Here is a 140,467-nt window from a genome sequence, read left to right on the forward strand (position 1 = left end):
GAAGAAATGGTGTGGTCTCTGCTGGCTCCATGGTAGAAGAGGTGAGTGGGAGCTATGCTGTGGAGGAAGACACCCAGAACCTCCGCATGCTCTGCCTACTCCTGGTTTGGCTCTGCAGTAGGGTCAGGCCTTCCCCTCTCATCTGCTACCAGCTAGTAATGCAGGTGGTGAGGTCTGGAATCCTGGTCTTCTGCTAACCCCTCCTTCCTGGCTCTCATTAAGGAGAGTAAAGGAACAACTTGGAGGGCAAAATGTATTAGATTATCTTTTTCTTGAAATTTGTTTTGTTTTGCAGTAATTCAAGTTTCCCACATTAACAAAACAATCGTTAAATCAGAAAATATCTAGCAAAGAATGGAAAAAAATAAAAATTGCATCTAATGAAGCAGATATAAACTAGATACATCAGATAGCCCTCTGGCAGTCTTCGTTAAAGCTTTGGAAAAAGAATTTTTAAAGGCATTTAATAACCTAAATGCTGAGACACGTTTTCATGGTTTATCTTCCAGGGTGGTCCCCTAAAAGATTTCAGTATGATAAGAGGTAGCTCAAGACTAGAAATAGTATTGTTGATTCAGCTGTCCTTTAAGGTGGTAAGTGTATGTGTAGGAGAAATCTAGGAGGGTATAAAACAGGTAAAAGTTTTGAAACAAAAGATACTAAGTGCAGTCAGTATTTCAGTAGTTAAAAGGAGAGTGAACTGTGCATAAGGTATTTGCAGCCTGGAGGCGAGCTAATGAATGACTGTATGTTTACAGAATCACAGAATCATCTAGGTTGGAAGAGACCTCCAAGATCACCAAGTCCAACCTTTGACCTAACACTAACAAGTCCTCCACTAAACCATATCACTAAGCTTTACATCTAAATGTCTTTTAAAGACCTCCAGGGATAGTGACTCAACCACTTCCCTGGGCAGCCCATTCCAATGCCTAACAACTCTTTCAGTAAAGAAGTTGTTCCTAATACCCAACCTAAACCTCCCCTGGCACAACCTTAACCCATTCCCCCTCGTCCCGTAACCAGGCAGATGGGAGAACAGACCAACCCTCACCTTGCTACAGCCTCCTTTAAGGTATCTATAGAGTGCATTAGATGGGGTGGAATTAATTTAGAAGGAAGACAGTACAGGTAAGTACTAGAGGCTATTTATACTTGTCTGGTAACCAAAGCTTAAGCACTATGCCTATATATGTGTACTGTTTCCAAAGGTTAACCCTATGTATGATTACAACTGATAAGTGTTAGAAATCAACACCTGCTTTACAGTAAAACAAAAACAATGATAACATTACACATGACCATAGTAACAATATTGAATGTTTCAACCATAAAAGAGAAATAATTATCTTTGTAAGCTGTAATATTCCAAAGATAATAGCACGTTTTCACAATAACACCATGTAAATATAGCACTTTCAATAGCTGCTGTACAGAGGGTGCTCTTGCTTCACTCTGCTCTGCCTTGCCCCAGGGTCTGTGGGTATTCAAGCCCTTCCCTGTTCCCCAGCAGTTTTTTCTGCTTTCTGCTTTGTAGTGATGGCAGAGCCAAGACCCACCCCAAAACTTACCTGTCAGCAGTTTTCTCCTCCCTATCTCCCACGTACTCATTTGGTGTGGAAAGGATGGTCCAGACAGATTTAGCTTGATATGCTGTTATTGGTGCTTTTGCAGTTGAGATTGTGCTATCTCTACAGACCCTCGGCCCAATTCCAGCTCCCCCTGGACCTAGCAAACCAAAAACTGCTGCACACTCAGGTGGATTCCTGACAGCAACTTGCCCTCTCCCTCCCCTGGCAATCATTTGGCATTTATTCTTCCACTACTCTTCAGTTTCTTTGCACCATGATTTATGGAGGTGAAGAGCTAGGAGCAAAAGAGAGGGAGCAGAGGATAATAGAACAGTGACAGGGGACCAGAGCAGAACACTAAGTGATATCAATAGTCTAGAAATGGGCTGTAGAAACGACAATTGGGATGAACTTCAGATAATATCAGACTGGCAAAATCCAGGGCAGTTATATTGTCAGAGACATACAGCTATCCTGGCCAGAGTGAAGGCATGCTGCTGCCCTTGGCCATCCTAATATTTCACAAGTAACTCAGGTTCTGGCTCGGTGCTTCCCCTCTTTACTCAGAAGGAAGGAAGGGTGCCAGGCTGGCCAGCAGCAGGTGAGAAGAGCCCAGCAGAAAACTGCAGGGAGTTTGTCTGCAGAGCCTGGGATCCCACCTGGTTTGGTGACAGGGCTCCAGGATGAACACTCCTGCTATCCCAGTAGTTGACAGCAGCCTTCTTAGAAGAGGGACATCACAGCAGCAAGATTGGACACAGCCACTGTCCTTCTCACTGTCACCTATGCATTCCAAGGAAATAGGACAGCTGCCACATGGCAGTGAGACACTGTCAGGGCTGGGAGCTCCACGTAGGATGGCGCTTCCAAGACACTGCAGAGGAAGTCAATTGGCTCTTTCAATTTACCTGCTCTGGAACACGCACGTCAGGCCTGCACAACGAGACACCTCGTCTGCATGGTTTGGCTAACTCTTCAAAAGAAATGCTCAGCTCTGTGACTGCAGCCAATGTGTGGGCAGGCCAGGCAATCATTGCTTTGATTTTCAGCCTATTGCTGAGTCAGCAGTTAGAAAAGACCTACAAGTTGAGCTCGTGCTTTTGGTTTTATGGGTTATAACCTTGACTAAAAGCTGGGAAAGGGGAAACAACTTCTTGAATGTGGTTTTGTTTTAAAGTTGAGATCTGGGGCCAGAGCCTCATCTGCCAGAACAAGGAGACTCTGTGCTGCCTTCAGTAACCCCAGGCACTCTTACCTGCTGGAACTTGAAGCTTGGAAGCAGGTGTTAGTTCTCTACAGAGTTAAACAGGGACCAACAAATCAACGTAACCTCAGGTGACCTGCTGCTGCACAGCTGGGCTATACCTGGAGTGTGAGGGCTGTGATCTCTGGAGAGACTCCCTGGACAGCCTGGTCCCCACCACCACCTAGCCCTTTCTCCTCCAGGCTTCCTGACCACAGCACAGACAAAGGAGCTGGATACAGAAATCTGTAGGCAAAACAATACCAGGAGCTTGCTCACCTTCCAGAAGGCATAGAGGGACATTTTTTGCAGCCGGTGTTTCCCATTCTATTCTCCCTCCTACATCCAGCAATTCATTTGATTATTAGAGGACATGTGATGGAGAACTTTCCTCATCTTCCTCTCTTTTTCTCACCCTCTGGCTTCTACACTTGGTATGGGCCAACATAGTTCACGACCCTGTATTTGTATGATGATTAGGTTACAACAGTGACTAAGCAGGATTTAACTGATCAGATTCAAAGCTTCTTTATTCACATGAACAAAGATCCCTGCACCTTTTGATGTGCATGTGTGACACTGGGCATTGCTGTTCTCCTGGGCATCAGCTAGTAGCTAACACAACTACCTCAAATCCCCATTAGCCGAATATAGACCTGAGGAAAGCAATCATAATCTGAACTGGTGGGAGGGAGAGGAAGGAGATTGTGTTTTCCAGAGCTATGATGATTAATGTGAACTGTGGACGTGAACCATGCATATGGACACTTGTAATTGTGAATACATCTCTGTGGGGCTGTAGGCAGCAAGTATACATCTTGACTATAGCGAAAGTGGAATGGGACAGAAGGATAAAGAGGTACCACACACTGTAAACGAAGACTGCATAGACTTCTAGGGTCTTCTAGTGCCACAAATAAAAAGCCCAGAGAACTAGGTAGTACAAACTGCTGAGTGCCAGAAGGACAGGATGCAGTAACTGAAGTCACCCCATCCAGACCTTGACCCTGAAAAGACGTGTAGCCGAAGGCAGAGCCCTCCTGCCTATGAAGTTAAAAAAAACAACACAAGTTCGCCTCCAAGTCTGCCTTGAGCCATTGGACTAGGGAGGAAAACACCTCCACAATGCTCTGGAGCTGAAGAGAGGAGGTGGAAGACTGGAGAAAGGACATTTTCCCTGTGCCAGTGTAGTTCTACTGAGGGAAAGCACGTGCTAAGTTCTGCAGATGAGAACAACAGGGACAAAGTGGGAAGTAGCAGAAAGAGCTGCTCATGGCATCCCTGCTCCAGCTGCAGTCTGTGGCCAAGAGGAGAGGAGCTGGGCATCCCAGCCCAGACCACCAAAGTGTGGAGAAGGGTCTTACTCTGCAGGATGCAGCAAGCAAGAGTCCCCACAAAGGGGATGTGCAGGAATCTGGCTGACTTGATCACAGCCCATAGGGAACACAGAACCAGGAAGCAGACTGGCTCCCCGCTGATCCATGTAGGCCTGTGCTTCGTGCTGTGCTCCCATTACTGTGTAATGCATAGGTCCAGCCAACGGGGTACAAAAATAGCACACGGCCATCCTGCAGTGCAGGCTCAACCCTTCAGTGGAAGAAAGGCTGGGCAGAACTGTAGGGAATGACAGGGATAGAGCAGAGATTCGGCGATCTGCTGGTATTGGAGCTGCACCAACAGCATGGGTATACCTTAACACTGAGCAGCTACACATCTGTGTCTGGGTGCTAATGAGGGGGTGGCGAGACCCATCAGACACCACACGGGCCCATGGGCACCAGGATGAATGGAAAGGAGCTCCCACATGTCCAGGCTCCCCAGCAGAGAAGAACTTGTGCCTAAAGGTAAATGCTACCTCCTCTCCTCCCTCCTGAGTCACCTGTGACAACTGCAAACACAACCATTTGTATCCCAAATTTCCATACGGATTTCTAGTCAGACTAGTTCTATTGCCCCAGAGCTGGTAGCTCAGGTAAGGCAGAAATGGCCCAGCAAGGAAGGTGTACACGTGCGAGTCCTCATGGAGTGAGTTTAACAGCATCTGTGCCACCAAGAAACTCGTGTTAGAGGAGAGTCACCCAGGCATATGCTCAGAAACCCTTCCTAGTGGGCCAAAATGTGCTATTTCTCTACATCCCATCAGCTTCTCTTGTGCAAGGAACACATCCAGCCTCCAGGAAAGTGGGAGAAAGCCCCAGCACTGCACAGCCCACCCATCATAAGAGAGACTAAGGACTTAAAGGATTAAGTGGCTGCAACCACAGTGATAGTCACAAGAAAGTCCTCTGCCACTTTGGAGAAGGTATCATTTGGCACGCTTATTCTTTAAATTATTCCTTGCTCTGTGGTAAATACAAAGTAGTCAGAGGGAGCTTTATCCCAACACCCCAACCATAAACGACATGGAGTTTTAAATAATCATTGCGCTGGAGGGAGGGTTATCTTTGTTTTACAATCATACAGCCAGTTAATCTTGCATTCCCGAATCATGATAGGGAACAGAGAAATGATGGGTTTCTCACTCTTCACAGGCGGTGGCATGCTTGAGGAAGTTGCCTAGAAGGATACGGGATTTTAGATCTCAGAGCTATGTCATGCACCTAGGTGATGAGGCAAACCCACTTCTCGCGGTCCCTATGCCCTGATTACTGAGGCCAGGGGATATTTTGGAGTTGCAGCCATGACCTTCCAGGCTGTTTGCTTGTGGCCCTTTCCAGAAAGGCAGGCCTACTGAAGAACAGTGCTCTCCTCACCCTGAGGAAGAACAGGGTCCTAGAATAACGTGATTCCTCAGAGCAAGTACACCCAAAGCTCACCTCCTCTACTGCAGTCAAGTCACAAACAATCGAAAGCTGACATTTGTCACAGCTTCATTCATTTAAAAGAACAAAAAATAAAAATAAAATGGAGATCTTACTTAGTAGCCATTTAGTTATTCAACAGAACAAGAACGTAACAAATAACTCCATTTGCCTTTTAGAAATATAACATGGGTCCAAGGCTATTCACAATCTTTTTATTGTAAATTGCCATTTTGAACAAGAACTTTGACAGAATCAAACTTTAAAATAATCTTAATTTTGCACATGCTTGTCAACATGCCTTATTTTACATTGGTAGTCATACAAATTGTAAGAATCCATTGTTTTGAGGAGCACTTTTCAAAATGCCAATGACATTAATTTCTTCCTAGAGAAATACCCTATGCTGCTTCTTAATTGTGTCTGTGTATTTAGACCTCATTTTGTACTTTCAGTCATTTTTAAGATGCAAATCTGCTTAATCCAAACATTTACACAGCCCTAGATGTATATGATAGTGATCTAAACTCTTTCCCAGACTCAGGAAAAAAACATTACATCAGTGCTCTCCAACAGGTTTTAAGTGTTAGTAAACTTTTCTTTAAACGGGAACTACAAAACCCGAATGGGAACTAGAAAAGTAACTAAGCTTACTGTTTAAATTTAACCCGTGTACATGCATATAGTATAGATTACATATTGTAAGGAATTCACAGAGGATTCCCCATTATTAGATGAATCAAACGAACTGAAGCACCATGCACCAACACGACAAAGCGAAGGCTTAAGGCTTGAAGCTGTAAAGGCATGATCACGATGCTTTCTAGAAAGAAGACAGAAGTACCTATAAATTACAATGTACTAGCAAACCAAAGCTATCTACTTTACATATCTGAAGTGGACAAACTCAGATGCTGAAAAGATAAACAGCAAAAAGTACATGCATAGGAAAATACTACGTTTGGCTGGTCAAGATGATCTTTATTAATCCTTATGCAGGGATGCAGTAGGAAGTCTCAGCCTCCCTAAAGGCTGGAGAAACTCCCACAATGTATTTTATGCTCTGCAGGCTGTAATAGGCCCTTAAATATGACTTCACTAACTACAGATGACTACAGGCTGACTACTAACTACCTAACCACAGGTTGCTATAGAGTAAGTTTTCTGTACTTCTACAGCACACAACCAAGAATTTTCCCAGGTATCCAGTAAACTTCCACAGAGATCATTTCAGACACCTTATAATCCAGCTGTTTTGCAGGTACATGGCATATGCTTATGATACGTGGTAGAAATTCCTGGAAATTACGCTGTGGTTCCTGACTTCTACTGAAATGGGACTACAAACATTTCTGTTACATCAAGGCCTGAATTCACACAAAGCTGTAGTTTATGGAGGGCATTTCTACATCCCCCAGGATAACTTCATCCCTTCATTTATAGCTAGCACCAAACATTATTGTTGTAAGTACACAACTCTGAGCGGGCCTCTTTTGCAAACGCACATGCCTGTTTTAAAGCAACAATCTAAGGTACAAGATTTCAGTGGTACTTGCAATCCCCCCCTGCTGTTGTTTCCTATTATTTCTCCTCCTGTCCTCTCCTTGAACTTCTGACGTCTATGAAGTGTACAGAAGTTGTTTCATGTGCCAAGGACATTATATTTGCCACAATTTCTCAGAAGACTGGTCTGCTAATCAGTGTATACCTCAAAGAGGTTGAGAAGCACAGCTTGGAGCTCTGAAAAGGAACTCAGTCTATTAGATTCCTTAGGAAGCTGCTTTCCAGGAGGACCATGTTATACAGTTCCTCTCCTGTCCATTCAGTCGTTGCCGTAAGGCACTGCTCCAGCTAGAAGTTTCAGTAACTGTCACTATCTACAGAAGTTTTGGCATCAAAACCACATGTACACTACTTACAGCCTTTCCATGATACAGCATACGGGAAGGACTCAGGCGCACGTACACTTGAAGGTAGGTAATTCTTTTGTCCAAAGGTGGTACTGGAACTGAAAGACTACAGTCACTTCTCATGACAAAAGCACTTGATTAAGTTTATGCACTTTACTATATCATGAAGCAGAGTGTGGACACAAGGAGATGGTACTTTGCTGCCTGGCAATGGTGACATTTACAATAAGTACATGTGCTCTAAACACTATAAAGTGTTTCAGAAAGCATAACAAATGAAGCCAGATAGCACTGTTGACACCCCTTACAGAAGGAAGACTATCTTTTGAGCCCATACAAAACTGTAGAGCAGTCAGCTGCAAGACTACTTCTACATATGGGCTTAAACAAACCTTAAAACATGCTTTAGCAACCCTGGTGCTGCCACCACACCTCATGTATAGCCTGCAATAACAGTCTACTGTTGAATCACTGAAGCCAGGCAATTCAGCTCCATCAAATTCACAGCTCCTACTATACTCCTCCTTCCCCACTTGTCCCTTGTAAAATGTAATCACAGTTTGGGGATTTTTGCTAACACAGGGCCCTACTGCCAGTGAATCTCTCAAGAAAAAAGTGACAGGAGGTCACAATGGACTACTAGCTAATTATTAGTTTCACAGGAGGTAGCTCTCTCAAAAGGCTCCAGAGGGAAGTATCTGGCCACATTTCCTAAGCCAGCATAATGGCTGAGCACCTCTCACATAGCGGCTCAGCACCTCCCTTCCCTGCACACTGGCCAGAATTGCAGCAGAAACTGAACACTGCACAGCAGCAGGGAGAGCACTCTGCCACAGACATAAGAGAGCACAGAATAACTGAATTCTTGCAGCCCAAGGGTCTCCTTCTCTTTTAAGGGCGAGTCATGAGAAAGCAAGTAACAATGAATCAGCACCATAAAAACATTCACTGTTAGTGTACAGTTCCTGGGAGGAGGGAAACATCAGCAAAGCCAACCATCAAGGCTGGGCTGGGAGAAGGCTAGAATATTCCTTTATACCTGTGGTAAGGTATCAAACTTGCACTCTCTACCTGTTTATGCCAGAATTGGTCATGCCCCAAAGAAAAGGGGAATTTGGCTGCTCCAACAACTCTGCAAAAGGAAACAAATGACATGGCTCAAAACTAAGAAACACCAGCAAAGATAAACAAAGATCAGGAGTGTCTTTGTCATTATTTCTACGTGTTCAAGAGCAAATAGAAATTGATCCTGATGAATGTGTCTGCTTCACTGTCATTTACCTAAGGAATGTAGAAGTTACCATGCTTCTGATTTCATCATTGCATAGGAAGTATAACAGCTTTTATGTAAAGGAGCAGATGTTTTGAAATATATTTCCATACCAATTACAGCAGGCATGTTGAATAATTCTTCATGTCCAGAAAAGCCTGCTAAGCCGGGCTATGCGTACTTTCAGGAAAGAACATAAGCAGGGTGTCCTACATATGAGACCTAAATGAATGGCATCTCTGGACTCACACTACCCTAAGTGGAATTGTAAGACAGGACCAGAGAGAAGTCAGCAGTGTTGCAGAAGGGGGAAGTTCCTTACCAGTTTCCCAGTCTTCATCACATGGAGGCGCCTGCCAAGTGCTCACAGCATTCACCTGCTCTCTCTGGAAGCCAGAAGACTGGTTCACTTCAGGATGACAGAAAAATCAGTGATTGTAGTTTGTCCTGCTTCAGAAGCGTTAAGTACTTTGGATCAAGTTGTAAAACAGTTTTTTGCTTTAGAGGAATGCCCCCCCCCACAATGTAAACTGGTTAGGTACACACAGGAGCCAAGCATAGATCAGAAATCAAGCAACCATAAATAACTTTTTCAGTGAACAGCAAATGACTCTGTCCCCTGGGACCTGGCAAAGGAACGCTCAAGTGGAGAGGAAGCCTGCTAACACAAATGGAAGCATGACCGCTAGCATCAGTGCAACTCAACAGAAGATGGAAAGCCACCAGCTCTGTAGTGTGGCAATAGCTTTAGAGACAATGAGGAGAACTAAAGAGACACTACATAGCACAGGATGCTTTTCTAAATAATTTGGGGGTTTTGTCTCACTGGGCAGGAGACAGGAATCTTAGTTTTGCAGACTATTGCAGACAAAGCGAGTTCAGCAGCAGAGAAGTCTGCAAAAGGAGCTGACCAATCTCTCATCAGGAGTGAGCTATTCAGGTTTCCCCAGCAGCAGGGATTTTCATAGCTTAGACACCTATTTGACTTTTCACACGGCACCAGTGGTCAAGCCTCAATGAAGGGAGATCATCTCTGTGAAAAGAAGATCTTGTCTTTCTGGTCATTAAAGCATCAGATCTCCTGCTGGAGGCATTTCAATATGCACTGGCTTGGGTACAACCTTTTTATTCAAAAATCCTGGGAATAAAATATGTGCAAAGGCTATCAGGAGCATCTAATGAGCCTACTCAATAAACCAAAGCAATCAGGACTCAAGTTTTTGAAGGCTGTTGTGTCACACAAAACTATAGACAATAATTTGACTCCCACTTTTTCGGTTATAATGGGAGCTATCCTGACAAACAGGGGACCTCAGTCCCTAGGGTGCAGTTGCATCTTAGAGCACAGGTGGTTCTCTTACCTATATCTTGCTCAATGAACCCTTTGTCATTGCATTTCGATATGTGATCACTGAGGTCAGCTTGAGGAACAAGATGGCGAGCATTGAAGGGGCACGTGGCCAATTCCTTCGCAACATGAGGGTAGCTCTAGAGAAGAGAAAACCAAAATCACGTGCCATGCTTCTCAAGTTCATTTTTCCTTATGTTTTTTTACAGGATTAACAAGAGATATTTGTGATATTGCTTTAAAAGACAAAGCAAGGAATGGCAAAATACTGCTCAGACACTACAATTGCAAAGCGAAACTATGAAACTGACTGTTCTTTGAAACCAAGTTCACTAAAAAATTACTCAGCTCAGGGGTGGCTCAAATGAAACATACCCTCAGCTAACCTCCCTGCTGCAACACTGGCAATATAGCTACATGGTGTAAAGCACATATGAAGCTATTTTAAAAACAATAGAGGACAGATGGTAGGCAAATCTAAACTATGCAGGTATTTTTACACAGGCAGGCACAAAGACAGAGAAATTCTTTAACCCTTTCAGAACAGCTAGGGAGCTGGAAGCATTCCACCCGCAAACTTTGGTGCTTCTTCACATAGACACTGGTTCTACTCACAGTGCTCAGCAATTACTATGATAAATTAGTTCACCCCCTGCTTTATTGGGAAAAAAAATCACAACTTTGCCACTGTCCCAGTACCTGCCTGGCTTTGACTGGCACAACTCCGCTTGTCAGGGATTACATTTGCACCCAAGACAGATATAGAAGCAAGAGTGCCTGGTACAGATGCTGCTTGAGGCAGTGAGCCCTCTACTACCAGTGATGCACAGCTGCAGTGCAGGCTCCAAGGCACCTGTCATTACCTACACCTATGAAGCTGTAGACACAGTTCTGGCCTTAACAGGTCTGTACAGCTAGGTTGCTGTGTCCTCACATGTCCATTAATTGCTTCAACCAGCTTCAGCAAGCTGCTCTGGCAGGATCAATGTAAATTCTGCAAATTACTTACAGACACCAACTGTATCTGTGTATTGGGTTTGTGTGTTCAGGTTCGGGGGGGGGTGGGGGGGGAGGAGGGCAGGAGTGGCCTCTGATAGAGGTCAGGAGCTGCCCCGTGCTGGTTCTGGGAAAAAGCTCAAAGAGGAAGGAGCGGCAGAGAAAAAAACATTTTGAACTGACTGCAGCCCCAGTCCCCTGCGCCTGCTGGGGAGAGAAGGGAAGAGGCAGAAGAACTGAGACTGGAGTTGAGGTTGGGAAGAAGGGTGCTAGAAAGAAGGTGTTTTTAATTTTGTTTTCAGTCCTCACTGTCCTACTCTGTTATTAATTGGCAATAAATTAATCTTCCCCAAGCAAAGTCTGTTTTGCCTATGATGGTAAATGGTGAGTGATTTCCCTGTCCTTATCTCAACCCACATTTTTTTCTCCCTCTGTTCTGCTGAAGAGGTGGAATGAGAGAGTGGCTTGGTGGGCACCTGGTGACCAGGCAACTTTAACCCATCAATGTGACAGGTGATCATTATTATAACTCAACCCTCCAATTAGGAAATCTTGCAAAAACTGACTGGTTAACAGTTATGCAATGCAAGGACAAAAACAATAAGGTTAACATTTACTTGCTGATATTGTTCACCTGGCTCACACGCACATTCTTGCCAAAATTTGCAGGGAGTGAACAAGGAAAATTCTCTTGAGTACTACAAAAATAGATGTACTTGCTGCTCTGCCCACCACCTTCACTTGTTACTTAATATTTTTTAAACCACTAGTTTCACCAAAATTAATTGTTTGTAAGTACTGTTATCAGTGCATACACCCTCCAGCTGCATCTTTACTGAAAGGCACAGCACTGCTACACTATTTTGAAAAACATACTGGTAAGCTGACAGAGGAACAATTGGTTTTTAGGAAGTCTCAGCAAAAACCCAAAGCTTGGTCAGTCACCTGCATGCGACAGTTTAAAAAACAGACCTTAAGGATACAGAGGAGAACTGAGGTTGGAATGCTTCCAATTAGATGATTTGTATTCAAATTCTGGATGAAAGATTGAGGTAAAAAAATCCACCTCTCCCATGTGTGCTGAATACAGGATGTGCAGTTTCTGCCACTAAATACTTATTAGCAACATTAAAAAAAAAAAAAAAAAAAGCAGCTATGCATTTCTGTCACTTAAAGAACAAATTACAACATCAAACCATTTCTACTCTGACTAGCCAGAGGTGGTACATATCACTCAGGCTGAGTTCTCTTCAGCTTAAAGTAGAAAAGTTTATCTCATCTCCACGTGAGGTGCTTGAAGAGACTGAGATTTCATCCTTGACCTAACCATGAAGAGCCACACGAGTCTTAGGTGAGCTAACGTGTCCTTGAACCTGTTACTACACAGGTCATAAAAACATATGAAATAAAGGATAAATGGGGCTATTTGTCAGGAACTTACTCAAGCCAGTCAGAAAACAGTATGAGAATATGCACATTGTATTTACAGACGCGCACAACCCCCATTCAGTGCCTTGTTTGGCTGTTCAGCTTACCTTCTTGCACTTCACAAGGTGATACGGAAACCTACAGGCTCTGATTTGATGGTGCTTATTATACGGACATTGTATCAATCTCTCTGGATCCAAAACATCTAGAATGGAAGAATTGGGGCAGGGGAGGGGAACTAGTTAGAAAGACAAGATCAAACATCACTAACACAGTGAAGTGGAACAAACGCACCACCACAAAAGGGCTGTGATTTTAGGAAGTTAAACCAGTTGTTTTTACTTTGAAACCCATCATTGAGGCAGGAGCCTGCTTTACATAACCAAACAAATTCACTTTGAAGTTTGAGCTGACACAGACATTAGTCAAAATAGACAGAGAATAGTAAGTAGCACTGCATAATAACACTTTAAGGTAGCATATTAACTAGATCACCACAGTTACTCAAAATGAATGAGGAGAGTAGTACTTTTCGAACTATTTTGGATGAGAATCACTGGGGTGATGATACATCCACCAGGGCCCTCGAGAGCTTTATCACTGTGAACCAAGTCTTTTCTGATCATCAGCTAGTTTTGCTGGAGGAAAGATGCCAGCCAATTTAACTTAATTTCTGAGGAAACAGCATGCCTAACATGGTTTATGTAATTTAAGTGAAGTTTCTCCCAAGTCATGCAATTATTTAGGAGCTAAGGAGTTATTAAAACACCTAAGAAGCCAGGCAATTAACAGGGAAGCAGTATGAATGTGTACATCTGTGATATATAATCACTTTCATATTCTCAGTGAGGAAAAAGAATGGCAGCCAGAAAGAGGTATAGGGGACCACTGCTACCTGCAGATCTCTCTGTTGTGTACTCACCAGGGAGCGAGACCAGGCTTCTTTCATCATTTCTTCCCTGCTGGTCTTTTTCCCAGGCTTTTAATGCATTTTTTTTTTTTTTTAAGCTGCTTTGTAATCAAATCTTAAACACAGGCTGCAGTTTGTTTAGCCTCTCCCCTGCTATCACAACCACTTCTTCGCTTCTTCGTGTCCAAAGAAGGGCAACGAAGCTGGTGAAGGGTCTGAAGAACAAGCCTTATGAGGAACACCTGAGGAAATTGTGGTTGTTTAGCTTGTAGAAAAGAAGGCTTAGGGAAGACCTTATTGTACTTTACCGTTACCTTAAAGGAGGTTGTAATGAGGTGGGGATCAGGCTCTTCTCCTAAGCACTAAGTGATAAGACAAGGGGAAATTGCCTCAAGTTGCACCAGGGGAGGCTCAGGTTTTTTTATTTATTTTTGTTGTTGTTGTTGTTGTTTTTTCTTGGAGAAATTCCTTCACTGAAAGGGATGTGCAGCTTTGAAACACACTGGCCAGGGAAGTGGTTGAGATCCCTGGAAGTCTTCAAGCAATGTGTTGACGTGGGACTTCGTAGCATGGTTTAGGGGTGAACGTGTCAGTACCAGGTTAAAGGTTGGACTAGATGATCTTAGAGGCCTTTTCTAACCTGAATGATTCCATGATTATACATAAATTGGTGCTCAGTTGTCTCAACAGCCAGTGCAGGGAGCTATCTTGGCCCACAGGCTGGCAGCTAGTTAAGGTGCAGTTCCTCAAGTCACACTGAGCTGAGTTCATGTTCTAAGCCACTAGGAATGCTGTACATAATCCTTCTTTCCATCCCAGCTGCACTACACTGCCACTGCCAGCTTTGCTACTTGTGAGCACCTCTCACCTCCATTAGCCAGTCTAGGCCATTACAACAGCTGAAAACCAAAGACTTCTTCATTATTACGATGGATTAACTAGCTTTCTACTGTTTCAGCTGTCCCTGTAATAGCAATTTGAAGTGGCTTCTCTCTCTAAACTGTCTCAACAGATGGAAAAAACTACGTGGCCAGTACAAGGAAGAAGGCAAGAATGAGTACCTGATGGAGAGGAAAGGGAGCCCTTAGTGCTACACAAAGCAGCAAAAGCAGAAGCGCCAGGAGCTGGCTTGATCAGGTCAACAGATGCAGTAATCAGGCAAAATGCTGCAGCGAGCAAGGCCTCTGGAGCACCAAAGCAACATCAACACGCAGGTGAGATCCCCAGCCCTTAGCAGTACAGCTCGCAAAATCAACCCCCAAACAATTCCACCGCCACCAGAAATCACCTGAAAAACCTCCAGGCAGGCACAACTCCTGCACCAGAGGCAGCGGCTCCATTTGAACGCTGCCCAAGGGCCAGACCCCACCCATGCCCCATCCAGTAACCACAAGCAGCACAGACCTAGGTGAGACGCCCAGCTCACCGCTTCCTTCACGGCTCAGTCACAGAGACAGCACCAGACCCACCGCCTGCAACACCCCCCCCAGCCACCTCCCCCCCACGCTGTATCTGCTTCGTGACGGCAAAGACGATCCGGGAGGGAAACACACAGAGAGGGGAGCGAAGCCACCTCCGCCTTCCAGCCGCCCGAGGCTCACCGAAGTCATCCTCCACCTCCATGTCGGGCAGAGGCTTCAGGGCCGGGAGGGTCCTCGGCGCCGTGCCACGGGCGGGGGCCGCGTGCAGCGCCTGCCCCTGGCGCCTGCGCGGCTGCCTCCTAGCAACCACCCCTGCCCCGCGCGGGGCCCCACCCGCCGTGGGGCAGTTGCCGGGGCAACGCCTTGTCCTTGTTCTCCGGCGGGCGCCATTTTCTCCAAGCCTGGCCGTGCTGGAGAGCCCGGCGCCCCCCCCCCACCCCGAGCTCCCACCGCCCTCCCTGCTCCCAGTGCTTCACGTAATGTCCCCGGGGTGTCCTTCTCGCCATCGGTGCCCGAAACGGGTCCAAAAACTCGGAAGGAGAGCGTGGCCCCGCTCTGAGAACCTTGTAGGAGGCTTGTGCTGAGATGGAGCTGGAAGATGGGTGAGGGCACAGCAAAGCTGTGTGGTGTGCAGCCCTGGTGGGTAGCTGATCCACTGGGCCATTTCCTGCTGTTTTGAAGCAAGCTGAGTTGGTCATCCCACTTGATTTCAGCCCTCCGCTGGTTTCCTGTCTCAAAGGCTCTGAGGAAAAAGGCAGCTTTGAACAAAAGCTGTGTTTCACCTGCTCTTGGACACGTGCAGTGTGGGAGGAAAGAAACCTCGTGTTTTACTCTGCGTCCCCTCCCCACATTGCTGGGTTCAAAACCAATCACTTTTGCTAAATGATTACCTCATTTTGCAACTAAAATATAAGTGTTGAGTAGACATGAGATGAATGGAGAGATACTTTTTCTAAGCAGATGGCTGGTATTGCAGGGGCCTGGGTTCTGCAAACACATTTTTAACCGTAAAACAGCTCAGCATAGGCTAATCCTGAGTTTCCATAGGAAACTGATAGGATCACCAGGATTACAAACACTTCCGATTTTATGTTGCCCAAGGGTTTATACACAGGTATAACCCTTTTTATCCCAATTTACAGAACATTCTTGAGTCAGGGAATAATTGAAAAGTGACTTGGATGCCTGTCCTGTGCTGTGTGTTAGGCTGCAGAACCTGAAGCAACCATTGCTGATACAATAATGAGCTGTGCTTCCGTCTCAAAGCAACTGAGCAAATAGGCAGGAAAATGTCTCTTCGTGGTCACAGGTCACTCAGTTACAGAACATGTGAGACTTCTGCAAAACTTACCCTAAGCAGCAACATGCCTTGCCTCGTCCCCTTCATGTTTTCACATTTAAAGTAGACCTTTGGCCTGAGCACTGCAGTTCCAGTCTGGGAGCTAGCAGTTGGTTCCTACCTTCATCCTCAGGCATGTGGCTCTTCTTTGACACTCAGGTCTGGTATTTAAAATAGAATTCAGTTGGAAGGTACCTTCAGATCATCTAGTTCAACTGCCTGACCATATCATGGCTTAACAAAAGATAAAGCGTATTTTTGAATGGCATTATCCAGATGCCTCTGGAACATTGACAGGCATGGGAGCATCAACCACCTCCCTAGGAAGCCTCTTCCAGTGTTTGACCACCTTCATGGTAAAGAATTTTTTCGTGATACCTTGTCTTAACCTTCCCTTTTGCAGCTTTGTGCCATTTCCCTACATACTATCATTGGTTACCAAGGAGAAGAGATTGGCTTCTCCTTCTTCACTTCCCCTGAGGAAGTAGTAGAGAGCATTAAGGTCACCTCTTAGCCTTCTTCTCTCCAGACTAAACCGACCAAGTGTCTGCAGCCTCTCCTCATAGGATGTCTTCCAGCCCGTTTATCAGCATTGTTGCCCTCCTCTGGACACAGTCAAGTAACTATCTTAATATACTTTCTATCTTGTGGAGCCCAGAACCACACACAATATTGAAGGTAAGGCCATGCCAACACTGTGTCGAGTGGGAGAATCACCTCTTTGGACTGGCTGGCTATGCTGTGTTTAATGCAGCCCAAAATGCAGTTTGCCCTCTTGGCTTCCAGGGCACACTGTTGACACATTACTCTGTCCCAAGTATAGAGCCCAGACTTCAACTTTGTTGAACTTCCATGCCATTGCTGATTGTCCAGTGCTCCAACTTTTCTATCAATTTTCTACCTCTTCTCAGCGAGGTGGGGGAGAAAATTGGGAAACAAACAAACAAACAAACAAAAAACGTGGGTTGAAATAAAGACAGTTTAATTGGATGGAAAAGGAAGGGAAAATAATGATAAAAGAATGTACACAGCAAGTGATGAATAATGCAGTTGCTCACCACTTGCTAATCAATGCCAATCCAGACTGCAAGCAGCAGCACCTCTCCCACCCAACACCCCCCATTTTTATTTTTCAGCATGACATCATATAGTATGAAATACCCCTTTGGCCAGTTTGGGTCAGCTGTCCTAGTTGTGTCCTGTCACAGCTTCTTGTGCACCCCCCAGCCTCCTTCCTGGCAGGGCACCACCAGAAACTGAAATGTCCTTGACTCTGTAAGCAGTGCTTTGCAACAGTGTTGTGGTTTAACTGGCCAGCAGCTAAACACCACACAGCCTTTCGCTCACCATCCCCCCTCCCTCTCTGGGATGAAGGAGAGAAATGGGAAAGTGAAGCCCGTGAATTGAGATAAAGACAGTTTATTAAGACAGGAAAATAATAATAACAATAATATTAATAACAATAATGATGATAATAGAACTAATAATAATAACATGTACAAAACAAGTGATGCGCAATGCAATTGCTCACCACCCACTGACCAATGCCCAGCCTAACCCCGAGCAGTCCGGCACCCCCACCCTGGCTAGCCACCCCTACATATTGTTTAGCATGACCCCAGATGGTATGGAATAACCCCTTTGGCCAGTTTGGGTCAGCTGTCCTGGGTCTGTCCCCTCCCAGCTCCTGCTGCACTCCCAGCCTGCCTGTTGGCAGGACAGAGTGAGAAGCTGTAGCGTCCTTGGCTTGGTGTAAGCACTGCTCTGCAACAATTAAAACATCGGCGTGTTATCAGCACTCTTCTCATCCGAAGCCAAAACATAGCACCCTACCAGATTCTAGGAAGAAAATTAACTCTGTCCTAACTGAAACCAGGACAAACAACTAAAACATCAATGTGTTACCAATATTATTCTCATCCTAAATCCAAAACACAGCAGCATACCAGCTTCTTGGAAAAAAATGAACTCTATCTCTGCTGAAACTACGACACATAGAAGGAGATCAAAGTACCAACACAGGACTTTCCCTTCATGAACCCATGTTGTTTATGCCTGATAACAGCTTTGTTCTTTAAATGCCTTTTGGTAGCACCCAAGATAATCTCCATAACTTTTCCAGGGACTGAGGTTAGACCATCTGGTCAGTAGCTTCCTACATGCTCTCTTGTGCCCGTCTTGAAGATTGGTATAACATTTGCTAGCTTTCAGTCAGCAGGGACCTTCCCAGACTCCCAAGACCTTAGGCAAATTGAGAGGGGTTTTCCTTTGACCTTCTCTTGCTGTTGGCATACTTTAAATACACGTTTTTTGTTGTCTGTCTATGCTAGCCAGTGTCAATGTGAGTTGCTTGATTTGCACCTCTTCTTTTTTTCTTGAATAGATGAACAGAAGGAAAAGCACCTACTTGCTTGCTGACAGTGTATACCAACAAGCCTTGAAGTGTTGAGTAGCATGTGCTGCCCTCCAGACACAGGGATAGTGATGAGACTCTCCCAGACTCAGGGGTATGTGTAGCTGTGAGTTCAGACGAGTCATGAACACTGCCAGCTGCTTTGGCAAGGAAACTGAACCACGTGTCAGTTCTTTCTTAGACTGATTAGCACCCACACCACATCAGGCCTCACTCTAGTAGAGTACATATCTATATAGATGGAGTTGTCCAGCAAAACATCTTTTCCAAACCTGCTTTTGCTTCCAAGGGAATTGAAGATGTTTAGGGAGAAAGTTTGTTGTCCCTCAGCTACATAGCCAGCTGCTGATTAGGGCTCTGGGTGGTCCTACATCATCATACTCAGGAATGCCCTGAAGCAACTCTGCAGTTCCCCTTCCTCAGCTGCAATCCTCTATCTCATTTATCCTGCTAAATGAAAACACTGCTTTGGAGAGCTCCCAGACTCCACTTAGTCCACAAGTCTAACAGCACCAACTGGCTGTACTCCCCTGCCACTATTCTTGTAATTAGTGTCTTTCCAGAACCTTTCCTCAGGAAACCCTTGGCACTTGACGTAGATCTTAGTAGGTGGGCAACATGCACTATGAGCCCATTCATTCCCATTTCTACTGTTCTCTGGGGACATTTTCTGCATAAGAATACCTCCTGGCAAACACAGCAGCATCCAGAGGATAATAAACATACTTTCTTCCCCTTTACAAGTGTTTGCGGAGCTGTTGCCTTCAAGGGCCTCTGGCAGCTCTGGCTCCTCACAGGAGGCCAGCAGTCTAAACATCACTTCTGCAGGATGTGCATTGAGGACAAAATAGCATGACAGTACAAAGGAAGCAAAGCTTGGCCTTTGTGGCCAGAGGCTGATGGCAGGACTTCTGTACATCTCTTATGTGTGAATGAGAGTGCTTTTAAGGAGACACACTGCAAATTTTTGCACCCTGCCTGCCCTTTTGGAAAAAGGCAAAGGCTGCTATCTGCAAAAGTATTTACAGAAGACATAAGGGGAAAAGACTTCCTCCAGTCACCAGGTGTCTGGAATGACCATAAGGGAAAGGAAAACGCAGAGGCACAGAATAGGATGCAGCAGAATTTTAATAATCCAGAAGGAAACAAGGTCCCTCCAAGAGGAATCAGCAGTGCAAGAAGCATTGGGGAAGATGAGCGTCTGTCTTGGGCTTTAGCAGGGGAAGCACCTCCTGCCGCAGTAGCCGCTGCCCAAGCCGGAGAGGCCAAAGCCCCCGGAGGAGATGGGCACTCCCTGAGAGCTGAGGATGCTGCCAACGGCAGCGGAGGTGGAGGATCCCACGGCGGTGTTCTGCGGGAAGGAGCTGAGGATGGGGCCGGGCAGGGTCACCACCACGGGAGAGGGCTGGATGAAGACGTTGGAGTCCTGGCACTGCCTGACACAGGGCTCATTGCAGCTGTTGGCCAGTGGAGTTGGGCCACAGGGTCCGCATGGCAGGCACGGCAGGCACTGGTTGTAGCAGGACATGTTTCGGGGCAGGAGGTGTACCTGGTAAGAGAGAGGGCCCAGAGGAGAATGGTGGTGAGAGAGGAACAGTCTGCCAGCCCGCCACAGGAAAGCCATAGCAAATGGTGTTTTGTGACCTGTCAGCTGTGTAAGGAGCCCCATGGGCTTAACTTTGGACACAAGAGCTCGGCCAGGACTGTCCATTCTGATGAAGCTCCCCACCTAGCCCATAGCCGCGGAGAAATTCAGCCAAGCTGCAGGTTCTCTCCATGACACGTGTGCTGCTCTTTTCCCTCTCCCATGACTAGCACTCCCAAGATCCAGGAGAATATGAAGAGGCAGGCATGTTTAAGAAATCCCCAGGGAAGAAGAGGAGAAGAAAAGGACTCACCTTGTTCTCAGACAGATGGAGGTAAGAGGAGTGGATGAGGAGAGTGAGGAGATGGGGTCTCTTTTATACCTCTCCTACACCGCCCCGGGCCCACAGTCATTCTATACGGGCTGTAATTTTCCAGCAGAGTCACCTCAAATGCAAAATAACCTTCCCAATGGCACAGAATGTATTTTGTTTACCTGCCATTTCATTTCCTCATTTCTGACCTGCCAACTTGGCCATAGAGGCTCCTTTCAAGTAGAAGGAAAATAGGTGCAAGGATTTTCCCTGGCACAAACATGTAATTAGGGGCAGAAGATAAGACTCAAGAATTGGAGGTGTCCTGTGCAGATGTGGGACATGGGTCTCTGGAAAGGTGTTGAATCACTTTGGAACCCTCTTTGCAAAAAGGTGCACATGTCATTCTGCCTATGCACTTCCCTTCTGGATGATCAAAGGCTCCTTTTCCCAAGGGCAAGGAGCATCCCTCTGCCCAGCCTGGCTCCCAGCCTGCTCCACCAGTCACAGCTCATTACCTGCATAGGCAGATGGGCTGTGCTGCAGTTTTGAAATGAACTGGCACAAGGCAGCTCCTTCTAGGGTAACATGTTGTCTGCTTGTTTGGCCTTGTTTCCTCTTGTGGCTGTCTCCTGTGCTCTTCAGGCAAGCCATGTTGTCAGCTGCTGTGAGGAAGGCAAAGGTTGCTTTCCTGAGTGCAATGATGCCCAGCAAATCCTGGGGAATCAGGCCCCTTCACTACTAGAGGTTTGAGTTGTTCACCAGGACAGTGTCTTGCTCCACCACTCTCTTTTCCGTACCATGCACTTTGGCCGGACACATTCTGTGACCAGCAGTAAAACCAAAGACCTGCCTTCTTGTGCAAAAGATGCTGACCATCCTGTGAGCTGCCTGAGGTATGAGAGTTCTGGTCAGAAGGTCATGCTGCAGGGTAATGGCTGTTGGGGCTGCCTGGAGGGTGGCACAGCTCGAGCTCAGGCTCAGACAGAGCTGCCTGACCAGAGGGGGATTTGGCATGCATGGTGCTCAGGCCTGCAGACAGCAGGCACTATGGCTTGGCCTCACGCCAAAAGTGTGGCACGTGGCCAATCCCAAATTGGAGCATGACTTGTCCTGGGCAGGGAGAGTCTCTCTCAGGAAGTTTGCCTGCTGAAGGCATTCCCTTGCCCTCCTGGGGTGTGTCCCAGCTGCCTCCCATGTCTGCAGGGCAGGGAAGTGCTTTGATCATGCAGCAGGGATGCATTGCCTCCTTGATGGAGTCTGGGAGGTGTTTCTGCAGCCAGGGCCCTTGTGAGCAAGTCCCCTCGCTGAGCATGCCCAGCCGCGTGACAGTGCCCGTTCCTACCAGCCCTCACTTCTTGAGTGGGAGCTTTCTTGTCCCCCCAGTGGTGCTGGCTTGTTCTGTTGCCTGAGGAGGGCTTTGGGACATGGCAGAGGATGTGTGCTGAAGCTCTCATGCTAGGAGAAGACGTATTGCCTGGGACCCAGAGACGAGTCCCAGCAATGGGGAAGATGTTTTCTGCAAGCCTTTCTTTCCCTCCAGAAAGCACTCAGGAGAGCTCCTACACACAGCCCCATCTCTTTGGCCAGGAGGGTGAGGCCTGTGTGTCCCTTGCCTTCCACCCTTCATGTCTGACCCTACTCTGGGGGCAGACCTACTCAGAGGAGGTCCAGGGGACGCCGGATCAGAGGGTAGTTCAGTCCCCAGTCTGCAGTGCTGCAAGAGTTTGTTCCCCATCCTGTGCAGGACCTGCCTTTTGTCCTTCTAGATTGCCTTGAGGTTCCTGAGGGCCCATTCCCGCAGGCTGTCTAGGTCTCCCCTTGTGGCAGCCCTGCACCAGAGTGCACCAGCGGGCCCCCAGTTGCTGTCTCCTCCCAAGTTAGTGGAAGTGGTAATGGCATCAAGGCAGACAGCTGAAAGCATTGGCACAGCCTGGATGCCTGGGGAGACAAACACCAGTGACCACTGGATGTAATAGAAAGCACAGGACCTGAGAGTGATGTAAATGGTATGAAATAAGGGGTGGATATTGTCATGGTTTTGGCTGGGATAGAGTTAATTTTCTTCATAGCGGCTGTTACATGCCACGTATTGGCTTTGGGAAAAAAATAATACCAATAACACAATTATATTTTCAATGTAAGCACATGGTCTCGTCTCTTTAGCCATGCACTGGTACACCGTTGAGCCTGGTTCTGTCTTCTTCAGGACCTCAGGGTAGCTACTCCAAAGGTGCTCTTTGGTCTCCAACCAAAACCTGATCTTCCACACACTAAGGAAAGCCTGTACCCCCAGATTCTCCTCATTACCCAATTGCTGTGGCTACCTGACAATCCTGGACAACATCAGCAAAACTCATTCTACTTGAACAATGTATTTCTTGAAACAGAGCCCAAAACTGGACGCAGTGCTTCAGCTGCATTTGGACATTTGGAGGAGTGCTGAGCAGAGTGGGATTGTCACCTCCCTTCACCTCCTGGCTAAGCTTCTGCTCATGCAGCCCAGGATGTCCTTGGTGTCCTCGATGTCTCAGAACACTGCTGGGAGTCACTTCTCTTTGTATGGGATTACCACCCAAGTAACTTTTTCTGGGCCAGCTTTTAACCTGCTGCCATCGAAAGGCTGCAAGATAGGCGATGTGGCATGAGGGCGGGCTGGCAGGAAGGCATTTGCCAAACTGGGCTTTGGGTGCTGTGTTTAGGAGCTCATGGATGGACCTTGGAGACACCCTTCTCTTCCCCTCAGTCTCTTCCTACCTCCCTCTTCCCCACAAACTGTTCCAGGAAGCTCTGGGAACAGATGGAAAGAGTAGGAGATGGAGGACATGCACTCCTTGTGAGCCTGTGTGGTGGGCAGACCCCAGCAAACATTTAAGAACCCACCAACTACTCGCTCACACTACAGCCACAGCAGGGTAGGGGAGACAGCTGGAAGACCAAGAGTGAGAAAAACTCCTGGGTCAACATAAAGATAGCTGCTGCCCTCCCGGGGCCTCCTGCAGCTCTGGCTCCTCACTGGAGGCCAGCAGTGGCCACATGCCACCTTCAGCAGGCTGTGCACTGAGGCCAATATGGCACGCCAGGACAGAGAGGCAGCAAAGCTGGGCCTGATGGCCAGGGCCCTGCAGGGCTCATGGGCACCTCCCTCACGTGTGAGTGACAGTGCTTTCCCAAGAGGCTCTACTGCACACAGCCTCACCCTTGGGAAATGTGAATGGTCCCCATGTGTCCCACATGCCCCCCTGACATCCCCAGAGAAACAGCATTGGTCCTGACAGCTGGTGTCTGGAGTGTCTGCAGGAGAAGGACAACTCAGAGGCGCAGGCTGAGATGCAGCAGAACTTTAATATTAGGGTCAAAAGAGGGAAAAGAGGTTGCTCCAAGAGGAAGCCCTAGTTCAGGAAGCACCAGGAGCAGATGAGAGCGTGCACCATGGCTGACCCCATCCTTCCTGTAAGGGGTGTTGGGGTTGTTTGGTCCCTCTGAACAAAAGAAGCCTATGCTCTGTGCCCACTCTGCTCTGAATTTCTGTGGTCCTTTAGCAGGGGAAGCACCTCCTGCCGCAGTAGCCGCTGCCCAAGCCAGAGAGGCCAAAGCCCCCGGAGGAGATGGGCACTCCCTGAGAGCTGAGGATGCTGCCAACGGCAGCGGAGGTGGAGGATCCCACGGCGGTGTTCTGCGGGAAGGAGCTGAGGATGGGGCCGGGCAGGGTCACCACCACGGGAGAGGGCTGGATGAAGACGTTGGAGTCCTGGCACTGCTGGACACAGGGCTCATTGCAGCTGTTGGCCAGTGGGGTTGGGCCACAGGGTCCGCATGGCAGGCACGGCAGGCACTGGTTGTAGCAGGACATGTCTCGGGGCAGGACGTGCACCTGATGGGAGGGAGGGCGCAAAGGGGCACAAGGGTGAGAGAGGAGCAGTCTGCCAGCCCACCACTGGACAGCAGCAGCACATGCTGTTTGGGGAGCTGGCAGCTGTGAAAGGAGGCCCACAGCCTTCTCCTTCCCCTGGGCACCAATGTCCTTGAACAGAATATCCCAGCCCAGGAAGCTCCCCACTTAGCCCATAGCTTCAGATACACCTCAGCCAGGACCCAGCTTCACTCCACACACCACTTCACTCCACACTTCACATCTACTGTTCCCTTCCCTCTCCCATTTCTAGCTTTCCCAAGACCCAAGAGAAGATGAAGAGGCAGGCATGTGCTAAGAAATTTCCCAGGATGAAGTTGAGGAGAAAGGGCTTCAGACTCACCTTGATCCCAAGGAGATGGAGGTAACAGGAGTGGATGAGGGAGTGAGGAAATGGGGCTGCTTTTATACCTCTCCTGCACTGCCCCAGGCCCACAGTCACTCTATGCGGGCCGTAATTTTCTAGCAGACTCACCTCAAATGCAAAATATCTTAGCTAATGGCACAGGTTGTGCTTTGGTTTCTGTCAACTCTGCCATTTCATTTCCTCGTTTCTGACCTGACCATTTGGCCACAAAGGCTCCTTTCAAGTACAAGGATAACAGGTCAAGCATTTCCCCTGGCAGGAACACATCAGTAGGGACAGTATATTAGTCCTAAGTTCTGGAGAGCATGGTACCTGTCTCTGTGGAAGTGCATTCACCTCTTAAATAGAAAGCGCACATATCCTCTCACATCTTTGGTGTGCCCTTCTAAATGCCCAAAGGCTCCTTCACCAAGGGACAAGGAGCATCCTTCTCCTGCGGGCCTGGCTCCCAGCCTACTCCACCAGTCACAGCTCATTGCCTGCATAGGCAGATGGCCTGTACTGCAGCTTTGAAATGCCCAAGTTGTGAGAGTACTCGCCAAAAGGTCATGCTGCAGGGTAATGGCTGTTGGGGCTGCCTGGAGGGTGGCACAGCTTGAGCTTGGGCCTCAGACAGAGCTGCTTGGATGGATGGCGATTTGGTATGCATGGTGCTCAGGCCTGCAGACAGCAGGCACTATGGCTTGGCCTCACGCCAAAAGTGTGGCACGTGGCCAATCCCAAATTGGAGCATGACTTGTCCTGGGCAGGGAGAGTCTCTCTCAGGAAGTTTGCCTGCTGAAGGCATTCCCTTGCCCTCCTGGGGTGTGTCCCAGCTGCCTCCCATGTCTGCAGGGCAGGGAAGTGCTTTGATCATGCAGCAGGGATGCATTGCCTCCTTGATGGAGTCTGGGAGGTGTTTCTGCAGCCAGGGCCCTTGTGAGCAAGTCCCCTCCCTGAGCATGCCCAGCCGCGTGGCAGTGCCAGCTCCTGCCAGCCCTTGCTGGCAGGAGTAGAGCAGACCTACTCAGAGGAGGTCCAGGGGATGCAGGATCAGAGGGTAGTTCAGTCCCCAGTCTGCAGTGCTGCAAGAGTTTGTTCCCCGTCCTGTGCAGGACCTGCCTTTTGTCCTTCTAGATTGCCTTGAGGTTCCTGAGGGCCCATTCCCGCAGGCTGTCTAGGTCTCCCCTTGTGGCAGCCCTGCACCAGAGTGCACCAGCGGGCCCCCAGTTGCTGTCTCCTCCCAAGTTAGTGGAAGTGGTAATGGCATCAAGGCAGACAGCTGAAAGCATTGGCACAGCCTGGATGCCTGGGGAGGCAAAGACCAGTGGCCATTGGATGGAGCCGTGAGGGAGGGAGGAGAGAGAAGCTTGTGGCGCATCCTTAAGGAATAGGAGCCTCTGCTGAGGACTGCAGCTCCAGGAGGAGCGGGGCCTCTTCCTGCAAAACACATCACCGGCCATTCCCTGAAGTGCACAACGGCATGTCCTGTCCTCTGCCTGAATGCAACCACTCTCTTGCACTTTTCTGCCCATACTGATATGATCCTGCTGGGGTATTCCTTTGAACTCTGATACCAGAAAGTAGCCTGTATGGTACAATAGGCATGTCAGAAATGAGGAAATGAAATGGTAGAGCTGATGGAAACCAAAATACAACCTGTGCTATTAGCTAAAATATTTTGCATTTAAGGAGTGTCTACTGGAAAATTATGGCTTCCGTAGAGTGACTGTGGGCCTGGGGCAGTGCAGAGAGGTATAAAAGTGGCCCAGTCTCCTCACACTCTTCATCCACTGCTCTTGCCTCCATCTCCCTGGGAACGAGGTGAGTCTGAAGGCCTTTCATCTCCTCTTCTTCCCTGGGGATTTCTTAAACATGCCTGCCTCTTCATATTCTCCTGGATCTTGGGAGTGCTAGTCATGGGAGAGGGAAAAGAGCAGCACACGTGTCATGGAGAGAACCTGCAGCTTGGCTGAATTTCTCCGCGGCTATGGGCTAGGTGGGGAGCTTCGTCAGACTGGACAGTCCTGGCCGAGCTCTTGTGTCCAAAGTTAAGCCCATGGGGCTCGTTACACAGCTGACAGGTCACAAAACAGAACGTACCATGGCTTTCCTGCGGTGGTCTGGCACATTTCTCCTCTCTCATAGAAGTTCTCCTCTGGGCCCTCTCTCTTACCAGGTATACCTCCTGCCCCGAGACATGTCCTGCTACAACCAGTGCCTGCCGTGCCTGCCATGCGGACCCTGTGGCCCAACTCCGCTGGCCAACAGCTGCAATGAGCCCTGTGTCAGGCAGTGCCAGGACTCCAACGTCTTCATCCAGCCCTCTCCTGTGGTGGTGACCCTGCCCGGCCCCATCCTCAGCTCCTTCCCGCAGAACACCGCCGTGGGATCCTCCACCTCCGCTGCCGTTGGCAGCATCCTCAGCTCTCAGGGAGTGCCCATCTCCTCCGGGGGCTTTGGCCTCTCTGGCTTGGGCAGCGGCTACTGCGGCAGGAGGTGCTTCCCCTGCTAAAGCTGCTGGTGATGGCCCTAGAGAAAGACCCCCAGGGACCCAGAAGTTGGTAGCGGACAGAGCACTGGCTTCTTGCACTGAGGTGCCAAACACTCCCAGCACCATTGCAAATGGATGGGGCCAGCCTGGCCTCTTGGAAAGCACAGCCCATGTCTGCCTTTCCTCACCTTCACTCTCTCCTTTCCCACCTGTGCCCTTGTTGCTCACTGCAGCTCCACTGGGCTCAAAGTCCGACAGTGACTTCCTAGTGTGGACCTTCTGTCCCTTCTCCCTCAGTGGAGTGGGCAGATGGACAGGTGGTGGGATGCCCTCCATGGCCACACAGTGCACGCTCTCGTCTGCCCCTGGAGCTTTCTGCACTGGGGCATCCTCTTGGTGTGACCTCGGTTTCCTCTTTTGACTCTAATATTAAAGTTCTTCTGCATCCCAGCCTGTGCCTCTGAGTTGTCTTTCCCCTGCAGCAGCTTTTCCAGGATGCCTGGGGAGAGAGGTGTTGCTCACGGGTAGTTCTGGGAGCGGGTGGCTGCTGATGATCATGCTTTGCGATCATTAACACAGGCTTGCATTCAGAATGCTTCTTCATGTATCAGGTCACCCTCTGGATTCTAAATATGTGGTTACTTAGAGCTGGATGGAATTATTCTACGTAGTTGATTGGCTTCTATGCATTTTGGTGTGCACACAGTTTCTTCTCTTCCTTGACAAGGTGGAGGGCATAGCTGCCCAAGAGAAGACAGGAAATCCCTTTCTAACAACAACACTGCAGAACTTGCTGTGCTTGGTCAGTCTTTCTTGCTACACAGCCCCAAACTGGGCACAGTGTTCCAGATGCGTTTGGAGGAGTGCCGAGCAGAGTGGGATTGTCACTGCCCTCAATGACACCAAGCTGAGTGGTGCAGCTGATAGAAAAGAAGGAAGAGATGCCATTCAAAGGGACCTCCTCAGGCTGGGGAAGTGGGTCTATGTGAACTGCATGAGGTTCAACAAGTCCAACTGCAAGGTGCTGCACCTGGCTCAGGGCAATCCCAGACAGGAGTACAGACAGGGAGAAGAACTCATCGAGAGCAGCCCTGCCAGAGAAGGACTTGGGGGTTGTGGTGGACAAAATTCTTGACACGAGCCAGCCATGTGCGCTTTCAGCCCATAAGGCCAACTGCATGCTGGTCTGCATCAAAAGAGGTGTGACCGGCAGGTCGAGGGAGGTGATTGTCCCCCTCTACTCTGCTCTCATGAGTACTCAGAGTACTGCATCCCCATCCGGGGCCCCCGGCACAAGAAAGATGTGGGCCTGTTAGAGCAAGTCCAGAGTAGGGTGATGTCATGGTTTAACCCGGCCGGCAGTTAAACACCACGCAGCCGTTCGCTCACCCTCCCCCCTCCCTCTCTGGGACGGGGGAGAGAAATGGAAAGTGAAGCCCGTGAGTTGAGATAAAGACAGTTTAATAAGACAGGAAAATAATAATAACAATAATAATAATAATACAATGATGATAATAGTACTACTACTAATAATATGTACAAACAAGTGATGCACAATGCAATTGGTCACCACCCGCTAACCGATGCCCAGCCTAACCCCGAGCAGTCCGGCCCCCCTCCCCCCGGCTAGCCACCCCTATATATTGTTTAGCATGACGTCAGATGGTATGGAATACCCCTTTGGCTAGTTTGGGTCACCTGTCCTGGGTCTGTCCCCTCCCAGCTCTTACTGCACCCCCAGCCTGCCTGTTGGCAGGACAGAGCAAAAGTCTGAGGTGTCCTTGGCTTGGTATAAGCACTGCTCTGCAACAATTAAAACATCGGGGTGTTATCAGCACTCTTCTCATCCTAAGCCAAAACACAGCATTCCACCAGCTACTAGGAAGAAAATTAATTCTGTTCTAACTGAAACCAGGACAGGTGAAAAAAGATTGGACGGCTGGAGCACCTCTCCTCTGAAGAAAGGCTGAGAGAGCTCAAGAAGTTCAGCCTGGAGAAGGGAAGGCTCTGCGGAAACCTCATTGTAACCTTTTAGTACTTAAAGAGGTCTCAGGAAAAAAAAAAAAAAAAAAAAAAAAAAAAAAAGATTGAGAAGGACTCTTAACTTGGGTAGAGAATGATAGGGCAAGGGGTAATGGTCTTAAACTAAAAGAGGACAGATTTAGACTAGACCTTAAGAGGAAATCTTCACTGTAAGGGTAGTGAGGCACTGGACCAGGTTGCCAAGAGAAGCTGTGGATGCCCCATCCCTGGAGGTGTTCAAGGCCGTTCTGGATGGGGCCTTGGCCAATCTGATACAGCAAGTGGCATCCCTGTCTGTGGCAGGGGGCTTAGAGTTAGATGATCATTAAGGTCTCTTCCAACCTGAGTCCATGATTCTATAATTCTATCCTTCCATGATTCTGTAATTCTATGATTCTTGAGCTCCTGACTATGCTTCTGCTCGTACAGCCCAGGATGTCATTGGTGTCCTTGGTGTCTCGGAGCACTGCTGGGAGTCACTTCTCTTTGGGTGGGTTTACCACCCAAGTAACTTTTCCTGGACCAGCTTTGGGTCTGCAACCATAGAGGGGCTTTAAGATAGATGATGTGGCATGAGGGCAGGCTGGCAGGAAGTCATCTGCCAGACTGGGCTCTGGGTGACTGCGGTGATGCTTTGGAGAGCTCATGGATGGCCCTTAGAGACACTCAGAAAGCACCCGCTGTCTCTCCTCCTGCCCTCAGTCTTTCCCTGCCTCCCTCTTCCCCACAAAGTTTTGCAGACAGCCCAGGGAACAGATGGAAGGAGTAGGGGGAGGACTCTGTGGTGGGTTGACCCCGGCAAGCATCTAAGCACCCACCACACACTCGCTCATACCGCAGCCGCAGCAGGACAGGGGAGACAGTTGGAAGTCAAAGAGACAGAAAAACTCCCCGGTTTATATAAAGACATTTTAAAGAGGGAATGGGAAACAAGAGAAAAAGCAAGTGATGCAAAGGCTGTGCCTCATCACCTCCCACCAGAAGACCGATGTCCAGCAAGTGTCTGCAGGATGGCTACTTAGGCAGAACTGTCCCGCTGTTTTGTTGCCGGGTGTGATGCTCTATCGTATGCAATATCCCTTTGGTCGATTTGGGTCAGCTGTCCTAACTGTGTCCCCTCCTGAAAACTTCCCCGCCCCTAGCCTGCTCTGTGAGGGTGCAGAGGGGGAAACATAGAAGGCCTTGACGCTGAGCTCAATCGTTGGAGTGTCACCTCCGCTGTTTTAGCCACACAATCAGAACACAGCACCATATTGCCTATGGTGAAGACAATTGCCTCCATCACAGCCAGAGCCAGTACAGCCTGCTTCCCCCACTCCCTCTCCTGGCCTGCTCCGGGGCCATTTTCTGCATGAGCCTCCCCGCCCAGAACAGCTGCCCCTGGAGCAGAAGGAATTGCCACCCCTCCTCTTGCCTCTCTCCCTCTCCCCTGCTGCCCCCTTCCCAGGAACCTGTGTGGCTGCTGCCCTCCCGGGGCCTCCTGCAGCTCTGGCTCCTCACTGGAGGCCAGCAGTGGCCACATGCCACCTTCAGCAGGCTGTGCACTGAGGCCAATATGGCACGCCAGGACAGAGAGGCAGCAAAGCTGGGCCTGATGGCCAGAGGCCCTGCAGAACTCATGGGCACCTCCCTCACGTGTGAGTGACAGTGCTTTCCAAGGGGCCCTACTGCACACGGCCTCATCCTTGGAAACGTGAATGGTCCCCATGTGTCCCACATGCCCCCTGACGTCCCCAGATGGTGTCTCGCAGCTGGTGTCTGGAGTGTCTGCAGGGGAAGGACGACTCAGAGGTGCGGGCTGGGATGCAGAAGAACTTTAATATTAGAGTCAAAAGAGGGAAACGAGGTCACACCAAGAGGGTGCCCCAGTGTAGGAAGCACCGGGGGCAGACGAGAGCATGCGCTGTGTGGCCACGGAGAGCATCCCGCCACCTGTCCATCTGCCCACTCCACTGAGGGAAAAGGGACAGAAGGTCCACACTAGGCTGATGTGGTGGGACTCAGAACTCAGTGGAGCTGCAGTGAGTAACAAGGACACAGGTGGGAAAGGAGAGAATGGAGGAGGAGTAAGGCAGACATGGGCCGTGCTCTCCGAGAGTCCCATGCTCTTCCAAGGGGTGTTGGGGAGGTTTGGCCACCCTGAACACAAGAAGCCTATGCTCTGTGCCCAGTCCGCTACCAACATCTGGGTCCGTGGGCGTCTTTCTCCCGGGCCATCACCAGCAGCTTTAGCAGGGGAAGCACCTCCTGCCGCAGTAGCCGCTGCCCAAGCCGGAGAGCCCAAAGCCCCCGGAGGAGATGGGCACTCCCTGAGAGCTGAGGATGCTGCCAACGGCAGCGGAGGTGGAGGATCCCACGGCGGTGTTCTGCGGGAAGGAGCTGAGGATGGGGCCGGGCAGGGTCACCACCACAGGAGAGGGCTGGATGAAGACGTTGGAGTCCTGGCACTGCCTGACACAGGGCTCATTGCAGCTGTTGGCCAGCGGAGTTGGGCCACAGGGTCCGCATGGCAGGCACTGGTTGTAGCAGGACATGTTTCGGGGCAGGAGGTGTACCTGGTAAGAGAGAGGACTCAGAGGAGAACTGTGGTGACAGAGGACCAGTCTGCTAGTCCAACCTAGAACAGCCATGGGACATGCTTTCTGGGGAGCTAGCAACAGTGTAAGAAGGCCCACAGCCTTCTCCTTCCCTTTTTTCCCAGCAGCCTTGCAAGAACGTCCAGGCCAAAGCAGATCCCAACCAAGCCCTTATCTCGGGATTTATGTCAGCCAAGCCACTGCTTCACTTCATGACACACCTCCTGTCCCCTTCCCTCGCCCATGACTAGCAACCCCAAGACCCAACAGAGGAGGAAGGTGCAGACATGTAATGAGAAATCCCCAGGGAAGAAGAGGAGAAGAAAGGCCTTCAGACTCACCTCGTTCCCAGGGAGATGGAGGCGAGAGCAGTGGATGAAGAGAGTGAGGAGATTGGGCCTCTTTTATACCTCTCCTGCACTGCCCCAGGCCCACAGTCACTCTACGCAGGCCGTAATTTTCTGGCAGACTCACCTGAAATGCAAAATAGCCTTCCTAATGGCACAGGTTGTGCTTTGGTTTCTGTCAATTCTGCCATTTCATTTCCTCATTTCTGATTTGCCCATTTGGCATCGGAATCTCCTTTTAAGTAACAAGATGAGAGGTCAAGCATTTCCCTGAGCGGGAACACGTCAGTAGGGGCAGCAGATGTGTACTAACTGCTAGAGAGTTTATTGGATTTACGTGGCAAAGTTTTGGTAATAGGGTTTTGCAGGGGTGGCCTCTGTGAGAGATATCCAGAAGCTGACTCATGTTACATAAGAGCCAGTTTCAGGTGGCTCCAAACTGGCCTGCTGCTGTCCAGAGCCAAGCCAATATGCAATGTTTTTTTGGCTGTGTGAGAGCAGAATTAAGAAAAGGAAAACTACTCCGGCACAACAGCAGCTGGGACAGCAAGGAGTGAGAAACAGCCCTGCAGACACCAAGCTCAGTGAAGAAGGAGAGGGAGGAGGTGCTCCAGGTCCTAAAGCGGACTCATAGAATCATGGAATCATTAAGGTTGGAAAAGACCTCCAAGATCATCTGGTCCAAGCACCTCCTATCACCAATATCATCCACTAAAGCATGTCCCCAAGTACCACAGCCAACCTTTCTTTAAACACCCCCTGGGATGGTCGCTCCACCACCGCCCCAGGACAGCCCCTTCCAATGTCTGACTATTCTTTCTGAGAATAAATTTCTCCTCATTTCCAACCTGAACTTCCCCTGGTGCAACCTGAGGCCATTCCCTCTAGTCCTGCCACGAGTTATCTGTGAGAAGAGGCCAACCCCCAGCTCCTTTCAGGTAGTTGTAGAGGGCAGTAACATCTCCCCTGAGCCTCCTCTTCTCCAGACTAAACAACCCCAGTTTCCACAGCTGCTCCTCACAGGACTTGCACTCCAGACCCTTCACAGCTTTGTAGCCCTTCTCTGGACACACTCCAGGGCTATGATGTCTTTAAACAAAGACATTAAAGACGATGGCCCCAACACCAAAAACCCTGGGGAGCACCACTCGTCAACAGCTGGATTTGACTCCATTCAGTCAGAAGTTCCCCTGTGGCCCGTGGAGAGGCCTCTGGTGGAGCAGGCTGTCCCCCTGCAGCCCATGGGTACCATGGCGCAGCACATCTCCACACTAGCCCGTGGAGGATCCCCCAGTGGAGCAGGTGGTCCTTGCCCGAAGGAGGCTGTGGCCCATGGAGAGGACCACAGTGGAGCAGGCCCTGGGCCAGAGCTGCAGCCCATGGACAGGACCCCACGCAGGAGCAGGGGCTCTGGGGGGAGCTGCCGCCCGTGGGGGAACCCATGCTGGAGCTGTTTCTTCCTGATGGATGGACCCTGTGGTAAGGACCCATATTTGCAGCAGTTCTTGAAGAGCTGCTGCCTATGAGAAGCCCACGCAGGATCAATTCAAGAGGGACTAAATTCTGTGGGAGGGACCCCACATTGGAATAAGGGCAGAGAGTTACTGTGAAGGAGGGGCGGAGTCGAAATGTTACGGACTGACCACAGCTCCCACTGCATGTTGCCAGTGTACCTTCTGAGGGGAAGAACGTAGAAGTGGGTGTATGGGGGAAAGGTATTTTTAGTTTTTTAGTATGTTATATATATAGTTTATATATACATGTATATATATATATATATAGTTTTATAGTAGGTTATATAGTATGTTTAGTTCTATAGCTTTATATTTTATTTAGTAATAGGTAATAAGTTACATTAATCTCCCTATTCTGAGTCTGTCTTGTCCGTGACTATAACAGGTGATAGATCTCTCTGTCCTTATCTTCATCTGTTTTCATCATATTTCCTCCCCCTTCCCTTTAAGGCAGGGGAATTAGAGAGTGGTTGTGATGCAGCTCAGCTGCCCTGCTGAGTAAAACCGCCATAGAGTAGGTCAGAAGGGGTAGAAGATGAGTCCCAGGTGCTGGAGGGGTCCTGTATATCCTTCTGTCTATGCAGAGCCCTCCTTGATGACCAAAGCCTCCCTCACCTGAAGACACAGCACATCCTTCTACAACTTGGTCTGGCTCCCAGCCTGCTCCACCAGCTCATTACCTGCATAGGCAGATGGGCTGTGCTGCAGTTTTGAAATGCCCTGGCACAAGACTGCTCCTTTTTAATGACATGTTTTCTGTATCCTTGGCCTTGTTCCCTCTTGTGGCTGTCTCCTGGGCTCTTCAGGCAAGCCATGTTGTCAGCTGCTGTGAGGAAGGCAAAGGTTGCTTTCCTGAGCACAATGATGCCCAGCAAGTCCCTTCACTACCAGAGGTTTGAGTTATTCACCGGGACAGTGTCTTGCTCCACCACTCCCCTTGCCATACCATGCACTTTGGCCAGACATATTCTATGACCAGCAGTAAAACCAAAGACCTGCCTTCTTGTGCAAAAGATGCTGACCATCCTGTGAGCTGCCTGAGGTATGAGAGTTCTGGTCAGAAGGTCATGCTGCAGGGTAAAGGCTGTTGGGGCTGCCTGGAGGGTGGCACAGCTCGAGCTCAGGCTCAGATGGAGCTGCCTGGCCAGAGGGGGATTTGGCATGCATGGTGCTCAGGCCTGCAGACAGCAGGCACTATGGCTTGGCCTCATGCCAAAAGTGTGGCACGTGGCCAATCCCAAATTGGAGCATGACTTGTCCTGGGCAGGGAGAGTCTCTCTCAGGAAGTTTGCCTGCTGAAGGCATTCCCTTGCCCTCCTGGGGTGTGTCCCAGCTGCCTCCCATGTCTGCAGGGCAGGGAAGTGCTTTGTTCATGCAGCAGGGATGCATTGCCTCCTTGATGGAGTCTGGGAGGTGTTTCTGCAGCCAGGGCCCTTGTGAGCAAGTCTCCTCGCTGAGCATGCCCAGCCGCATGACAGTGCCCGTTCCTACCAGCCCTCTCTTGTTGAGTGGGAGCTTCCTTGTCCCCCCAGTGGTGCTGGCTTGTTCTGTTGCCTGAGGAGGGCTTTGACATGGCAGAGGAGGTGTGCTGAAGCTCTCATGCTAGGACATATTGCCTGGGACCAAGAGACGAGTCCCAGCAAGGGGGAAGATGTTTTCCTGTAACCCTTGTTCCCCTCGAAAAAGTGATTAGGATAGATCCTTCACATGGTCCCATATCTTTGATTAACATGGTGAAACTTGTGTATCCCTTGCCTCCCACAGTCCATGTCTGCCTGTATTCTGAGGTCAGACCTCCTCAGAGGGGATCAGGGGGCAGCTCATGGGAGGTCATGGACAGCTTCCAGACACCTCTCACAGAGGCCACCCCTGCAGAACCTTGCCATGTAAACCCAATAAACCCTCTAGCACTTAGGACTCATCTGCTGCCCTACTGACGTGTTCCCGCTCAGGGAAATGCTTGACCTCTCATCTTGTTACTTAAAAGGAGATTCTGATGCCAAATGGGCAAATCAGAAATGAGGAAATGAAATGGCAGAATTGACAGAAACCAAAGCACAACCTGTGCCATTAGGAAGGCTATTTTGCATTTCAGGTGAGTCTGCCAGAAAATTACGGCCTGCGTAGAGTGACTGTGGGCCTGGGGCAGTGCAGGAGAGGTATAAAAGAGGCCCAATCTCCTCACTCTCTTCATCCACTGCTCTCGCCTCCATCTCCCTGGGAACGAGGTGAGTCTGAAGGCCTTTCTTCTCCTCTTCTTCCCTGGGGATTTCTCATTACATGTCTGCACCTTCCTCCTCTGTTGGGTCTTGGGGTTGCTAGTCATGGGCGAGGGAAGGGGACAGGAGGTGTGTCATGAAGTGAAGCAGTGGCTTGGCTGACATAAATCCCGAGATAAGGGCTTGGTTGGGATCTGCTTTGGCCTGGACGTTCTTGCAAGGCTGCTGGGAAAAAAGGGAAGGAGAAGGCTGTGGGCCTTCTTACACTGTTGCTAGCTCCCCAGAAAGCATGTCCCATGGCTGTTCTAGGTTGGACTAGCAGACTGGTCCTCTGTCACCACAGTTCTCCTCTGAGTCCTCTCTCTTACCAGGTACACCTCCTGCCCCGAAACATGTCCTGCTACAACCAGTGCCTGCCATGCGGACCCTGTGGCCCAACTCCGCTGGCCAACAGCTGCAATGAGCCCTGTGTCAGGCAGTGCCAGGACTCCAACGTCTTCATCCAGCCCTCTCCTGTGGTGGTGACCCTGCCCGGCCCCATCCTCAGCTCCTTCCCGCAGAACACCGCCGTGGGATCCTCCACCTCCGCTGCCGTTGGCAGCATCCTCAGCTCTCAGGGAGTGCCCATCTCCTCCGGGGGCTTTGGGCTCTCCGGCTTGGGCAGCGGCTACTGCGGCAGGAGGTGCTTCCCCTGCTAAAGCTGCTGGTGATGGCCCGGGAGAAAGACGCCCACGGACCCAGATGTTGGTAGCGGACTGGGCACAGAGCATAGGCTTCTTGTGTTCAGGGTGGCCAAACCTCCCCAACACCCCTTGGAAGAGCATGGGACTCTCGGAGAGCACGGCCCATGTCTGCCTTACTCCTCCTCCATTCTCTCCTTTCCCACCTGTGTCCTTGTTACTCACTGCAGCTCCACTGAGTTCTGAGTCCCACCACATCAGCCTAGTGTGGACCTTCTGTCCCTTTTCCCTCAGTGGAGTGGGCAGATGGACAGGTGGCGGGATGCTCTCCGTGGCCACACAGCGCATGCTCTCGTCTGCCCCCGGTGCTTCCTACACTGGGGCACCCTCTTGGTGTGACCTCGTTTCCCTCTTTTGACTCTAATATTAAAGTTCTTCTGCATCCCAGCCCGCACCTCTGAGTTGTCCTTCCCCTGTAGACACTCCAGACACCAGCTGCGAGACACCATCTGGGGACGTCAGGGGGCATGTGGGACACATGGGGACCATTCACGTTTCCAAGGATGAGGCCGTGTGCAGTAGGGCCCCTTGGAAAGCACTGTCACTCACACGTGAGGGAGGTGCCCATGAGTTCTGCAGGGCCTCTGGCCATCAGGCCCAGCTTTGCTGCCTCTCTGTCCTGGCGTGCCATATTGGCCTCAGTGCACAGCCTGCTGAAGGTGGCATGTGGCCACTGCTGGCCTCCAGTGAGGAGCCAGAGCTGCAGGAGGCCCCGGGAGGGCAGCAGCCACACAGGTTCCTGGGAAGGGGGCAGCAGGGGAGAGGGAGAGAGGCAAGAGGAGGGGTGGCAATTCCTTCTGCTCCAGGGGCAGCTGTTCTGGGCGGGGAGGCTCATGCAGAAAATGGCCCCGGAGCAGGCCAGGAGAGGGAGTGGGGGAAGCAGGCTGTACTGGCTCTGGCTGTGATGGAGGCAATTGTCTTCACCATAGGCAATATGGTGCTGTGTTCTGATTGTGTGGCTAAAACAGCGGAGGTGACACTCCAACGATTGAGCTCAGCGTCAAGGCCTTCTATGTTTCCCCCTCTGCACCCTCACAGAGCAGGCTAGGGGCGGGGAAGTTTTCAGGAGGGGACACAGTTAGGACAGCTGACCCAAATCGACCAAAGGGATATTGCATACGATAGAGCATCACACCCGGCAACAAAACAGCGGGACAGTTCTGCCTAAGTAGCCATCCTGCAGACACTTGCTGGACATCGGTCTTCTGGTGGGAGGTGATGAGGCACAGCCTTTGCATCACTTGCTTTTTCTCTTGTTTCCCATTCCCTCTTTAAAATGTCTTTATATAAACCGGGGAGTTTTTCTGTCTCTTTGACTTCCAACTGTCTCCCCTGTCCTGCTGCGGCTGCGGTATGAGCGAGTGTGTGGTGGGTGCTTAGATGCTTGCCGGGGTCAACCCACCACAGAGTCCCCCCCCTACTCCTTCCATCTGTTCCCTGGGCTGTCTGCAAAACTTTGTGGGGAAGAGGGAGGCAGGGAAAGACTGAGGGCAGGAGGAGAGACAGCGGGTGCTTTCTGAGTGTCTCTAAGGGCCATCCATGAGCTCTCCAAAGCATCACCGCAGTCACCCAGAGCCCAGTCTGGCAGATGACTTCCTGCCAGCCTGCCCTCATGCCACATCATCTATCTTAAAGCCCCTCTATGGTTGCAGACCCAAAGCTGGTCCAGGAAAAGTTACTTGGGTGGTAAACCCACCCAAAGAGAAGTGACTCCCAGCAGTGCTCCGAGACACCAAGGACACCAATGACATCCTGGGCTGTACGAGCAGAAGCATAGTCAGGAGCTCAAGAATCATAGAATTACAGAATCATGGAAGGATAGAATTATAGAATCATGGACTCAGGTTGGAAGAGACCTTAATGATCATCTAACTCTAAGCCCCCTGCCACAGACAGGGATGCCACTTGCTGTATCAGATTGGCCAAGGCCCCATCCAGAACGGCCTTGAACACCTCCAGGGATGGGGCATCCACAGCTTCTCTTGGCAACCTGGTCCAGTGCCTCACTACCCTTACAGTGAAGATTTCCTCTTAAGGTCTAGTCTAAATCTGTCCTCTTTTAGTTTAAGACCATTACCCCTTGCCCTATCATTCTCTACCCAAGTTAAGAGTCCTTCTCAATCTTTTTTTTTTTTTTTTTTTTTTTTTTTTTTTCCTGAGACCTCTTTAAGTACTAAAAGGTTACAATGAGGTTTCCGCAGAGCCTTCCCTTCTCCAGGCTGAACTTCTTGAGCTCTCTCAGCCTTTCTTCAGAGGAGAGGTGCTCCAGCCGTCCAATCTTTTTTCACCTGTCCTGGTTTCAGTTAGAACAGAATTAATTTTCTTCCTAGTAGCTGGTGGAATGCTGTGTTTTGGCTTAGGATGAGAAGAGTGCTGATAACACCCCGATGTTTTAATTGTTGCAGAGCAGTGCTTATACCAAGCCAAGGACATCTCAGCCTTTTGCTCTGTCCTGCCAACAGGCAGGCTGGGGGTGCAGTAAGAGCTGGGAGGGGACAGACCCAGGACAGGTGACCCAAACTAGCCAAAGGGGTATTCCATACAATCTGACATCATGCTAAACAATATATAGGGGTGGCTAGCCGGGGGGAGGGGGGCCGGACTGCTCGGGGTTAGGCTGGGCATCGGTCAGCGGGTGGTGACCAATTGCATTGTGCATCACTTGTTTGTACATATTATTAGTAGTAGTACTATTATCATCATTGTATTATTATTATTATTGTTATTATTATTTTCCTGTCTTATTAAACTGTCTTTATCTCAACTCACGGGCTTCACTTTCCATTTCTCTCCCCCGTCCCAGAGAGGGAGGGGGGAGGGTGAGCGAACGGCTGCGTGGTGTTTAGCTGCCGGCCGGGTTAAACCATGACATCACCCTACTCTGGACTTGCTCTAACAGGCCCACATCTTTCTTGTGCCGGGGGCCCCGGATGGGGATGCAGTACTCTGAGTACTCATGAGAGCAGAGTAGAGGGGGACAATCACCTCCCTCGACCTGCCGGTCACACCTCTTTTGATGCAGACCAGCATGCAGTTGGCCTTATGGGCTGAAAGCGCACATGGCTGGCTCGTGTCAAGAATTTTGTCCACCACAACCCCCAAGTCCTTCTCTGGCAGGGCTGCTCTCGATGAGTTCTTCTCCCTGTCTGTACTCCTGTCTGGGATTGCCCTGAGCCAGGTGCAGCACCTTGCAGTTGGACTTGTTGAACCTCATGCAGTTCACATAGACCCACTTCCCCAGCCTGAGGAGGTCCCTTTGAATGGCATCTCTTCCTTCTTTTCTATCAGCTGCACCACTCAGCTTGGTGTCATTGAGGGCAGTGACAATCCCACTCTGCTCGGCACTCCTCCAAACGCATCTGGAACACTGTGCCCAGTTTGGGGCTGTGTAGCAAGAAAGACTGACCAAGCACAGCAAGTTCTGCAGTGTTGTTGTTAGAAAGGGATTTCCTGTCTTCTCTTGGGCAGCTATGCCCTCCACCTTGTCAAGGAAGAGAAGAAACTGTGTGCACACCAAAATGCATAGAAGCCAATCAACTACGTAGAATAATTCCATCCAGCTCTAAGTAACCACATATTTAGAATCCAGAGGGTGACCTGATACATGAAGAAGCATTCTGAATGCAAGCCTGTGTTAATGATCGCAAAGCATGATCATCAGCAGCCACCCGCTCCCAGAACTACCCGTGAGCAACACCTCTCTCCCCAGGCATCCTGGAAAAGCTGCTGCAGGGGAAAGACAACTCAGAGGCACAGGCTGGGATGCAGAAGAACTTTAATATTAGAGTCAAAAGAGGAAACCGAGGTCACACCAAGAGGATGCCCCAGTGCAGAAAGCTCCAGGGGCAGACGAGAGCGTGCACTGTGTGGCCATGGAGGGCATCCCACCACCTGTCCATCTGCCCACTCCACTGAGGGAGAAGGGACAGAAGGTCCACACTAGGAAGTCACTGTCGGACTTTGAGCCCAGTGGAGCTGCAGTGAGCAACAAGGGCACAGGTGGGAAAGGAGAGAGTGAAGGTGAGGAAAGGCAGACATGGGCTGTGCTTTCCAAGAGGCCAGGCTGGCCCCATCCATTTGCAATGGTGCTGGGAGTGTTTGGCACCTCAGTGCAAGAAGCCAGTGCTCTGTCCGCTACCAACTTCTGGGTCCCTGGGGGTCTTTCTCTAGGGCCATCACCAGCAGCTTTAGCAGGGGAAGCACCTCCTGCCGCAGTAGCCGCTGCCCAAGCCAGAGAGGCCAAAGCCCCCGGAGGAGATGGGCACTCCCTGAGAGCTGAGGATGCTGCCAACGGCAGCGGAGGTGGAGGATCCCACGGCGGTGTTCTGCGGGAAGGAGCTGAGGATGGGGCCGGGCAGGGTCACCACCACAGGAGAGGGCTGGATGAAGACGTTGGAGTCCTGGCACTGCCTGACACAGGGCTCATTGCAGCTGTTGGCCAGCGGAGTTGGGCCACAGGGTCCGCATGGCAGGCACGGCAGGCACTGGTTGTAGCAGGACATGTCTCGGGGCAGGAGGTATACCTGGTAAGAGAGAGGGCCCAGAGGAGAACTTCTATGAGAGAGGAGAAATGTGCCAGACCACCGCAGGAAAGCCATGGTACGTTCTGTTTTGTGACCTGTCAGCTGTGTAACGAGCCCCATGGGCTTAACTTTGGACACAAGAGCTCGGCCAGGACTGTCCAGTCTGACGAAGCTCCCCACCTAGCCCATAGCCGCGGAGAAATTCAGCCAAGCTGCAGGTTCTCTCCATGACACGTGTGCTGCTCTTTTCCCTCTCCCATGACTAGCACTCCCAAGATCCAGGAGAATATGAAGAGGCAGGCATGTTTAAGAAATCCCCAGGGAAGAAGAGGAGATGAAAGGCCTTCAGACTCACCTCGTTCCCAGGGAGATGGAGGCAAGAGCAGTGGATGAAGAGTGTGAGGAGACTGGGCCACTTTTATACCTCTCTGCACTGCCCCAGGCCCACAGTCACTCTACGGAAGCCATAATTTTCCAGTAGACACTCCTTAAATGCAAAATATTTTAGCTAATAGCACAGGTTGTATTTTGGTTTCCATCAGCTCTACCATTTCATTTCCTCATTTCTGACATGCCTATTGTACCATACAGGCTACTTTCTGGTATCAGAGTTCAAAGGAATACCCCAGCAGGATCATATCAGTATGGGCAGAAAAGTGCAAGAGAGTGGTTGCATTCAGGCAGAGGACAGGACATGCCGTTGTGCACTTCAGGGAATGGCCGGTGATGTGTTTTGCAGGAAGAGGCCCCGCTCCTCCTGGAGCTGCAGTCCTCAGCAGAGGCTCCTATTCCTTAAGGATGCGCCACAAGCTTCTCTCTCCTCCCTCCCTCACGGCTCCATCCAATGGCCACTGGTCTTTGCCTCCCCAGGCATCCAGGCTGTGCCAATGCTTTCAGCTGTCTGCCTTGATGCCATTACCACTTCCACTAACTTGGGAGGAGACAGCAACTGGGGGCCCGCTGGTGCACTCTGGTGCAGGGCTGCCACAAGGGGAGACCTAGACAGCCTGCGGGAATGGGCCCTCAGGAACCTCAAGGCAATCTAGAAGGACAAAAGGCAGGTCCTGCACAGGACGGGGAACAAACTCTTGCAGCACTGCAGACTGGGGACTGAACTACCCTCTGATCCTGCATCCCCTGGACCTCCTCTGAGTAGGTCTGCTCTACTCCTGCCAGCAAGGGCTGGCAGGAGCTGGCACTGCCACGCGGCTGGGCATGCTCAGGGAGGGGACTTGCTCACAAGGGCCCTGGCTGCAGAAACACCTCCCAGACTCCATCAAGGAGGCAATGCATCCCTGCTGCATGATCAAAGCACTTCCCTGCCCTGCAGACATGGGAGGCAGCTGGGACACACCCCAGGAGGGCAAGGGAATGCCTTCAGCAGGCAAACTTCCTGAGAGAGACTCTCCCTGCCCAGGACAAGTCATGCTCCAATTTGGGATTGGCCACGTGCCACACTTTTGGCGTGAGGCCAAGCCATAGTGCCTGCTGTCTGCAGGCCTGAGCACCATGCATACCAAATCGCCATCCATCCAAGCAGCTCTGTCTGAGGCCCAAGCTCAAGCTGTGCCACCCTCCAGGCAGCCCCAACAGCCATTACCCTGCAGCATGACCTTTTGGCGAGTACTCTCACAACTTGGGCATTTCAAAGCTGCAGTACAGGCCATCTGCCTATGCAGGCAATGAGCTGTGACTGGTGGAGTAGGCTGGGAGCCAGGCCCGCAGGAGAAGGATGCTCCTTGTCCCTTGGTGAAGGAGCCTTTGGGCATTTAGAAGGGCACACCAAAGATGTGAGAGGATATGTGCGCTTTCTATTTAAGAGGTGAATGCACTTCCACAGAGACAGGTACCATGCTCTCCAGAACTTAGGACTAATATACTGTCCCTACTGATGTGTTCCTGCCAGGGGAAATGCTTGACCTGTTATCCTTGTACTTGAAAGGAGCCTTTGTGGCCAAATGGTCAGGTCAGAAACGAGGAAATGAAATGGCAGAGTTGACAGAAACCAAAGCACAACCTGTGCCATTAGCTAAGATATTTTGCATTTGAGGTGAGTCTGCTAGAAAATTACGGCCCGCATAGAGTGACTGTGGGCCTGGGGCAGTGCAGGAGAGGTATAAAAGCAGCCCCATTTCCTCACTCCCTCATCCACTCCTGTTACCTCCATCTCCTTGGGATCAAGGTGAGTCTGAAGCCCTTTCTCCTCAACTTCATCCTGGGAAATTTCTTAGCACATGCCTGCCTCTTCATCTTCTCTTGGGTCTTGGGAAAGCTAGAAATGGGAGAGGGAAGGGAACAGTAGATGTGAAGTGTGGAGTGAAGTGGTGTGTGGAGTGAAGCTGGGTCCTGGCTGAGGTGTATCTGAAGCTATGGGCTAAGTGGGGAGCTTCCTGGGCTGGGATATTCTGTTCAAGGACATTGGTGCCCAGGGGAAGGAGAAGGCTGTGGGCCTCCTTTCACAGCTGCCAGCTCCCCAAACAGCATGTGCTGCTGCTGTCCAGTGGTGGGCTGGCAGACTGCTCCTCTCTCACCCTTGTGCCCCTTTGCGCCCTCCCTCCCATCAGGTGCACGTCCTGCCCCGAGACATGTCCTGCTACAACCAGTGCCTGCCGTGCCTGCCATGCGGACCCTGTGGCCCAACCCCACTGGCCAACAGCTGCAATGAGCCCTGTGTCCAGCAGTGCCAGGACTCCAACGTCTTCATCCAGCCCTCTCCCGTGGTGGTGACCCTGCCCGGCCCCATCCTCAGCTCCTTCCCGCAGAACACCGCCGTGGGATCCTCCACCTCCGCTGCCGTTGGCAGCATCCTCAGCTCTCAGGGAGTGCCCATCTCCTCCGGGGGCTTTGGCCTCTCTGGCTTGGGCAGCGGCTACTGCGGCAGGAGGTGCTTCCCCTGCTAAAGGACCACAGAAATTCAGAGCAGAGTGGGCACAGAGCATAGGCTTCTTTTGTTCAGAGGGACCAAACAACCCCAACACCCCTTACAGGAAGGATGGGGTCAGCCATGGTGCACGCTCTCATCTGCTCCTGGTGCTTCCTGAACTAGGGCTTCCTCTTGGAGCAACCTCTTTTCCCTCTTTTGACCCTAATATTAAAGTTCTGCTGCATCTCAGCCTGCGCCTCTGAGTTGTCCTTCTCCTGCAGACACTCCAGACACCAGCTGTCAGGACCAATGCTGTTTCTCTGGGGATGTCAGGGGGGCATGTGGGACACATGGGGACCATTCACATTTCCCAAGGGTGAGGCTGTGTGCAGTAGAGCCTCTTGGGAAAGCACTGTCACTCACACGTGAGGGAGGTGCCCATGAGCCCTGCAGGGCCCTGGCCATCAGGCCCAGCTTTGCTGCCTCTGTCCTGGCGTGCCATATTGGCCTCAGTGCACAGCCTGCTGAAGGTGGCATGTGGCCACTGCTGGCCTCCAGTGAGGAGCCAGAGCTGCAGGAGGCCCCGGGAGGGCAGCAGCTATCTTTATGTTGACCCAGGAGTTTTTCTCACTCTTGGTCTTCCAGCTGTCTCCCCTACCCTGCTGTGGCTGTAGTGTGAGCGAGTAGTTGGTGGGTTCTTAAATGTTTGCTGGGGTCTGCCCACCACACAGGCTCACAAGGAGTGCATGTCCTCCATCTCCTACTCTTTCCATCTGTTCCCAGAGCTTCCTGGAACAGTTTGTGGGGAAGAGGGAGGTAGGAAGAGACTGAGGGGAAGAGAAGGGTGTCTCCAAGGTCCATCCATGAGCTCCTAAACACAGCACCCAAAGCCCAGTTTGGCAAATGCCTTCCTGCCAGCCCGCCCTCATGCCACATCGCCTATCTTGCAGCCTTTCGATGGCAGCAGGTTAAAAGCTGGCCCAGAAAAAGTTACTTGGGTGGTAATCCCATACAAAGAGAAGTGACTCCCAGCAGTGTTCTGAGACATCGAGGACACCAAGGACATCCTGGGCTGCATGAGCAGAAGCTTAGCCAGGAGGTGAAGGGAGGTGACAATCCCACTCTGCTCAGCACTCCTCCAAATGTCCAAATGCAGCTGAAGCACTGCGTCCAGTTTTGGGCTCTGTTTCAAGAAATACATTGTTCAAGTAGAATGAGTTTTGCTGATGTTGTCCAGGATTGTCAGGTAGCCACAGCAATTGGGTAATGAGGAGAATCTGGGGGTACAGGCTTTCCTTAGTGTGTGGAAGATCAGGTTTTGGTTGGAGACCAAAGAGCACCTTTGGAGTAGCTACCCTGAGGTCCTGAAGAAGACAGAACCAGGCTCAACGGTGTACCAGTGCATGGCTAAAGAGACGAGACCATGTGCTTACATTGAAAATATAATTGTGTTATTGGTATTATTTTTTTTCCCAAAGCCAATACGTGGCATGTAACAGCCGCTATGAAGAAAATTAACTCTATCCCAGCCAAAACCATGACAATATCCACCCCTTATTTCATACCATTTACATCACTCTCAGGTCCTGTGCTTTCTATTACATCCTATTTAATTACCACCTCTATTGTCTTTTGATATTTACACACTGATATTACTCCCATAGCCTGTGGACCATCCTTCTAAAGTGTCTGTTTTTATGTAGTTCATGACTTTGGGCTCTATCTTTCATATCTTTCATGAGTGTCTTTTGGGGCAGAAGAGATCGTGTATGGGGATGAATTGATGCATGCAGAGGCCAGCTCTGATTTCATCACTGCTGCGCTTGTCTGGTTCTATCACTGATGTACTTCATTTGGTTCCATCAACATTCATTCTTCTGGATGACTCTTCCTGTAATACCATTGATGTGACTTATAGTGAGTATAGTAGCAATGTCATAAAGCATATAATACTATATAATACTATAAAAATTAAAATAATACAATTCAAATAATTGGCTATTCTCACCCCAAATTAAATCCATTTGAGGGTATGCGTTGGACTTCCACATCCTTCCACTTTACTCACCAAATGCACCCAGAGCCTTGAGCAAAAGCAATCCCATGGTTGGATTTCCATTTGCCTGTGGCAGGAATAACTCAGACTGTCTTCTCCAGCATGTTATTTATGGGGACTTTATCTCCTTCAGTATGTAACAGTTTTGATTGGGCAGGGCCAGCTTGGTTGGCAGATTGCCTAGTGTTGACTAACCAGGAGGCCTTTGTTAAGTGTGGGACATCCCGATGTTGGAATGTCCCAGCACCTATTGCTCTTAGTGAAGTCTTTAACAGTCCATTGTATCATTTGATTTTCCTAGAGGTTGGTGCATGAGAGGGGATGTGATATACCCAATCAATGCCATGCTCTTTGGCTCAGGTGTCTGTGAGGTTGTTTCAGAAATGAATCCTGTTGTCCAACTTACTTCTTTCTGGGGTGCCATGTCACCATTAGACTTGCTTTTCAAGGCCCTTCAGCAGTTTCTGCAACTTACTGTATAGGACTCCATAAAGCAGACTTCCACCTCCAATGCTTTTCAACAATTCAACAGGACCCATCAGTGAACAGAGCATATTGCTTCTCATTTTCTGGTAGTTTATTATACAGATGGGCCTGTTCAGCGTGCATCACTTCCTCTTCTGGTGATATTCTGAAGTCCCTGTGGAGCACATCTCCACACTGGAGCCCACAGTGGAGCAGGTGGATATGGCCTGAAGGAGGCTGTGGCCCATAGAGAACCCCTGTAGGAGCAGGCCCCACTCTGGAGCTGAAACCCCTGGACAGAAGCCCATACAGGAGCAGGGAATCTGGGGGGAGCTGCTGCCTGCGGGGGACCCAGGTTGAAGCAGTTTGCTTGTGATAGATGGACCCCTTGGTACAGAGCCATATATGGAGCAGTTCTTGTAGAGCTGCTGCCTGTAGGCAGCCCATGCAGGATCAGTCTGGCAAGGATGGCATCGTATGGGGGGGGACCCTATGCTGGAGCAGGGGCAGAGTCACCTTGAAAGAGAGGCAGAGACGAAGTGTTATGGACTGACCAGAGCCTCCATTCCCCATTCCTATGCACTGCTTGAGGGAAGGATGTAGAAGAGGGTGGGTGGGTGGGTGGGTGGGGAAGGTGTTTTTAATTTGTTTTTGGTTTCTCACTGTTCTACTCTGCTAGTGATAGGTAGTAAATTACTTTAATCTGCCTACTCTGATGAGTCTGTTTTGCCCATGACGAGACTTGGTGAGTGATCTCTCTGTCCTCATTTTAACCCTTGAGCCCTTTCCATCATATTTTCTCCTTCTTTTCCTTTGAGGAGGGGGAATGAGAAAGCAGTTGTGGTGTTTAGCTGTCCAGCAGGCTAAAATCACCACAGTGACATACAGCATCTTCCTGGAAGGAATCTCTTTCCCTCATGCCTGACAGGAGTAGCCTTCAGAGACTGAAGGATCATGCCCCCTTTCTAATCACTTTGTAAATTCCCCTTTCCCTAGAGAGGGATCTCAGCTGCTTGGCTTTCCTGTCCTCCAATTCCAGGCTACTGGCCCCAGTATCCCAGCATTGGAGCAGCCAGCTGGCAATGTGCTCACCTGGATGATGACTGAAGTCTTTTTGCATATTTTACAGATCACCTAGGGATAGAGATCTGGTGGTTACTGGTGCTTTTACGACATTTTCCTCTTCCTGTTCCTGTGATGGTCTTGCTTTGGAGAAGCCTGCCTCATCTTCTTCTTCCTCCTTCCCTTTTGAGTAGGAGTTTCTTTCCTTACTAAATGAGCTGACTTTTGCATACATTGCTTTGTCTTACATATAGAGGCGACTGATGCCAGCACAGTTTGATTCTCTTGTTCAGCTGCAGGGCCTGTCACGAGGGTTGGAGTGGCAGTTGGAGTAGCTGCAGAGACTGCTGCAGGGACTGGATCAGATCCAGAGAGATTTTCTTCCCTTTGAAGGTTCTGAATAGTATTGGATATTGTTTGATAGGCACAGGCCAGACCCCAGCACAGTGCAGCAAGCTGTAAATCTCTGTCATTTCCAGGATCGGGGCATACCATTTTAAAACATTTTATCATCTTTTTAGGATGCCGAATTTGTTCAGGGGTGAATTCCAAAACCACTGGAGGTGACAATTGTGATAAATACCTTCCCATATCCTCCCACATACCTTGCCACCCATAACCATCCTGCCTCAGGGCAGATCTCTGGGTGGGAATTTTTAAATAGTTGTCTAGCTACAGACATGTGGAAACACGTGTAGGAGACATAGCAATAGGATCCTGCTAGTTTAAACATGCCCAGAATATTCAGAATTTTCAAAAAACATTTTAACTGGAGTAAAGGGTATGCTTGTTAATAGTTTCTACAGTCAGGCTTCTGAAGTGCTAAACTGATGGCCATACTGAGTACAAATCCTGGATTAAGTTCACAGTCAGTGTACTATGAGCACATGCTATATACAAACTGGCAGAACCATAAACAAACTTAGGCCAGGACCAGAGATAATAAACAAAAAGAAAGGAATTAATAACCTTGGAAGCACATAAATCAACATTGTGAAAAACAAACAATAAATCAACATTGTAACCACCAACTATTAAACTAATATCATGTTTATAACAAATACTGTTTTAACACAGTTTGGTCAGATCTGTCATTATCTGCGCTTAACCTGTCATTATCTTTGCACTCCTGTTGCAGTTTAAACTGGCAGAATGCTAAACACCAATGAGTCATTCACTCACTTCCTACCCTGCCAAGTAGGATGGGGGAGAGAATCAGAAGGAAAACAAATAAAAACTCATGGGTTGAGATAAATAGAGTTTAATAGGATAGAAATGGAAGGGAAAATAAAGATAATAATAATGATAACTATATATATAAGTGTATAAAAGAAGTGATTTATAATTTTTCACCACCTACCATCCAATGCCCAGCCAGTCCCTGAGCAACTGTGTCCCCCCAGACAGCCAACCTACACAGTTTTTATTGTCCATCATGACGTCATATAGTATGAAACATCTCTTTGGCCAGTTTGGGTCAACTGTTCTGGCTGTGGCTCCTCTCAGCTTCTTCTACATCCCCACCCTTTTCAAGAAGGGCAAGAAAGAAGATCCTGGCAATTAAAGGCCTGTCAGTCTCACTTCAGTGCCTGGTAAAAGTATGGAGATGATTAGTCTGGGAGTTACTGAAAAATGTCTAAAGGACAACACAGTTATTGGTTAGAGCTGACACAGGTTCACTAGGGGAAGGTCATGTCTAACAAACTTAATTTCCTTCTATGACAAAATCACTCAGCTAGTTGACCAAGGGAAGCCAGTCTATGTAATGACCAGAATACAGTAAGATAAACGGTTAATAACATGGGTGAACAGTTGTCTGATGGGTCAGGCCAAGAGGGCTCTTGTAAAGGGAGTTACATCAGGCTGGCGACCTGCCACCAGTGGGGTTCCCCAGGGCTCCATTTTAGGACCAGCCCTCTTCAATGTTTTCATAAGCAATATGGATGAAGGAGTTGAAGGTTTTTTGAGCAAGTTTGTGGATAATACCAAATTGGCTGGAGATGTTGACTCTGTCAAGGGTGGTGAGGCCTTGCAGAGAAATCTGGACAAATTAGAGAACTGGACAATCACCAACAGCATGAACCACCAAAAAGAGCAAGTGCTGGATCCTGCACCTGGGAAGAGGCAACCCTGGTTATAAGTTCAGAGTGTGGGATGAGATGCTGGAGAGCAGCATTACAGGAAACAATTTGGGGGTTTTGATTGACAACAAGCTGAATGTTAGCCAGCAGTGTGCCTTGGCAGCCAGGAGGGCCAACCGTATCAGAGGGTGGTCAAGGAAAGTGATTGTCTTGCTCTACCCTATGCTGGTGTGGTGTCACCTGGAGTACTGTGTGCAGTTTTGGGCACCACAATACAAGAAAGGCATAAAGGTACTAGAGAGTGTCCAAAGGAGGACAACAAATTAGGTAAAAGGTCTAGAAGGGAAGACATAATGAGTGGAAGAGCAGGCTGAGGGGAGACCTCATTGCAGTCTACAGCTTCATTGTGAGGTGGAGTGGAGAGGCAGGTACTGATCTCTTCTTTCTGGTGACCAGCTATAGGGCCCAAGGGAATGGCTTGAAGTTGCAACAAGGGAAGTTCAGGATGGATATCAAGAAAAAGTTCTTCACCAAAAAATTGGTCTGACAATGGAACAGGCTCCCCAGGGAAGTGGTCATGGCACCGAGTCAGGCAGAGTTCAGGAAGCATTTGGACAACGCTCTTAGACACATGATCTGATTTTATTTTGTTTATTTATTTATTTTGGTGGTCCCCTGGGGACCTAGAATTGGACTGGATGATCCTTGCAGATCCCTTCCAACTCAGATATTCTATGATTCTGTGACTTCCCGTTGGAAGGGCAGTATGAGAGGATGAAAAGTCTTTGACTCAGTATAATAACTGTCCTGCAAAAACTAAATCATCAGGGTGTTATCAACATTATTTGTCTCCTAAATCCAAAACATGGCACACAGCAGCTACTACAAAGAAAATTAGCTCTTTATCAGCTAAAACCAGGATACCATCCCTAAACGGATACATTTAGAAACTAGAAGGTAAAATAGTGCATCATTAAGCCTACACATAACAGGCCTCTATTAAGTATTGCTCAGCACAACTGCCAACAACCCCCCCCAGAGACCCACCACTGAGCAACATCTCTTTCGCAGGGAACTCTGGGAGATGGTCTTCAGGGAAAAGGATGATAAAGAGGCACAAGCTGGGATGCAGTAGAACTTTAATGAGTCAAAAGTGGGAAACAAAGTTGATGGGGGGGAGGCCCCAATGCAGGAAGCACAAGGGGCAGACGAGAACATTATCTGTGTGGCCATGGTGGGCATCCCACCATCTGCCCACTCCACTGAGGGAGAAGGGACAGAAGGTCCCCCCCTAGGATGATGTTGTCGGACTCAGAGCAGCACTGAGCAACAAGGACACAGGTGGGAAAGGAAAGAGTGGGAGAGTGGAGGAGGGGAAAGGCAGACATGGGCTGTGCTTTCTGAGAGCCCAGGCTGGACCCATCCTTTATAAAAGGGATGGTGGGGTGGTTTGGCCCTTTGAACACAGGAAGCCAATGGTCTGTGCCCAGTCCACTACCAATGTTTGGGTCCTTGGGGGTCTTTCTCTGCCATCACCAGCAGCTTTAGCACGGGAAGCACCTCCTGCCGCAGTAGCCGCTGCCAAGGCCGGAGAGACCAAAGCCCCCGGAGGAGATGGGCACTCCCTGAGAGCTGAGGATGCTGCCAACGGCAGCGGAGGTGGAGGATCCCACGGCGGTGTTCTGCGGGAAGGAGCTGAGGATGGGGCCGGGCAGGGTCACCACCACGGGAGAGGGCTGGATGACGACAGTGGAGTCCTGGCACTGCTGGACACAGGGCTCATTGCAGCTGTTGGCCAGTGGGGTTGGGCCACAGGGTCTGCATGGCAGGCACGGCAGGCACTGGTCGTAGCAGGACATGTTTCCAGGCTAGAGATGCACCTGGTGAGAGAGAGGGCCTGGAGAAGCACGGGTGTGAGAGAGGATAATCCTGCCAGTCCACCCCAGGAAAGCCATGGCACATGCTGTTCTGGGGCCTGGCGGATGTGAAAGGAGGCCCTCAGCCTTCTCCTTCCCTTTGGCCCCAATGTCCTTGGCAAGAATATCCAGTTTGACAAAGCTCTCCATCTAGCCCATAGCTTCAGATACACCTCAACTGAGATCGAGCTTCTCTTCATTCCACACCTGCTGAGCCTTTCCCTCTCCCAGAACTAGAGACCCAAATACCCAACAGACTATAAAGGTGCAGGCATGTTCAGTGAAATCCCCAGGGATGAAGAGGAAAAGAAAGATCTTGAGACTCACCTTAATCCCAGAGAGATGGAGGGAAGAGGAGTGGATGAGAGAGTGAGGAGATGGGCCATCTTTTATACCTCTCCTCACCATCCCAGGCCCATCAATCACTCAGGCCGTATTTTTCCAGCATACTCACCTCAAATGCAAAGAATCTTAGCTAATGGCACAGGTTGTGCTTTGGTTTCCTGTCATTTAATTTCCTCATTTCTGGACTCACCATTTGGACACAGAAGCTCATTTCCAGTACAAAAATAAGAGGTGCAAGTATTTTTCATGGCAGGAACGCGTCAGTAGGGGCATGATGAGTCTGAAGGGGACAGAAAGGGTCCTGTACATGCCAGGGACATCAGTCCATTGGATATGCATAGACCCCATTTGGATCCTCTTCGCAAGAAGACGCATATATTCTCTTACCTATGCAGTGCCCTTCTGGATGCTTGAAGGTGCTGTTGCCCAAGGACACAGCACGTCCTTCTCCCACCCAGTCTGTCTCTGATCCTGCTCCACCAGTTACAGCTCATTACCAACAAAGGCAGATGGGCTGCGGTGCACCTTAGAAATGCCCAAACTGTGAGAGTACTGGCCAGAAGGTCATGATGCAGTGTAATGGCTGTTGGTGCTGCCTGGAGCACAGCAGAGTCATGACCAGAGGATTGAGTTGTTCACCGGGACAGTGTCTTGCTCCACCACTCTCCTTGCCGTAACATGCACTTTGGCCGGATGCATTCCCTGAACAGCAGCACACCCAAAGACATGCCCTATTGTGCAAAACACACTGGAAATCCTGTGAGCTGCCTGAGGTATGAGAGTACTCGCCAGAAGGTCATGCTGCAGGGTGATGGCTGTTGGGGCTGCCTGGAGGGTGGCACAGCCTGAGATGCTTGGATGGAGGAGGATTTGGCATGCATGGTGCTCAGGCCTGCAGAGAGCAGGCACTCTGGCTTGGCTTCATGCCAAAAGTGTGGCACGTGGCCAATCCCAAATTAGAGCGTGACTCGTCCTGGGCAGGGAGAGTCTGTCCCAGAAAGTTTGCCTGCTGAAGGCATTCCCTTGCCTTCCTGGGGTGTGTCCCAGCTGCCTCCCATGTCTGCAGGGCAGGGAAGTGCTTTGTTCATGCAGCAGGGATGCATTGCCTCCTTGATGGAGTCTGGGAGGTGTTTCTGTAGCCAGGGCCCTTGTGAGCAAGTCCCCTCGCTGAGCATGCCCATCTGCGTGGCAGTGCCCATTCCTGCCAGCCCTCGCTTCTTGAGTGGGAGCTTCCTTGTCCCCCCAGTGGTGCTGGCTTGTTCTGTTGCCTGAGGAGGGCTTTGGGACATGGCAGAGGATGTGTGCTGAAGCTCTCATGCTAGGAGAAGACGTATTGCCTGGGACCAAGAGACGAGTCCCAGCTGGGGGGGGGAACTTTTCTGCAATCCCAGAGGACATGTCCTGTCCTCTACCTGAATACAACCACTCCTGCACTCGGGTTCCTTTTCTGCCAAATACTGATAAGAACCTGCTGGGGTCTTCATTGAGACTCTCATAGCTCCATTAGAAAGTAACCTGTATGGTAAAATAGGCATGTCAGAAATGAGGAAATGAAATGGCAGAGATGATGGAAACCAAAACAAAATCTGTGCCATTAGGAAGTCTATTTTGCATTTGAGGTGACTCTGCTGGAAAATTACAGTGTCCATAGAGTGACTTTGGGCCTGGGGGGATGCAGGAGAGGTATAAAAGTGGTCCCATCTCCTCAGTCTCTCATCCACTCCTGCCACCTCCATCTCGTTGAGATTAAGGTGAGTCTGAAGCCCTTTCCCCTCTTCTTCTTCCCTGGGGATTTGTTAGCAGATGCCTGCCCCTTCATCCTCTGTTGGTTCCCGGGGATGCTTCTCATGGGAGAGGAAAGAGAACAGCACGTGTATCAGGGAGAAAAGTTGGGCTCTACTGACATGTATCCCAAGAAATGGGCCAGGTGAGGACCTGGCACAGTCTGGACACTCTTGAGAGAACTTCTGAGTTGAGTCTTAAGGAGGATTTCTTGAGTTTCATTATACAGCTGCCAGCTCCCCAAAGAGCATGTGCCATGGCTCCTCTGGGGTGGACTGGCAGACTGATCCTCTCTCACCTATGTGCTCCTCCTGTCCCTCTCTCCCTCCAGGTGCACGTCCTGCCCTGAAACATGTCCTGCTACAACCAGTGCCTGCCGTGCCTGCCATGCGGACCCTGTGGCCCGACCCCGCTGGCCAACAGCTGCAATGAGCCCTGTGTCCAGCAGTGCCAGGACTCTACCGTCGTCATCCAGCCCTCTCCCGTGGTGGTGACCCTGCCCGGCCCCATTCTCAGCTCCTTCCCACAGAATACTGCCGTGGGATCCTCCACGTCTGCTGCCGTTGGCAGCATCCTCAGCTCTCAGGGAGTGCCCATCTCCTCTGGAGGCTTTGGCCTCTCTGGCTTGGGCAGCCGCTACTGCAGCACAAGGTGCCTCCCATGCTAACGCTGCTGGTGATGGTCCTGGAGAAAGACCCCCAGGAATCTAGAAGTTGGTAGCGGACTGGGCATGGAGCATTGGTTTCTTGTATTCAGTGAGGTCGAACAATCCCCAGCAACCCTTGCAAGAGGATGAAGCCAGTCCAGGCTCTTGGAAAAATGTCTGCCTTTCCTCTCCTTCACTCTCTCCTTTTCCACCAATGTCCTTCTTTGCTCAGCACTGCTCCACTGGGCTCTGAGTCCCACAGCATCAACCTAGAGAGGACCATCTGACACTTCTCCCACAGTAAGTGGGATGGACAGATGGTGGGATGCCTGTCATGGCCACACACCTTACAATCTCATCTGCCTCTGGTGCTTCCTGCACTGGGGCCTCCTCTCAGAGTTCTGCTGTTTCCATCTTTTGACTCTAATATTAAAGTTCTGCTGCATCCCAGACTGTGCCTCTGAGTTGTCTTTCCCCTGCAGCCGCTCTTCCAGGATGCCTGGGGAGAGAGGTGTTGCTCATGCGTAGTTCTGGGAGTGGGTGGTTGCTGATGCTTAGCAATCGTTAACACAGGCTTGCATTCAGAATGCTTCTTCATGTATCAGGTCACACTTTGGATTCTAAATATGTGGTTACTGAGAGATGGATGGAATTATCCAACACAGTTGATTGGCTTCTATGCATTTTGGTGTGCACACTGTTTCTTTTCCTCTGATTAGCACAATGGCATGAAGCAAGTAAGGAAGGAGGGATGACTAAGTCCTTGACAAGGTGGAGGGCATAGCTGCCCAAGAGGAGACAGGAAATCCTTTCCTAACAACAATACTACAGAATTTTCTGTGATTGATTAAAGTCTTTCTTGCTACACAGCCCCAAACTGGGTACAACGTTCTAGATGCATTTGGAGGAGTGCTGAGCAGAGTGGGATTTTCACTGCCCTTCAGCTCATGACTATGCTTCTGCTCATAAAGCCCAGGGTCCAATTGGTGTCCATGGTGTCTGGGAACACTGCTGGGAGTCACTTCTCTTTGGGTGGCTATACTACCCAAGCAACTTTTCCTGGGCCAGCTTTTGGTCTGCTGCCATAGAAGGGCTGCAAGATAGATGATGTGGCATGAGGACTGGCTGGCAGGAAAGCATGTGCGAGACTGCGCTCTGGGTGATCTAAGCGCTGCTTTGGGAGCTTGTGTATGGCACTTGGAAACAGTCAGCCAGCACCTGTTGCCCCAGAAAGTTTTGCAGGAAGCCTTTGGAACAGATGGAAGGAGTAGAGGAAGGAAGACAAGTACTGCCTATGAACCCATGTGGTGGATTGACCCTGGCAAACATCTGAGCACTCACCACCCACTTGGTCACACCTCAGCCTCAGTAGGATAGAGGAGAGAGCTGGAAGACGAAGCGTGAGGAAAAACTTCCCAGTCAATATAAATCATAGACCCATAGAATATCCCGAGTTGGAAGGAACCCATAAGGATCATTGAGTCCAACCCCTGGCACCACACAGGTCTACACAAAATTTTAGACCATGTGACTAAGTGCACAGTCCAAATGCTTCTTAAACTCTAACAGGCTTGGTGCAGTGACTACTTCCCTGGGGAGCCTGTTCCAGTGTGCGACCACCCTCTTAGTAAAGGACCTCTTCCATGATGTCTAGCCTAAACCTCCCCTGCCTCAGCTTGACACCATTCCTGCGGGTCCTATCACTGGTGACTAAGGAGAATAGATCGGCATCTGCCCCTCCACCCTCCATCATTAAGAAGCTGTAGACCGCGATGAGGTCTCCCAGCAGCCTCCTCTTTTCTAGGCAAAACAGGCCAAGTGACCTCATACGTCTTCCCCTCTAGGCTCTTCACCATCTTTGTAGCCCTCATCTGGACACTCTCCAACAGTTTTACATCCTTTTTGTACTGTGATGCCCAGAATTGTACCTGATACTCGAGGTGAGGCTGCGGAGTAGAGCGGGACAATCACTTTCATTGACCGACTAGCAATGCCATGCTTGATGCACTCCAGGATACAGTTGGCCCTCCTGGATGCCAGGGCACACTGCTGGCTCATATTCAACTTGCTGTCAACCACTACCCCTAAATCCTTCTCTGCAGGGCTGCTCTCCAGCATCTTGTCACCCAATCTGTATGTAAAGCCAGGGTTGCCCTGTCCCAGGTGCAGGACCCAGCACTTGCTCTTGTTAAACTTCATGCGTTTGGTGATTACCCAGCTCTCCAATCTGTCCAGATCTCTCTGCAAGGCCTTTCCACCCTCACCCGAGTCCACAACTCCTCCAAGTTCAGTGTCATCAGTGAATTTGCTTAGAACAGCTTCTAGTCCTACATCCAAATCATTTATAAAAACATTGAAGAGGGCTGGCCCTAAAATGGAGCCTTGGGGGACCCTGCTAGTGACCATCCACCAGCCTGATGTGGCCCCATTTACCACAACCCTTTGAGCCCTGCCCGTCAGCCAATTGCTCACCCACTGGATGATGTTTTTGTTTAGCTGTATGCTGGACATTTTGTCCAGTAGGATCCTATGGGAAATCGTGTCAAAAGCTTTGCTGAAGTCCAAAAAGATCACATCAGCTGGTTTCCCTTGGTCAACTAGATGGGTGATCTTATCATAAAAGGAAATCAAATTTGTTAAGCAGGACCTACCCCTCATGGACCCATGCTGGCTGGGACCAATGACTGCATTGTCCCCCAGGTGCACTTCAATAACTTCAAGCATAATCTTCTCCATAATTTTACCAGGCACTGACGTGAGACTGACTGGCCTGTAATTATTAGGGTCTATTTTCTTGCCCTTCTTGAAAAGTGGTACATCTGCCAGCTTCCAGTCTATTGGGACGTCTCCAGATTCCCAAGACTGTTGAAAAATAATTGAGAGAGGTTCCGTGATGACGTCAGCAAGCTCTTTAAGCACCCTGGGATGAATCCCACCTGGACCCATGGACTTGTATGGATCCAGGCGGAGCAGCAAATCCCACACATGTTCAGGGTCTGTTGGGAGTTTCTCATTCCCACTGTCATGGTCCTCCAGCTCAGGGCATCCTAGGTCATGAAGCCCATCATCAGTGTTGAAGATGGAGGCAAAGAAAGCATTAAACGTCTCTGCTTTGCCTATGTCCTTGTCTGTAATATGACCTTCCACATCAAGTAGTGGACCTATGTTTACTTTGGTCCTCCTTTTTCTGTTAACATATCTAAAAAAAACCTTTTTATTGTCTCCCACAGACCTGGCCAGCTTCAACTCTAATTGGGCTTTGGCCATATGAATTTTCTCCCTACAAACGTGAACAGTGTCCCTGTATTCCTTCCATGTTACCTGACCCTGCTTCCAGCAGGGTCAGTACATTTTCTTTTTTCGCCTAAGCTCCACTAGAAGATCCCTGGTCAGCCAGGCCAGCCTTCTGCCCTACCTGCTTGACTTCTGATATTTTGGAATTGCCCGATCCTGTGCTTTTAGGAGGCAGTGCTTAAAGACTGACCAGCATTGAGGGACACTAATGCCTTCAAAAGCAATTTCCCAGGGGACCTTGCTGACTAGTTCCCTGAGCAGCCTGCTTTCCCCATATCCAAGGCTGAATTTTTGGTGGCAGTTTTCCATCTGTCACCAAAAATTTTAAACTCAACCACTTCATGGTCACTATGGCCAAGACAGCTAGCAATTGCCATGTCCACCACAAGAGCCTCTCTGTTCTCCAGCAACAGACCTAGGTCAACTTTCCTAGTTGGCTCCCTTCACACCTGCACCAAGAAGGTATCATCTAGGTGCTTTAGGAACCTCCTGGATTTGCTTGTGTTGGCTGTGTGGTAATCCCAGTTGATGTCTGGCAAGTTGAAGTCCCCCATAATAACAAGGGGAGTTGATCTTGAGGCATCTTTTAGTTCTACAAAGAATAATTTGCTGGTGTTGTTGTCCTGGCTGGGTGGCCTGTAATAGACTCCTACGACATCCCCTTTACTTGTTTGTCCCTTAATCCTTACCCAGAGGCTCTTAACTTTGCCATCGCCAACTTCAAGTTCCACACAGTCCAGCCCCTGCTTCATGTATATTGTCCCGCCCCCCCCCCAACCTTGCCTACTGTCTGTCCCTCCTGAAGAGCCTGTAACCATCTATTGCGACACACCAGCCACAGGACCCATCACACCATGTTTCGCTTATGCTGATGATGTCATAGCTGTGGGATTGGGCCAAGATTTCTAGCTGATCCATTTTATTCCTCATACTGTGTGCATTTGTGTAGAAGCAATTCAAATGCGCCTCACTGCATGCAGCACCTTGTGAAGCAAAAGTCTGTTAATAAAGACAGCTTACGAGGGGAACGGTAAACAAAAAGAGAAAAGACAAGTGATGCAAAGGCAGTGTTTCAGTACCTCCCACCAGCAGACCAATGCCTGGCCAGTCACTGCAGAATGGCTACTTTGGAACAACTGTCCCATGGTTTGTTGCTGAGCATGATGTGATATGGCATGAAATATCCATTTGGTCAATTTGGGTCAGATGTTCCAGCTGTGTCCCCTTCTGAGCACTTCCCACTCTGATGGTTACACATTGCTGGCAAACTAAACTTCACCAAACTGCTCTGTTACTCCCCATCATGAAAGGATGAGAAGGGTGGGAGAAAGTACTATAGGGAAAAAAAAGTCTTCTCACATATGGAGAAAATGACAGTGGAATTCAAAGAAAAAGAAAGAGAAAAACAAGAAAAGATGTGCAGAAGCTAAGAGAAAACGATTATTTACTCCACCCCACCACTATGAAATTTTCAGCCACGTCCTGGGAAGCTAGGCCTCAAAAGTGTAGTGGTTGTTTGGGAGGATAGATGTTTTCTCAATGACAGCATCCCTTCCACTTTCTCTTTCTCTGTCTTTTTTTTTTTTTAATTATTTTTTTTATTTTTTTATTAAAAAAAAATAATTATTTTTTATTTTTATTTTTAATTATTTTTTTTCTGGGTGTGATGACAAATGGTGTGCAATAACCCTTTGGTTGCTTTAGCTCTGCTGCCCTCTCATCCCTTCCTCTTGCCCACTCCCCACCTCGGGCAGTTAGGGGGCTTGTAGAGAGTCTTGATGATATGCAAGTACTGCTCCATAATAGCCCAAACATTGGTGAGATAAAAAGCTCTTCTAGCTCCAAGTGCAAAGCACAGCTATCTAGAGGCTACTGTGGGGAAAGTTAACAGGCTAGCACTTGCTCGACTGTTCTCTGGGATTGCAGAGAGGAAGAATAGAAGGCCTTAAGGCTGAACTAAATCACTGGTGTGACACCTCCACTGTTTTAGCCACTCAATCAGAACACAGCACCATATTGCCTATGGTGAAGACAATTGCCTCCATCACAGCCAGAGCCAGTACAGCCTGTTTCCCCCACTCCCTCTCCTGGTCTACTCTGGGGCCATTTTCTTCACGAGCCTCCCCGTCCAGCACAGCTGCCCCCAGAGCAGAAGGAATTGCCGCCCCTCCTCTCACCTTCCTCTCTCTGCCCTGCTGCCCCCTTCCCAGGAACCTGTGTGGCTGCTGCCCTTCCAGGGCCTCCTACAGCTCTGGCTCCTCAGTGGAGGCCCGCAATGACAACATGCCGTCTTCAGCAGGCTGTGCACTGAGGCCGAGATGGCATGCCAGGACAGAGAGGCAGCAAAGCTGGGCCTGATGGCCAGGGGCCCTGCAGAACTCATGGGCACCTCCATCAGGTGTGAGTGACAGTGCTTTCCCAAGGGGCCCTACACCCCAGTTGCCCCACATGCCAACTGATGTCCCCAGAGCAACTGCATTGGTCCTGACAGCAGGTGTCTGGAGTGTCTACAGGGAAAAGAAAACTAAGCAGTGAAGATCGGGATGAAGCAGAAGTTTAATATTAGAGTCAATACAGGGAAATGAGGTCACTCTCTGAAGAGGCCCCAATTCAGATAGCCAGCAGCTTTAGCAGGGGAAGCACCTCCTGCCACAGAAGCGGCTGCCCAAGCCGGAGAGCCCAAAGCCCCCGGAGGAGATGGGCACTCCCTGAGAGCTGAGGATGCTGCCAACGGCAGCAGACGTGGAGGATCCCACGGCAGTGTTCTGCGGGAAGGAGCTGAGGATGGGGCCGGGCAGGGTCACCACCACGGGAGAGGGCTGGATGACGACGGTGGAGTCCTGGCACTGCTGGACACAGGGCTCATTGCAGCTGTTGGCCAGCGGGGTCGGGCCACAGGGTCCGCATGGCAGGCACGGCAGGCACCGGTTGTAGCAGGACATATCTCGGGGCAGGACGTGCACCTGGAGGGAGGGAGGGACAGGAGGAGCACATAGGTGAGAGTGGAGCATCATACTGCCCACCAAGAGAGAGCCATGGCACATGATGTTTCGTGAACTGGCAGCCGTGTAAGGAGGCCCACAGCCTTTCTCTTCCCTCGGTCTGCAGTGTCCTTGGTAAGAATGTCAATATCCACAAAGATCCCCACATAGCCCATAGCGTCAGATACACCTCATCCAAGCCCCAGCTCCTCTCCATGACACACCTGCCGATCCCTTCCCTCTCCCATGGCTAGTGCTCCCAAGATACAGAAATCTATGAAGGTGCAGGCATCTGCTTACAAATCTCCAGGGAAGAAGAAGAGGGGAAAGGGCTTCAGACTCACCTTGATCCCAAGAAGATGGAGAAGGCAGGAGTGGATGAAGACACAGAGGAAATGGGGCTGCTTTTATACCTCCCGTGCACTGCCTCAGGCCCACAATCACTCTGTGCAGGCCGTAATTTTCCATCAGACTCACCTCAAATGCAAAATAGGTTTCCTAATGGCACAGATTTTGTTTTGGTTTCCATCAACTCTGCCATTTCATTTCCTCATTTTTGACATGCCTATTTTACCATACAGGCTACTTTCTAGTGGTGCTATGAGAGACCCAAGTAATACCCCAGCAGGATCACATCAGTATGGGCAAAAAAGGAGCCCGAGTGCAGGAGTGGTTGCATTCAGTCAGAGGACAGGACATTGTTTGGTGCACTTTGGGGGAATGATTGGTGATGTGTTTTGCAGGAAGAGGCCCCGCTCCTCCTGGACCTGCAATCCTCAGCAGAACACCGAAGGTCCTGTTCACTAAGGATGCGCCACAAGCTTCTCTCTCCTCCCTCCCTCATGGCTCCATCCAATGGCCACTGGTCTTTGCCTCCCCAGGCATCCAGGCTGTGCCAATGCTTTCAGCTGTCTGCCTTGATGCCATTACCACTTCCACTAACTTGGGAGGAGACAGCAACTGGGGGCCCGCTGGTGCACTCTGGTGCAGGGCTGCCACAAGGGGAGACCTAGACAGCCTGCGGGAATGGGCCCTCAGGAACCTCAAGGCGATCTAGAAGGACAAAAGGCAGGTCCTGCACAGGACGGGGAACAAACTCTTGCAGCACTGCAGACTGGGGACTGAACTACCCTCTGATCCGGCGTCCCCTGGACCTCCTCTGAGTAGGTCTGCCCCCAGAGTAGGGTCAGACATGAAGGGTGGAAGGCAAGGGACACACAGGCCTCACCCTCCTGGCCAAAGAGATGGGGCTGTGTGTAGGAGCTCTCCTGAGTGCTTTCTGGAGGGAAAGAAAGGCTTGCAGAAAACATCTTCCCCCTTGCTGGGACTCGTCTCTGGGTCCCAGGCAATACGTCTTCTCCTAGCATGAGAGCTTCAGCACACATCCTCTGCCATGTCCCAAAGCCCTCCTCAGGCAACAGAACAAGCCAGCACCACTGGGGGGACAAGGAAGCTCCCACTCAAGAAGCGAGGGCTGGCAGGAATGGGCACTGCCACGCAGATGGGCATGCTCAGCGAGGGGACTTGCTCACAAGGGCCCTGGCTACAGAAACACCTCCCAGACTCCATCAAGGAGGCAATGCATCCCTGCTGCATGAACAAAGCACTTCCCTGCCCTGCAGACATGGGAGGCAGCTGGGACACACCCCAGGAAGGCAAGGGAATGCCTTCAGCAGGCAAACTTTCTGGGACAGACTCTCCCTGCCCAGGACGAGTCATGCTCTAATTTGGGATTGGCCACGTGCCACACTTTTGGCATGAAGCCAAGCCAGAGTGCCTGCTCTCTGCAGGCCTGAGCACCATACGTGCCAAATCCCCTTCTGGCCCAGCAGCTCCATCTGAGCCTGAGCTCAAACTGTGCCACCCTCCAGGCAGCCCCAACAGCCATCACCCTGCAGCATGACCTTCTGACCAGAACTCTCATAACTCCAGAAGATCACAGGATCATTGGAAAACTTTGCACAATAGGGCATGTCTTTGGGTGCGCTGCTGGTCAGGGAATGCATCCAGCCAAAGTGCATGTTACGGCAAGGGGAGTGGTGGAGCAAGACACTGTCCCGGTGAACAACCCAATCCTCTGGTAGTGAGAAGGGACCCGATTCCCCAGGACTTGCTGGGCATCATTGTGCTCAGGAGAGCAACCTTTGCCTTCCTCACAGCAGCTGACAACATGGCTTGCCTGAAGAGCCCAGGAGACAGCCACAAGAGGGAACAAGGCCAAACAAGAGACAACTCCAGAAGGAGCTGTCTTGTGCCAGGTTATTTCAAAACTGCAGCACAGCCCATATGCCTATGCAGGCAATGAGCTGTGACTGGCGGAGCAGGCTGGGAGCCAGACCAAGTTGTAGAAGGATGTGCTGTGTCCTCAGGCGAGGGAGGCTTTGGTCATCCAGGAGGCTTTGGTCATCCAGGAGGCTTTGGTCATCCAGGAGGGCTCTGCATAGACAGAAGGATATGCAGCACTTGGGACTCATCTTCTACCCCTTCTGACCTACTCTATGGTGGTTTTACTCAGCTGGGCAGCTGAGCTGCATCACAACCACTCTCTAATTCCCCCGACTTAAAGGGAAGGGGGAGGAAATGCGATGAAAAGGGATCAAGGGTTGAGATAAAAATAGAGAGATCTATCACCAGTTATAGCCACAGACAAGACAGACTCAGAATAGGGAGATTAATGTAATTTATTATCTATTACTAACAAGCTAGTGCAGTGAGAAACTGGAAGCAAACTAAAACCACCTTCACCCCCAGCCACCATCTTCGTCGTTCTTCCTCCAGGTGGCGCAGGGGAACATGCAGTGGGGGCTGTGGTCAGTCCGTAACATTTCGACTCCGCCCCTCCTTCACAGTAACTCTCTGCCCTTGTTCCAATGTGGGGTCCCTCCCACAGGATTTAGTCCCTCCTGAATTGATCCTGCGTGGGCTTCTCATAGGCAGCAGCTCTTCAAGAACTGCTGCAAATATGGGTCTGTACCACAGGGTCCATCCATCAGGAAGAAACAGCTCCAGCATGGGTTCCCCCACGGGCGGCAGCTCCCCCCAGAACCCCTGCTCCTGCGTGGGGTCCTGTCCATGGGCTGCAGCTCTGGCCCAGGGCCTGCTCCACTGTGGTCCTCTCCATGGGCCACAGCCTCCTTCGGGCAAGGACCACCTGCTCCACTGGGGGATCCTCCACGGGCTAGTGTGGAGATGTGCTGCGCCATGGTACCCATGGGCTGCAGGGGGACAGCCTGCTCCACCAGAGGCCTCTCCACGGGCCACAGGGGAACTTCTGACTGAATGGAGTCAAATCCAGCTGTTGACGAGTGGTGCTCCCCAGGGTTTTTGGTGTTGGGGCCATCGTCTTTAATGTCTTTGTTTAAAGACTTCATAGCCCTGGAGTGTGTCCAGAGAAGGGCTACAAAGCTGTGAAGGGTCTGGAGCGCAAGTCCTGTGAGGAACAGCTGTGGAAACTGGGGTTGTTTAGTCTGGAGAAGAGGAGGCTCAGGGGAGATGTTACTGCCCTCTACAACTACCTGAAAGGAGCTGGGGGTTGGCCTCTTCTCACAGATAACTCGTGGCAGGACTAGAGGGAATGGCCTCAGGTTGCACCAGGGGAAGTTCAGGTTGGAAATGAGGAGAAATTTATTCTCAGAAAGAATAGTCAGACATTGGAAGGGGCTGTCCTGGGGCGGTGGTGGAGCGACCATCCCAGGGGGTGTTTAAAGAAAGGTTGGCTGTGGTACTTGGGGACATGCTTTAGTGGATGATATTGGTGATAGGAGGTGCTTGGACCAGATGATCTTGGAGGTCTTTTCCAACCTTAATGATTCCATGATTCTATGAGTCCGCTTTAGGACCTGGAGCACCTCCTCCCTCTCCTTCTTCACTGAGCTTGGTGTCTGCAGGGCTGTTTCTCACTCCTCGCTGTCCCAGCTGCTGTTGTGCCGGAGTAGTTTTCCTTTTCTTAATTCTGCTCTCACACAGCCAAAAAAACATTGCATATTGGCTTGGCTCTGGACAGCAGCAGGCCAGTTTGGAGCCACTTGAAACTGGCTCTTATCTAACATGGGGCAGCTTCTGAGTCTGCTCAGCGCTGAGAAAAGAAGAATGAGACAGGATCTTAATAATGTTTACAAATATCTTAAGTGTGGGAGATGGAGGGAATTGGCCAACCATTTTTCAGTGGTTTGTGGGGACAGGGCCAGGGGCAATGGCCAAAAAATGGCTCACAGGAAGTTCCGCACCAACATGCAAAAGAACTTTTTCATGGTAAGGGTGATGGAGCGCTGGAATAGCCAGGCCAGGGAGGTTATGAAGTCTCCTTCTCTGGAGAAACTCAAGTCCTGTTTGTATGCCTACAAGGGCAACCTGCTCTAGGGAAACTGCTTAGGCAGGGGGGTTGGAACCGATGATCTCTAGAAAACCATTCCAACCCCTACAATTCTGTGATTCCGTGATTCTGGACACCTCTGACAGAGGCCACCCCTGAAGAACCCCGTTACCAAAACCTTGCCACGGAAACCCAAAACACCCTCCAGCACTTAGGACTCATCTGCTGCCCTACTGATGTGTCCCCACTCAGGGAAATGCTTGACCTCTCATCCTGTTACTTAAAAGCAGATTCTGATGCCAAATGGGCAAATCAAAAATGAGGAAATGAAATGACAGAGTTGACAGAAACCAAAGCACAACCTGTGCCATTAGGAAGGCTATTTTGCATTTGAGGTGAGTCTGCTAGAAAATTACGGCCTGCGTAGAGTGACTGTGGGCCTGGGGCGATGCAGGAGAGGTATAAAAGAGGCCCCATCTCCTCACTCTCTTCATCCACTCCTCTCACCTCCATCTCCCTGGGAACAAGGTGAGTCTTAAAGCTCCTCTCTTTCTCCTCCTTTACATCCCTGGGGATTGTCTCACAACATACCTGCACCTTCCTTCTCTGTTGGGTCTTGTGGTTGCTAGTCATGGGCAAGGGAAGGGGTCAGCAGGCGTGTCATGAAGTGAAGCTGTGGCTTGGCTGACATACGTCCCAAGATACAGGCTTGTTAGGGAGCTTATTCGGCCTGGACGTTCTTGCCAAGGACATTGGGGCCAAAGGAAAGGAGAAGGCTGAGGGCCTCCTTTCACAGCTGCCAGCTCCCCAAGTAGCATTTGCTGTTGCTCTCCAGTGGTGGGCTGGCAGACTGCTCCTCTCTCACCAACAATATTCCTCTGGGGCCTCACTCCCACCAGGTGCACGTCCTGCCCCGAGATATGTCCTGCTACAACCAGTGCCTGCCGTGCCTGCCATGCGGACCCTGTGGCCCGACCCCGCTGGCCAACAGCTGCAATGAGCCCTGTGTCCAGCAGTGCCAGGACTCCACCGTCGTCATCCAGCCCTCTCCCGTGGTGGTGACCCTGCCCGGCCCCATCCTCAGCTCCTTCCCGCAGAACACCGCCGTGGGATCCTCCACCTCCGCTGCCGTTGGCAGCATCCTCAGCTCTCAGGGAGTGCCCATCTCCTCCGGGGGCTTTGGGCTCTCCGGCTTGGGCAGCCGCTACTGTGGCAGGAGGTGCTTCCCGTGCTAAAGCTGCTGGTGATGGCCCGGGAGGAAGACCCCCAGGGACCCAGACGTTGGTAGCGGACTGGGCACGGAGCATAGGCTTCTTGTGTTCAGGGTGGCCAAACCTCTCCATCACCCCTTGGAGGAGGATGGCTCTCTCAGAGAGCATGGCCCATGTCTGCCTTTCCCCTCCTCCACTCTCTCCTTTCCCACCCGTGTCCTTGTTACTCACCGCAGCTCCACTGTGCTCTGAATCCTACAACGTCATCGCTGAGAGTACCTGCTGGCCCTTCTCCCGCAGTGGAGCAGATAGGTGGCCAAATGGTAGCCTGCCCACCATGGCCACACAGCTCACGCTCTCGTCTGCCCCTGGTGATTCCTGCACTTAGGCCCCCTCTCGGAGTGACCTCCTTTCCCCCGTTTGACTCTAATATTAAAGTTCTGCTGCATCCCAGCCTTTGCCTCTGAGTTGTCTTTCCCCTGCAGCTGCTTTTCCAGGATGCCTGGGGAGAGAGGTGTTGCTCATGGGTAGTTCTGGGAGCAGGTGATTGCTGATGCTCATTCTTAGCAATTATTAACACAGACTTGCATTCAATATGCTTCTTCATGCATCAGGTCACCCTCTGGATTTTAAATATGTCGTTACTTAGAGCTGGATGGATTTATCCAACGTACTTGAGTGGCCTCTGTGCATTTTGGTGTGCACACTGTTTCTTCTTCTCTGATAAGCACAACAGCATGAAGCAAGTAGTAAAGAACGAGGGATGACTAAGTCCTTGACAAGGTGGAGGGCATAGCTGCCCAGGAGAAGACAGGAAATCCCCTCCTAACAACGACACTGCAGAACTTGCTGTTCTTGGTCAAAGTCTGTCTTGCTACACAGCTCCAAACTGGGCATAGTGTTCTTGATGCATTTGGAGGAGTGCCGAGCAGAGTGGGATTGTCACTGCCCTCAATGACACCAAGCTGAGTGGTGCAGCTGATAGAAAAGAAGGAAGAGATGCCATTCAAAGGGACCTCCTCAGGCTGGGGAAGTGGGCCTGTGTTAACCGCATGAGGTTCAACAAGTCTAAGTGCAAGGTGCTGCACCTGGCTCAGGGCAATCCCAGACAGGAGTACAGACAGGGAGAAAAACTCATTGAGAGCAGCCATGTGGAGAGAGACTTGGAGAGAGACTTTACCCTACTCTGCCCTTGTGAGGCCACATTTTGACTAGTGAGTCCAGGTCTGGGGCCTCAGGCACAAGAACGATGTGGACTTCTTAGAGTGAGTCCAGAGTAGGGTAAAATATGATCAGACGGCTGGAGCACCTCTCCTCTGAAGAAAGGCTGAGAGAGTTCAAGAAGTTCAGCCTGGAGAAGAGAAGGCTCTGGGGAAACCTCATTGTGACCTTTCAGTACTTAAAGGGGTCTCAGAAAAAAAGATTGAGAAGAACTTTTTACTTGGGTAGAAAATGATAGGGCAAGGGGTAATGGTCTTAAACTAAAAGAGGACAGATTTAGACTAGACCTTAAGAGGAAATCTTCACTGTAAGGGTAGTGAGGCACTGGACCAGGTTGCCAAGAGAAGCTGTGGATGCCCCATCCCTGGAAGTGTTTAAGGCCGTTCTGGATGGGGCCTTGGCCAATCTGATACAGCAAGTGGCGTCCCTGTCTGTGGCAGGGGGCTTAGAGTTAGATGATCATTAACATCTCTTCCAGCCCGAGTCCATAAATGATTCTATAATTCTTGAGCTCCTGACTATGCTTCTGCTCGTACAGCCCAGAATGTCATTGGTGTCTTCGGTGTCTCGGAGCACTGCTGGGAGTCACTTCTCTTTGGGTGGGTTTACCACCCAAGTAACTTTTCCTGGGCCAGGTTTTGGTCTGCTGCCATAGAGGGGCTGCAAGACAGGTGATGTGGCATGAGGGCAGGCTGGCAGGAAGGCATCTGCCAGACTGGGCTCTGGGTGACTACGGTGTTGCTTTGGGGAGCTCATGGATGGCCCTTAGAGACACTCAGTCAGCACCCGCTGCCTCTCCTCCTGCCCTCAGTCACTCCCTGCCTCCCTCTTCCCCACAAAGTTTTGCAGGAAGCCCAGGGAACAGATGGAAGGAGTAGGGGGAGGAGGACATGCACTGCCTGTGAACCTGTCTGGTGGCTTGACGCCCAGCAAGGATCTAAGCACCCACCACCCACTCACTCACATCGCAGCCACAGTGGGATAAGGGTGGCAGTTGGAAGACCAAGAGACAGAAAAACTCCCCAGTCAATATAAAGACATTTTAAGAAGGGCATGAGAAAAAAGGAGAAAAAACTAATGATGCAAAGGCTGTGTCTGACCACCTTCCACCAACAGACCAATGCCAATGAGGTCTCTGCAGGATGGCTACTTTGGAAGAACTGTCCTGCCGTTTTGTTGCCGGGCATGATACTCTATCGTATGCAATATCCCTTTGGTCGATTTGGGTCAGCTGTCCTAACTGTGTCCCCTCCTGAAAACTTCCCCGCCCCTAGCCTGCTCTGTGAGGGTGCAGAGGGGGAAACATAGAAGGCCTTGACGCTGAGCTCAATCGTTGGAGTGTCACCTCCGCTGTTTTAGCCACACAATCAGAACACAGCACCATATTGCCTATGGTGAAGACAATTGCCTCCATCACAGCCAGAGCCAGTACAGCCTGCTTCCCCCACTCCCTCTCCTGGTCTGCTCCGGGGCCATTTTCTGCACGAGCCTCCCCGCCCAGCACAGCTGCCCCCAGAGCAGAAGGAATTGCTGCCCCTCCTCTCACCTTCCTCTCTCTGCCCTGCTGCCCCCTTCCCAGGAACCTGTGTGGCTGCTGCCCTTCCAGGGCCTCCTACAGCTCTGGCTCCTCAGTGGAGGCCCGCGATGACAACATGCCGTCTTCAGCAGGCTGTGCAATGAGGCCGAGATGGCACGCCAGGACAGAGAGGCAGCAAAGCTAGGCCTGATGGCCAGGGGCCCTGCAGAACTCATGGGCACCCCCCTCACGTGTGAGTGACAGTGCTTTCCCAAGGGGCCCGTACTGCACAGGGCCTCACCCTTTGGGAAAGTGAATGGACCCTTGTGCCCAACACACCCACTGAAGTCCCCAGAGCAACTGCATTGCTCCTGACAGAAGGCGTCTGGAGTGTCTGCTGGAGAAGGAAAACTCAGAGGCACAGGCTGGGATGCAGCAAAAGTTTAATATTAGGGTCAAAAATGGAAACGAGGTTGCTTCAAGAGGATGCCCCAGTGCAGGAAGCACCAGGGGCAGATGAGAGCACGAGCTGCGTGGACATCGTGGGCATCCTGCAAGATATCTATCTGCCCACTGCGCTGAGGGAGAAGGGCCAGCAGGTCCGCTCAATGATGACATTGTGGTTTTCAGAGCACAGTGGAGCTGCAGTGAGTAACAAGGACACAGGATGAGAGGTCTACCATTTCCCTGAGCGGGAACACGTCAGTAGGGCAGCAGATGAGTCCTAAGTGCTGGAGGGTGTTTTGGGTTTCCGTGGCAAGGTTTTGGTATCAGGGTTCTGCTTTGGTGGCCTCTGTGAGAAATGTCCATCAGCACGTAGAAGAGGGTGGCTGGGTAGAGAAGGTGTTTTTAGTTTCTCACTCTAGCTTGTTAGTAACAGGTAATAATTTACATTAATCTCCCTATTCTGAGTCTGTCTTGTCTGTGGCTATAACTGGTGATAGATCTCTCTGTTTTTATCTCAACCCTTGATCCCTTTTCATCGCATTTCCTCCCCCTTCCCTTTAAGGCGGGGGAATTAGAGAGTGGTTGTGATGCAGCTTAGCTGCCCAGCTGAGTAAAACCACCATAGAGTAGGTCAGAAGGGGTAGAAGATGAGTCCCAGGTGCTGGAGGGGTCCTGCATATCCTTCTGTCTATGTGGAGCCCTCCTGGATGACCAAAGCCTCCTTCGCCTGAGGACACAGCACATCCTTCTACAACTTGGTCTGGCTCCCAGCCTGCTCCGCCAGTCACAGCTCATTACCTGCATAGGCATATGGGCTGTGCTGCAGTTTTGAAATAACCTGGCACAAGACAGCTCCTTTTTAATGACATGTTTTCTCTATCCTTGGCCTTGTTCCCTCTTGTGGCTGTCTCCTGGGTTCTTCAGGCAAGCCATGTTGTCAGCTGCTGTGAGGAAGGCAAAGGTTACTCTCCTGAGCACAATGATGCCCAGCAAGTCCTGGGGAATCAGGCCACTTCTCACTACCAGAGGACTGAGTTGTTCACCGGGACAGTGTCTTGCTCCACCACTCTTCTTTCCGTACCATGCACTTTGGCTGGATTCATTCCCTGACGTGCAGACCCCCAAAGACATGCCCTATTGTGCAAAGTGTGCCAACGATCCTGTGATGTGTGTCCCAACTTCCTCCCATGTCTGCAGGGCAGGGAAGTGCTTTGATCATGCAGCAGGGATGCATTGCCTCCTTGATGGAATCTGGGACATGTTTCTGTAGCCAGGGCCCTTGTGAGCAAGTCCCCTCGCTGAGCATGCCTAGCCGCGTGGCAGTGCCCATTCCTGAGAGCAATTGCTTGTTGAGGGGGAGCTTCCGTATCCCCCCAGTCGTGCTGGCTTGTTCTGTTGCCTGAGGAGGGCTTTGGGACATGGCAGAGGATGTCTGCTGAAGCTCTCATGCTAGGAGAAGACGTATTGCCTGGGACCTAGAGACAAGTCCCAGCAAGGGGGAAGATGTTTTCTGTAACCCTTTCATTCCCATCCACAAAGCATCAGGAGAGCTCCTACACACAGCCCCATCACTTTGGCCAGGAGGGTGAGCCCTGTATGTCCCTTCTCCCTACCATCCATGTCTGACCCTACTCTGGGGGCAGACCTATTCAGAGGAAGTCCGCAGGCAGCTCTTGGGCAGCTTTTGGACACTTCTCATAGAGGATACCCAAGTAGAACCCCATTACCAAAACCTTGCCACGGAAACCCAAAACACCCTCCAGCACTTAGGACTCATCTGCTGCCCTACTGATGTGTCCCCACTCAGGGAAATGCTTGACCTCTCATCCTGTTACTTAAAAGCAGATTCTGATGCCAAATGGGCAAATCAAAAATGAGGAAATGAAATGACAGAGTTGACAGAAACCAAAGCACAACCTGTGCCATTAGGAAGGCTATTTTGCATTTGAGGTGAGTCTGCTAGAAAATTACGGCCTGCGTAGAGTGACTGTGGGCCTGGGGCGATGCAGGAGAGGTATAAAAGAGGCCCCATCTCCTCACTCTCTTCATCCACTCCTCTCACCTCCATCTCCCTGGGAACAAGGTGAGTCTTAAAGCTCCTCTCTTTCTCCTCCTTTACATCCCTGGGGATTGTCTCACAACATACCTGCACCTTCCTTCTCTGTTGGGTCTTGTGGTTGCTAGTCATGGGCAAGGGAAGGGGTCAGCAGGCGTGTCATGAAGTGAAGCTGTGGCTTGGCTGACATACGTCCCAAGATACAGGCTTGTTAGGGAGCTTATTCGGCCTGGACGTTCTTGCCAAGGACATTGGGGCCAAAGGAAAGGAGAAGGCTGAGGGCCTCCTTTCACAGCTGCCAGCTCCCCAAGTAGCATTTGCTGTTGCTCTCCAGTGGTGGGCTGGCAGACTGCTCCTCTCTCACCAACAATATTCCTCTGGGGCCTCACTCCCACCAGGTGCACGTCCTGCCCCGAGATATGTCCTGCTACAACCAGTGCCTGCCGTGCCTGCCATGCGGACCCTGTGGCCCGACCCCGCTGGCCAACAGCTGCAATGAGCCCTGTGTCCAGCAGTGCCAGGACTCCACCGTCGTCATCCAGCCCTCTCCCGTGGTGGTGACCCTGCCCGGCCCCATCCTCAGCTCCTTCCCGCAGAACACCGCCGTGGGATCCTCCACCTCCGCTGCCGTTGGCAGCATCCTCAGCTCTCAGGGAGTGCCCATCTCCTCCGGGGGCTTTGGGCTCTCCGGCTTGGGCAGCCGCTACTGTGGCAGGAGGTGCTTCCCGTGCTAAAGCTGCTGGTGATGGCCCGGGAGGAAGACCCCCAGGGACCCAGACGTTGGTAGCGGACTGGGCACGGAGCATAGGCTTCTTGTGTTCAGGGTGGCCAAACCTCTCCATCACCCCTTGGAAGAGGATGGCTCTCTCAGAGAGCATGGCCCATGTCTGCCTTTCCCCTCCTCCACTCTCTCCTTTCCCACCCGTGTCCTTGTTACTCACCGCAGCTCCACTGTGCTCTGAATCCTACAACGTCATCGCTGAGAGTACCTGCTGGCCCTTCTCCCTCAGCGCAGTGGGCAGATAGATATCTTGCAGGATGCCCACGATGTCCACGCAGCTCGTGCTCTCATCTGCCCCTGGTGCTTCCTGCACTGGGGCATCCTCTTGAAGCAACCTCGTTTCCATTTTTGACCCTAATATTAAACTTTTGCTGCATCCCAGCCTGTGCCTCTGAGTTTTCCTTCTCCAGCAGACACTCCAGACGCCTTCTGTCAGGAGCAATGCAGTTGCTCTGGGGACTTCAGTGGGTGTGTTGGGCACAAGGGTCCATTCACTTTCCCAAAGGGTGAGGCCCTGTGCAGTACGGGCCCCTTGGGAAAGCACTGTCACTCACACGTGAGGGGGGTGCCCATGAGTTCTGCAGGGCCCCTGGCCATCAGGCCTAGCTTTGCTGCCTCTCTGTCCTGGCGTGCCATCTCGGCCTCATTGCACAGCCTGCTGAAGACGGCATGTTGTCATCGCGGGCCTCCACTGAGGAGCCAGAGCTGTAGGAGGCCCTGGAAGGGCAGCAGCCACACAGGTTCCTGGGAAGGGGGCAGCAGGGCAGAGAGAGGAAGGTGAGAGGAGGGGCGGCAATTCCTTCTGCTCTGGGGGCAGCTGTGCTGGGCGGGGAGGCTCGTGCAGAAAATGGCCCCGGAGCAGACCAGGAGAGGGAGTGGGGGAAGCAGGCTGTACTGGCTCTGGCTGTGATGGAGGCAATTGTCTTCACCATAGGCAATATGGTGCTGTGTTCTGATTGTGTGGCTAAAACAGCGGAGGTGACACTCCAACGATTGAGCTCAGCGTCAAGGCCTTCTATGTTTCCCCCTCTGCACCCTCACAGAGCAGGCTAGGGGCGGGGAAGTTTTCAGGAGGGGACACAGTTAGGACAGCTGACCCAAATCGACCAAAGGGATATTGCATACGATAGAGTATCATGCCCGGCAACAAAACGGCAGGACAGTTCTTCCAAAGTAGCCATCCTGCAGAGACCTCATTGGCATTGGTCTGTTGGTGGAAGGTGGTCAGACACAGCCTTTGCATCATTAGTTTTTTCTCCTTTTTTCTCATGCCCTTCTTAAAATGTCTTTATATTGACTGGGGAGTTTTTCTGTCTCTTGGTCTTCCAACTGCCACCCTTATCCCACTGTGGCTGCGATGTGAGTGAGTGGGTGGTGGGTGCTTAGATCCTTGCTGGGCGTCAAGCCACCAGACAGGTTCACAGGCAGTGCATGTCCTCCTCCCCCTACTCCTTCCATCTGTTCCCTGGGCTTCCTGCAAAACTTTGTGGGGAAGAGGGAGGCAGGGAGTGACCGAGGGCAGGAGGAGAGGCAGCGGGTGCTGACTGAGTGTCTCTAAGGGCCATCCATGAGCTCCCCAAAGCAACACCGTAGTCACCCAGAGCCCAGTCTGGCAGATGCCTTCCTGCCAGCCTGCCCTCATGCCACATCACCTGTCTTGCAGCCCCTCTATGGCAGCAGACCAAAACCTGGCCCAGGAAAAGTTACTTGGGTGGTAAACCCACCCAAAGAGAAGTGACTCCCAGCAGTGCTCCGAGACACCGAAGACACCAATGACATTCTGGGCTGTACGAGCAGAAGCATAGTCAGGAGCTCAAGAATTATAGAATCATTTATGGACTCGGGCTGGAAGAGACGTTAATGATCATCTAACTCTAAGCCCCCTGCCACAGACAGGGACGCCACTTGCTGTATCAGATTGGCCAAGGCCCCATCCAGAACGGCCTTAAACACTTCCAGGGATGGGGCATCCACAGCTTCTCTTGGCAACCTGGTCCAGTGCCTCACTACCCTTACAGTGAAGATTTCCTCTTAAGGTCTAGTCTAAATCTGTCCTCTTTTAGTTTAAGACCATTACCCCTTGCCCTATCATTTTCTACCCAAGTAAAAAGTTCTTCTCAATCTTTTTTTCTGAGACCCCTTTAAGTACTGAAAGGTCACAATGAGGTTTCCCCAGAGCCTTCTCTTCTCCAGGCTGAACTTCTTGAACTCTCTCAGCCTTTCTTCAGAGGAGAGGTGCTCCAGCCGTCTGATCATATTTTACCCTACTCTGGACTCACTCTAAGAAGTCCACATCGTTCTTGTGCCTGAGGCCCCAGACCTGGACTCACTAGTCAAAATGTGGCCTCACAAGGGCAGAGTAGGGTAAAGTCTCTCTCCAAGTCTCTCTCCACATGGCTGCTCTCAATGAGTTTTTCTCCCTGTCTGTACTCCTGTCTGGGATTGCCCTGAGCCAGGTGCAGCACCTTGCACTTAGACTTGTTGAACCTCATGCGGTTAACACAGGCCCACTTCCCCAGCCTGAGGAGGTCCCTTTGAATGGCATCTCTTCCTTCTTTTCTATCAGCTGCACCACTCAGCTTGGTGTCATTGAGGGCAGTGACAATCCCACTCTGCTCGGCACTCCTCCAAATGCATCAAGAACACTATGCCCAGTTTGGAGCTGTGTAGCAAGACAGACTTTGACCAAGAACAGCAAGTTCTGCAGTGTCGTTGTTAGGAGGGGATTTCCTGTCTTCTCCTGGGCAGCTATGCCCTCCACCTTGTCAAGGACTTAGTCATCCCTCGTTCTTTACTACTTGCTTCATGCTGTTGTGCTTATCAAAGAAGAAACAGTGTGCACACCAAAATGCACAGAGGCCACTCAAGTACGTTGGATAAATCCATCCAGCTCTAAGTAACGACATATTTAAAATCCAGAGGGTGACCTGATGCATGAAGAAGCATATTGAATGCAAGTCTGTGTTAATAATTGCTAAGAATGAGCATCAGCAATCACCTGCTCCCAGAACTACCCATGAGCAACACCTCTCTCCCCAGGCATCCTGGAAAAGCAGCTGCAGGGGAAAGACAACTCAGAGGCAAAGGCTGGGATGCAGCAGAACTTTAATATTAGAGTCAAACGGGGGAAAGGAGGTCACTCCGAGAGGGGGCCTAAGTGCAGGAATCACCAGGGGCAGACGAGAGCGTGAGCTGTGTGGCCATGGTGGGCAGGCTACCATTTGGCCACCTATCTGCTCCACTGCGGGAGAAGGGCCAGCAGGTACTCTCAGCGATGACGTTGTAGGATTCAGAGCACAGTGGAGCTGCGGTGAGTAACAAGGACACGGGTGGGAAAGGAGAGAGTGGAGGAGGGGAAAGGCAGACATGGGCCATGCTCTCTGAGAGAGCCATCCTCCTCCAAGGGGTGATGGAGAGGTTTGGCCACCCTGAACACAAGAAGCCTATGCTCCGTGCCCAGTCCGCTACCAACGTCTGGGTCCCTGGGGGTCTTCCTCCCGGGCCATCACCAGCAGCTTTAGCACGGGAAGCACCTCCTGCCACAGTAGCGGCTGCCCAAGCCGGAGAGCCCAAAGCCCCCGGAGGAGATGGGCACTCCCTGAGAGCTGAGGATGCTGCCAACGGCAGCGGAGGTGGAGGATCCCACGGCGGTGTTCTGCGGGAAGGAGCTGAGGATGGGGCCGGGCAGGGTCACCACCACGGGAGAGGGCTGGATGACGACGGTGGAGTCCTGGCACTGCTGGACACAGGGCTCATTGCAGCTGTTGGCCAGCGGGGTCGGGCCACAGGGTCCGCATGGCAGGCACGGCAGGCACTGGTTGTAGCAGGACATATCTCGGGGCAGGACGTGCACCTGGTGGGAGTGAGGCCCCAGAGGAATATTGTTGGTGAGAGAGGAGCAGTCTGCCAGCCCACCACTGGAGAGCAACAGCAAATGCTACTTGGGGAGCTGGCAGCTGTGAAAGGAGGCCCTCAGCCTTCTCCTTTCCTTTGGCCCCAATGTCCTTGGCAAGAACGTCCAGGCCGAATAAGCTCCCTAACAAGCCTGTATCTTGGGACGTATGTCAGCCAAGCCACAGCTTCACTTCATGACACGCCTGCTGACCCCTTCCCTTGCCCATGACTAGCAACCACAAGACCCAACAGAGAAGGAAGGTGCAGGTATGTTGTGAGACAATCCCCAGGGATGTAAAGGAGGAGAAAGAGAGGAGCTTTAAGACTCACCTTGTTCCCAGGGAGATGGAGGTGAGAGGAGTGGATGAAGAGAGTGAGGAGATGGGGCCTCTTTTATACCTCTCCTGCATCGCCCCAGGCCCACAGTCACTCTACGCAGGCCGTAATTTTCTAGCAGACTCACCTCAAATGCAAAATAGCCTTCCTAATGGCACAGGTTGTGCTTTGGTTTCTGTCAACTCTGTCATTTCATTTCCTCATTTTTGATTTGCCCATTTGGCATCAGAATCTGCTTTTAAGTAACAGGATGAGAGGTCAAGCATTTCCCTGAGTGGGGACACATCAGTAGGGCAGCAGATGAGTCCTAAGTGCTGGAGGGTGTTTTGGGTTTCCGTGGCAAGGTTTTGGTAACGGGGTTCTTCAGGGGTGGCCTCTGTCAGAGGTGTCCAGAATCACGGAATCACAGAATTGTAGGGGTTGGAATGGTTTTCTAGAGATCATCGGTTCCAACCCCCCTGCCTAAGCAGTTTCCCTAGAGCAGGTTGCCCTTGTAGGCATACAAACAGGACTTGAGTTTCTCCAGAGAAGGAGACTTCATAACCTCCCTGGCCTGGCTATTCCAGCGCTCCATCACCCTTACCATGAAAAAGTTCTTTTGCATGTTGGTGCGGAACTTCCTGTGAGCCATTTTTTGGCCATTGCCCCTGGCCCTGTCCCCACAAACCACTGAAAAATGGTTGGCCAATTCCCTCCATCTCCCACACTTAAGATATTTGTAAACATTATTAAGATCCTGTCTCATTCTTCTTTTCTCAGCGCTGAGCAGACTCAGAAGCTGCCCCATGTTAGATAAGAGCCAGTTTCAAGTGGCTCCAAACTGGCCTGCTGCTGTCCAGAGCCAAGCCAATATGCAATGTTTTTTTGGCTGTGTGAGAGCAGAATTAAGAAAAGGAAAACTACTCCGGCACAACAGCAGCTGGGACAGCGAGGAGTGAGAAACAGCCCTGCAGACACCAAGCTCAGTGAAGAAGGAGAGGGAGGAGGTGCTCCAGGTCCTAAAGCGGACTCATAGAATCATGGAATCATTAAGGTTGGAAAAGACCTCCAAGATCATCTGGTCCAAGCACCTCCTATCACCAATATCATCCACTAAAGCATGTCCCCAAGTACCACAGCCAACCTTTCTTTAAACACCCCCTGGGATGGTCGCTCCACCACCGCCCCAGGACAGCCCCTTCCAATGTCTGACTATTCTTTCTGAGAATAAATTTCTCCTCATTTCCAACCTGAACTTCCCCTGGTGCAACCTGAGGCCATTCCCTCTAGTCCTGCCACGAGTTATCTGTGAGAAGAGGCCAACCCCCAGCTCCTTTCAGGTAGTTGTAGAGGGCAGTAACATCTCCCCTGAGCCTCCTCTTCTCCAGACTAAACAACCCCAGTTTCCACAGCTGTTCCTCACAGGACTTGCGCTCCAGACCCTTCACAGCTTTGTAGCCCTTCTCTGGACACACTCCAGGGCTATGAAGTCTTTAAACAAAGACATTAAAGACGATGGCCCCAACACCAAAAACCCTGGGGAGCACCACTCGTCAACAGCTGGATTTGACTCCATTCAGTCAGAAGTTCCCCTGTGGCCCGTGGAGAGGCCTCTGGTGGAGCAGGCTGTCCCCCTGCAGCCCATGGGTACCATGGCGCAGCACATCTCCACACTAGCCCGTGGAGGATCCCCCAGTGGAGCAGGTGGTCCTTGCCCGAAGGAGGCTGTGGCCCATGGAGAGGACCACAGTGGAGCAGGCCCTGGGCCAGAGCTGCAGCCCATGGACAGGACCCCACGCAGGAGCAGGGGTTCTGGGGGGAGCTGCCGCCCGTGGGGGAACCCATGCTGGAGCTGTTTCTTCCTGATGGATGGACCCTGTGGTACAGACCCATATTTGCAGCAGTTCTTGAAGAGCTGCTGCCTATGAGAAGCCCACGCAGGATCAATTCAGGAGGGACTAAATCCTGTGGGAGGGACCCCACATTGGAACAAGGGCAGAGAGTTACTGTGAAGGAGGGGCGGAGTCGAAATGTTACGGACTGACCACAGCCCCCACTGCATGTTCCCCTGCGCCACCTGGAGGAAGAACGACGAAGATGGTGGCTGGGGGTGAAGGTGGTTTTAGTTTGCTTCCAGTTTCTCACTGCACTAGCTTGTTAGTAATAGATAATAAATTACATTAATCTCCCTATTCTGAGTCTGTCTTGTCTGTGGCTATAACTGGTGATAGATCTCTCTATTTTTATCTCAACCCTTGATCCCTTTTCATCGCATTTCCTCCCCCTTCCCTTTAAGTCGGGGGAATTAGAGAGTGGTTGTGATGCAGCTCAGCTGCCCAGCTGAGTAAAACCACCATAGAGTAGGTCAGAAGGGGTAGAAGATGAGTCCCAAGTGCTGCATATCCTTCTGTCTATGCAGAGCCCTCCTGGATGACCAAAGCCTCCTGGATGACCAAAGCCTCCTGGATGACCAAAGCCTCCCTCGCCTGAGGACACAGCACATCCTTCTACAACTTGGTCTGGCTCCCAGCCTGCTCCGCCAGTCACAGCTCATTGCCTGCATAGGCATATGGGCTGTGCTGCAGTTTTGAAATAACCTGGCACAAGACAGCTCCTTCTGGAGTTGTCTCTTGTTTGGCCTTGTTCCCTCTTGTGGCTGTCTCCTGGGCTCTTCAGGCAAGCCATGTTGTCAGCTGCTGTGAGGAAGGCAAAGGTTGCTCTCCTGAGCACAATGATGCCCAGCAAGTCCTGGGGAATCGGGTCCCTTCTCACTACCAGAGGATTGGGTTGTTCACCGGGACAGTGTCTTGCTCCACCACTCCCCTTGCCGTAACATGCACTTTGGCTGGATGCATTCCCTGACCAGCAGCGCACCCAAAGACATGCCCTATTGTGCAAAGTTTTCCAATGATCCTGTGATCTTCTGGAGTTATGAGAGTTCTGGTCAGAAGGTCATGCTGCAGGGTGATGGCTGTTGGGGCTGCCTGGAGGGTGGCACAGTTTGAGCTCAGGCTCAGATGGAGCTGCTGGGCCAGAAGGGGATTTGGCACGTATGGTGCTCAGGCCTGCAGAGAGCAGGCACTCTGGCTTGGCTTCATGCCAAAAGTGTGGCACGTGGCCAATCCCAAATTAGAGCATGACTCGTCCTGGGCAGGGAGAGTCTGTCCCAGAAAGTTTGCCTGCTGAAGGCATTCCCTTGCCTTCCTGGGGTGTGTCCCAGCTGCCTCCCATGTCTGCAGGGCAGGGAAGTGCTTTGTTCATGCAGCAGGGATGCATTGCCTCCTTGATGGAGTCTGGGAGGTGTTTCTGTAGCCAGGGCCCTTGTGAGCAAGTCCCCTCGCTGAGCATGCCCATCTGCGTGGCAGTGCCCATTCCTGCCAGCCCTCGCTTCTTGAGTGGGAGCTTCCTTGTCCCCCCAGTGGTGCTGGCTTGTTCTGTTGCCTGAGGAGGGCTTTGGGACATGGCAGAGGATGTGTGCTGAAGCTCTCATGCTAGGAGAAGACGTATTGCCTGGGACCCAGAGACGAGTCCCAGCAAGGGGGAAGATGTTTTCTGCAAGCCTTTCTTTCCCTCCAGAAAGCACTCAGGAGAGCTCCTACACACAGCCCCATCTCTTTGGCCAGGAGGGTGAGGCCTGTGTGTCCCTTGCCTTCCACCCTTCATGTCTGACCCTACTCTGGGGGCAGACCTACTCAGAGGAGGTCCAGGGGACGCCGGATCAGAGGGTAGTTCAGTCCCCAGTCTGCAGTGCTGCAAGAGTTTGTTCCCCGTCCTGTGCAGGACCTGCCTTTTGTCCTTCTAGATCGCCTTGAGGTTCCTGAGGGCCCATTCCCGCAGGCTGTCTAGGTCTCCCCTTGTGGCAGCCCTGCACCAGAGTGCACCAGCGGGCCCCCAGTTGCTGTCTCCTCCCAAGTTAGTGGAAGTGGTAATGGCATCAAGGCAGACAGCTGAAAGCATTGGCACAGCCTGGATGCCTGGGGAGGCAAAGACCAGTGGCCATTGGATGGAGCCATGAGGGAGGGAGGAGAGAGAAGCTTGTGGCGCATCCTTAGTGAACAGGACCTTCGGTGTTCTGCTGAGGATTGCAGGTCCAGGAGGAGCGGGGCCTCTTCCTGCAAAACACATCACCAATCATTCCCCCAAAGTGCACCAAACAATGTCCTGTCCTCTGACTGAATGCAACCACTCCTGCACTCGGGCTCCTTTTTTGCCCATACTGATGTGATCCTGCTGGGGTATTACTTGGGTCTCTCATAGCACCACTAGAAAGTAGCCTGTATGGTAAAATAGGCATGTCAAAAATGAGGAAATGAAATGGCAGAGTTGATGGAAACCAAAACAAAATCTGTGCCATTAGGAAACCTATTTTGCATTTGAGGTGAGTCTGATGGAAAATTACGGCCTGCACAGAGTGATTGTGGGCCTGAGGCAGTGCACGGGAGGTATAAAAGCAGCCCCATTTCCTCTGTGTCTTCATCCACTCCTGCCTTCTCCATCTTCTTGGGATCAAGGTGAGTCTGAAGCCCTTTCCCCTCTTCTTCTTCCCTGGAGATTTGTAAGCAGATGCCTGCACCTTCATAGATTTCTGTATCTTGGGAGCACTAGCCATGGGAGAGGGAAGGGATCGGCAGGTGTGTCATGGAGAGGAGCTGGGGCTTGGATGAGGTGTATCTGACGCTATGGGCTATGTGGGGATCTTTGTGGATATTGACATTCTTACCAAGGACACTGCAGACCGAGGGAAGAGAAAGGCTGTGGGCCTCCTTACACGGCTGCCAGTTCACGAAACATCATGTGCCATGGCTCTCTCTTGGTGGGCAGTATGATGCTCCACTCTCACCTATGTGCTCCTCCTGTCCCTCCCTCCCTCCAGGTGCACGTCCTGCCCCGAGATATGTCCTGCTACAACCGGTGCCTGCCGTGCCTGCCATGCGGACCCTGTGGCCCGACCCCGCTGGCCAACAGCTGCAATGAGCCCTGTGTCCAGCAGTGCCAGGACTCCACCGTCGTCATCCAGCCCTCTCCCGTGGTGGTGACCCTGCCCGGCCCCATCCTCAGCTCCTTCCCGCAGAACACTGCCGTGGGATCCTCCACGTCTGCTGCCGTTGGCAGCATCCTCAGCTCTCAGGGAGTGCCCATCTCCTCCGGGGGCTTTGGGCTCTCCGGCTTGGGCAGCCGCTTCTGTGGCAGGAGGTGCTTCCCCTGCTAAAGCTGCTGGCTATCTGAATTGGGGCCTCTTCAGAGAGTGACCTCATTTCCCTGTATTGACTCTAATATTAAACTTCTGCTTCATCCCGATCTTCACTGCTTAGTTTTCTTTTCCCTGTAGACACTCCAGACACCTGCTGTCAGGACCAATGCAGTTGCTCTGGGGACATCAGTTGGCATGTGGGGCAACTGGGGTGTAGGGCCCCTTGGGAAAGCACTGTCACTCACACCTGATGGAGGTGCCCATGAGTTCTGCAGGGCCCCTGGCCATCAGGCCCAGCTTTGCTGCCTCTCTGTCCTGGCATGCCATCTCGGCCTCAGTGCACAGCCTGCTGAAGACGGCATGTTGTCATTGCGGGCCTCCACTGAGGAGCCAGAGCTGTAGGAGGCCCTGGAAGGGCAGCAGCCACACAGGTTCCTGGGAAGGGGGCAGCAGGGCAGAGAGAGGAAGGTGAGAGGAGGGGCGGCAATTCCTTCTGCTCTGGGGGCAGCTGTGCTGGACGGGGAGGCTCGTGAAGAAAATGGCCCCAGAGTAGACCAGGAGAGGGAGTGGGGGAAACAGGCTGTACTGGCTCTGGCTGTGATGGAGGCAATTGTCTTCACCATAGGCAATATGGTGCTGTGTTCTGATTGAGTGGCTAAAACAGTGGAGGTGTCACACCAGTGATTTAGTTCAGCCTTAAGGCCTTCTATTCTTCCTCTCTGCAATCCCAGAGAACAGTCGAGCAAGTGCTAGCCTGTTAACTTTCCCCACAGTAGCCTCTAGATAGCTGTGCTTTGCACTTGGAGCTAGAAGAGCTTTTTATCTCACCAATGTTTGGGCTATTATGGAGCAGTACTTGCATATCATCAAGACTCTCTACAAGCCCCCTAACTGCCCGAGGTGGGGAGTGGGCAAGAGAAAGGGATGAGAGGGCAGCAGAGCTAAAGCAACCAAAGGGTTATTGCACACCATTTGTCATCACACCCAGAAAAAAAATAATTAAAAATAAAAATAAAAAATAATTATTTTTTTTTAATAAAAAAATAAAAAAAAAAATTAAAAAAAAAAAAAAGACAGAGAAAGAGAAAGTGGAAGGGATGCTGTCATTGAGAAAACATCTATCCTCCCAAACAACCACTACACTTTTGAGGCCTAGCTTCCCAGGACGTGGCTGAAAATTTCATAGTGGTGGGGTGGAGTAAATAATCGTTTTCTCTTAGCTTCTGCACATCTTTTCTTGTTTTTCTCTTTCTTTTTCTTTGAATTCCACTGTCATTTTCTCCATATGTGAGAAGACTTTTTTTTCCCTATAGTACTTTCTCCCACCCTTCTCATCCTTTCATGATGGGGAGTAACAGAGCAGTTTGGTGAAGTTTAGTTTGCCAGCAATGTGTAACCATCAGAGTGGGAAGTGCTCAGAAGGGGACACAGCTGGAACATCTGACCCAAATTGACCAAATGGATATTTCATGCCATATCACATCATGCTCAGCAACAAACCATGGGACAGTTGTTCCAAAGTAGCCATTCTGCAGTGACTGGCCAGGCATTGGTCTGCTGGTGGGAGGTACTGAAACACTGCCTTTGCATCACTTGTCTTTTCTCTTTTTGTTTACCGTTCCCCTCGTAAGCTGTCTTTATTAACAGACTTTTGCTTCACAAGGTGCTGCATGCAGTGAGGCGCATTTGAATTGCTTCTACACAAATGCACACAGTACGAGGAATAAAATGGATCAGCTAGAAATCTTGGCCCAATCCCACAGCTATGACATCATCAGCATAAGCGAAACATGGTGTGATGGGTCCTGTGGCTGGTGTGTCGCAATAGATGGTTACAGGCTCTTCAGGAGGGACAGACAGTAGGCAAGGTTGGGGGGGGGGGGCGGGACAATATACATGAAGCAGGGGCTGGACTGTGTGGAACTTGAAGTTGGCGATGGCAAAGTTAAGAGCCTCTGGGTAAGGATTAAGGGACAAACAAGTAAAGGGGATGTCGTAGGAGTCTATTACAGGCCACCCAGCCAGGACAACAACACCAGCAAATTATTCTTTGTAGAACTAAAAGATGCCTCAAGATCAACTCCCCTTGTTATTATGGGGGACTTCAACTTGCCAGACATCAACTGGGATTACCACACAGCCAACACAAGCAAATCCAGGAGGTTCCTAAAGCACCTAGATGATACCTTCTTGGTGCAGGTGTGAAGGGAGCCAACTAGGAAAGTTGACCTAGGTCTGTTGCTGGAGAACAGAGAGGCTCTTGTGGTGGACATGGCAATTGCTAGCTGTCTTGGCCATAGTGACCATGAAGTGGTTGAGTTTAAAATTTTTGGTGACAGATGGAAAACTGCCACCAAAAATTCAGCCTTGGATATGGGGAAAGCAGGCTGCTCAGGGAACTAGTCAGCAAGGTCCCCTGGGAAATTGCTTTTGAAGGCATTAGTGTCCCTCAATGCTGGTCAGTCTTTAAGCACTGCCTCCTAAAAGCACAGGATCGGGCAATTCCAAAATATCAGAAGTCAAGCAGGTAGGGCAGAAGGCTGGCCTGGCTGACCAGGGATCTTCTAGTGGAGCTTAGGCGAAAAAAGAAAATGTACTGACCCTGCTGGAAGCAGGGTCAGGTAACATGGAAGGAATACAGGGACACTGTTCACGTTTGTAGGGAGAAAATTCATATGGCCAAAGCCCAATTAGAGTTGAAGCTGGCCAGGTCTGTGGGAGACAATAAAAAGGTTTTTTTTAGATATGTTAACAGAAAAAGGAGGACCAAAGTAAACATAGGTCCACTACTTGATGTGGAAGGTCATATTACAGACAAGGACATAGGCAAAGCAGAGACGTTTAATGCTTTCTTTGCCTCCATCTTCAACACTGATGATGGGCTTCATGACCTAGGATGCCCTGAGCTGGAGGACCATGACAGTGGGAATGAGAAACTCCCAACAGACCCTGAACATGTGTGGGATTTGCTGCTCCGCCTGGATCCATACAAGTCCATGGGTCCAGGTGGGATTCATCCCAGGGTGCTTAAAGAGCTTGCTGACGTCATCACGGAACCTCTCTCAATTATTTTTCAACAGTCTTGGGAATCTGGAGACGTCCCAATAGACTGGAAGCTGGCAGATGTACCACTTTTCAAGAAGGGCAAGAAAATAGATCCTAATAATTACAGGCCAGTCAGTCTCACGTCAGTGCCTGGTAAAATTATGGAGAAGATTATGCTTGAAGTTATTGAAGTGCACCTGGGGGACAATGCAGTCATTGGTCCCAGCCAGCATGGGTCCATGAGGGGTAGGTCCTGCTTAACAAATTTGATTTCCTTTTATGATAAGATCACCCATCTAGTTGACCAAGGGAAACCAGCTGATGTGATCTTTTTGGACTTCAGCAAAGCTTTTGACACGATTTCCCATAGGATCCTACTGGACAAAATGTCCAGCATACAGCTAAACAAAAACATCATCCAGTGGGTGAGCAATTGGCTGACGGGCAGGGCTCAAAGGGTTGTGGTAAATGGGGCCACATCAGGCTGGTGGATGGTCACTAGCAGGGTCCCCCAAGGCTCCATTTTAGGGCCAGCCCTCTTCAATGTTTTTATAAATGATTTGGATGTAGGACTAGAAGCTGTTCTAAGCAAATTCACTGATGACACTGAACTTGGAGGAGTTGTGGACTCGGGTGAGGGTGGAAAGGCCTTGCAGAGAGATCTGGACAGATTGGAGAGCTGGGTAATCACCAAACGCATGAAGTTTAACAAGAGCAAGTGCTGGGTCCTGCACCTGGGACAGGGCAACCCTGGCTTTACATACAGATTGGGTGACAAGATGCTGGAGAGCAGCCCTGCAGAGAAGGATTTAGGGGTAGTGGTTGACAGCAAGTTGAATATGAGCCAGCAGTGTGCCCTGGCATCCAGGAGGGCCAACTGTATCCTGGAGTGCATCAAGCATGGCATTGCTAGTCGGTCAATGAAAGTGATTGTCCCGCTCTACTCCGCAGCCTCACCTCGAGTATCAGGTACAATTCTGGGCATCACAGTACAAAAAGGATGTAAAACTGTTGGAGAGTGTCCAGATGAGGGCTACAAAGATGGTGAAGAGCCTAGAGGGGAAGACGTATGAGGTCACTTGGCCTGTTTTGCCTAGAAAAGAGGAGGCTGCTGGGAGACCTCATCGCGGTCTACAGCTTCTTAATGATGGAGGGTGGAGGGGCAGATGCCGATCTATTCTCCTTAGTCACCAGTGATAGGACCCGCAGGAATGGTGTCAAGCTGAGGCAGGGGAGGTTTAGGCTAGACATCATGGAAGAGGTCCTTTACTAAGAGGGTGGTCGCACACTGGAACAGGCTCCCCAGGGAAGTAGTCACTGCACCAAGCCTGTTAGAGTTTAAGAAGCATTTGGACTGTGCACTTAGTCACATGGTCTAAAATTTTGTGTAGACCTGTGTGGTGCCAGGGGTTGGACTCAATGATCCTTATGGGTTCCTTCCAACTCGGGATATTCTATGGGTCTATGATTTATATTGACTGGGAAGTTTTTCCTCACGCTTCGTCTTCCAGCTCTCTCCTCTATCCTACTGAGGCTGAGGTGTGACCAAGTGGGTGGTGAGTGCTCAGATGTTTGCCAGGGTCAATCCACCACATGGGTTCATAGGCAGTACTTGTCTTCCTTCCTCTACTCCTTCCATCTGTTCCAAAGGCTTCCTGCAAAACTTTCTGGGGCAACAGGTGCTGGCTGACTGTTTCCAAGTGCCATACACAAGCTCCCAAAGCAGCGCTTAGATCACCCAGAGCGCAGTCTCGCACATGCTTTCCTGCCAGCCAGTCCTCATGCCACATCATCTATCTTGCAGCCCTTCTATGGCAGCAGACCAAAAGCTGGCCCAGGAAAAGTTGCTTGGGTAGTATAGCCACCCAAAGAGAAGTGACTCCCAGCAGTGTTCCCAGACACCATGGACACCAATTGGACCCTGGGCTTTATGAGCAGAAGCATAGTCATGAGCTGAAGGGCAGTGAAAATCCCACTCTGCTCAGCACTCCTCCAAATGCATCTAGAACGTTGTACCCAGTTTGGGGCTGTGTAGCAAGAAAGACTTTAATCAATCACAGAAAATTCTGTAGTATTGTTGTTAGGAAAGGATTTCCTGTCTCCTCTTGGGCAGCTATGCCCTCCACCTTGTCAAGGACTTAGTCATCCCTCCTTCCTTACTTGCTTCATGCCATTGTGCTAATCAGAGGAAAAGAAACAGTGTGCACACCAAAATGCATAGAAGCCAATCAACTGTGTTGGATAATTCCATCCATCTCTCAGTAACCACATATTTAGAATCCAAAGTGTGACCTGATACATGAAGAAGCATTCTGAATGCAAGCCTGTGTTAACGATTGCTAAGCATCAGCAACCACCCACTCCCAGAACTACGCATGAGCAACACCTCTCTCCCCAGGCATCCTGGAAGAGCGGCTGCAGGGGAAAGACAACTCAGAGGCACAGTCTGGGATGCAGCAGAACTTTAATATTAGAGTCAAAAGATGGAAACAGCAGAACTCTGAGAGGAGGCCCCAGTGCAGGAAGCACCAGAGGCAGATGAGATTGTAAGGTGTGTGGCCATGACAGGCATCCCACCATCTGTCCATCCCACTTACTGTGGGAGAAGTGTCAGATGGTCCTCTCTAGGTTGATGCTGTGGGACTCAGAGCCCAGTGGAGCAGTGCTGAGCAAAGAAGGACATTGGTGGAAAAGGAGAGAGTGAAGGAGAGGAAAGGCAGACATTTTTCCAAGAGCCTGGACTGGCTTCATCCTCTTGCAAGGGTTGCTGGGGATTGTTCGACCTCACTGAATACAAGAAACCAATGCTCCATGCCCAGTCCGCTACCAACTTCTAGATTCCTGGGGGTCTTTCTCCAGGACCATCACCAGCAGCGTTAGCATGGGAGGCACCTTGTGCTGCAGTAGCGGCTGCCCAAGCCAGAGAGGCCAAAGCCTCCAGAGGAGATGGGCACTCCCTGAGAGCTGAGGATGCTGCCAACGGCAGCAGACGTGGAGGATCCCACGGCAGTATTCTGTGGGAAGGAGCTGAGAATGGGGCCGGGCAGGGTCACCACCACGGGAGAGGGCTGGATGACGACGGTAGAGTCCTGGCACTGCTGGACACAGGGCTCATTGCAGCTGTTGGCCAGCGGGGTCGGGCCACAGGGTCCGCATGGCAGGCACGGCAGGCACTGGTTGTAGCAGGACATGTTTCAGGGCAGGACGTGCACCTGGAGGGAGAGAGGGACAGGAGGAGCACATAGGTGAGAGAGGATCAGTCTGCCAGTCCACCCCAGAGGAGCCATGGCACATGCTCTTTGGGGAGCTGGCAGCTGTATAATGAAACTCAAGAAATCCTCCTTAAGACTCAACTCAGAAGTTCTCTCAAGAGTGTCCAGACTGTGCCAGGTCCTCACCTGGCCCATTTCTTGGGATACATGTCAGTAGAGCCCAACTTTTCTCCCTGATACACGTGCTGTTCTCTTTCCTCTCCCATGAGAAGCATCCCCGGGAACCAACAGAGGATGAAGGGGCAGGCATCTGCTAACAAATCCCCAGGGAAGAAGAAGAGGGGAAAGGGCTTCAGACTCACCTTAATCTCAACGAGATGGAGGTGGCAGGAGTGGATGAGAGACTGAGGAGATGGGACCACTTTTATACCTCTCCTGCATCCCCCCAGGCCCAAAGTCACTCTATGGACACTGTAATTTTCCAGCAGAGTCACCTCAAATGCAAAATAGGCTTCCTAATGGCACAGATTTTGTTTTGGTTTCCATCATCTCTGCCATTTCATTTCCTCATTTCTGACATGCCTATTTTACCATACAGGTTACTTTCTAATGGAGCTATGAGAGTCTCAATGAAGACCCCAGCAGGTTCTTATCAGTATTTGGCAGAAAAGGAACCCGAGTGCAGGAGTGGTTGTATTCAGGTAGAGGACAGGACATGTCCTCTGGGATTGCAGAAAAGTTCCCCCCCCCAGCTGGGACTCGTCTCTTGGTCCCAGGCAATACGTCTTCTCCTAGCATGAGAGCTTCAGCTCACATCCTCTGCCATGTCCCAAAGCCCTCCTCAGGCAACAGAACAAGCCAGCACCACTGGGGGGACAAGGAATTCCCCCTCAACAAGCGAGGGCTGTCAGGAACGGGCACTGCCATGCAGCTGGGCATGCTCAGCGAGGGGACTTGCTCACAAGGGCCCTGGCTACAGAAACACCTCCCAGACTCCATCAAGGAGGCAATACATCCCTGCTGCATGAACAAAGCACTTCCCTGCCCTGCAGACATGGGAGGCAGCTGGGACACACCCCAGGAGGGCAAGGGAATGCCTTCAGCAGGCAAGCTTTCTGGGACAGACTCTCCCTGCCCAGGACGAGTCATGCTCTAATTTGGGATTGGCCACGTGCCACACTTCTGGCATGAGGCCAAGCCAGAGTGCCTTCTCTCTGCATGGCCTGAGCACCATGCATACCAAATCCCCTTCTGGCCCAGCAGCTCCATCTGAGATTGAGCTTTACCTTTGCCACCCTCCAGGCAGCCCCAACAGCCATCACCCTGCAGTATGACCTTCTGGTGAGTACTCTTATAGCTCATGCAGCTCACAGGATGGTTGGCATGTTTTGTACAAGAGGGCATGTCTTTGGGTGTGCCGCTGGTCAGGGAATGCGTCTGGCCAGTCCACAGGACTGATTCCCCAGGACTTGCTGAGCAATCATTGGGCTCAGGAGAGACAACTTTAGTTTTCTTATAGCATATGACAACATGGGTTGGCTGAAGAGCCCATGGGACAGCCGCAAGAGGGAACAGGGCCAAATAAGCAGACAACGTCACCCCAGAAGGAGCTGTCCTGTGCCAGGGCATTTCACAGCTGCAGCACAGCCCATCTGCCCATGCTCCTGCCTTGCCTAATGAGGTATGTGACTGGTGGAGCAGGCTGGGAGCTAGGCCAAGTGGGATAAGGATGTGCTGTGTCCTCAGGCAAAGGAAACTTTGGGTATCGAGGAAGGCACTGCATAGGCAGAAGGATATGTGCGCTTTCTTGTAAAGAGGGTCCAAATGTGGTCAATGCATTTCCACAGGCACATGTCCCATGCCTGCATAGAGCCCCTCAGGAACATGGAACTCATATTCAGTCCCTACTGACATGTTCCTGCCAGGGGAAATGCTTGACCTTTTATCCTTGTACTTGAAAGGAGCCTCTGTGGCCAAATGGGCAAGTCAGTAATGAGGAAATGAAATGGCAGAGGTGACCGAAACCAAAACACGACTTGTGCCATTAGAAAGGCTATTTTGCATTTGAGGTGACTCTGCTGGAAAATTATGGCCTGCGTAGAGTGACTGTGGGCCTGGGGTGGTGGAGGATAGGTATAAAAGTGGCCCCATCTCTTCAGTCTCTCATCCACTCCTGTCACCTCCATCTCCTTGGGATCAAGGTGAGTCTGAAGGCCTTTCTCTTCCTTTTCATCCTAGGGGATTTCTTAGCACATGCCTGCCCCTTCATATTCTCCTGGATCTTTGGAGTGCTAGTAATGGGAGAGGGAAGGGAGCTGCATGTGTGTCATGGAGAGAAGCTGGAGCTTGACTGAGGTGTCTCCAAAGCTATGGGCTAGGTTATTCTTGACAAGGAGATTGGAGACAAAGGGATGGAGAAAGCTGTGGGCTTCCTTACACAGCTGACAGGTCCCCAGACAGCATGTGCTGTTGCTGTCCAGTGGTGGGTTGGATGCTGCTCAACAATCACTGCCATGTTCCTCCTGTCCCTCTCTCCCTCCAGGTGCACGTCCTGCCCTGAAACATGTCCTGCTACAACCAGTGCCTGCCGTGCCTGCCATGTGGACCCTGTGGCCCGACCCCGCTGGCCAACAGCTGCAATGAGCCCTGTGTCCAGCAGTGCCAGGACTCTACCGTCGTCATCCAACCCTCTCCCGTGGTGGTGACCCTGCCCGGCCCCATCCTCAGCTCCTTCCCGCAGAACACTGCCGTGGGATCCTCCACGTCTGCTGCTGTTGGCAGCATCCTCAGCTCTCAGGGAGTGCCCATCTCCTCTGGAGGCTTTGGCCTCTCTGGCTTGGGCAGTGGCTACTGTGGCAGGAGGTGCTTCCCCTGCTAAAGGTGCTGGCAACGGCTCTGGAGAAAGACACACAAGGACCCAGTAGTTTGTAGTGAGCACAAGTTAGTAGACTGAGCACAGAGCATCAGCTTCTTCAGTTCGGGGGGGGGGGAGGTCAAACTACCCCAGCACATCTTGCAAGAGAATGGGGCCAGCCTGGGCTCTTGGAAAGCACGGCCCATGTCTACCTTTCTTGTTCTGCACTCTTTCCTTTCCCACCTGTGTCCTTTTTGCTCAGACCTACTCCACTGGGCTCTGAATCCGTCAACATCAGCCTAGAGAGGATCTTCTGGTCCTTCTCTGTCAGTGGAGTGGGCACATGGACAGCTGGCAGGATGCCTGTCATGGCCTTCAAGCACAGGCTGTCTTCTTCCCATCATGCTTCCTGCACTGGGACCCCCTTTCAGAGTGACCTTGTTTCCCTCTTTTGTCTCTAATATTAAAGTTTTCTGCATCTCACCCTGTGCCTCTGAGTTGTCCTTCCCTTGCAGCAGCTCTTGCAGGATGCCTGTGGAGAGAGGTGATGCTCATTGTTTTTTCTGGGATTAGGTGTTTGGTGATGCTTAACACCTTGTGGGTGTTTGGGTGTTTAGTGATTGTTAACACAGGCTTCCATTCATTATTATTCTTCATGTGTAAGATGATCCTCTGGATTCCAAATATCTGCTTACTTAGGGCTGTGTGGCCATGGTGGTCATACTGCCAACTTTCCATCTCCCCTCTCTACTGTGGGAGAAGTGCCATAGGGAGCTTCCTATGCTTATTTTGTGGGGTTGGGATGTAGAAGAGGTTTATTTAGTCAAACCAAGACAGTATCAAAACTTTCTATAGAGGTTATGGATATGTAGTGAAGGTCATGGGGACTCAGGTGATCTCCTTAATTCTGCTGGGGTGTTGAAAGGATGTGAGACAATTAACATGGACAGTACAGGTCAATAATTGGCTGCTGAACTGATGTCAGTGACAGTTTTTGCTCTATGATCATAGGACCTTGTTTGATGATCAGTGTATTTTTGTGAGAGATGGGAAGCTCCTTACTAAGTGGGGCAAAGACTTTTTTTGCCAACAGAATATCTGACCTCAAAAGGAAGGAAACTCTTTTAAAGTCATAAATAGGGACAGGAGCAGTGTAACCAGCAGCCTTGTGAGAATGATGGATAGGGTTGCTGAATAAAGGTCATGGAGTGATGTGATAGGAACAGATCACAAAATCAACAAAATGGAGTTTAAGCAGGATCACCTCCAGCAGTTGCAGATTAGCAATGGTTCCTACTGTGCAGCCTTATGTCCTAAACTATCCATAGGAATCCAACATGCTGATGCGCCCCTCTTAAGTGTCTGTAAGCTAATGCATACAGTATGGGGAATAAATGAGTTTGAGATGGGTACATAGTTCTAGACCTATGGTCTTACTGGGATTATGGAGACATGGTGGGATGGCTCCCATGCCTGAAATGTTGCAGTGGAAGGATAAAGGCTGTTTAGGAAGGACAGGCTATGGAGACAAGGAGTGGGCATTGCCCTCTATGTCAGAGACCAGTTGGAATACATGAAGCTCTGCCTGGGGATGAATGAGGAGCTGACTGAGACTTTATTGGTTAGGATTAAACAGATGAAAGAGTTAGGTAACGTTATAGTGGTGTCTGCTACAGACTACTTGGTGAAACAGACCAAGTAAATGAGGCCCCCTACAGACAGATAGGAGCAAACTGACAGTGCACTCAATTCCTTCATCCAAAACATTGATAAATATATTGAATAATGCTGCTCCCAGTAACAACCCTTGAGGGACTCCACTAGATACAGGCCTCCAACTAGACTCTGTATCACTGACCACAACTCTCTGGCTTTTTTTCTTCAGTCAGTTCACAGTCCACCTCACTACCCGATCATCCAGACCACACTTCCTCAGTCTAGCTGTGAGGATGGTGTAGGAGATGGTGTCAAAGGCTTACTGAAATCAAGATAGACCATGTCCACTGCTTTACCATCATCTATCTACCTTGTTATGTCTTCATAAAAGGTTATCAGGTTGGTCAAGCATGACTTCCCTCTGGTGAAGCCATGTTGACTGCCCCTAATGACCGTCTTATCCTTGATATGCCTAGAGACAACATGAAGGATAAGTTGTTCCATCACCTTTTCAGGGATGGAGTTGAGGATGACCTGTCTATAGTTACCCAGGTCCTCCTTCTTGCCCCTTTTGAAGACCGGAGTGACATTTGCTTTCCTCTAGTCCTCAGGCACCTCTCCTGTTCCCCATGACTTACCAAAGATGACGGAGAGTGGCCTAGCAATTACTTCCATCATCTCCCTCAGCACCCAGGGGTGCATCCCATCTGGACCAATGGATTTATGGATGTCCAGCATACTTAATTGGTCCTTAACCCAGTCCTCATCAATCAAGGCAAACTCCTCCTTTATCCTGACTTCAACTGGGGCCTCAGGGATACGGTGCTTCTCAGGACAGCCTCTGGTATTACAGACAGAGACAAAGAAGGCATTCAGTAATTCTGCCTTCTCTTTATCTTCTGTCAGCAGGGCACCCATTTCATTAATCAGTTGGCATACATTGCCTCTACTGTTTTATTTGCAATGTATTTGTAGAAGCCCTTTCTGTTGACATTGACTCCTCTTGCAAGGTTTAATTTTAAGGAGGCCTTAGCTTTCCTAGTTGCCTCCTTACATCCTCTGACAACTGTCTTATATTCCTCCCAGGTGGCCAGCCCCTCCTTCCATGATTTCTAGAATCTCCTCTTCCACTTGAGTTTGCCCAGCAGTTCCCTGTTTAGCTATGCAGTTCTCCTTGCTCCCTATCTTGACTTCCTACCTGTGATGCAAAAGTGTCCCTCACTGGGATTTAATGTCTGTCTGTCAGGCAGCATTTACGACCCCCTTCTCTCCTTCAAAACTCAGTCATCTCTTCACACACACATGCACAAACACACTCCCTTCTTTCTGCCAACCTCTCTCAATCTCTCTGCTCTTTGTCTGGGACACTTTGTTCCTCATTCCTCTCCTTTTTCCCTTCTTAACAGAAAGACAAGAGAACTTATCTTTCTGCATTTTTTCCTGTTATGAGGCCCAGAATGGGAGGATCCTATGGCCCCTTCTGCTCAGTTCAGGAAAAAATGCAGTTTAATTAGAGAAAACGAAAAAAAGAAAAGGGAAGGGAAGGGAAGGGAAGGGAAGGGAAGGGAAGGGAAGGGAAGGGAAGGGAAGGGAAGGGAAGGGAAGGGAAGGGAAGGGAAGGGAAGGGAAGGGAAGGGAAGGGAAGGGAAGGGAAGGGAAGGGAAGGGAAGGGAAGGGAAGGGAAGGGAAGGGAAGGGAAGGGAAGGGAAGGGAAGGGAAGGGAAGGGAAGGGAAGAGGAGACAAAGACAAAGACAAAGGCAAAGACAAAGACAAAGACAAAGACAAAGACAAAGACAAAGACAAAGACAAAGACAAAGACAAAGACAAAGACAAAGACAAAGACAAAGGACATCCCCAGCTCCCTCAGCCTTTCTTCATAGAATAGGTGCTCCAGCCCTTTTTGTGGGCCTCCTTTGTCTCTCCTTTGGACCTGCTCTAACAGGTCCACATCCTTCTTGTGCTGGGAGCCCCAGCCCTGGACACAGTACTCCAAGTGAGGCCTCACAAGGGCAGATTAGAAGGGGACAATCACCTCCCTCGACCTGCTGGCCACTGCTCCTTTGATGCAGCCCAGGATACAGTTGGCCTTTTGGCAGTTGTGCAAGTGCACAAGGCTGGCCCATATCAAGCTTCTCCTCCACCAGAACCCCCAAGTCCTTCTCTGCAAGGCTGCTCTCAATGAGTTCACAGAATCACAGAATCACAGAATTTTCTAGGTTGGAAGAGACCTCAAGGTCATCGAGTCCAACCTCCAACCTAACGCTAACAGCCCTCCACTAAACCATATCCCTAAGCTGTACATCTAAGCGTCTTTTGAAGACTTCCAGGGATGGTGACTCCACCACTTCCCTGGGCAGCCTGTTCCAATGCCTCACAACCCTTTCTGTAAAGAAGTTCTTTCTAACATCTAACCTAAAACTCCCCTGGCTCAACTTAAGCCCATTCCCCCTCGTCCTGTCACCACGCACGTGGGAGAACAGGCCAACCCCCACCTCTCTACAGCCTCCTTTAAGGTATCTGTAAAGAGCAATAAGGTCACCCCTGAGCCTCCTCTTCTCCAGGCTGAACAAGCCCAGCTCCCTCAGCCGCTCCTCGTAGGACTTGTTCTCCAGGCCCCTCACCAGCTTCGTCGCCCTTCTCTGCACCCGCTCAAGCACCTCGATGTCCTTCTTGTAGCGAGGGGCCCAAAACTGAACACAGTACTCGAGGTGCGGCCTCACCAGAGCTGAGTACAGGGGGACGATCACCTCCCTAGCCCTGCTGGTCACGCTGTTCCTAATACAAGCCAGGATGCCGTTGGCCTTCTTGGCCACCTGAGCACACTGCTGGCTCATATTCAGCCGACTGTCCACCATCACTCCCAGGTCCTTCTCTGCCTGGCAGCTTTCCAACCATTCCTCTCCCAGCCTGTAGCTCTGCTTGGGGTTATTGCGCCCCAGGTGCAGGACCCGGCACTTGGCCTTGTTAAACTTCATGCAGTTGACCTCAGCCCATCGGTCCAGCCTATCCAGATCCTCCTGCAGAGCTTTCCTACCCTCAAGCAGATCGACACACGCACCTAACTTGGTGTCATCTGCGAACTTACTGAGGGTGCACTCGATGCCCTCGTCCAGATCATCGATGAAGATATTAAAGAGGACCGGCCCCAGCACCGAGCCCTGGGGGACGCCACTAGTGACTGGCCTCCAACTGGACTTGGCTCCATTCACCACGACTCTTTGGGCCCGGCTATCCAGCCAGTTTCTAACCCAACGAAGCGTGCGCCAGTCCAAGCCAAGAGCAGCCAGTTTCTTGAGGAGAATGCTGTGGGAGACGGTGTCAAAAGCCTTGCTGAAGTCAAGGTAGACCACATCCACAGCCTTTCCCTCATCCACCCAGCGCGTCACTCTGTCATAGAAGGAGATCAGGTTCGTCAGGCATGACCTGCCTTTCATAAAGCCATGCTGACTGGGCCTGATCGCCTGCTTCCCCTGCAAGTGCTGCATGATGACTCTCAGGAGGATCTGCTCCATGAGCTTTCCTGGCACTGAGGTCAAACTGACAGGCCTGTAGTTTCCTGGGTCTGCCCTCCGGCCCTTCTTATAGATGGGCGTCACGTTTGCTAGCCGCCAGTCGATTGGGACCTCCCCCGATAGCCAGGACTGTTGATAAATGATGGACAGTGGCTTGGCCAGCTCCTCTGCCAGTTCCCTCAGTACCCTTGGGTGGATCCCATCTGGCCCCATCGACTTGTGCACATCTAAGTGCCGTAGTAGGTCACCAACCAGTTCTTCATGGATAATGAGGGCCACATCCTGCTCCCCATCCCCTTCCACCAGCTCAGGGTACTGGGTATCCAGAGAACATCCGGTATTGCCGCTAAAGACTGAGGCAAAGAAGGCATTGAGCACCTCCGCCTTTTCCTCATCTCTTGTAACTAAGTTTCCCCCCGCATCCAGTAAAGGATGGAGATTCTCCTTAGTCCTCCTTCTTGTGTTGATGTATTTATAGAAACGTTTTTTGTTATCTTTAACGGCAGTAGCCAGATTGAGCTCCAGATGAGCTTTGGCCTTCCTAATTTTGTCCCTGCACAGCCTCGCTACTTCTTTAAAGTCCTCCTTAGTGGCCTGCCCACTTTTCCAAAGCTTATAAACCCTCTTTTTCCTCCTAAGATCAAGCCACAATTCTCTGTTGAGCCAGGCCGGTCTTCTTCCCCGCCAGCTCGTCTTTGGGCACGTGGGAACAGACCGTTCCTGCGCCATTAAGACTTCCCTCTTGAAGAGCGCCCAGCCTTCCTGGACCCCTCTGCCCTTCAGAACCGCCTCCCAAGGGACTCCACCAACCAATGTCCTGAGCAGCTCAAAGTCAGCCCTCCGAAAGTCCAATACAGCGGTTTTACTGGTCCCCTTCCTGACCTCGCCAAGAATAGTGAACTCCACCATTGCGTGGTCACTCTGCCCTAGACAGCTCCCGACGATCACGTCCTCCACCAGTCCTTCTCTGTTTGTGAAGAGAAGGTCTAGCGGGGCACCTCCCCTGGTAGGCTCACTAACCAGCTGTGCCAGGAAGCTATCTTCCACGCTCTCCAGAAACCTCCTAGACTGCTTTCTCAGGGCTGTGTTGTGCTTCCAGGATATGTCAGGGAAGTTGAAGTCCCCCACGAGTACAAGAGCTGATGATTTTGCAACCTCTGTCAGCTGCCTGTAGAATTCCTCATCCGTCTCCTCATCCTGGTTCGGCGGTCTATAGCAGACCCCGACCAGGACACTAGCCTTGTTGTCCCTGCCGATCCTAACCCAAAGGGACTCGACCTTGTCATTCCCAACCTCGAGTTCTACAGCCTCGAAAGACTCTCTAATATAGAGAGCCACACCACCACCCCTTCTATGCTGCCTGTCCCTTCTATAGAGCTTATAGCCAGGCATTGCAGCACTCCAGTCATGAGACTGGTCCCACCACGTCTCCGTGATGGCAACCAAGTCGTAGCCTGCCTGCCGCACGATGGCTTCCAGCTCCTCCTGTTTGTTACCCATGCTGCGTGCATTGGTGTAGATGCACTTCAGCTGGGCCATTGCCTTATCCTCCGGCCTTGCCATTGTTCCCCCTGGCACAGCCCCAACAATCCTAGCCTCAGCCCCATCCCCCTTCCTACCTAGTTTAAAGCCCTCTCAATGAGCCCTGCCAGTTCCTGGCCCAGGATCCTTTTTCCCCTAAAAGATAGGGACCCGTCTGCGGCCATCAGGCCAGGTGCTGAGTAAAGTGCCCCATGATCAAAAAACCCAAGATTTCTGCGTTGGCACCAGCCCCGGAGCCACGTGTTTAACAGGTGGGCTTTCCGTGTCCTCTCTGAACTCCTCCCTGCCACCATAGGGATGGACGAAAACACCACCTGCACTCCCGCTCCATCCACTAACCGACCCAGCCCCCTAAAGTCCCTTTTGATAGCCTTGAGGCTTCTCTCTTCGATGTTATCACTGCCCGCCTGGACTATCAAAAGGGGGTAATAGTCAGAGGGGCGTACCAGGTTAGGAAGCTTCCTGGCAACGTCCCTGACCCTGGCCCCAGGGAGACAGCAGACTTCCCTACGGGTAGGGTCCGGCCGACAAATAGGGCCCTCTGTTCCCCTAAGAATCGAGTCACCAACAACAATAACCCTCCTGTCTTTTTTGGTGGAGGCAGTCCTGAGGCGCGGAGTCGACCTCCTCGCTCCAGGCATCCTCCTGGGAACATTTGCTACCTCTTCCTCACACACCGGCCTCTCAATCTCTAGGGCCTCAAACCTGTTGTGTAAGGGCACCTGGGAAGGTGGGGCCGGAAGGGGAGAGCATCGCCTGCGATGTCGAGCAGGGACCTGTTTCCATTCCTCCTCAGCTCCCAGATCCCCTCCCTCTGCCCGACGGGGACAGGGCAGGGGGTCCGCCCCCATTTGGGGAGTCTCACCTCGGCACCTCCCCTTGAGGCCCTGCAGGGAGTTACTCCAGAAGTCTATCTCCCGCTCACACTCCCTGATGGCCCTCAACCTCTCCACCTCCTCCTTGAGTTCCGCCACCATGCGGACCAGGTCATCCACCTGCTCGCACCTCACGCACGCAGTTTCTCTGCCTCCCGCCGATGGCAGCAAGAGGCTCAGACACTCCTTGCATCCGGTGACCTGAACTGCGGCATTTTTAAGTTCTTCACCTACTCTGTGCTCATGTCTGAGATTGCCCTGAGCCAGGTGCAGCACCTTGCAGTTAGACTTGTTGATCCTCATGCAGTTCACATGGACCCACTTTTCTAGCTTGTTCAGGTCCCTTTGGATAGCATTCCTGCCTTCTGTTGTATCAAATGCACCACTCAGCTTGGTGTCATCTTCAAACTTGCTGAGGGTGCACTCAATCCTACTGTCTAAGTCATGGGTAAAGTTATGAAACAGAACCAGGCCCAAGACAGACCCTTGAAGGACACCACTCATCACCATCCTACAACTGAGGTTGGACTCGATGATCTTGAGGTCTCTTCCAACCTAGAAATTCTGTGATTCTGTAACTGGACATAGAGCCATTGGCCACAATTCTCTGGATGCATCCTTCAAGCCAATTCCTTACCGACTGCATGGTCCACCCTTCAAATCCATATTTCTCCAGTTTGGAGATCAAGATGTCATGTGCATACTTCTTTCAAACATTTATATGTTTTATATGTTTGTTTATATGTAAACAAACATCAGTGACTTGGATGAGGGAATGGAGTGCGCTGTCAGCAGGTTTGCTGATGACACTAAACTGGAAGGAGTGGCTGACACGCTGGAAGGCTGTGCTGCCATCCAGAGGGACCTAGACAAGCTGGAGAGTTGGGCGAGGAGAAATCTAATGAAATATAACAAAGGCAAGTGTAGAGTTCTGTATCTGGGCAAGAACAACCCCAGACACCAGTATAAGTTGGGGACTGCCCTGCTGGAGAGCAGCGAAGGGAAAAGGGACCTGGAGGTCCTGGTGGATAGTGGGATGACCATGAGCCAGCATGGTGCCCTTGTGGCCAAGAAGGCCAATGGCATCCTGGGGCATATTAGAAGGGGTGTGGTTAGCAGGCTAGGAGAGGTTCTCCTCCCCCTTCCCTTCCCTTCCCTTCCCTTCCCTTCCCCCCGCCCCCCCCCTCCGCTCTAGTGAGACCATGTTTGGAATATTGCATCCAGTTCTGGGCCCCTCAGTTCAAGAAGGACATAAAACTGCTTGAGAGAGTCCAGTGCAGAGGTATGAAGATGATTAAGAGAGTGGAGCATCTCCCTTACTCCCTTAAAGGCTGAGGGAGCTGGGTCTCTAGCTTGGAGGAGAGGAGACTGAGGGGTGACATTATTAATGTTTCTGAATATGTAAAGGGTGAGTGTCAGGAGCCAGGCTCTTCTCAATGACATATGATGATAGGACAAGGGGCAGTGGGTGCAAACTGGTTCCACTTAAATACTAGATGAAACTTTTTCACAGTGAGGGTGACAGAACACTGGAGCAGGCTACCCAGAGGGGTTTCCTTCTCTGGAGACATTCAAAACCTGCGTGGATGCATTCCTGTGTGACCTGATCTAGGTGTTCCTGCTTTGGCAGGGGAATTAGACTAGATGATCTTTCAAGGTCCCTTCCAATCCCTAACATTCTGTGATTCTGTGATTCTTGTCCCACAAGCACCAGAAGCCAGCCCACATCAAGTTGGGGATATGGCAAATGGATGTCCCTTCGTCTCTGATGAAGTGACTACAAATACTCCTGAGTAATGCTCAGTTTAGCAGATTTCTCATTACAGCTTAGCTCTTCTGTGCAAACACATTGGCAGCTATTGTCCAGTGTTCCCTCATCTCATGCAAACATTCTGAGATCTCAATCAGAAGATTTGCATTACAGCTAAAAGGCACCACAGGAATGCATTATTTATTCATCCCAAGAAACTGTGGTGATTATTCATGCTTCAAGGAGGTAGACAACAAGACTACTTCGAAAGAAATTGACTAAGGGATTACCAGACTTTTAGCTGCAAATTGAGCCTAATGTCTTGTGGCAAAGCTAATCCTAGCTAATAGGCAAAGCTTGGCCCAGTCTTCTTTATGCTGATCTACAACCTGCTTTTCCTCCAATAGAGGTTCAGACCTTAACCTGTGAAAAATTTCAGAAAAAAATCAGGCTGGGAGCAGTTAGGGCTGCCTGCCCATGCCTCACCAAATTCTGCCGTTCCTTTCAGGGTTGCCAGAAAAAAAACCAACAGGACTATATCACACTTTTGCCTTCAGAGTGTGCGTGGCAGCTTGCAGAAAGAGGAATTGGAGCTTGAGAGTTCCCATCTTCTCTACCGGTCAGCTCAAAGCACTCTCCAAACCTCATCCCAAAGGGGCACACAAAACTCTCTTCCTGCTGCTTAGGCAGACTTCCTTTGGACCCACTCTGTTCTGTGCCTCACCTCTGTGCCTTGTTTGTCTAGTTTGGAGAAGAGACAGCTAAGAGGTGACCTCATTGCCCTCTACAACATCCTGAGGTGGGGAAATGGAAAGGGAGGGTCAGAACTTCTCCCAATAACCAGTGCTAGGATATGTTGGAATGGCACAAAGCCAGTCTAAACTTCAGGTTAGACTGGAAAAGGAGAGCTGCATGCCTGAGGTGGCAGGAAGGAACCTACTGACAGTTTCCAGCCTGAAACTGCAGTACTCAGGCCAAAGGAGATATAATAGTTGGCTAGGACACATATAATCACAGAATGATTAAGGTTGGAAAGGAGTTTGGAGGTCATCTGATCCAACCCTCCTGCTCAAGCAGGGATATCCAGAGCAGGTTGCCCTGGATGTTGTCTAGGCAGATTTTGAAGGTCTCCAAGAAGGTAGGTTCCACAATGTCTTCGTGCAACCTGTGCCAGTGCTCCATCACACACATGGTAAAGAAGTGCTTCCTGATGTTTAGATAGAACTTCTTGTTTTCCAATTTGTGCCAATTGCCACTTGTCCTGACACATTACAACACTGAAAAGAGCCTGGCTCCATCTTCATTGCACTCTCCCTTTAGGTATTGTCTTCTGCAGGTTGACACAATGCTCAGCCTTCACCAGAGAAGAAGTGTACATCATGACCAAAATATTCACATGTATGACATGCAAATTACTTCTTCTGTCAGAGTAATTCCTTAGACAGCTGTTATGCATGAGTATTGCATCATGAAAAAACAACTGTTCCTTGCTGATGGAGAACAGTTCATGTAAGAAAACTTACTCAGTAGAGAGCATGACATAGTAAAGATTTACCTAGCAGCACTAGCAGGACTATCAGACACTGATGAGACAGAACTGCTTGGCTGAGTGGAGAAGGGCAGTGGGAGTCCTGCCAGTGCTGGTAGGGGAAGAGAGAAGGCCTGACCCTCTGGCAAAACTGGGAGCTTTCCTGCAGGCGCTGCACATGACAACATGAGATGCATCTTAAACAGTAGATATCAAAGGGGGAACAAAAATCAACAGGGTTTTAAAAACCCCAAACCCAGTCTAAGACAGAGTTTCAAAATCATATCTTTCCAGCTGAAAAGAAAGGGTAGTGAAGAAAGAAGGACAGAAGAAAGACCACGCAGAGCCCCAGGCAGGGAAGCAGCAGAACTTTCATGATTTTAAAGAGCTCATTAATGAAATTCATGCCTTCCCCTCCTCCATACAAAGTTGAGTTGGCCCATCTGGTGCCAAGGCACATGCTGGGCAGAGGGTGTCCAGGGAGGCCCATGGGACTCTTGGTCTGTTCCCCAAGACACTGGGCAAAGAGAACCAGCCCCAAGAAAGCTCTTTCCCATGCCAGAGACCTTGAGTACCCTCAGCCCAGCCCCAGACTCCCCCCATGCCAGATGTTCTCTCCGCTTTCCCTCCCATGACAGGCAGCCCCAAACCCGCCCTCAGGACCGAGCTTCCAACTCACTTGTTTCCAAAGGAGAAGAAGGGCAGTGAAGCAGACGAGAGAGCCAAGAGTTGGTCTGCCTTTTATATTGGTCCTGCGCTGCCCCAGGTCCAGAGGAATCCTCTGGGAAAGTACTAATTTTCCGAGAAGCTCATCTGAAATGCAAAACATCCCAGCTAATGATATGGGGACTGTGTTTTGATTTCCTGCACTGATGCCTTTTTGTTACCTTGTTTAGCTGTACCTGCGGTGCCTTGAAGGCTTGAGGTGGGAGGCCCAAGGATTTCTGGGATAGCAGTGCATTCGTGCCATCAGGAGATGAGTTCCAGAGTCCTCCAAGATCTCTCTGATGGTGCTTGAATGTGGCCTTCACAGGCAGGTGGTCTGCCTTGCTGCTTTTGACTGTCATTCCCATAATGCAGCTCTGGCGTGACCTGTTGGGCCACCTCATCTGCTTGGCCTGTCTCTGATGTGGACCCCCTAGCAAAACCATCAGTGTGTCTGGTGCCTCAGCCAGCCCCAGGTTACTCAAGCATTGTCCTGCCCAGCCAGAGGGGTTCCTGGTATGTCCTCAGGTGATTCCGCAACTGCTCCTGTGTACCCTAGAATCCTAGTTTCCTTGTGGTTGGAAGGGACCATATGAGATCATCTACTTCCACACTGCCTGCCAAGGGCAGGGACACCTACAGCTAGACCAGGTTGCTCAAAGCCCCAACCAACCTGGCCTTGACCACTTCTAGGCTTGGGGCATTCAGAACTTCTCTGGGTAACCTGGTCTAATGCCTCATTATTGTCACAGTGAAGAATTTCTTCTTATTATCTAATGGAATTCTACCCTCCTTAGTTAAAAGCCAGCATCCTATCACTGCACTCCCCCATAAAGCCTGATTCTCCAGGTTTCTTGTAGGCCTCCTTTATGTATTGGAAGGCTTCTCTAACCTGTTCCCAGAGACTTCCCTCCTTTAGGTTGAACAACCCCAACTGCTTAGCCTGTCTTCATAGGAGGGGTGTTCCAGGTCTCTCAGCATCCTTTTGGTCTGCTTTCTGCTTGCTCCAGTAGGTCCTTGTCCTTCTTCTGTTTGGAATTCCAAAGCTGAATGTTGTGCTCTAGGTGGGGTTTCAGGTGCAGGTGTGCGTGCTTAATTGCTCCTGTGTACATACTGGATTTGTTTCATTGCAAGGGGAGTGCATTAGCACTTGTGCATGGCTGTATGTCTATCTGGATGATGCTGGTATTCTGCTACAGATTTGTCATGATGGAGAAGGGAAGGCAAGGCAAGACAAGACAAGGCAAGCCAACGGAAAGAAAGGCAAGGCAAGGAAAAAGGACATAGAGAACTTTGTTGTTTTACATGAGCTGTTCTCCATCATCATGGTTCGCTTGTCTTTTCATGACACAATACTCGTGCATAAGAGTAATATGTGGAAATACTCTGATGTCAAAAGCAATTTGCATGCAGTATGTGCTATTGGCTTGATCGTGATGTGCATTTCTACTGTGGTGAAGAGACAGTTGCCTTAAAGAATTGAGGAGGTACAATGAAGCTTGTGCTTCCCTGGGACTTGGTTGTCAGTGGAGGGGTTCTGTGGCCACCTTACACAACACTCAGTGAGGACACTGGGTGAGCAAAGTCCATCTCAGTAGAGAGCACTTTGCACAAGGGAAGAGAGCTATTAAGATGCTTGCCAGCTTCTGTACAGAGACAGGCCTCTTTGGTCAGAATTTCTGGTATTCTGAATATTCAACGATATCTCCTTTAACTTTGTTGGGACAGCATCTGTGTTGTTATGAGATGAAAAGGCATGGAGAGATCAAGAAGAGCAGTAGGAATCCTGCTGGCCGATTCACACTAAAACCTGTGGCTGATCAATTGTGTGGCATGGAAAGCTGTCACCTGTGGGACAACATTGATGAAATTTCTGCCTTCCCCTCCTCCATACAAAGTGTGGTTGGTGCCATGGATGGTGAGTTCAGGCCAGTGTTCTTCTCTCGGGTGATAAAGACAAACTTTTCAAATGAGCAAGAACACCATGGGAGGATGAAAATTGCTCTAAATATCCAGAGAAGTGCTGGATGGAGAGGGCTAGGGACTGGTGTCATTATGCAGCAGAAAACCAGCCCTGCTCTGCAGGAATGTGTGCTGTGACACAGGTACTGTCCTGTCTCCGGCTTTATGTTGCATGGCAGGAGAAGACCACCAGGGACCCTTTTACCCTGCTGGGGATGGCTGTGAAGGTTGTGTCCCTGGCCACCTCCTTTGCCTCCTGAGCACTGCAGTTCCAGTCTGGGAATGGGCAGGCGGTTCCTACCTGTCTCCTCAGGCCTGCAGCTCCCCTTTGACCATGCGGCATGAAATTTAGAATAGAACAGTTCCAATGGAAGGGGCCTACAAACATCTTCATGTCCTGTTGCCTGACCACTTCAGGACATGTCTTCCATCCTTCCTATCAGTTTTCTTGCCCTCCTCTGGACGCATTTGGGTCTCTTAGTATCCTTTTTATATTTTGGAGCCCATAACCACACTCAGTATTCAAGAGGGGTCCAGATAGGAGACTTGTTTCCAGAGATCACGTATTTTCTTTTTCTGGTCTACTGGAAGTAGGGAGGAGGTCCTCCTTTAGACAAGCCGTTCTTCTGCTTGCCCTTTCTTGACTTGCGACACGATGGGATTGCCTCCTCCTGGGTCTTTTAAAGGTGGTTCTTGAAAATTGGCTGTCTCTCAGGGAACTCCAAGCCCTCTAGAGCAGACTGCCAGGGGACGCTGCTCACTAGCTCCCTGAGTAGTTTAGAGTTGATCTCTTAAAATTTGCAGGGGGGGTAGGAGGGGGGAGGGGGAAGGGCAACTCTGCAACGCACTTTTTCTTGTGCTAAATCTTTTGAGCTCAGCTATTTCATGACCATTATGGCAAAGACAGGCACCTGCTGTCACATCTCTGAGTAGGCCCTTAGAGGCAGCTGTTTTACAAGGGGGTGTGAGCACCTTCAAGGCAGTTCAGAGCCCTTGTGCCCAAGAGGATTTGGAAAGGCTGAACCGTGGTATGGCTGCGCCAGCTGGAAGCTGCCAGTGCTCAAAAACCTGGTCCAGGCCCTGGGGAGCCTGGGGCCCAGCTGAGGTGGCAGCTTTTCTCTCTTCCTTTGGCTGAGCAAGCATGTTCACTGCGAGGTGATGTGTGCAGAAAGGCTCCCTGAGGCAGAGATGTGGAATCCTAGGCAGCCCACAGAGCGTTTTGCTCCACCCTTTGTTCTGAGGTTTGGAGGTGGCTTGGAGCTGTCAGAGGGAGGAGAACCCATGAGCTTGCAAGCTTCTCCAGGAGCTGCCTGGGCACCTTGTTGTGTGGAGAGCATGACACAGTTGAGGTTTTGTGTGTGTCTGAATGTCTCTCCTCTCATGATGAGGGGATAGGAGGTCATAGTGTAGCACTCTCCAGAACCCATATTGTGGAGACATGGGCCTGCAGTTTCATTGGGCCAGGAGCGCTCTGATTTCAGCTGATTGTGAGAGCCCAAGAAGGAGGAAGAGCTGTCCTTAGAGCTGGCTCTAAAGTGCAGCCTTTGCCTCCTGAGTCCTCCTTTTCTTGCCTCTCCCAAAATCATGCTCTAATACCACAGTGTTCAGGATCACTCAGCACACTTCTCAAACAGTTGATCCTGGTCATGTCCTGTTTAAGATCTTCATCAACAATCTAGTTGATGGAGTAGAGTTAACCATTAATAAAATATCAGATTACACAAAAGTGGGTTGTGTGGCTGATTTATGAGAGAGCTGTGCGGACATCCAAGGGAACCTTGACAGATGGGATAGTTCAGATGAGAAGAATTGCATGGAGTTCAATAAAGAGAATTGTGGAGTCCTGCACATGGGGCAGAACAAGCCATGGGGGTCATCCAGCTGGAAGGCAGCTCTGTAGAAAAGGAAGTAGAACTCCTGGTGTATACTAAGTTGAAGTTGAGTCAGGAATGTGCTCTTGCTGATAAGAAGGCTAAAGGTATTCTTGGCTGAACTAGCAAAATATTGCCAGCAGGTAGAGAGAAGCAATCCTTCCTCTCTACTCAGCTTTGGTGAGGCCACACCCAGAGCACCATGTCCAGTTCTGGGGCCCTCAATACAAGAAAGACATTGACATATTGAAAGAAATCCAATGTAGGGCCACCAAGATGATCGGAGGATTGGAACACCTCTGGAGAAGAGGAAGCTCAGAGGTTATCTCATCAATGTGTAGACTAGCAGCTTGCTATTTAGTCCCAATTTATTTTGGATTGCTTTGGGAGCAGATTTAAATAACTGGTAGAGCAAGAATAAAGGGGCCTTAATGCAATATGTTGATGACTCGATGTTAGGAGCCTCAGCCAAAGAAAAATGTGAACAGTTGTACAAATACCCAAAGGAAGGGTGCAATGAATCACAGAATCACAGAACTGAAGGGGTTGGAAGGGACACTGAAAGATCATCGGGTCCAACACCCCTGCCAAAGCAGGTTCCTTAGAGCAGGCTGCCCAGGTAGGCATCCAGACAGGCCTTAAATATCTCCAGAGAAGGAGACTCCACAACCTCCCTGGGCAGCTTGTTCCAGTGCTCCATCACCCTCACCATGAATAAGTTCTTTTGCATGTTGGTACGGAACTTCCTGTGCTCTATCTTGTGACTGTTACTTGCCCTGTCCCCACAAAGCACTGAAAAGGGGTTGGACAAATCCCTGTCTCCAACACCTCAGGCATTTATACACATTGATGAGATCCCCTCTCAGTCTTCTTTTCTCCAGGCTGAATAGACCCAGCAAGTGGAATCAGACTGGGGTGAAGACATTGCTGGATTTGTGGTGCCAGCAACTGGAGTGGACAAGGTCCCAGCGCCTGCCCACATAGAGGCGCCCAGCACTTATAGCCCAGGCCAGCCCCTAAATTGTGCCAGCACTGGGCACAGCCACAAGGCAAACTGGGTGGCCTTGGCAGGGTGGAGGTGCCATGGTGGGGAGGAGGCACTGTGGCCAGAGCAGAGAGACTGGGCTGGTGGGGGCAGCATGGCATGGGCAGCGGAGCAGCAGGATGTGCCAAGGCTGGGGGCTGCAGGGGCCTGGGCTGGGGTCGGGCTACTCCCAGAGGGCCTGGTGCCAACTCTTCCTTCTTGTTCTTCAGGGCCTTTCCTTCTCCCTGCCTCTCAGCCATCTCTCCTCTGCCTTTCCCAGCTCTCTGAGTCCTCACTTGGGATTCTTGTATCGTCTCCGTTGGCTCTGTCCAGTATGAGGCTACTGTCCCATTCTCTTTCCTATACATGTACTCTTCGGCACCCTGTGCATTCAGCAGTTATTATTGTTCTCAGCTCAGCTCACTGTCCTTCACTCTACCACCCCTAACTCTCATCCTGCTCTTCCTCTAAATGTCCATCCATCGGACTTTAACCCCCTCTCTCATGACATCTGTTTCAGATTCACTCCCAGCCTATTGCATGCACTCCACACACACACAGTGACATCACCCTCCTTCCTTGCTGCTTGTACCCACGGCACATTTCTCCATGCATTGCAGCCTGTTCTGCCTAACTGCTAATGTTCCTTAGTGTTTCTCTAGGAAAAGTGACATCAGAGCTCAGGGATTGCTGATGCTCTCTTGCCTTGCCTTCTGCTTTCAATGCACTGTCTGCTGGCCAAGCCTTGGTGCAGCAGAAACTGTAGGCAGAGAGGGCACTGGCATCAACATTAACTGTTCACACCCTGACATCTAGACCTGTAACTACATTCACTGGTACCTTCAGCTCCCAGGCCAAGGCCCTCCATTCTTTGTGAGCACTCACAAAAGCTCTGTACTGGTGGTGGACCCAGTGGGGCAGCTGTCGGTGGCAGCAGACCACTGGTTCAGCACTCTGTGGCTTGACCAGCTGAGGTGCAGGGACACGGCAGTGTATTGCTGTGCCCTGAGAGACATGGGGAGAGCACCTGGTACTGCGGCTGGACAAGAACCAAGGTGGGTGGGGCTGGGTGGGTGTGGTAGGGGCACAGCCCCTGCTGGGCCTGCTGGGAGGAGTGGAAGTGATGGTTTCCCTGCCTGCCCACCTGACACTGGCCAGTCCGAGGTCTCAAAATGTTAGGAGTTCAAGCTCACCTCAGTCATGAGAAAGGGAAGTATAGGTTACCAACACCTTCAAGGATTTCTCACAGTGGCTAGTTTTGAGACCAAGCTCTTATTGTCCACGACCTTCCTCAAACCCAAACACAACTCTTTATTTTTGACACAAGGTCCTTGAGATTGGATGAACATCTGCTACAAACATTTGTAAATAGACGTTTGAGGGCTAAGTTCATGCCTCAGGAGTGAATGACTACATTTTTAACCCGAGAAAAGGTGTTGAATTTCTGAGTTTTATTAAAACTGGAAAGAGACCACCGGGAGGAAAGTCCTTGGTCCAGCTAGACCCTGGGGAACCTTTCTACCTGGTCCTACCTTCATCTAGTCAGTACCTATAGAAGAGGTGAACATGAGTGTGCTAAAAGGGGGAATCTTACCTACTCATAGGATACAGATCCCATGTCCAGCTGGGTGCTATATGGCCAGAGAAAGACATCCTGAATACCTCCCTTTATGAGGAATGGATAGGCTGGTTTAACTTACCATAACACACTAGATGCTGGAAGGCATTCAGCAGTCTCCTATTGCTGGACAGTTGACTGGATGATCTCTTAATCTACTACATTAACTTTCAGGTGCCCATGGCCCCTTTGGCAATCTTACCTGGAGTTTAGAGGCAGCGGTTCTACAGCAGGGCAAATCTGCCAGAGAGGATGCTCAAGTACCATCTGACTTGGAGGGTTGTGAGAAGCCTGGATGTGGCCTCACTGTGCAGGTAAGAATTTCTTGGTGTTGAAATACCTGCCCTTAACCCTAGGAAATTTATGGCATAGCAAAGATTGCAGCTTCATTCCTTTCCTCACAATGAGCACTGGGCCTCTCAGATGCTGCTGTGGGTGAATAAGTACAGACCTTTGGTAGATTCTGTGTGTTTTTCTCTGCACCTGAGTGTCCTAGTTTTGGCTGGAGTTGATTTAATTTTCTTCTTATAGGCTTGAATAATGCTGTGTTTTGGATTTGTGATGAGTAATGTAGATACACCAATGTTTCAGTTGTTGCTGAACATTGCTTGCACAGAGTCGAGATCTTTTCTGCTTCTCATGCTGCCCTTCTGGAGATGAGGCTGGGGATGCACAAGAATCACAGAATAATAGAACCATTAAGGTCGGAAAAGACCTCCAAGATCATCTGGTCCAACCATCCCCCAGAGAAGTTGGGAGGGGACACAGCCAGGACAGCTGGCCCATACTGACCAAAGGGGTATTCTCTACTGTATGATGTCATGCTCAGCAATAAAAACAAGGAGGAAAGAAGGAGGAGTGGAGGACATTTGGAGTTACGGCATTTGTCTTCCAAGTAACCATTATGCATAATGAGCCCTGCTTTCCTGGAAATGGCTGAACATCTGCCTTGGAGAGCTCCTATAGGATTTTCTGTGTGTGGGATGTTTTGTTCCAAGATAGCACATTGTTGCCCTCAGAATTCAGCATTACACAGAAAGAGTGTGCGTGTGTGTGTGTGCACATGCCATGTGGAGCTGTTCCCCCTCCCACTTTCAGCACTATTTGCGTGTAGGTCTGAGCTAATGTCCAGCAATGACACCTTGGAAGTGCTTTTGAGGGACTGGGCATGCTGACACCAGATGAGGCGGAGCTGTCAAGGTGGGGTAAGAGTGTTCTCAGCAGTAAGCTGGTTGGGCTTATCAGGAAGGCTTTAACTAGATGTGGTGGGGGAAGGGGGTGCTCCTCTGAGTGAAGAAAGCATATATGAGAACACCATCACCCTAAGTAACGGCAGGGAAATACTTGGGAACTGTCCCAGTGCAATCAAGGAAGGGTTCTAGAAATGCAATATGACATTGCCCAGCTGAAAGGCCTCTACACCAAAGTATGCAGCATGGGAAACAAGCAAGAGGAATTGGAAACTGTGGTGCAATTAGACAAATGTGAACTGATTGCTATCGTGGAAATGTGGTGGGTTGGATAACATAATTGGAATATTGGAATAGAGGACTGTAAATTCTTCAGAAGGGAAAGACAGGAAATGAAGGGAAAGGGTGTTGCCCTCTACATTAGGGAAGGAATTGATTGTGAAGAGTTGCCTTTGAGAAACAGCCACAGAAAGGTTAAGAGCTTATGGGTGAGAGTTAAAGACTGCACCAATAAAGAACAGCTTGTGGTTGGGGTCTACTACAGGCTGCCCGATCAAGGGAGTCTGGATGAGGCATTCTTGCTTCAACTACAAGAAGCATCACACTCACATGCTTTCATCCTGTTGGGGTCTTCAACCACCCAGATGTTTGTTGGGAAAACTACACAGCATGCTGTAAGCAATCCAGAAGATTCATAGAGTGCATCCTGGTCCAGGTACTAGACAAATCAGCCAAACGAGAAGTGTTACTTGACCTCATGCTCATTAACGTGGAAGATCATTAAAGAGGTCAAGACTGGAGGCAGTCTGGGCTGCATCAACCATGTCCTAGCTGAGTTTGTGATCTTGAGGAGTACAGGCTTAGCAAAGAGCAAAGTCAGGACCCTGAACTTCCAAAGAACAAAATTCCAGCTGTTTAAAGACTTCATAGAATGAGATCCCGTGGAACATGGTTCTTAGGGACAAAGGAGCTGAGCAGAGCTGGCGGCTCTTTAAGGATGTTTTCCTTACAGCGCAAGAACTCTCCATCCCCCCTGCATAAAACAGTGACCATGGAGGACAGACAACTGGGATGGCTGAGCAAGGTACCTGCAGGTCAAACTGAGGCATGAGAAGGAAATGCACAGGCAGTGGAAACAGGGACGTGTTGCCGGTGAAGAGTACAGGGGTTTGGTCTGGATGTGCAGGGATGGGATGAGGAAAGCCAAGGCACAGGTGGAACTGAGCTTGGCAAGGGATGCAAAGAACAACAGGAAGGGATTCTATAGATGCGTTGCTCAGAAAAAAAAATGCCAAGGAAGAGTGTCCCTCTTCTGATGGATGAGAAGGGAGAACTGGTAATGATAGACATGGAGAAGGCTGAGGTACTCAACAACTTCTTTGCCTCAGTCTTCACTGATAGTCAGACTTCCCAAGTATTTTGTTTCCCTGAACCCATAGATAGAGGCTAGGGCAGAAAAGTCCCACCCACTGTAAGTGAAGAGCAAGTTTGAGACCACCTAGTGAAATTAAACACATACAGGTCTATGGTGCCTGATGACATCCATTCCAAGGTCCTGAAGGAATTGGCTGATGTAGTTGCCAAACCTCTATCCATCTTATTTGAAAAGTCCTGGCAGTCAGACGAAGACCCTGATGACTGAAAAAAGGGAAACATCACTTCCATTTTTAAAAAGGGTAGAAAGGAGGACCTAGGAAACTACAGACCAATAAGCCTCACCTCTGTGCCTGGCAAGATCATGGAAAAAATCCTCCTGGAAGCAATGTTAAGACACATGCAAGACAAAAAGGTGATCCAAGACTGCTAGTATGGCTTCACCAAGGGTAAATTGTGCCTGACCTGGTGGCTTTCTACAACGGAGTGACTGCATCAGTTCGTAGAGGAAGACTGACCAATGTCATCTAGCTGGACTTCTGCAAGGCCTTTGTCACAGTGCCACATGACATCTTGGAGAGATATGGATTTGATGGATGGACCATTCAGAGGATAAGGAATTAGCTTGAAGGTCTCACCCAGGGCATGGTGGTCTACGATCTATGTCCAAGTGGAGGCCAGTGACAAGTGGTGTACATCAGGGGTCTGTTCTCAGACTGGTGCTCTTTAATATCTTCATCAACGACATAGACAGTGGGATCAAGTGCACCCTCAGCAAATTTGCAGATGACACCAAGCTAAGTGGTGTGATTGATATGATGGAAGGGATGCCATCCAATGGGACCTGGACAGGCTTGAGAAGTGGACCTAATGAGCCTACTGACCACATGAACCTAATGAGGTTCAACAAGTCTAAACACAGTGTGCTGTACTTAGTTTGAGGCAATCCTGAGTATGACCATAGACGAGGAGAAGAACTACTTGAGAGAAGCCCTGCCGAGAAGGACATGGGGGTTCTGGTGGATGAAAAGCTCAATATAAGTTGGCAGTGCATGCTCGAAGCCCAGAAGGCCAACTGTATCCTGGGCTGCACCAAAAGAGAAGTGGCCAGCAGGTCAAGGCAGGTGATTGTCCCACTCTCCTCTCCACTTGGATTGCTGTGTCCAGGTCTGGAGCCCCCAGCACAAGAAGGATATTGATCTGTTGGAGTGGGTCCAGAGGGGGGCCACAAAGATGATTTGGATGAAAAGGAGGCTGGAGTACCTCTCCTACGAAGACAGGCTGAGAGAGATGGCGCTGTTCAGCCTACAGAAGAGAAGGCTCTGGGATGACCTCATTGCAACCTTTCACTACTCGAAGGGGGCTTATAAAAAAGATGGAGAGAAACTCTTTGCTCAATCAGATATTGACAGAATGAGGGAGGGTGTTTTTAAACTAAAAGAGAGGAGATTTAGATTAGAGGTTAGAAGGAAATTTTTCACTCAGAGGGTGGTGAGGCACTGGAACATGTTGTCCAGAGAGACTGTGGATGTCCCATCCATGGAGGTGTTCAAGACCAGGTTAGATGAGGCCCTGAGCAACCTCATCTAGTTGGTGGCATCCCTGCCTATGGCAGGGGGATTGGAACTAGATGGTCTTTGAGGTCCCTTCTAACCAAAGCCATTTTATAATTCTATGATTCTATGGTGAGACTATCCCAGCCTTTGCAAAAGAAACAAATGCCATTAAGAGCAAGCTGGTGTGTTTTATTTATTTATTTATTTATTTATTTATTTATTCAGATCCAGAATCTTGAGAAAAGAGCAAAACAGTTCAGCAAAGCTGTCAGCAAAACTGTCATGGATTCAAAGAGTGACTGGACCAGCTTCTTCTGCTCTTATTCTCTCAGCCTCCTCTGATGAACACCGTGGCAAAAGGGAGCCCTTGTTGGGAGACAGCATTGCGCCTGTGGTTTTACCTCTTAGCCAGAATAGCCTGAAGAAGAAAACTTCCTTCTTAGCCCTGCATCTGGGCATAAGCCAAACCCTCAGCATGTGAAAAAAACACACCACAAACATTAGCCTGGGACTGAGTGAAAAGTTCTGTTCATCTCAACTCCTATATATGCCACAAGTTGTTCTATTGCTTTTCATGTCTCTCCTCCAGCTCATGGGAATCACCAATGCTGGAAGGAGTCCCTGAGCCCTGGTGGTTTCTCCTTCTGATAGAAAACATCTGTTCTCTCCCATTTCTAGGTATGACCTTGTCCCACGGTGCTGAGTGCCCTTGGCATGCAAGTCCTTGAAGTCCTTAGGTGGAGCAAAAAACAGACTGAAAAAACAGACTGGTTCTTTTTTGCCACTTTTTTTTTTTTTTTTTTTTTTTTTTTTTTTTTTTGAGAAGCCAGCAATGAACAGCTGTTCTAAATACAAGGTGCTAAAGCTCTGTTTCCTGTCCAGAACCATCTTTTGGATTCCTTTTCTGGGATTGCCTGCAGCAGCTTTAACAGTTTTAGTAGTCTGCTACAGTAGCAGCTGCTGAAACAGGAGAGGTCACAGCACAGCTGTCACAGCTGGGATCCTTGGCACTTTTCTGAGCAGGACATTTGTCTGTGCTGCAGATGCACATGGGAGAGAGGACAGGAGGAAGCAAATACAGTGGCATATGAGGAGCAGAACTGCGCCAAGTCATGGGTTGAGTCAAGACTCCTACTGGTCTAACATTCACTGCCTAGCTCAAAGCCTAGGATCCACCTCAACCAAGTCCCATCCTCACTCTGTAGAAGGCTTACTCTCCCCTTCTTTCTCCTATAAGAAGAAGCTGCCATTCCCAGGCTAGGACAATTGGTATCAAGTCAGACATTCATTGAGGAGAGAGCTGATCTTGAAGAAGCAGAAGAGGCATCATACACACCTAATTCCCAATGAGGAGGAGGTAAGAGAAGTGGATTAGAGAGCAGAGAGTTGTGTGAGCTTTTATAGTAGCTCTGCATTGCCCCAGGACCAGAGGCGCTCGCTGTGAAGGTAATAATTTTCTGACAGTCTCGTGTCAAATGCAAAACATCTCAGCTAATGATATGGGCTGTGTTCTAATTTCCTGCATTCTTGCCTTTTCATTTCCTGTCTTACCCCATGTGATTCCCATAAGAGGTCTACTTTAAGTGTCATATAAAAGGCCCAAGGACTTCTGGGGCAGAAACACATCAGCGCAGATGGAAGACTCAGATCAAGTGCTGGAGGGGTCCATACAGACAGGTGATGTGGACGTGGAAAGGGGCAATGTTCTTGAACTTCTTGGCTGGATTACCAAGGAATCCCGTGTGACTTGGGCTCCCTTGAGGATGTGCCACATTCTTTTATCTTGCTCACTCCACCTCTCTGATGGACACTTCTTGTTGCATGCAGGTGGGCTTCTGCCATGGGGTTTGACCATATCCCAACTAACAGTGCCTTCAGGAAAATGTCACTGGGATCTTTTGCATCACTCCCTCTCTGTGCAGTCTTTGAGGGTCTTCAGATAATATCAAAAGCATGTCTGGGGCCTGGTCCTTCACTGGAGTCCTTTAGTCATGTTCTGCCAGTGTGGTCCACTGCATCTCCTCAGCAGAGTCCATAGTTGCAGAATTGCTGATGTTTACCTGTACATAATTTTTGTTTGTGTGCTTGACTGCATGCTGGCTTTACATAAGCATGAGATTTTTGCAAGCATGTGAGATTTTTCCATGATTTTTCCATGATTTCCATGAACCATGCATTTGTTCATGTCCACAGGTATGTCTGTACTTGTGTGACCCCTCATCATGAAGCCATGTGCAGGTCATAGCAAGAGGGACTCCCTCCTTGATGTATGCATGAGTACCACAGAGTATCATTTCCCCTTTTCCAGACAGAGCCCATTTGTAGCTGAATGGTGATAGCTTCAACCTGGTTGAGAAGTGTCCGGGGGACTAGCACTGAAATGTAGTCCCTGTCTTGCTTTATATACAGAAAGGCCAACAAATCATGCCCACCTCATTTAAGCCACATCTGTGAGTGCACCCCCTGATGACGCAGTGTTGCTGGTGGCTGGGATGGGGCACAGTCTCCTTGTGTCCTTGCCAATGCCAAATGCACCTCTGCAGCTCATCCACTGAGAGCTGAATGAGTCTGGGACCGGGACTCTTGGGCCAAATGGGTATTGAATTAGAGGAGCAGAGGTCTAAATATTGCTCCATTGTGAGATGTAGGACAGCCACCCTGGGTTGCACAGGGAGAGCCAAACAAGTGAAGCCTCCTTTGGTTTTCACTCACCAGGCCATCCATGTCCCCCATTAAAATCTGAGTCTGAGTGCCCAGAAACTGTGTCTGGGAAGGCAAGAACATACACACAAAGCCTGCTGTAATTCCAAGAGGGGTGTCAGGCAAAGTCCTTTCCAACAGGGGCTGCAGGTAGTTTGTAAGGGCTTCAGTCAGGGCTGAGTCCCCTTCTTTTGGGAGCACCTTTAAAGTTGAAGTTCTAGAGGTTTACCCTAACCTGAGTTACAGCTCCAGCTGTGACACATCTGTGCCTGTATCTGGCCATGGACCCCACTTATCTCAGATTCGACTTTGACATGTGGATGACTTCCCAGCTTGACCTGAGACCCGCCTCTTCCCTATGAACACAACTGGTGATCACTGGACTTTGTGTAACTGTGCCAGACTGTCACAAGACCTCATCCTGACCTTGACTGACTCACTGACTTGCTTTTCAAGCTTAATAACAGAAATATGTGTGACAAGAATCAGCATACACACACTTGCAGGCTTGTGATCTTATTGGGGATTTGGAGATAAGATGCAATAGATGTCATGATTGGACTGTGCAGCGACTGTGCAAAGCAGAAAGCAGAATTACAGCCCTCCACTCCATGAGAGCAGATTTCCACCCTTTCAGGGACCTGCTGGACAGAATCCTATGGGAAAATGCCCTGGGAGGTCTAAGAGGCCCCAGGGGGTTGTGTATTAAAGTGGTTAAGATCTGATAATAAAAAAATGAAAATCCTTATAACTAGTTCCTTCCACTTAGCTTGCTTCCAAGCCTGCTGTTTTGCCTCTCCCTTCCCCTTGGGCTGCTTGCAGGGCCCAAGTGGCCCCACAGCTTAGGTGCCCATGCCAGGGAAAGCTTCTGCCTGCACTCCTGCACACCTGGGGTTGCTGCAGGTGTCTTGGCTCCTGCTGTTCCTTCCCATGGAGCCGCCCTCAGGCTCTGGGTCTGAGTAGAGGCTCCTGCTTGCTCTGTGATTCTGAGCTGCCATGCCAGCCATCACTGCCTGCCTTTCACAGGACCCTTCACTGGCAATGCCAGCTCCATGGGTAGCACCAACTGGCAGGGCCCAGGACTCAGGGTGCTGTTGGGGCACCATACCCCCATCCCCCGGCACTTGACATTCTCCTGCTGCTGGCTTTCCACAGCTGCAGCAGTGTTGGCCACAGCCAGGGGATCAGTGCTCAGCACCCTGGACCTGTTTGCCGTGACTGCAGTCTCTCGTTCAAGCAGGGATGTAGCTGGAGCAGGTCTGCACACTCTGTACATCACTTAACAAAATGATGCTTACCAGAGGCCCATTGGAGACTGAAATGATGGGCAACGGAGGAAGTTGTGATGTATTTCTGCTCTCTCATTCTTCTTGTTGCATGCTGTTTGTTAGGTTATCCTCTTACACTCGGAGACCTTCTCCTGTTCTTGTTCCTAGCCTTCCCCCATCCCTACCCTATTCATTTGCAATGGGATGAATCTCCATGGCTCTAAGTAGAAGCACAAATGGACAAGAAAAATTCCAAGCAGTCATAGGCATTAGCATCTGTCAGGAGAGGGGCTAGGGGAAAATCAAATTCATGCTGAGGGGAAAGCCACTCAACACACTGGAAGCACAGGGATTTGGACGATAGTTGCTGTTCTGGAGCTGCTCTGTCTGATTGGAGTTGGGGACATGCAATCTGTGAGACACCTCAGCTCTGCAAATCTGTGTAACCAGGGAGCTTCATAAGGCACTCTACAGGTGTGACAGAAGAATAGGGGACTTGCCCTACCTATCCTGGCCCTTACACGCGATGATATGCCTCCTGATTCTAGAAATGGGTGGGGAGGGGAGGAGGAGGCTCTGGGCTGTAAGCAATACAATTTCTCCCACCATCCCCACTCCTTCCATCCCTAAGGCTCTCTGCTAAGATTCCTCCCACAACCCAGCTCCATCTACAGAAAGAAAAGCTCCTTTGAGTGATTGTAGGCCAAATCTATGACAGCTACAGGGACAAGGCAGTGACAGGGTCAGTGTCAAGTTTATGGTGGGATGCCTGTCTCCATTTGTAGAAGGAAGGAAAGTACTTCAGAGGTGTTTGAGTCATTCCTAGTTAGTTCAATTAGTTCCATGTTGATTCATCCTGGTCACAAGAACTGGGCAGGGTGTGCTGCCAGGTGGGCACAATGGAGGTCTTCAGAGTGGGATTGATCACTGATCTATTACTGACTGTCTTAGTAATTCTGGAGCTGCCTGGCTGCTCTGAACATCCCGATCACAGCTACCATATGAACACAGCAGCTGTCTGCTGGGCACTGGGCTATTGACTTAGAAGACCAAAGGAGATCTGGAGGCTTTCTCCAGGCAATACCTCTTTGGCTGTAATGCACAGCTAGAACAACGCTCTCAAGTGCTCTGTATCCGGAGCACAATTCTGTGTACCTGACAGCTTGGGGCGTTCCTGGCGTCTTCCCCTGTCTGCAGAATAACTGCCATGCCCCTGGCAAACCCCTTCCTTGGCTTTCTGCCACAGGTTTACCTCATTGTTGCATAACCCTTAAAGAGCAGCCCCGTTTCTTCATCATGTGTTGGTATCTTGTTTTTAAGAGAGATGTGGTGAATTGACCTTGGCTGGCCACCAGGTGCCCACCAAGTCACTCTCAGACACCCCTTCCTCAGCAGGACAGAAGAAGAAAATACGATAAAAAAAACTCATTGATTAAGGACAAATCACTCACCAATTACCATTGTGGGGAAAACAGACTCAACTTGGGGAAGATTAATTTAATAATGGCAACAATAATAATAATTTAATATAATAACAATACAATATAATTATACTTATTTAATATATAGCAATAAGCCAACTGTTAACAGAGTAGAACAGTGAGAACTGAAAGAAAACTAAAACAGATTTAAAATAATTTCCCATCCACTCCCCTTCTTCCCTAGCTCAAATTCAGTCCTGATTCTTCTACCTCCCCCCCTCTTGCTTGAGGTGATATGAGGGGATGGAGAATCGGGGCTGCAGTCAGTTCATTATGCTTTGTCTCTACTGCTCCTTCTTCCTCTGTCCTGGCTCAAGCATGGAGTCCCTCACATAGGATACAGTTCTTCATTAACTTCTCCAGCATAGGAACCCATGGGCTGCAGGGGGACACAACCTGCTCCACCATGGGCCTCTCTACAGGGTGCAGGGGAACGTCTACTCTGTGCCTGGAGCACCTCCTGCCCTCCTTCTGCACTGACCTTGGTGTCTGCAGTGTTGCTTCTCTTACATTTTCTCATTCCTCTCTCTCACTGTTACTATGTAGCATTGTTCATCCCTTCTTAAGTATGCTCTCACAGAGGTGCAAACATCACTCAGTGGCTCAGTTTAGCCAGCAGCAGGTACCTTTCTGAGCTGTCTGGAACTGTCTCTATTCCACATGGGGGCATCACTTGGCCTCTTCTCTCAGGATCATCCCTGCACACTGCTCCTTTGACCTACACAAATATTTAGATTTCCACCCACAATCTCCATTACTGGCACCCTGGGTATTGAAAACAGGCAATTAGAAACAATGCAGTTGAGAAAGCTGTGCATCCAGGAATTACTAGATAGAGAGTTGCAATGAGAGTCAGGCATTTCATGGCAACGGTCAGTTCCAGCAAACCAGAAACATTTATCAGAGGTTTGCCAGGCTCTCTGCTCTGGTCTACCATGTGGGGTTATCTTAATTTGAAGAAGGGGCTGGTTTTGTCCCTCTGACACCAACAGAAATAGATTTAACAAACCACAGCTTTGGTGTGGGGTTTTGGTGTGGATGAGGTCTTGTTGTGGGTAACACACCCAAAGGAAGGAGACAGAATGTGTAAGAGAAGGTGGAATGAGAAACAGGCTGCATGGGAGCAGTACAGTGACATTTCCTGCACGTCATTTCTGCTAGTCAGAGGAACCTGAACAGGCTGGAGTAATGTGCTGATGAAATCTTCAAAAAGTTCAACAGGAACAGGGTTAAGCTCTTGCATCTTGGGAATAACAACCTCACGTACAAGTACTGGCTGAGGGCTAACTATCTAGGAAGCAGTTCGGCAGAAAAATATGTTGGGTCCTACTAGATAAATTGAACTAGAGTGAGGAACGTACCCTTGTAGCAGAGAAGGCAAACAGCATACTGAGGAGAACTTGGCATGCAAAGACAGGCTAAAACAACAGGGCCTTCTCACCTTAGGGGGAAGAGAGGAGAGGAGAGGAGAGGAGAGGAGAGGAGAGGAGAGGAGAGGAGAGGAGAGGAGAGGAGAGGAGAGGAGAGGAGAGGAGAGGAGAGGAGAGGAGAGGAGAGGAGAGGAGAGGAGAGGAGAGGAGAGGAGAGGAGAGGAGAGGAGAGGAGAGGAGAGGAGAGGAGAGGAGAGGAGAGGAGAGGAGAGGAGAGGAGAGGAGAGGAGAGGAGAGGAGAGGAGAGGAGAGGAGAGGGAAAAGAAGGGGAGGGGAGGGGAGAGGCTCAGGGTAGCTCTTGGCTTCTCCAACTACTTGATTAGAACAGAAAGAGAAGATGAACTCAGACTCTGGAAGTCCCAGCAAGAGGGCTATATAAAAGGTATACCAATTGGATCATGAGGAAAACATCCTCAGACATGCTGGGGGATTCTTCGCAGTGATTTTCTGCTGATCTATTTGTCCCAGCCTGTTCACACATGGCCATAAAAAGGGCTGGGTGATCCTGTCAGGATAGAAGGACAAGGGTCCCTGCAGATCTTTGGATGTGATCTCTGCTCTGTTTCTGTCTTCCCCAGGCTGCTAGATGACTTCAGGCCCTTCACCCCCTGCCTAAGTACCCAGACTATGTGTCCCAGGAGCTTATGGATCTGCTGACTGCCCAGGGCCTCCTGTAACACTGGACTCCTCACCCGAGGGTAGCAGAAGCTGTACTCTCCTTCTGCAAGATATGCTCTGAAGCCAGGGGAATATTTCTGGACAGAGATGCTGCAAGGAAAAGCTGGTGGTGGACTATGAAGTAGCCTGAGGTGTCCTCCTCAGTTCTAAGGGACAGTACCTGAAAGGGATTGAGTGCAGTGAGTCCCACCACCCTTTTCCTCTAGGAATGATGAAAGGATACTCTTGTGTCCCTGTTTTATCCCTCCCAAAATAAATCCTTTCTCCCTGGACAGCTTTTGGAGGGTGCCTACAGAAGCAAAGACCACACAGAGTCACAAGACGAGATGCAGAAGGCTTTAATGTGTCTAAAGAAGAAAACAAGATGGCTCCAAGAGGAGCCCCAGAGAAAGGATCACCATGGGCAGCAGAGAGAATCAGTTCTCCATGGCCAAGGGGCAATTCCCACAGTTCCTGCTGAAGGAGAATGGCCACCAGTTGCCCCCTATGCTGGCTTTGGGGGGTTTCATGGCCCAGGGGAGAAGAAAATAACAAAGAAAAAGGAGGGAAAGGAGAGAGTAGAGAAAGGGAAAGAGAGGCATTGACCATGTTTTCAGAGAGACCAGGCTAGTCCCTTCCAATGGGCTACCACCCTTTGCAGGATGAGCAGGGGGTGCTCAGTCCCTCTTGAAAGCAATGACCAAGAAAGATCTCCATCATCAGTCTGGCGTCAGCTTGTGGGTTCCTGGTTATGAGGTGTCCTCTTTTGGGCTGTCACCCATGGCTTTAGCAAGGGGGGCACCTTCTTCCACAGTAGCAGCTGGTAATACAAGAGAGATCACAGCACCCAGAGTTGATGGGGACTCCATCACAGCTGAGGATGTTGCCAATGGCAGCAGAGGTGGAGGATCCCACAACAGTGTTCTGCGGGAAGGAGCTGAGGATGGGGCCAGGAAGAATCACCACCACAGTAGGGGGCTCGATGGCAACAGTGGAAGCCTGGCACTGCCTGACGCAGGGCTCATTGCAGCTGCTGGCCAGAGGGCTCGGGCCACAGGGTCCACATGGTGAGCATGGCTGGCATGGCTGGCACTTATCAGAGCAGGACATGTTCTGGGGCTGAAGGTACACCTGGGGAAGAGGCAGGGAGGAAGCAAAGCACAGGGACACAGCCTACAACCCACACCTGCTGGAGTGTGGAGCTGGAGTCTGTGTGGGCGGTATGAGGGCTTCTTTGAGTCCACCACAGTCCTTCAAACAGACCCAGGGATGTTCCTGCCTAGCCTGTAGTCAAAGATTCAACCTTTTCCCATGAGAGACCATGTGTCTTCTGCCCTCTCCCATGAACAGAATCTCAGAGCACTAACATAAGACCAAGGAATAAGTATTAGCTAAGATGTCCTTGAAGGCTAGAAGAGAGGTGGAGAAAAAAAGGGGATTCCAACTTACCTGGTTCCCAAGGAGAAGAAGGTGAGAGAAGTGGTTGAGAGAGAGAGAAGTTGGGCTGGCTTTTATACTGACCCTGCACTGCCTCAGGCCCAAAGACAATTTTTGCATAAGTGACATTTTTCTAACATGCTCATAATGAACGGAAAACATCTCAGCTAATGACATGGGATGTGCAGCTGTGCTCCTCTTTGCTGCTTTTGCATTTCCTGGTTTATGTCATGCCCATTCCTTCATGGACGCTTCTTTTGAGTGCTGTGATGAGAAGTCCCGGGATTTCCGGGGTAAGAATGCATCAGTGTGCACAGAATACATGGATTAAACACTAGAGGGGTCCAGAGATGTCAGTCTAGGGCTCTCTGGTAGGGCTGTTTGCTATGCTCTTAAGGGGAAGAGGCCCAGCTCTGAAATCCTCATTTGGTCACTTATGGCCATAAAAAGAGGAATAACACTCTGTACATTTCTTTTATGTTTGCAAATAGCTTTACATATATTATTTTTTACATAAATGTTTAGAGAAAGAGACAACTTCTGTGGAAGAGACCATACTCCATGCAGACCTTCATTCCCAGAATTATTGAATAAAATGAGGTCTACCTATGTAGGAAGGGACAAAGCCCTTAAAGCCACACAAAGAAGATTAGGTTAAAGCAAAATTAAGTTAAAAGCTGCAGGAGGACCAGGTATGAGCAGATCATGTGGCATGAATTAAGGAGAAAATATTTGGTGAGAAGTGTAAACAGAAGAAGAAACAGGAAAACTTGCCACTCCCCTGTCAAATGAGAAACTGACTGTTACTACATGCCAGTAGCAGCTATAGAGACAACTGATGGAGTTAATGCCTGGTGAGATACTTCCGAAAGCAGTATGTACTGGCAGACTGTTGTATGGGTTTTGACATGAGCCTGCAGTATAAGGCTGCAGTATAAAGATCCAGATTAATGGATCAACATTTTCTAGATTATAAAAAGTGAGACAGACAGTGGGGAGAGGGAGGAGCTGATAAAGTGATAGTTGGACAGATACAGAGTCAAGCAGTGTAAAAATGAGTTTCTGGCTTCCCAGGTCATGCACAGAAGTTCCAGTTCTTAACAGAAACACCCATCATGGTGTGAGACTGCATTAAGATGTAATATAATTTCTCCACCAGCAACTCTGATTTCTACATCTTCTGATACATGATCAGTACCCTAGGTGGATTCATGGAAGTTCTTCTCTGCATAGTCTGCAGAGAACTCCCTGTTGCTTCTTCCTGTATGGCATACCAAGCCCCAGGCTAATACTGTCTGTCTCTGTATGCTGAACCTACACTACTGCCTGCAGCACTGCACAGAAAGGCACGAGGGGTGCCCTGGGGAGTGGTTAGTTCTCTGCCATTGTTTGGATGTAGATCTGGTGAGTCTGGGTCTCTGCCTCTCCAGTCTGTGCAGTAGGGAGAGTTATCATCAAGAACATGCTGGGTGACTTTTACAGCTGAAACCAGACCTGAAGCCTTGGGAAATAAGCCAAATGGTCCAGCAAAACTGACGTGTTCAAAAGAAGACCTAATTCAGGGAAACCACTGATGGCTAGTGCTTGAGAAGAGGGCTCTTCATAGGAGATATGTCTGCTTTTGTGTTTTCCATCCTGCCCAGTGTAGCCCAAGGAGGGAAAATCTCTTCCTAGACCTGCATATGAAGATCAAATAAATCCTCAGCAGAGGATTTATGACCCATAAGCCAAAGAACAGAGGAGATTCCCTGTCCAGCCCCTTGAGCTCTCCCACTGCTTTTAACATCTCTCCTCCATCTCTGTCGCTGGCTGCCTTGGGGACTGTTTTCTAGTTTTCTGTACATACAACTCTTGGGTTACAATGCCTGCATTGGGAACCAAAAAGCTCACTCTGGAGAGCAGCTGTGGTGGAAGCTGAGAAAACAAGCCATGGCCCCTGAATTTTTTGTTCTGTGTGGGAGTAAATGTGAAGGCATTTACAGTGAGGCCTTCTGATGTGATACACAAAGGACAACCTTTTACACCAAGGATTGTGGTGATTGTCAGGTAGAAATGTCAGAAGAACAAACTAGACAGCAAGAAACAGAAGTAGACAAAGAGAATGAAACACTGGAATAAAAAAAAAAAAAAAAAAAAAGAGGGCCTGTACCTGTGGATGATGAGAAGGTAGACAAGGTGAGAAACTGATCTTTTGCATCTCAGCAGGAGGTTGAATTTGGTTCTCTCCTCATGCTTGGGAAGTGCCCAAAGACATCAGGATTCAGGGTTTTATAAGAAAAGTCACTTCAACAGTAAATAGACTGGAATGTATGGGCACTACTAATACACAGCAAAATGGTATTTTATATGTCTCAAACTCTCCTTCTATTAAAAGTCCCAGTGATAAGGACTGTTAGTTGTGTTAATCATTCCCTGTTACTTTATAATGTCCTGTAAAAAAGAAAGCAATGCCTTAGTACTACTGTAGACTTTGGAGGGAGACTGTTCAATGGCTGAGCAATCATGGAGAAGTGTGGGCAGAAGACAAAAAAACCAACCTGCTCAGGTAACGTGTTTGCAGTTTCTGTTCTACAGGTGTTCTGCTGTTGGGTCTGGAGAGCTGGAAACACATTCTGGCTGGGGGCAATTCAGAGAAGAGTTCTTCATGTGCCCATAAGCATGACTTCTGCCACAGTCTCATGCCATGAATCAGCACTGCCAGATCAGCAGTGAAAAATGCTGGCCAGTTGCCAATAGCTGAAGTTTCCTTAACACGGGTTTTCAAAGGAATTGTGAGACTGCTCATCACAGGATTATCCTCTGAAGACATGACTAAAGAGACAGCAGTTCCTCTGGGGACAGGCACCTTCTTGATTCTTGATGTAGGTCTGACAGTGATGTAGGCAGAGGTTAGACAGCAGATGTCTGGTGACCAGTGGCTGAAGATGAATCAGCAGTGTCTCCTTGCGGCAGAGGTGACCAAATGCACTCTGTGCTGTGTCAGCAGAAGTGTAGCCAGCAGACCCAGAGAAGTGATATTTCTCCTCTGTTTGGCACTCATGAGACTGCACTGGGATGTGTGTTCAGTCTGGGGCTCCTTGCTCTAGGAAAGCTACTGATCTGTGGGAGGAGGTCCATTAAAAGCCACCAAGACAGTTGGAAGGTTTTGTGGACAGATTAAGAGAGGCTGAAGGAATGGGGCCTTAGGAATAACAAAGGTCAAATTGTAGCTACCTTGTGTGTGTCTACCACGACATGCTTGGAGGATCTGGAAGAGATGTAACTAGGCTCTTCTCAAGAGTGCACAGTGATAGGATGAGAGATGACAGACATGCAGACACCATTTAGAACTGGGCAAGTTCTATTTAGATATTATAAACTTTTTTTTTTTTTTTTTTTTTTTTTTTTTTTTTTTTCCCTGAAAATTATCAAGTAGGTTGTCCACAGGTTGTCTCCAGCCTTGAAAAATTTCAAGCCTTGACTGGGTACAGTCCTGTTCAACCTCATCTAATGAGACATCTTCCGAGCAGAGAATCTGAATGGATGATCTTCAGAGGTCTTGTCCAACCTAAACTAGACTTCTAAGGAACTAGTAAGATTAGTTATGGAAGAGTAAGAATAGAGATGGGATGTGACAGTGTGGTACTAAACTTCATGTATTGGGTCAGGAGCTACCTTGTAGGATAAAGGGAGAAAGTGCACAGTGCCTGCCTGGGAGGCCTGACAGGGTCACATAGGGTCTTCAGGGTTTGGGAGTGTCCACCATCGTGTTTGTGAGACCTGCAGCCCTGAGGTATGCTGAGAGGAGTTTGCTCTAGATACCCTGCAGGAGCCAGGAGACACCGACTAGGCAAAGCCTTGAGTTTGGTGAGAGAGGAGGCACAGACGTCGAGGCAGGATAGACTCCCATGATGTTTGCACAGGAGGATGTGTCAGAGAGGTCTGTCACCAGTTGTAGGACAACCCTCCTTTCACTCCTTACATTGAAAAGGCAGAAGTCTTAATTTTTTGGAATTTGCTTTTCCTCTGCTGTACAACCTAGGATGAGAAAGCTTTAAGGCACTTTCCTGTCCAGCCTGGGTACGTGGGAGGACAGCTTTGGGGTGATGACCTCCTGGAGGACTCCTACAGGAGAACTGCCTTTTCTGGGTGAATCTGTGTGTGCCTTTGGACTAGCCATGTCTCCTGGGATTCCCTTTTTATGCTGAGGTTGCACATGATGCATTCCATGGGATGAAGGTTCTATGATTATATGAAATGTCCTGATGGCCTTAATGCTCCCATGTTCTTCAGCTAATGAGCTGATGTTCTTCAGCTCTCAGGAAACTGAAGAACACATAATATTATTATTTTGTTATTTCTGCTTTTGTTATTATAATTAGCATTATTATGCAGAGATTTGATGAAAGCTGTTTTTGACTTTCAAGTTCTTGTTGGAACCTAGTTAGTTCTTCCCTGGGGTTGCATGTCATTCCACCCCAGCAGGACACAGCCACACACCTGGGGTTGCTTCACTGCAAGATTCTTCACCCATTTCTGGGGACCTGAAGAGGAGGCATTGTTACTGGGTAGTAGAAGAAGGAAAGGGGAGAGATGGTAGAAACAGAAGGAGCTATCTGTTCCCAGAAGAAACAGAATCATCACCAGAGAACTGGGACCATAGGATATGATGTAAAACCTCATAAACCCTAGTTCATCAAGAGTGTGCAGAAGTGCAGACATTTATTCCCAGCTGTGAAGTTGTTTTCTGCAGAAGCAACACATATCACTACTGGAGGAGGGAAAACCCCAAGCAGGGATACCTCAGGCATGCTTAGAACAAGAATTTTCTCCTCCCCATTCCCTTCTTTGTTCCTCTTGCCCAAGTCACTTCCTGCAGGTCTGTTTTCTTGAGTCTCTTGGTGGGAACGTGTTATTTCTGAGTTTCTCACACATACAGGAGGTTTGATCTCAGTATCCACCTCAGGTATCCTGTCCTCACTGCCTTTCTGAGGCAACCACAGTCTAAGCATTGCAGAGATGCTCTTGAAGTATTGGGAGAATGAATGATAGATCAGCCAGATCCTCTTTCCCAAAGGGACTGGTGTGAGAGGAAAGAGAAGATGAAAATGCTTCTGTCCTGTAACTGTTCTCCCCATATACCCCTGGACAAGGCAGATTTTGCCATTTGATGTGCAAAAAGCTCGTGGTCCATTCTGATCTATGGGCTCTGTTGTGCACTAAAAGCTGGAAGCAACTGGTCAGAGACTCACCTGAGCCTGGCACTACCATTCAAAAAGCTTCTTTGTCCTCTGTCTTTTTCCCAAAGTTCTGTCAGGGTGGACTGTCCCCGAGTGGGCATTTCTAGAGCACATTACAGTGCAGGCACACAACTTCAGCAAGACCTAGATTCCCCCAGGCCCCAAGAAACAGGGGATCCCAAGTGGGGAGGAACACAGGAGATGATCCATGGTTTTCTTGTGCATTACACATATTCCTCTGACTTTTTCCACCACTCCAAGGGACACTGTCTGAAAGGGACCTGTTGCTATGTGTCCTTCTGTCACATTCCTCTGGGAATGATGAAAGGCCCCCTCCTGTGCTCACCACATACCCTGCCAACTAAGGCAATATCTTTCTTCCCTGGCAACATAAGACCACCATAAGAAGCATCATGTGGAGGGTGTAGGTGGGATGCAGAAAAATTTAATGACTCTGACGAAACAAACAAGGTCACTTCTAGAGGAGGAGACAGAAGTGTAATTTAGTGCACCCTCAGCAAATTTGCAGATGTCACCAAGCTGAGTGCTGTGGTTTATACAATAGAAGGAAAGGATGCCATCCAAAGGGACCTGGACAAGCTTGAGAAGTAGGCCCATGTAAACCGTACGAGGTTCAACAAGTCTAAGTGCAAGGTGTTGTACCTGGGCCAGGGCAATCCCAGACAGGAGTACAGACAGGAGAAGAACTTAGTAAGAACAGCCCTGCAGAGAAGGGGGGATCTGGTGGATGCAAAGCTTAACATGAGGTGTCAGTGTGCACTTGCAGCCCACAAGGCCAACTGCATCCTGGTCTGCATCAAAAGAGGAGTGGCCAGTAAGTCAAAGGAGGGGATTTTTCCCTTCTGCCCTTCTGCCCTTTCTTTTCCTTTTGCCCTTGTTAGGCCCCACTTGGAGTACTGTATCCAAGTCTGGGGTCCCCAGAACAAGAAGGATGTTAATCTGTTAGAATGGGTACAGAGGAGGATCATGAAGATGATCAGAGGCCTGGAGCACTTCTCCTTTGAAGAAAGGCTGAGAAACCTGGGGCTACAGAAGAGAAGGGTCTTAGGTGACCTTATTGCGGCCTTTCAGTACTTGAAGGGGGCTTATAAAAAAGATGGAGAAAGACTCTTTATTTTGGTAGATAATTATACGTGAACGGTCTTAAACTAAAAGAGGACAGATTTAGACTAGACATTAGGAGGAAATTCTTCACTGTAAGGGTAATGAGGTACTGGAACAGGTTACCAAGAGAAGTTGTGGATGCTCCATCACTGGAGGTGTTTAAGACCAGGTTAGATGAGGCCCTGGGCAACCTAATCTAGTGGGTGGCCTATGGCAGGAAGGTTGGAACTAGATGATGTTTAAGGTCCCTTCCAACACAAGCCATTCTATGATTCTATGATCCTATGAACTCTGTGCCTATCAACCATGGCAGAGATGCCACAGGGCATCCATCTGCCTACCCCACAAAAGGAGAGGGGACAGCAGATCCCCTAGGCTGGGTATGGGAGAGGGTTTTATGGTGTAGAAGAACATTAGAAAGGAAGAGAGTGGAGAGAGCAGAAGACATGCAAATTAGGCTTTGGTCATGTTTTCAGAGAGACCCTGCTTCTTTCCTTTGGAAGGGGGACACTGGATGCTCAGCCTCTCCAACATCAATCTATCCTCAGTCTGTAATCAACTTCTGTGTTTCCAGGGGTCGTCGTATGTTCTGACACCAATAGTTTAACAGGGGTTGCACCTTCTGAAATAATAGTGGCTGGTAATACATGAGAGGTCATAGCACCCAGAGGTGATGGGGACTCCGTCACAGCTGAGGATGCTGCCAACAGCAGCAGAGGTGAAGGATCCCACAGCAATGTTCTGCGGGAAGGAGCTGAGGATGGAGCTGGGCAGGGTCACCACCACAGGAGAGGGCTGGATGACAACTGAGCCCTCAATCTGCCCCAGGCAGATTGCTGGTAGTGCTGGGGAGCATGACATAGAAACCCCCACCTGCCATCCTTTTTTTAGTCCCCACTCCACTGACAAGCACTGGATGTCCTGGATATGGGGGGACTGTACTCAACTGTTAAATTTCTGGGGCCAGCCTTGTTGCTTCACCAGCAGCTATCTCTTCCTTTCTCTTTTGCAGCAATCAGCTTCTCATTTTTTTTCCCTCATTTCTCTGCAAGATTCACTTTTTGAACTTCTTCTGTAGTTGATTCTTTCTGGACATGACGAAGCAGTTCTGAACAAGATACTGTGTTGCCCCTTTTTAGAAATCCAGGCATAGTAACATGATGGAATACTGAGAGAGAGCATTAAGAACATGGCTTGGGCTGACCAAGCAGCCTTTAAATTCCAGTTTGAGAATCAGAAAGCCAAAATTAACAATGGAAAGAAAATTTCCTACAATGAAAAATAGCAATACTTCGAGAAGACAAGAAAAACATTTAAAATTAGTGTCTGGTCATCTTCCAAGCATTTAGCCACCTTGTTCAGAAAAAGCTGAACAAGGAAAAGTAGAGAAAAAGAATATTTACGTCTTTTTTTTTTGTTTTTGTTTTCATTGTTTGTTTCTCTTGCAACATTCTTAAGCTTTATTTCTCTCCATCTTGTTTGAAACAAACATTGTGTTCTTGCTGATGATCATGTATGGGAGTGTTTCTGTTGTCTTGCTGGAATTTCTATGATTTGGGAACTTCGTTTTGGGCATAAAATTATTGTACATGATACAGTGCTGTGGGACACAATGAAATCTTTCACTAGCAACATGGATAGCAAAAAGAACTTAAAAATCTTTTTGAAACCTTAGTAACTAATTTTCTATCAAATACTGCAAATTTGTCAGACCTACCTGGTTATTTGAAACTGAAACAAGAGAAGAAGGCAGGAACAAGGAAAAAAAAAAGAATCTGGACTTCCAGGAGGGTTGTGAAATAAAGTGGGTGAATGGATGCCTGGAGAAGGATGGACAAATGTTTATATAGCTGTCTATATGGAAGTAGAGTGCAAGGAAGAGAGAGGAGATGGAGGGAGAAGGAGAGTGGCAGTGTTCAAGAGAAGACATGAGAAGAGCCACTTAGGCAAGGAAAAGGCTTTTTGTTTGATGTTTACTGTTGCCCTTATTGCAGCATTAAACCTCACTCTGACATGATCTCCTTCTGAAATCTTTCAGCCATGGCAAAGGAGAACAGGACTTTTGGGACTGGATTCATTCTGAGCTCAACAGACCATCCTGGCTGTCACATCATCCCATTGGTAATTATCTTCTCCACCTCTCTCCTAATTCTGATGGGAATGGTCTTCCCCTTGTCACTGTGGTGAGTGACCACCCCTGAGGATTCCAATGGATTTCTTCCTCAGCCCGCTCACCTTCTTGGAGTTCTGGTATACCACCAGTAATGCTCCCAAAACACTGGAAACTTTCCATGTCATCAGGAAAGGTCATTTGTGTTTCTAGCTGCTTGGTACAGTCATTTTTCCACTTCTTCTAGGTATCACTGAATTTCCAGTCTTCTCAATATTGCACTTTGATTACCACACACAAGGCTTTGCATTACACCTCACCACAGTCATAAGACAGAAACTGCTTCCTCCTCTCCTTAGGAGCATGGGTGTGGAGGGTGTACCAGGAACACCATTGTCTGTTTCTGCTGTGGTGGTGGGCCTCTTCTGAGCCTGGCCTGTGGGGCTATGATGCTGAGCGAGACCCCTGACTTTATCCTTTCTGCCCTCATCATCTGAAACATGCTGCTTTTCATGGCAGACTCCTACATCTACATCCTCTTTGCCGTTCTCTCTCTTCCCTTGTCTTTCACTCACCAAAAGGCATTCTGTGCTTGTGCCTCCAATCTCACCACAGTTCCCATTCTCTGAGGACCTTTCTGTCAATATTTGCACTTTGCTTGACAGTGCGCTGCAAGTGAGACTGGCATGGCTTGGGAACTGGAATAGATTCTCCAGGGAAGTGGTCACAGCATGAAGCCTGCTGGGGTTCAAGAAGCGTTTGAACAACACTCTCAGACCTGAGGTTTCATTTCCAGGTACTCCTGCGTAAAGCCAGAGGAGAGGGACTCAATGATCCCTGTTTGTCTGATCTAACTCAGGCTATCCAACAGTTCTGTTATTCTATGGTTTTTAGACACAATGAGATGCTACGTGCTTTTTTAAATGTTGGCCTTTTTTTCCTGTCCTTAACTTGTGCTGCAGGCTGGGAATAAGAAAGATGGCATCAACAATTTGACTTGTTTTCTAGAAGGATTATGTTGTTTCCAAGACAAAGGTGAATCTCCAAATTGTGAGTGTGCTCCTCCATCTCAGACTTCAGTGTAAGCCAGGAGGTAATTCTGGCTCAGGAGCACCTATTGATTATTGCTTTAAGCTGGGCAACAGATGTGTTATGTGTAGAAGGTCTCGGTCCCCAGGTGAGAGCTGGGGCTGGAACGCAGGCCAAGGCCAGACCCCAGAAAGACCTGGCTGAAGGCTCCATCCAGTGAGCTCCATCCAGCCCTACAACACCTAGGAGCCTGGTGTGGTGGTTTTACCTTGCTGGGCAGCTGAACTTTATCACAATCACTCTCTCACTCCCTCTCCTTTTAAGAAGAGGGGGAGAAGAAAGCATGCTGGAAATTAAAATTAAAATAACAACTCACAGCTTGAGATAAGGATAATTTAATTAAAGGGAAAATGAAGAGGGAAAAAAAAAATAAAAGAAGGAAAAAAAAAAAAAGGAAAGGCTGCACAGAAGCACAGAGAGAGAGAAAAGAAATTACTCTCTACTTCTCATCAATGAGCAATGTTGGTCCACATCCTGGGAAGCAGGCCCTCTACATGCATAGCTGTTGTTTTATAGGACAGACATCTTCATAACAAGAGATCCTCCTCTGCATTGCCTTTCCTACCTTTTATTGTTGTGTGACATCATATGGTACGGAATATCCCTTTGGACGGTTTAAGTTAGCTGTCCTGGTAATGTCCCCTCCCCAGCTCTTGCCCACCCCCACTCTGCTGACTCTTGGGGGTGGGGTTTGAAGGAAATCTTGATGTTATGTCAATTTTGCTCATCAGTAGACAAAACACTGGTATGATAACAAAACTGTTCTAGCTAAAATTCTGAAGCACAGCACTATATGGGCAGGTGCTGGGAAAGTTAACTTCATCCCAGCCAGACCCAGTACACCTGGTGAGGCCAGGTTGAAAAAATTAGGCCAGGCACAGACACACATACAGCAGAGCTTGGTCAGGGCTGTACTAGGCCTGAGCTTGTGCAGAGACCCTGGGCCAGGGGCCAGGACAGAGCTGGGAGCTGTGGAAGCCCTGGGTTTTGGTGGGCTTGGTTCTGATGCTCATTGCACTGCCATTTGAGCCAGCACTGCCTCCCAGAGAACCTGGTCTGGGGATAGGTTCTCCTGCTCACCCCATGGAGCAATAACACCATCCTTTGTCCTGGTAGTGTGATGCAAGCAGTGTGTGGAGTCCGTGTGAAAGCAAAGCTAAATGGCCCCAAGGTGTGCAGATGTGGGAAGGCCCTGGCCTGGGTGTGGGGAGCAGAGGTGCTGCATGGAGCACAAGAACCACTTCATCCTCATGGCTCTGGGAATGACAGAGGAGCTTGGTGCCTGGGAGAAGAACCCCCAGCGTTTGCCCTGTGGTTGGGTTGCTGCATGCTTTGTGCCATTCAGGGCCTGTACACAGATCCTGCTGAGTGCCCAGTCAGGTCCCATTCTCAATGCAGTGTCTCAGTGGGGCTGGGGATATCTGCACCAACAGAATGCCTTTTTTGGAGCAGAGTGGGGTTGTGGGACCTATGGGGCTTTGGAGTTTCTTAGCCTGATGAAAGCTGTTCCATGTTTGGGAAAGAGAATGCAAGACTGAGCAGCTATTAGTGTTTGGGCACCAGTCCCTGTCCTGGGCCTGCATTCATGCAGAAAGGAGTTGGGAGTGGGAGCTCCAGTGTGTGGGCTTGTATAGCTAGTAGCACCACGAACTACTGTCAGTTTGACCTCATTGCCAGGGAAGCTCATGGAGCAGATTCTCTTGAGAGTCATCACGCAGCACTTGCAGGGCCAGCAGGCGATCAGGCCCAGTCAGCATGGGTTTATGAAAGGCAGGTCCTGCTTGACGAACCTGATCTCCTTCTATGACAAAGTGACGCGCTGGGTGGATGAGGGAAAGGCTGTGGATGTGGTCTACCTTGACTTCAGCAAGGCTTTTGACACCGTCGCCCACAGCATTCTCCTCAAGAAACTGGCTGCTCTTGGCTTGGACTGGTGCACGCTTCATTGGGTTAGAAACTGGCTGGAAAGCCGGGCCCAAAGAGTCATGGTGAATGGAGCCAAGTCCAGTTGGAGGCCAGTCACTAGTGGCGTTCCCCAGGGCTCGGTGCTGGGGCCAGTCCTCTTTAATATCTTCATCAATGATCTGGACGAGGGCATTGAGTGCACCCTCAGTAAGTCTGCAGATGACACCAAGTTAGGTGTGTGTGTCGATCTGCTCGAGGGTAGGAAGGCTCTGCAGGAGGATCTGGATAGTCTGTACAGATGGGCTGAGGTCAACTGCATGAAGTTTAACAAGGCCAAGTGCCGGGTCCTGCACCTGGGGCGCAATAACCCCAAGCAGAGCTACAGGCTGGGAGATGAGTGGTTGGAGATCTGCCAGGCAAAGAAGGACCTGGGAGTATTGGTTGATAGTCGGCTGAATATGAGCCAGCAGTGTGCTCAGGTGGCCCAGAAGGCCAAACAGCATCCTGGCTTGCATTAGAAACAGTGTGACCAGCAGGGCTAGGGAGGTGATCGTTCCCCTGTACTCAGCTCTACTGAGGCCGCACCTTGAGTACTGTGTTCAATTTTGGGCTCCTCGCTACAAGAAGGACATCAAGGTGCTTGAGCGGGTCCAGAGAAGGGTGACGAAGCTGGTGAGGCATCTGGAGAACAAGTCCTATGAGGAGCGGCTGAGGGAGCTGGGCTTGTTCAGCCTGGAGAAAAGGAGGCTCAGGGGCGACCTTATTGCTCTCTACAGATACCTTAAAGGAGGCTGTAGAGAGGTGGAGGTTGGTCTGTTCTCCCACATGCCTGGTGACAGGACAAGGGGGAATGGGCTTAAGTTGCAGCAGGGGAGTTTTGGGTTGGATCTTAGGAAGAACTTCTTTACCTAAAGGGTTGTTAGACATTGGAACAGGCTGCCCAGGGAAGTGGTGGAGTCACCATCCCTGGAGGTCTTTAAAAGACGTTTAGATGTAGAGCTTAGGGATATGGTTTAGTGGGGACTGCTAGTGTTAGGTCAGAGGATAGACTCGATGACCTTGAGGTCTCTTGCAACCTAGAAATTCTGTGATTCTGTGATTCTGTGAACATGTGAATCCCCTCAGCACTATGCATCTTGGCAACAGCTGGGCCATGCAGATTCTGTGCTGAAGGGTGATAGGGCTGCACAGGCAAGTTGAATCTGCTATTCATGCCCAGGAATTCTGTTCATGATCAGGTGGTGGAAGAGAGGGAAAAGTGGAGTAGAGACAGAGGGCCATCCTCAAGACAATCACTCATTCCCAGTTTCAACCATCCTTTCAGAACATCTTTGTCCAAGCCTTCATCCCCAGCACAGCTCCACCCAAAGCAAGATGAACAGTCTTCCCCAAGAGATGGCACCTCCAAGGTCAAGGGAACATGCCTAGGTAGAAATGTCACAACTGAAGGACTGGTGGCCATTGGGTGTGGAGGAACTAGGGATGTCTACCTCAGCTTCAAGAGACAGTGACTGAAAGATGACTTGTTGCAGTGTGCCCCGCCCTCCGATGCACAGAGGAGCGAGGCTGTGCCCACAGCTAATTCCCACCAAAGCAATGGCTTTCTCTCTTGGCCATCTCTATGCAGATGGAAAGACCAGACCAGGACACACTTTGGGATGCTGCAAACATTTATTGAGTCTCAGGAGGGAAATGAGGTGACTGAGAAGGGAAATCAGGTGAGGAGGCCCTGAGAGCAGAGAGCAGAATGAACATACAAAAGTTTTTCAGCTTTTCCTACAGCACAGTTGCCACAAGGTATCCATCTTTCTTGCCCACAAATGGAGAGAGGCATGCAGGTCAATCCAGGCTGGTTTATGGGGGCCTCAGAGAAAGCAGAGGGTAACAAGGAAAAAAAAAGAAAAAGAGTGAGTAACCGGAAAACAGGAAAGGTAGGCATTGGCTGTGTTGTCAGAGAACCCAGGCTGGCCCCGTCCAGTCTGTCTTTACAGGACAAGGCAAAGATGGTCAGCTTCTCTTAAAACAACAGCAAAAAGTTTGTTCTTCTGTCCAGCAGCATGTTGTGAGTTCCTGGGGTCCTGGTCCGGGAAAGGGTCTGGCATCTTTAGCAGGGGCGGCAACAGTAGCGGCTGGCAATACAAGAGAGGTCACAGCACCCGGAGTTGATGGGGACTCCGTCACAGCTGAGGATGCTGCCAACGGCAGCGGAGGTGGAGGATCCCACAACGGTGTTCTGAGGGAAGGAGCTGAGGATGGGGCCGGGCAGGGTCACCACCACGGGAGAGGGCTCAATGACGACGGTGGAGTTCTGGCACTGCCTGACGCAGGGCTCGTTGCAGCTGCTGGCCAGCGGGGTTGGGCCACAGGGCTGGCACGGCAGGCAGGGCTGGCACTGGTTGTAGCAGGACATGTCTTGGGGCAGGAGGTTCACCTGGGAGAGAAGGCAGGGAGGAAGCAGAACATGGGGATGCATGACGAGCAGCCTGTCACCACACCCTACCAAACCAAGACACAGGCCATGCTGGAAGCTCGAGACTGTGCAGGGATGTGTGAGGCCTCTTGGCCTAATCCTGACAGGGCCTAAAAAGAGCTACCAGGGCCTATCTCGCTACAGCTGAGGTTCTAGCCAAGAAGCCATTGTAGTACACACCCAGACTTCCTCCATGGCAAACCTTCTCCCCGCTTCCCTCTCCCACTACCAGCAGCCCCAAGATTTGACATGGAACAGAGCTGATTGCAGCTAAGAGGTCCATAGAACTGAGACTCCCTTGTGGAGAATGAGATGGACAAGAAGGGGCTTCACACTCACCTGGTTCCTAAGGAGGAGAAGGCCAGAGAAGTGGATGAGGGAGCACAGGGCTGGGCTGGCTTTTATAGTGGACCTTAGCTGCTCCATGTCCAGAGGCATCCCTTGAAGCTGTGATTATTTTCTGACAAGCTCCTCTTGAATGCAAAACATCCCAGCTAATGATATGGGCTGTGTGTTTCCTTCCTGTGCTGCTGTTTTTCATTTCCTGCTTTATGCCCTTTCCTCAATTAAGGCAACTTTTGAGTGGCAGGTAGGGAGGCCCAAGCATTTCCGTGCAACACATTTCAGTGTGGGCAGAAGACTCAGCTCATGTGCTGGAAGGGTCCAGGAAAGGCAAGTGATGTCAGCCTGGGTGACTCCTTAGGGGCTCTTTGGGACCCTTTTGTCCAGAGGTGGCCCAGCTCCCAGGTTGTGACCCTATCCCACTAAATGCCGCTCTCAGGGTAAACCTTCTGACATGTTTTGCCTCCTTCTGTTCTCATACAGGAATACCCATTTTTGGGTCAAGTTTGTGCATGGCCCTTTACTGATCTCGAAAACAAACAAACAAACAAACAAAAACAACAACGACAACAAAAACAAAACAAACATACAAAAAAAAAAAAAACACAAAACAATAAGCAAAACAAAACCAACCAACCAACCAACCAAACAAAAAAGAACAAACAAACAAAAAACAAAAACACAAGGACACACGGGTAATTTAGTGTCTGTTTTTGTAAGATAGAAAAAGAAGAGGATCCTAATGTGAAAGAAGCTTATTTTTGTCACGACACTCAGCAGAACAGGTGGGCATGGGGCACTCCAGCAGTTTCTCTTATCACAACCAGTCTCTGAGGATAAGCAGAATGACTTTGACATGTTAGCACTATGCTAATTATGTAACCTATCAGAGGCTATGGGATTGTACAAACATGTAAATATACTGCAAAGGATTGTATAAAGAGTGGCATGGAAAGGCCTTATACTTGCCAGCTTTTGAGGGAAACCACTGCATACCCAGACTTGTGCAACTCTGAAATAAACAATCCCTTGACTTAGTGTGTGGATTGGCTCACTGCATACCACATAATGAATCCAGTGTTTTTATTGGACAACAATATCTGCCAGCCATACACTTGTGAGTCTCATTCCTTGATACCTGTGCCTTCTCTACTGCCTCCCCTTTTCTTTGCCTGCCTTGCCTGCACCTGCCTGCCAGCACTATGTTTGGGCTGTTCAGATATCCTCTTGGGAAGTCTGAAGGCTCTGACTCTCAGGGACGCCTGAAGGAACAACCCTGCAGGCCCTTCAGACTGCCACTCTTCCTGCCAAGCCTTCAAAGCTGTGTCAGGTTTCTGCTAACAGATGACCAAATACATTTCAAAGAGCCAGGGACCTTGAGGCATATTGTTTTGCTTCTTTGTCACAATCACTGAGGGCTCATCTTACATACCAGAAGCCATTTCCACAGAAGCTCAACTTTGGAAAAACCAAAGTATCACCAACACCATGAAATGGCTCTCCTTCTTTCAGAATCCAAATCAGCTTCTTCAACTGCTCAGGAAATTTCTTTCCACTCCATGCGTGCCCCTTTCTTGTCCAGCGCTTCCCCCCCCCTCCCCCCCCCCCGCTACAGGGTGTCTCCCAAGTCCTATGCCTCTTCTCTGTCACTCCTTCACCTGAGAGATTTCTGAGCAAAGGGGTTTCAGAGTGCAACCAGCAAAGTGATTTCCAGTTGCGCCAGAGGGATGCTCAGCCTAGTGGGTACTTCATCCAAGCTCAGCTCCCTTCTGCAAACACAGAAGCGGCTCCCATCCACAGTTTTCTTCACTTGCCAAGGACATGTGCGCAGAACTTCACCCAAGGTTTATATACTGCTAACAGTCTCCTGGAGCTTTCAGAGTAGGCAATAAAGAGTAGGGCAATTAAGAAACCTATGTCCCCAGGAATTGCCAAGCAGTTAGAGTATTGCAACACAGGCCAGCCATTCCAGGGCAATGGGCCATCCCAACAAACCAGAAATGTTTGTCAGAGCTCTGCCTGGGTCTCTTTCTTGCGGTCTACCTCACACCTCAGCCCTGGCAGGGCCAGACCTTCACCTGGGCTAAACTGGTTACTTTCTCTTGTAGCTGTGACTGACTGCATTCTTCCGACACCAGGAAAGGCAAAGAGTTTACCCCAGAACACCTTTGGATACTCCCTCTTGCCTGCACAGTTGATTCCTTCTGGACATGACAAAACTGTACCAAGCAGGGCCATACGTGGATCCATAAGGAAACAGCGCTGTAATTGAGCAAGGACATGACACCCTGTTGATGGAAGCTGTTACAGAGGTAACCTGCCTGTAATGGGAAAGTGCCAACATCAGGTGGCAGCTGAGCACTGACAGGAGAAATGTCTGCCAGCCTGAGAACTGGGCCTTGAAATCATGGGCATCCTTAAAGTGCATCTGGGCACCAGAGAACTGCAGACATCCTGAAGATACCCTCAACAAAGGCAAAAGGAGGAACACAGGATAAACTTCTTGCCCGAGAAGGAGGAAAAAAATAAATAAATAAAAGGGTCTGGGAAAGCAGAAATAAGTGTGAGGAGTTTCCTGTGAGTGCAGGTGTCACACTGTCATGGCCACGTCCCTAGGGGGAGAGGGCGATCAACTCTTGCACAGAGCTTCCCTGGAGCAGATGTGGTCCTGACACTGGAGGGGCCTCAGAGGTCCTGGGTCTGAGGAAAGCTTCTCCATTCTTGCAGGCAAGTGGGCACCCCAGAGCAGCATGGATGCATGGGCATTGCTTGCTGTCCTTGGGCTGCCCCTGCCCAAGGGGTTTTTGGGTCCTCAGAAACTGGATATTACCGTGTGTGGCCCAGTGTGCCTAATACCCATGCTGAGTTGTGAAGGGAGTTTGTCCTGCATGTATGCCAACACCTGGGCCCTGCCAAGTGCTGTTCTGGAGGCGGTTGGGCCATATGGTGTATATGTTGTGCTCCCTGTTTGCTGGACCGGTGTGGGTAGCTGTGGGCAGAGACGCTGTAAGACAAGGGTGGATGTTCACTTGCCAGAGGCCAGTCTTCTTCAGCTCCAATGGCCAGTGCCCAAGAGAGGTCCATCTGCAGTGTGTTGCAACCACCTTTGGGCTCCCCTCCTTGGCAGAGGTGGCACTCCCCTTTTGATTGCCCTGCACTGGCACTACACAGTCACCAACAGCTTCTTCTGGGGCCTGCTACCCGTCACACTGCTAGTCTCTGCTGAGAGCTTCTGCACAGCTGTGCTCCTTGATTACAACAGCACCATCAGTTTTCCAGCGCACTTCCTGTCCTCCTTCAGCTCCTGCGGGTGTTACTTGTTGCCTTCTAGAAGCAGACATGTCAGGAGACAGAAGATGCTCTCCACTCACTCTCACTTGACTGCGGTTATGTTGTGCCTGGGGCCTTCCTCCCTCCTCTGTACCAATGAAATTGCTATTGTCTCCCTCAAAAAAGTGGCATCCATCTTCTCCAGTGGTGTGATGCCTCCCATCCCATCCCATCCCATCCCATCCCATCCCATCCCATCCCATCCCATCCCATCCCATCCCATCCCATCCCATCCCATCCCATCCCATCCCATCCCATCCCATCCCATCCCATCCCATCCCATCCCCTTCCTTCTCTCCTTCTCCTACCCCCCCACCCCCCCAATCTCCACTCCCGTCCTCTCCCCTTTCCATTCCCCTTCCTTTCTCTGTCTCTCCCAATCTGCGATAGCCATGGATGTTTTCTTCCCCTCCAAGGGTCAGTGCCCAACACACTGCAGACCCTCTGCAGTGTGTTGCAACCTCACATTCTTCTGGGAGTGGGGAAGGGGCTCCATAAACACCCATCTTATACCCACCGAGGGCAAAGCCATTATCACAGAATCACAGAATTTCTAGGTTGCAAGAGACCTCAAGATCATCGAGTCCAACCTCTGACCTAACACTAACAGTCCTCCACTAAACCATATCCCTAAGCTCTACATCTAAACGTCTTTTAAAGACCTCCAGGGATGGTGACTCCACCACTTCCCTGGGCAGCCTGTTCCAATGTCTAACAACCCTTTAGGTAAAGAAGTTCTTCCTAAGATCCAACCCAAAACTCCCCTGCCGCAACTTAAGCCCATTCCCCCTTGTCCTGTCACCAGGCATGTGAGAGAACCTCCACCTCTCTACAGCCTCCTTTAAGGTATCTATAGAGAGCAATAAGGTTGCCCCTGAGCCTCCTTTTCTCCAGGCTGAACAAGCCCAGCTCCCTCAGCCGCTCCTCATAGGACTTGTTCTCCAGATGCCTT

At 50.0% G+C, this 140,467-nt stretch overlaps 2 protein-coding genes and 16 pseudogenes across 19 annotated transcripts; 8 read left to right on the forward strand and 10 right to left on the reverse strand.

Annotated features, from left to right (window-relative positions):
* Positions 1-5,814: 5,814 nt before the first annotated feature.
* Positions 5,815-15,232, reverse strand: LOC311423026 (gametocyte-specific factor 1-like). Of its 2 annotated transcripts, none has more exons than XM_084496621.1 (7): positions 15,079-15,232; positions 12,675-12,772; positions 10,157-10,283; positions 9,118-9,204; positions 8,597-8,657; positions 7,535-7,617; positions 5,815-6,438 (listed from the first exon to the last, which is right to left on the reverse strand). In XM_084496621.1, coding segments are annotated over exons 1-7 (480 nt in total). In that variant the 5' UTR covers positions 15,101-15,232; the 3' UTR covers positions 5,815-6,436. The 2 variants fall into 2 exon arrangements, with proteins under 2 accessions (XP_084352747.1, XP_084352746.1); XM_084496620.1 differs by having other exon boundaries at positions 7,535-7,623.
* A 4,631-nt stretch (positions 15,233-19,863) lies between these two features.
* On the reverse strand, positions 19,864-20,178 carry LOC311423051 (feather keratin 1 pseudogene; annotated as a pseudogene). Its single transcript has one exon. The product of its transcript is annotated as a feather keratin 1 pseudogene (transcript).
* A 3,908-nt stretch (positions 20,179-24,086) lies between these two features.
* On the reverse strand, positions 24,087-24,401 carry LOC311423052 (feather keratin 1 pseudogene; annotated as a pseudogene). The gene has a single exon. The product of its transcript is annotated as a feather keratin 1 pseudogene (transcript).
* Positions 24,402-24,819: 418 nt separating this feature from the next.
* LOC311422731 (feather keratin Cos1-2-like) lies at positions 24,820-27,322 on the forward strand (annotated as a pseudogene). Its single transcript has 4 exons — positions 24,820-24,825; positions 25,945-26,067; positions 26,500-26,631; positions 26,987-27,322. The product of its transcript is annotated as a feather keratin Cos1-2-like (transcript).
* A 3,844-nt stretch (positions 27,323-31,166) lies between these two features.
* LOC311423053 (feather keratin 1 pseudogene) lies at positions 31,167-32,341 on the reverse strand (annotated as a pseudogene). Its single transcript has 2 exons — positions 32,241-32,341; positions 31,167-31,878 (listed from the first exon to the last, which is right to left on the reverse strand). The product of its transcript is annotated as a feather keratin 1 pseudogene (transcript).
* Positions 32,342-34,727: 2,386 nt separating this feature from the next.
* Positions 34,728-37,054, forward strand: LOC311422693 (feather keratin 1 pseudogene; annotated as a pseudogene). Its single transcript has 3 exons — positions 34,728-34,802; positions 35,856-35,988; positions 36,351-37,054. The product of its transcript is annotated as a feather keratin 1 pseudogene (transcript).
* Positions 37,055-40,906: 3,852 nt separating this feature from the next.
* Positions 40,907-41,221, reverse strand: LOC311422789 (feather keratin 1 pseudogene; annotated as a pseudogene). Its single transcript has one exon. The product of its transcript is annotated as a feather keratin 1 pseudogene (transcript).
* Positions 41,222-43,200: 1,979 nt separating this feature from the next.
* LOC311422732 (feather keratin 1 pseudogene) lies at positions 43,201-44,142 on the forward strand (annotated as a pseudogene). Its single transcript has 3 exons — positions 43,201-43,208; positions 43,325-43,424; positions 43,807-44,142. The product of its transcript is annotated as a feather keratin 1 pseudogene (transcript).
* Positions 44,143-51,313: 7,171 nt separating this feature from the next.
* On the reverse strand, positions 51,314-51,628 carry LOC311422733 (feather keratin 1 pseudogene; annotated as a pseudogene). Its single transcript has one exon. The product of its transcript is annotated as a feather keratin 1 pseudogene (transcript).
* A 2,536-nt stretch (positions 51,629-54,164) lies between these two features.
* Positions 54,165-54,479, forward strand: LOC311423077 (feather keratin 4 pseudogene; annotated as a pseudogene). The gene has a single exon. The product of its transcript is annotated as a feather keratin 4 pseudogene (transcript).
* Positions 54,480-60,379: 5,900 nt separating this feature from the next.
* LOC311423081 (feather keratin 1 pseudogene) lies at positions 60,380-60,694 on the reverse strand (annotated as a pseudogene). The gene has a single exon. The product of its transcript is annotated as a feather keratin 1 pseudogene (transcript).
* Positions 60,695-65,648: 4,954 nt separating this feature from the next.
* Positions 65,649-66,280, forward strand: LOC311423097 (feather keratin 1 pseudogene; annotated as a pseudogene). Its single transcript has one exon. The product of its transcript is annotated as a feather keratin 1 pseudogene (transcript).
* Positions 66,281-71,598: 5,318 nt separating this feature from the next.
* LOC311423146 (feather keratin 1 pseudogene) lies at positions 71,599-72,230 on the forward strand (annotated as a pseudogene). Its single transcript has one exon. The product of its transcript is annotated as a feather keratin 1 pseudogene (transcript).
* Positions 72,231-75,794: 3,564 nt separating this feature from the next.
* Positions 75,795-76,426, reverse strand: LOC311423049 (feather keratin 1 pseudogene; annotated as a pseudogene). The gene has a single exon. The product of its transcript is annotated as a feather keratin 1 pseudogene (transcript).
* Positions 76,427-81,380: 4,954 nt separating this feature from the next.
* Positions 81,381-81,695, forward strand: LOC311423050 (feather keratin 1 pseudogene; annotated as a pseudogene). The gene has a single exon. The product of its transcript is annotated as a feather keratin 1 pseudogene (transcript).
* A 5,903-nt stretch (positions 81,696-87,598) lies between these two features.
* On the reverse strand, positions 87,599-87,913 carry LOC311422734 (feather keratin 4 pseudogene; annotated as a pseudogene). Its single transcript has one exon. The product of its transcript is annotated as a feather keratin 4 pseudogene (transcript).
* A 2,584-nt stretch (positions 87,914-90,497) lies between these two features.
* LOC311422735 (feather keratin 1 pseudogene) lies at positions 90,498-90,812 on the forward strand (annotated as a pseudogene). Its single transcript has one exon. The product of its transcript is annotated as a feather keratin 1 pseudogene (transcript).
* A 44,665-nt stretch (positions 90,813-135,477) lies between these two features.
* On the reverse strand, positions 135,478-136,520 carry LOC311423031 (feather keratin Cos1-1/Cos1-3/Cos2-1-like; the record flags this gene model as incomplete). The annotated part of the gene is made up of 2 exons (XM_084496629.1): positions 136,183-136,520; positions 135,478-135,804 (listed from the first exon to the last, which is right to left on the reverse strand). The coding sequence occupies exons 1-2, from the start codon at positions 136,279-136,281 to the stop codon at positions 135,478-135,480; spliced, it is 426 nt and encodes a 141-aa protein (XP_084352755.1). The 5' UTR covers positions 136,282-136,520.
* Between the last annotated feature and the right edge of the window lie 3,947 nt (positions 136,521-140,467).

The sequence above is a fragment of the Aythya ferina genome (assembly GCF_964211825.1).
Source record: "Aythya ferina genome assembly, chromosome: 23".
Taxonomy (NCBI): domain Eukaryota; kingdom Metazoa; phylum Chordata; class Aves; order Anseriformes; family Anatidae; genus Aythya; species Aythya ferina.

Coding starts and splice junctions, on each gene's coding strand:
- LOC311423026 (XM_084496620.1), bottom strand. CDS start 15,100: ATGGAGGTGGAGGATGACTTCG. Junction 12,773..15,078: donor GGAGGTGGAGGATGACTTCG/GTGAGCCTCGGG, acceptor CTTCCATTCTAG/ATGTTTTGGATCCAGAGAGA. Junction 9,205..10,156: donor GTTCATTGAGCAAGATATAG/GTAAGAGAACCA, acceptor GTCATCCTGAAG/TGAACCAGTCTTCTGGCTTC.